We start from the raw sequence: 144,179 nt of genomic DNA on the forward strand, positions 1-144,179 counted from the left end.
TCATGACCTATCCTATGTGCTTGCTTGCAACTGTACAGCTCCAGACACTGTGTCTGGACACCCTGGAACAAAAATTTTCTGGAGAAACAGCACTTGCACTAAGGCTGCAGCCCATCATTTGCACTAATGTCATAAGCTGACTTAAAAAACTCCATAATATGATGGAAGTGCACCATTAAACCTTTGTGTGGGCTTCATGGGGAAATAGTGTTTACTTATTCTACATGTTTGCTTAAGAACATAAATAGAATAAACTGAGAAGTCTTCTTTGTGATATGAACCAAAGTAGATTTTAGTGTGAAGACAGGTATTTCTGCCCTACACAAGGGACCTGAACAATGTTTCAACATTTAAAACTATTTTCACATGAGAACTCCCATTTAGAGGTTTCCAGTTTATGGTCACTGATTTCAGGTTAATAAGCAGAAGGGTATTTAAATAAAACATAATACAGAGCTTTGTGAAGTAAAGCTGTTAATCTGATTTAGATTGTTTCATTTCCAGCTCCACAACTCTCAGTTTCCAGTCAGTAGCCTTGCTGAAGGCTATGTGTACCTAAGTTCCTTGAGGTACTTTTGTTGTCAGAAATTTGTATCAACAGCACTGATGCAAAGAGCCCACTAACATTCCAAGAATGGAAAGTACACATGAAATAAAGCAGATTTAAAAACCATCAAGACAATGCATTTTTCTCATTTATTCAAATCTGCAGGAAGTAAACACTGAAAGATTTAAAAAAACTTCACACTGCAGTATGTACAGTTTTGTGACATCACATGAGGAAATTAATTTCTAATAAAAAAATGAGACCAGTTAAATTACTGAAGACACATCACAATAAAATTGGTTGTGGTAAAATCCCGAATTCTTATGTACGGCAATGAGAATCAATACTCCTTTGTTTTACAGGGATGGAATAGTCCTGGTACAATATTTCAATTATGCAAAATGGAGTCCTGAACTTACATGATTTATTATAGTTGTATGAGCACTTCATGTTTTAAAAGTAGGTTTGCATTTTTTTTTTTCCAGACCCTTTTGATTTGAAGCACATTCTTTCACAAAGCTAAAATACCACAGCAGAAGTCATGTCCAGAAGTGGAATACTGTTGTGTTTTGAACTGACCTGACTTGTTAAGACATTTTTTTTTTTTTGCCAACGCACAGATGCACAGGGTCCCCCATGCACTTTTCATGCAGCAGGTAATCACAACTTTAAATAAAAGAATTTTTCTATACATTCTTCCAGACTTGCAACTGTATACATACATGCAAAAGTTTTTAAACCTATGTGATCATATTTACACTTATACATGGAATATACATAACAAAAAAGATTAAAAGGTTTTTTTTCCTTTGCATTAGAACAATACAAAATATGTATTTTTCATTAAGGAAACCACTATTTACATCACCTTTTAAAAACCAATTTCAACATATTATAGGCGTAACAAGTCAACATATTTACATTATATATAAATATATATATAATATATACTTACCAGTTTACTCCTCTGTAAGATGTGGCAGAGAACAAACTGGTAATATCATGTCACTGACGTCAATGAGAGCTGTAATACTTTCACCAACATTTAACAGGGAAAATTTAAACCACTCATTTCTATCCTTTAAAAACATTTGTAAATTAAAAATTTAAAAACATCACTAAGAGTAAATGGCTAAGAAAAGTGAAAGTTATGGCTGAATTCCCTTTTGATCTCATATAAACTTCTCAAACTGAGCTGCCCAGCTATGTGGAATCAGTAGAGAAGCCCTCCAGCTCTCCACCTTTGATTCTGCGGTCATGCTTAACCCACCATCATTTCCTCAAGCTTTGGCAGAGGAGACACTAGAAACCTGGATATCTGAGTCCTAGACACTTCCCTCTGGAAAGAAAAGGCATATCTGCGTGGCAATTCCAAGTCAATCCCCAAATCCAGCTGGCTTGGGCACTCCACCAAGTGCTGGGGACGCCCCCTTGAGCAAGGCACCGGGCACTCCACAACCCAACTGCTTCAGCCCCAGCCCTTCCCAGCTAAGTGGGGCTAAAGTTAATTCAGGTTTAACTTCCCAGGGTCTGCAACTGCAGCTCTAAGCGTGGTGTGGAGACAATTCCCTAACTCACTTCCTCACTGCTCTGAGAGCTGGAGGCAGCTTTCCCCCAGCAGTCTCAGCTGGCTGTAACTGGGGTGTGTTCTCCCCTCCCCCCTGCTCCTTTGATGGTGGGATCACACACCAGCACCCATGGATCCTGCACCACTCTGCCCATACAGCTGCTGCTGCCAAGATCTGCCAAGACCCCATTTTGCTTCAAATCTATAGTCTAAAAGGCCTAGAGGAGACAGGAGTTGCTGAGAGTACTGAGTGCTACTCAAGAAATGACCCTGGTTTGCAATCCATCTATGGGGGTTGGTGGAAATCAGGGACTTTAGAGTTGCTTGGGAAAATGTAGCCAGCCCTACCAGTCTCTCCTGGGGCAACAAACCCAGCTCCTCTTCTCTGATGGAAAAGTCTCCAAGGCAAAAAACAGGAACTCCTTCTTACTCACCCATGCTACAAGACAAAAAATAACTCGAGAGCCTTTGGTCCTAAGGTGTACATGCTGTAAATGTGGATGGGGTAGATTCAAAGAAGACCTCTCTTTCCTAGGGAGAGGGTAACACCAGTGATTATAATAACCACTGGAGAATTTCGTATAGGAGGAGGCTGCTGCCCTCTTAGCAGCTGACTGAGCAGTCCCTTGGCATGTCCTGCCCTCTCTCAAGGGCCTCGGTGTTGTTACCTGCTGTTTGAGATTGCAATGTCTGCAAGAGATAAGATTCTTCCATGAACACCATGTCCTGAACTTAAATTCTTGTATATTAGAGTTTACTGACGTCTGTGAGAATGGCAATACCCTTTCATTAACATCAACTAAAAAGAAAGCTAAATCCTTAACTGGTCAAACTGTTAACATTTTAACTTAACTGTTTTATAAAACTTCCAAAACTAAATGTTCAAAAGTATATATTATAACAATAGACTACCCTAGAATAAATACAAAGGTCAGCACATTGCTCGATCTCAATATTATTTTTTGTTAGGGTCAGAATCTCTTCCCCACTCTTCATCTCAACTTAACTTTGAAGAAGTTTTTTCAACGAGATAATTCCACATCCTCTCACGCTGCATTTTTCTGTGGAGCCCTTCAAGCAAATTATAGCCCTGTATTTAGTCTGGGGACCATCTATTATTCTATATTGTATATATTTCCTACCTATATACACATTGTTTCAAGAAAAATAATCAATTAAGACTTTAAAAGACATTTAATGGATGGAACAAATACCATCTTTTTAATATTTCTGCTGGGTTGACTCATATAAAAAGAATTCAGTTCCACTGTCAATCCAAAATATACTTTATCTCATTAATGATTATTCTATGAGACATCTGAATTGTCATTGGGCCACTTATAAATGCAATATTAAAGACAAACAAAACTTTATTTTTATATTATACTTCAGACAATGACATTTAAAATGATATTAGATTTGTGTGAAGGTTTTAAAATATAAATCTTCTTTGTACAGCCCATTAATATATTATGCTTCACTGAAATAACATAAAAATATATCTTTAAATTGCTCTGTTATTTCTCATAAAAACCAGGGGGAATGTTTTTTATCGGATACTGCCAAATATTTGTGTTCCCTAAAAGAAGGTATCCCCCAGAGGGAGGCAAAACAGAATAGTGGTGCATTTTCCAGCTGTCAGACAGGAGAAGTCCCTCTCAGTAGGAACTGCACTGGGAAGAGGAGGAACTGATCTCAGGCTGGGGACAGGGGAAAGAGGGGGACAACAGCTTGCTCTGTCTCAGCAAGCCAGAAGTCTGGGAAAAGGATCTCTGAAACCAAACCAGACAGGAAAAGAGCAAAATGCCCCGTCACTCATCTCTGCTATGCAGACATGAGATGGACAGAAACAGCAGTTTTGTCATGTCATCGGCTTGCAATGGTGAAAACAGACAAAATTAAACCCAAGGGTAGCTTCCATTATTTGTGCAAGCCAACTGCTTAGGTGCTTGCTGATGGCAGAGAGGATTATCAGTGAAATCAAGAAGCCACAGAGAACTTTTAGGAGAGTAAAAAGTTCAGCAGAACTTCTGCTTGCCAATAATTCATATAATTTAGAGGAACTGGATTTTGTCCTCTTCCTCCCAACAGAGAAATAAGGGCTGCAAATGGAGTTAACACTGACAGTGCTAACGGGAAAGCAGAGCCACATGGCTCTTCCCCAGCCAGCAATTCTTTTAAGGTGTCTCAGCTTTGACTGCAATTTTCAGTTCCTCCCATCTCAGGCTGATATTGCCAGATGTTACAAATCACAGCACAGGTGGGGATTGAGGAAAAGGGCAGAGAAGGATTTCTCAGACATATCCCACTATCCATTACAGAACATGACAAAACCACAGTTTTATCCTCAGTGCTATCTGGAAAATTATTCTAAAGCCAGATTTTCTGCAGTGAAAGGGGAGTGCATTAAACCATGCATCGGCTGTTCAGAGAGTAATAAATATTGGCAGATTATAGATTCTTTTCCCTGGTTGTAGGAAGAGGCCAACACATTTTTCATTAAAATCCTATTCCATCTTTGAGTGAAAGTCTGATGTGCTGCTTTAGTACAGTTGGTATTCTTCCACAGGGAAGCAGGATGGTGCTGAACAGACAATTCCACTCATCCCCCTCACAAGCTTTCCAGCATCTCCTCACTGAATACATATACTAAGCCTTATCCATCACACTACTCCAAGAGGCATTTTGGCTTTCCCCTTTCAGGCAGGGAAGCAACAGGAATGTGCCGACAAAAGGACTCATGCAGTACTTGCATGGCCTATGAAAATCTGCCTTTTTTATAAAAACCTAGAAAAAACCCTTAATCGTAACTAGTAACTCATAACTATGGCTAAGAATTCTGAGGAAGGCATTTGTCAAGAGCAGGGCAAGGAAGAAAAATGGATTTTACACCACTATTCTGGCAGGACCACAAACAAGATTTAAAAATAACAATACAAATTTTGGAAGCACTAAAAAATACATTTCAGTGCACTTCAATTATTAACACTGATGCAGGTTTTCCAATATGACAAGATAATACCTTGGATGGACTGCTCCATTTCTTAAAAGTTATTCTTAAAATTTCACAAAACATATTAAAACATTAAAAAAAAAAAAAAAAGTACACTGTCTCTATGCTCAGGCTTCAAAAAAAGAAGGATTATTTTACAGGGAGGGAGGAAACGCAGCATTACCACCACCTAGGCTGTACGCTTACACGTTATGTTATACCAAAAGCTTGCAGATCCAAATAAGACTCTGATCAAAGAGTACTCATAACTTAATCTGATACATACAGAAACTTCTTGTACAAATTACAACCCTTCTATTTTCCTTGTGACAATCTACTGTAAAGCAAATTTTATCTACATGTATTTTAAATAACATCAACAGAAAAATAAAAAGTTTATCAAATGAAAACATGTTTCAATTAGACCATGCTTTTTTTCTTAAAATCATGCTCAATTTATACAGTAGTCAAGTTCATACTCATTTTTCTTTTTTCTTTTTTTTTTTTTTTTTAAACAAAGATTCAAAACCACTGATTGTAAACTCACTGAGGAGGCTGCAGTTTATTCTGGCTCTTTTTTGATTGTTCGCACTTTTTCCAGAAGTCCATGCACTTCTCCATTCATACCACCATGCTGATGAGAGGTGTTACTCCCCATATGGCTGTTGTAAGGGCTTCTTAAGTTATTAAAAGGAGTTTTAAGCTCTGCGTCAGATGTCAACTCCTCTTTGATTGTAACATGAGTTGAACTCTCAGTAAATGAAGGTTCATTCCAAATTTCTTTGTCATGTGCTTCTTGGCTGCTGACAGGGTTGCCGCCTTTCTGTAGCATGTAGTACAATATTGGATTGGTTTTGGTCAGTCTTGGAGAGTCTTTCTCATAATCATTCTTGTCCATGCCTGTGATCACCCATCTGATGGGCCCTTTCTCACTGGGCATGGAACACATGCTAAACTGGTCGGGCTCGAGTCTGGACACTGTACTCCCCAAATGTTCAGGGAAGGGGGAGCTGGCAGGACTTTTTACTGCTACAGGATACTGAAATGTTCTGTGATCTACACAATTGTTCTGTTGCACAGGGCTTCCCATCAATGATCTTACAGAAGAAATGGTGAATTCAGGTTTATTCATTGTTGCACTGGTTTTGTTTCCTTTTTTCTTGCCCTCTGTTAGTATGTTATTCCTATGCTGTGACAGATCTCTCTCACAGTTTTCTGAGAGAAGCAGTTGTTTCAACACATTAAAGCCTTTACTATCTCTAGACCAACTCCTATTTTCAGTTTCACTATTTGAACCATGACTTACAGCATATTTAAATTCAGCATCACTTCTGCTGAATTTCAGTTCTTGCTGGTTAAGCAAAGGCCCATACAGTGCCTCAGTAGGAGAAGCGTGATTGTTTGCAGCATCAGACACATTACTTTTCATCTTTTTTAATGGGCTTTCCAAAGGCTCAGCATGAAGCTTCCTCTTCTTCGGTACCGTGCAAAGACTCTTGGATTCAAGGTGTGTCAGCTCGTTGTTTCGGTGACTCCTGTCCAGATCATCTGCAGGGTAATTGTCTTGATTCTGTCTCAGCAACCTACTTAGCAGGCCATTTTTGGAAAAGGAGAAATCTTGAGGTGAAAGAGGCTCAGTTTTCAATTCCTCGGATGCAGGAGAAGCAGCTGTGTTTCTCTGCAGTGAATGAACAAACCCTTGGAATTTGTTACCCTTGCATTCTCTTACTTGTTGTGCATTTGAATTATAAGGAACATTTGATTCTTCAGATGGTTCAGTTTTTATTTTCACCGTCAATATTTGCTCATTCAAAGCCTTGTCTGTCTGTTCTTGAGAACTTTCATCTCTTAAAAGCATCCTCTCTTTCTTTTCACTTTTACCTTTACTGGGAGTTCCCAGAAGCAGCTGAAGGACAGTGCGCCTTTCAAGGAGATTTTCTATTTCCGAACCTGGAAGTCCTTGTTCAGTGGGTGCAGGCTGACAACTGAATATTTTGTTATTTTCTTCATGCATACTCAATTTATTCGTAAGCAGAGGGCTGTTCAATCTATCAATCAAGCCCACAGGTTTATCCATGTTCCCTGCCAGCAGCTGTTTGCTAGCTCTTTGTTCCTCACTCGACATGGAAGTCTGCATGCCACACTGAGCCAGGTTCTGCAGCAGCTTGCTGGCACTGAATGCCGAGGAGTTCTGGGGACTGTCGGTCCTGCTCAGCTTAGCTCCTTGAATTTCTTTGCTTTTGGACAGGTCTATCAAGTGTTTAGATGCGGGATTCATCAGTCTGTCCGGCTGGATGCTGCAGGCATAGGGTGGTGAGCTCCGCTTGACAGCCAGGGACTGGTGTGAGAGATTTATAGGAGAGTCTGCTTTTGCAGAAGCCAGCAAAGGTGGAGTGCTTAACGGAGTCATGCGGTTGGCACTGGGACTGTCAGTAACAGGAGTCCTTTTCCCAGTCTGTACAGTGAATTTTGCCACATCAGCTGTACTGTGTGGTCCCTGAGGGTCATTACTCTTGTCTACCTGTTCTTCACTCTTATGCCCGAGTAACAGCTGAAGTAGTGTTACTTTCTGGTGGGGATTCAGCTTAGAAGCTTTCGGAGTGTCTTTCTCTTCCTTGTTCTCTGGACAGGAAACTTTTGGATCCCAGTTATGAAGCAAGGACTGAGTCAGGTTATCCAGTGATGCAGGTGGACCTACATCTGGTTTATCTGTCCTCTGTTTAAAGGATAGGTCTATAGGAAGACAGTTAGAATGGGAGCTTTCATCATCACTGCTGTCTTCTGTAAAACTGGGATTGTTGTCTGAATACTCATCAACAGTTGTTGGTGTGCTGCTGTCTTCAAAAAGGCTGGCTCTCTCACTCTGCTCACGCCCTGTCAAGTGCTTGGTGGTATTCTGGCTTTTCAGCAAATGTAAGAGCAAACTGTTGCTGGGAGACGTTTTCAGGTTACTCCTTTCCACAGTACTTTTGTATCCCATGGTTTTGGGAGGCGAATGCATGATTCCCACTGAACTCTGAAATGGTGCCATGTTGCCTTTGCTAGTGACTGTTTTAGGGGATGATCCTGCTTGACCATTGAGATGGCTTGTCATTCCTTTTGCCAAACCAAATTGGCCTATGTCCTTCTGAGCACTTTCTTGTAATCTGGCCATTGCTGCAAGTCTCTCGCTTGCAATCTGATTGGCATTTTGTGCTTTTAAAGCATGTTCCCTGGAGTACTGCTGCAAGTGGGCTTCACTGGAAAGGAGCAAGGCCAGCTGGCTGCACGCTACGCTGGGCTTGGGCGAAGCAGCAGGACTGGATCGTTTCTCTACCATGCTTGCAACAGCTTGTAATCTTGCAGCACATGACAGGGGCTCGTTCATCACCTTAGGGCTGCTCTGCACCGCATGAGGAGATTCTATAAACCTCTCTTTGGGCAGGTTTTTAGTTATGTCAGGCAGGCTGTTGTCCAGCTTCTGATCTTTTGCTTTGCTCTTCTTCAGCAGAGTCTTCAGGTGACTGGATGCAACACCATAGCACCTTAAATCTTTCTCCACTTGTAAAGAATCATGGCTAAGGGAATACCCTTGCTCCTTAAGACTCTGTCTAATCTGCTGTGACAGAGCAACACTCTGCAGCCTAGAGCTGAACGACTGAAGCAAAGAGGCAAGTAATGTGCTATCCTGTTTGCCTTTAGGCACATTTTCAACCATGCCAGCCAACAAAGCTTCCTTTTTTCCATCTAAATCCACAATGGAATCAGACAACCGCCTTCTCTTTGCTGCATTCCAGTCTTCTGAAGACTGCAACAGTCTTGCTTTTTTGAGGTGCAGCATACCAGATCCCCGATATGTACTTGTGTTAAGAACTGGACCATTACTTTGACAGCTGGGAAATAGATTTCCTGAAATCTTAAAGTTTTGATCCTCCCCACTATGCCCAGTGGACTTTTTGTCAACTGCAGTACCTGAGCCTCCTGCTGCTTGATGCATTAGTAATCCCTCTAGGTAAGTTAGAACAACAGAATCCTGGTGCATCTCAGAGCCAAGCTCTTCTCCATGAGTCATGTTCAATAAAAGTTTCCAAAAGGCTCTGGTTCTGTTCACTTCAAAGACTAGTTTCGCTGAATCAAGATGCAGAGTTAATAACAGGTAGATGTCTATAGTGTTTTCTTACAGACTTTCAGAAACAATAGAAAATGTATTATCCTAGGCAGGCTTCTCCCAGTGTACACTGTTTGGTGAGCCAGGTTTCCAATCATAGCAATCAGCTGATATCTAGGATATTTATGGACAACGTCTAGGAGGAGCACTCAAAACATGGTTCCACAGAAACAAAGTTCCATTAAGTATTTGCCACCTTCTTTCTTCAGGAGACCAGCTTGCTTTTCTTCCTTTTCCATTTCCACCAAGCTCATAAAATTCCTAAGTCAGAAACACAAAAGACAGAAAGAGGATATTTAGGATAAGATATAATTGCATAAGACTTTTTTTCTTTAAAAAAAAGAATCAATCCAAACCCAACTCCCCACACATTGTCTTAGGCAGAAATTCAGGATCCGTAAACAACAAACACATTCCAGAAGAAACAAAAAATCAAATAAGGACAAAACACATCGTAACCAATTTAAAGAATTTAATGAAAACAATTCTGAGACAAAGCCTTATATAAAAATTAAGCTTGCTTCTCATAAGCACAGCTACTACAAGCCTTCACTGAATTTCGCTATTCTGCAGCTAAAAATAAGGACTAGCAAACCTGAAAGGAAAATCTTGAATCACTCTAAACACAGTTTTTTAAAAATTCCATTGAATTTTACTTCACAGTTGTATGAACTTTTCTTCTGTAAATGTAAATACACAGGACACGCAGGCTACCACTCTAAAATAGAACTAACAGGAAAAGGTAGCCCTAAAATCAATGTTTAGTTTCATGTTGAGTATGTTTTCAAATAACAGAATAGGCAGCATCATATATACGAGTACATTTTTGTTTGGCAGGGGGATGATATTGCTGAAAGTAGAAACCAAGTCGTTAGTGCTGCCCAGGACTATGCACTAATGCAAAGTCCAGTATGGTAACACAACAGGGGTGAAATCTGTTCTTCTTGCAGCACCCAACAACCACAAGTCATTAGAACAATCATGTGATAAGAGTGGTGAAAAGGTTGCTTATGCTCCTGATGCAATATAAATCCTGGCATCAAAACCCTCCCTTTCCTGGAGGATTTTCACCTTTATGTTATATCTGTACATGAAACATATGATGGCAAAACTAAACCAAACCAGTTCTTCCCTGAAGTCTTGTTATTCTTCAAGAGTGAGTAGTATCTCTACTAAATACTCCCTTGGATGGGGCAATGTGGTATAAAAAGCTGTTTTAAAATGCACAGCAATGGTGCTTGTGCTGGATGCGTCTCTTCAGTTTCACTTACAGGGCTGGGCTGGGTCAATGGGCAGCACGAGCAGTTCAGTCACCACAGCTCAATAATGAGATCATCACACCACACATGCCTCCTCCTTCACTCATTCAATACTGAACTGGCATAAATATTCAACATGAGCAAAGGTAAGTATCCTTCTGCATACTGAACTCTGCAATTTGCTTTCACTAGCTAAAACTCCATTGAAAACTTGTATTTACAAGTTTAAAAGGGATGTACACAGATGAAATCCTTGCCTCCTCCTAAAGTGAATGAATATTTTATGATTGATTTCCCAGAAGCTAGCTTTTAATTCAAAACCTACAGGCAACTAGAAGTCAGAAAAGAATCAGATCTTAAAAAAGTAAAGAATAAGAACTACTAAATAGCTGTCATGTTAACAGTCCTAATCTCCCAGGGCAAAGATTCCCTTATTAGGTTTTAAGTAATCTAGAAAAACTCTAAAAATGGAGCTATCTTTAAAAAAACCGCCCAAAACAAACCCAAACAAAAAAATCTAACCAGCAATGCCTTGTATTGTAAATGTGTACACCCATGCATTTAAATATCAAATGCAAAGGTGTTAGCTATTATTAAGGTCTCAGTACTTCTCTCAGAAATTCATGCCCACATTAACCAGTATTTACACAATTACTGGTAGAAGACACAGTATTCCTTCAAACATGAAACAACTTAGATGTGGATTCATCTAACTGAAAACTACTGATATCTTACTGTTCCTTCAAAAACCTCTGTACCTCTGGGTGGGCTTTTGCAGAGTTTCAACCCAAAACCAGAATAAAAATCACAAATAACAAATCCTTTAAAAATAAAATCAAGATTTCAAATGAAAACATCAAACATCCAGCAACAGTAACAACAATACAATTAGACTAATTTCCTCAAAGATTTGGGAATGCACTTTATCTGGAGAATATATTTTTCCAGCTTCCAAAAGTAAACTGTTTGTCTGCAACCAAATGTTCATGTTTCAAAAGGAAACGAAGCTGACAGTGTGCTGTTACTAAAAAAGAAGCAAGTAGCACTTGATATGCTCTGTACCACATTTAAGATAATAAAATTGAAATTTTGTCAGGATTTCTGACTATCTGAGAAAAGCAGGGCTTGCAGGTCACCTTTAAGATAGAGTCCCAAACAAGTGCACCATTAAGCCAATATTCAGTACAACTTTACTCATTACACCTTTGGGTAATTCAAAAAAGACCACACAAATCCCTCGGGTACTTAAAAAGCCTCTTGTAGGAGATGACACTTGTAGCCAGTACAGTTTACATACAATAACCATTTCCAGAAGTGGTTTGCCCCCTTTTTCATTTTTTAAATTTTATTTTAGTTACCCAGTGCTAGGGAAATACTGATAAACTTAATGAAATTGGGTTGCTGCAAAGAAGTTTCTTTAAAGAGAATGAAATCTGGAAAGCACTTAACACATAAGAACAGGACATCAGCAATCCTTTTAAAAAGCCTCTTCTGATCTAGTGAAGCAAGAGGTATTACAGTGTTAAAATCTCACATGATAATGTCCATCTGAAGTGTAGTCACGCCAAATCCAAACCAGCTTTGGAAATAAATGTTCAGCAGGACACTGAGGCAACCATTCAGCAACTTTTAAAAAGTACATATAAACTGTACAAAAGAACTTCACTTCCCAGGACCCAGTGAAATGTTAATTTTTTTTTTAATTAAATATTTAAGAAATTACTGGAGCAGTGGTAATGAAAAAGAAAAGAAAGTTAACGAAAAAGGCAGAAGAAAGAGAAAGGAGAAATCATATAGCAACAGATCTCTTTTATTTCCCAGTAAGGGCTGAAGCAACTGCTAAGATCTATGAATCTCTAGACCTAAATAATATATTTAATTACTGTGACAAAACAAATTGATAAGTTGATGTGCTTTCCTGACCACAACTACTCTAAATGCACGCTTTTTTTGTAACTTCCACTATCTTCTCCCAGACTTCTGTATCCTGAGAAATAAACAACCCAACTGTTTTGCAGAACGTCCAGGAGCACCCACTGATTACAGCTCATTAAGTCATGTTTTACCTAGACAAAACTAAAGCAGCAGCAGAATCCACAGCACAAATGCTGTGATGTGGTGAGACACTCCCCAAGTGAAGCACACCATGAGAAATCAGTCCTACAGCCTTTTAAAATGTGCCTAGGGAGAAACTGTAGGCACAATAGGGAAGATAAGGGAATATTAAAATGTTCACTGAACTGTATACGTCCAGAATATTAATTCCACTTTTGCACTTGTTGAAGTTTTTCTTTGTTTGCAAACTACAAATATATTTATCCACCAATAGCAACAAACTTTAAGATCCTTTGCCTACCATAAAATATTACTGCTGCAAAAGATAATGAAATCTGAGAACACAGGTTCTAGTATGTTAAAGCACAACAACAGAACCAATGGCTTTTTGCTCCTGAATATTTGTTTTTGATTTTTAAGGAATTCTTTGAATGAATGAAAACTTCACCTGCAAAACCTAACTGGAGACTCCAAACAAACAGCAGACTTGTAGTTCACCCAATAGATATGCAGTTCCTGCTATTTAAGAAATTATAGACAGTTCCCAATTTAACTAGCAAAATTACATCCATATTGTATTTTTCCAATATCCCAGACTAGTATTTCTAGTTAAATCCTTTTGCTAAATGGAACAGAGAGCCACAGTGAATTAACAACACTAGACTAGCATTATTTGAGTAGGAGGGTTACATAATCTATTGGATAACTCAAAAAACTTGGTATTATCAAGGTGTCTTCTTCTGCACTCTTAATTCAAGATCACTGGAAAAAAACCTTACAGAAACCATTAAGGTAATCATTTAGGAAACTGGCAATGGCTAGCAGATTGCCCACATGAACATTCATTAGAAGAGAGATTACCCAAACGCATGCACATGGTTAGAATCATTAATAGAAGTTGAAATTAGTATTTATTCACACAGATAAAACATTTTTATTAACTGCATTTCAGAGTTTTTTCATGACGATTAAACTCCTGTAGCAATTTTATGCTCCATTTTTAAGTTGAGATGAATCAAAACATGCATTTGTAAAGCTAAAATCAAACTGGTCTGTGAAATAAAAATCTCCAGTTATTTAATAAATTTGGTGTTCTAATGCTTAACTACTACTGGAAGAGCCAGAAAAATTCTCCCACTAGCTTCACTGCCTTCCCATTCTCATATTCCCAAGTGTAAAGGCTCCAGCCCACCACATCAACCAACAGCTCAGACTGTCGTTTTAATTCTTACAGATTTGAGGAATGCAGTACAGTGATTACAGTGGCAGCTTGGGATCCAGGGGTCCAATTACTCACTGTGCTGCAGACAGGCTGTCTGACTTCTGGTTTTACTTCTCTGTACCCTGTTTTCCCAGATAGAGTAATAATAGATGGAAACTTCAGAAAGATAATTGAGGATAAATATATTAAAGGCTGTGTGTTGCTCAGCAGCTCCAGCACCAGCACTAAAAAAGTACCTAAAACACAGGATTTTAAGTGATTCCCCATTATTTATGCCTGCCTGCAGGAAAATGCTGAAGAGCACAATGAAATCAGAATCTCAAAAAAAATTCCTAGATGCACTGGAAATTGCAGCAGAATCTTGCAGTGAACTAAGAATGAGTGGGGGTAGTGAGACTTGCTGTCCCAGAACTATTTTGCTATTAAGCTCAATTTGCACACCTTTGATTTCAGCAGGAAGGATGTTTTCAGAGCAGTGGTAAAAGCACTTCAGTGTTTAGTTGGCTCTTTTTGCAAAGGTTCTGAGCAGTGAAACAGCCCTGATCAACAACCCCGACACCAAATGCACAGAGCTGCACAAACGAGCAGGTACTTCAATGGTACTTAAGCACGTGCTTTAAGAGAATCAAGTATTTGAGTGCTTTGCTTTCCAAAATCCATGCTTTGTGTCAGAAATCTGTTGAGATGAATGGAGCAGCTGAGACCTCTTCACAGTTTTGATACAGGCAGCCAAGACATTTTGAAGGTTCCCTTTGCAAATGTAATTTAGAAAAAGGCAAAAGTAAAAAGAAAAAAACAAAAAGCAAAAATGATCAGATGGGGGAGAAAAACTCAGCAATAAGTGGGTGAATTACCCATGGCTGCACTCAAAAGAACTTGGGAATCCAGAAGCCTTTTTTTACAACTAATTCAATTTAAATAAAATAAATCAGGCTCCTCTCCTACAACTGTAGGGTATCGGTCTGAGAAAGAAAAAATAAGCTTCTTCCCAGGAGCTTGGCACATTACTCACTCCTCGTAGGCCTGCTGACTGACTCCAAAAGACATTTTAAACATGGGATAGCCTATCCCTTTTAGACAGCTCAGTCAGGAGAGGGCTCATGAGGAATCGTGTTGCAGCAGCAGCAGGAGCTCCTGCTGCTACCAGGAATTCTGAAGAGGGCTCCAGAGACTCCAACCCCACCAGAGCTGGCATTCCCCATCCTGAGTTGGGGCTGTTCCCTCCAGGCTGGCAAGGAGCACACGGCAGCATCGCTCTCTCTGTGAAATACCCCCTCAGATAATGCAGGATTAGCGACAGCCACGGCTCCACGGCCAAATTCTGCACAAGCACACAAATGGAAAAGCCTTTTCCCCCGTGATTTTTTAAGCTGTGTGCTGCCAGACCCAGCCCCGACCTGACCTTAAGTTTTAAACAACAGAGAGGTGTTGTTTTCTACAGTGTGGGGATGGGGCAGCACTGGGAGGGGGTGTGTAGAAAGGAACAGACCCAAACCGCCCTGATCAAAACCTTTTGATTATTTTAGCAGTTTCAATAATAGGATTTTGAAGAATACTATAGCAAACCAATTCCATAACAGATGATGAAACAGCTCAAAGAGATGCAAAATCTACCGTTTTACAAAAGCGCACAAGCCCCACATACCTGAGAAGCCTGTAAGTCACACAAAATTGACAGGAATGCAGAACCAAGAGCACAGCAGGCACGAGACACAGTTTTTCCTCTGAGAATAAGACCTGACAGACCACTGGACTGAAATGTTAGCCAACCAACAACTGAGTGGAGAAGAAAAAAATCCCAAGTGTTCTCGTGGTAGAGACTATTTACTTCAGCTTTTAAAAGACCACTAAAATGTAAATGCAGATTACTGTTCTTGTTAACAGTAGCACCAGAGGCACATAAGAAAGGGGAGGCTGTTCCTAAACATTCCATTTGGGGTGTGGAAAGGGGGATTCGGTCACCTCAAGTGTCCCTCCACTCCTCAGATTTCACATGGGATTCACCAGTCCGGGAATCTGTGACTCACTCAGACCACAGAATACCACAACGAGGAGCTTTGGGATGGTACGTAATATATCAAGGGGGAACACAACATTTCTACTGTGTGCTGAAATGAGGTGTGGAAATGTCAGGGACATTTCCATATCCACGCAGAGGGCTGCTCGGGGAGGCAGCGAGGCGAGGCTGCGCACTCTGCCAGGAGGGGGAAAGAAAGTGAAAATAAGGAAAAAAAAAAGCCGTAACAAAAAACCAAATCAACCAACCAAAACCCTACCCGAGAAATAAAAAAATCCCTCATCCAACATCACCCCAAATCCAATGAAACCCCCAAAAGAGCACATGGGAAGGGGAAAACGGGGAGCAGACAATTGCCATGAAAGGTGAGTTTGTGAAAGCCTTAGTAGCAGCTCTCTAAGGTTTATAAGTACACTTAAGCACCATATACAGCTTAATCCAAATCTGGCCTGCACATCAAAACCTCCTGCTGGAAAGTTCTGCAAAGTTCAGAGACGAAACACATGTGGCCATTTTTCATGCTGTGACACTCTTCAAACAATAGCTCAGCCTACCTTAAATAAGTATTTCTTATTTTAACAAGTAAAAGAACAGAGCATCACAGAAATAATCACTCCTAGATGCAGAAAATCCCATGCTGTTCATATAACCATGATTCACCTGGTGTTTCATAGAAATTTCAGTCAATTCCTTACCCAGGCTCATGCACATATATTTCTGCTTACAAATACTACTGGAGGAATATTTATATTTTGTTCTCTAATGGTACTGTAAAGGACATCTTTGAGTTCATTTCTTGATCATGATCTGCTAACACTCAAGGCATGAACTTAGAAACACACTCTCTGCCAAGTCTTTGCTAATTGTAAGGAATGAGGAAGAACAGACATTCAGCTTACAACCACCACCTGTGAAGGAATCAAGTATTTGACATCTAAACCTGTCCCGTCAGTCACTGCTCAATGGTCTTCTGCTACTGAGGAAAAAAAAGGCAGAAACTAAAAGATACTGCAGCGAAGTTACAACCCCACCCCACATCCATTAAGGGCAAGGATCCAGAAACAGCATGTATCACTAAATCTAACTAACTTGGGTAAGGGTGTTGATCCAAGCTCAGAAATACAGTGAGCAGAAAGTTTTCGGTTAATTCAGTCTTCTTATTCAAGAGACCAAGAGCAAAAACCACACAGAAATCTATACAAAGACTTGTTTTCAGAATAGAGGAGTAGATAATATGCAACAGAATGGATAGATCTTCCAATCTTTGGTAAACCGCTTGCCTACAAATAAGCAATTAAAAGGAAACTCAACCAGATTTTCATTCCCTCTGACACCTACAAAACCAAATCACTGATTATGCATTTAACTCTACGTCAACTCCCCAAGAATGAAACTTGATTAATATACAGTGAAGAAATCAATGTCCTCTCCTGGGCAATCATACTTCTGAGTTATGATCAATGCATGCAGATAATGCATTTCCACACAACTCTGACCTTCTGCTGGTTGGAGGGATCTAAAGATACAGGCATTTATTGATAGCAGTGCACTAAAGCTGTGTATTTCTTGGAATAACTGTATGTTAGGTGGTTTGGCATACTTTAAGTCGTTTTATGTTATTTTAACCAAGCACTGGTTTCAGATGTCAAAGTGCAACAAAGGACTAAAGAGTAATGCCCAGTATTTTACTGACAGTAATGGCTGTGTTTCACTTGGGACCAGGCATCTCACGGTTATGAATGAAAGCCACTTTGTAGACTTCCCAACAGAACAGGCTTCAGCTAACTGAACACAAACACACAGTAATTCCAGGCAAAGTGAAATACAGGATCACAGTCACATAGCATCCAACTGTATGTAAAAGCCCCATAAATCCATGTTAGAAGCCCAGATGATTTGTGGTTTGGGTTTGTTTTGTTGTGTTTTTTTTTGTTTTGTTTTTGTTTTTTTTTTTTTTTTGTGGAAAGGACACTACAGCTTCTGTTGTAATAAGAGATTTCAGCTTATTGTTGTTGATGTTTCCAAAGGTTGTTGTGGACATAGAGAAGGCTCATATAACTACATTTAAGTGGGAAAGGAAAAATCCACATTAACGAGATGGTCTCTACTAGCTCAATTCAAATAAAAAATTACAATTTTTTTCCTCTCCAGAACAGCAATAAAACCAAGTGAAATTCAAGATAAAACATAAGAATCAACTTCAGTGAAACCTTGAGAGAAGCTCATAACATCCTATAAAGACAAAAGGACAGAGTCCTTACCTTATCACTATGCGAGAGTTAATCTAAAAACATTCACAACGTAAATCCCTAAGTAAAATACTGAAAGGACTTTAAGTCATATAGATGAATACAGAGATGATCATCTGACCCTCACACATAAAGAACAGGACTGCAACCCACTCCTAGCTACGAGCCAAATCGGAACAATTAAAATACCAACTTAACTCAAAACCAGAGAAAGAGGTATTTACTGCCACAAAGGCGTGGTAAAAACAATGGATAGCTGGCAAGGGGAAGTGTTTAACTATCCCTCACTGTAAGGATATACACTTTGAAATAATTTCTCAAAATTTATGTTGATAAAGGTGCCATGCATTTTAAGAAGATAATATGCCATCACAAAGTTGTGGAAAGGAAACCTTCTGTATCTGTTTTTAATGAGTTCTTCATGAAGAAAATAATTGCGAGAGCAGAAAAAAAAAAAGCTACTTATTATTACTGCTTGTTCCATTACTGTCAGGAGAGTTGAAACAGGTGCTTATGCCAAATTAAAAACTGTATAAAACAAAGCAACATAGATGTGTGACCGACTTTTGAAGAAAGCATGTGATTTTCTACATAAAACACCACCACCCCAGAAATAAAAGACCTATTAAAAATAAATCGATTACTCCATACTTGCATATAAGTATTAGCTAATTTGGGATCCTATTTCACAGTGCCTGTGAAAACAACAGCCTCACTAAGGCTTTACGAAGCCCAAAGTGCTGGTGTTATACCAACCAACTCTGCTGCCCTGTTTGCACATGTTTAAAGTAAGGGCTGTGCTCAAGAACCTGCTGAAGTCGTGTGGCACAGAGCTCCTACAAGGCAAGCCAGACTAAGGACCTCGTCACAGCCCAAAGAAACCCCAAAGACCCTGCCAAGCATCTGTTCTGCAGTTCTCCATGTGGGAATGCGGGATTACAAATGGCGTGAGGAAGGACAAAGAGCAGGGACTACTTTCACTGCTGAACCTCACTTAATGCCACACAAAAGCACAGCCACTGCTGAGGTGCTTGAAAAGAAAACCCCACCTCCAGGCAGAACGCCTGTGCTGAATTTAGGAGAGTTTATTGGTGACCTAAAGACATGTTTGTAAGAACCACCTCCTAAACAGAACTAAAAGAACAACAACAACAAAAAGTCAGTATCTTCAAACACACTGAAATCTTAAAAGATGACTGAAAATTTAACTGATCCAAATATTTTAATTTTTATATTTTACTAAGGTATCCTGTGAAACTGGAGTATAAATCCTTTTAAACTGAACTTAGTTTGTCCATCCCTAAAATAGATTTGACATACAAACACAAACACAAGGTCAAGGTCACAGATCAGCAAGAAAGATTACAGAGAGGACTGATGTCAGAGCTGGCATTTGATCAAAGCTCCTGGATGTATCTTTTTTTTAGTACACTTACCAGAAATACCACTACCCTACATTTTCTTCACATTGGTACATTACATGTTTTAAGTATCCCCTACCCTTAAGAGCAGCTGCTCTGTCCTTATTTTGATAAGAACTGTTAGGCAGCATAGCAAATAAACTAAGGAAAAGCTCTTATGTTAAATGAAAAGGAAGGGAAAGACTTTTTGCCATCTTTTTCACTCTATTCAGCCATTGCTAATATATATAAACCACAAATCTAAAAGGAAAACCCACTCAAACACACGGCAAGACCAGAGTCAGGACCTTGGGTTTTAACTTGGTGCAGTCCAAGATACTTATCTTAATATAACAATTGTATATTTGAATGTGCACTTCCAAGCACAACACTTGCTTATTTACACTAATTATCTGTGTGCACAGCATATATTTCTCAATGAACAACAACAACAAAAAGAACAATACAAGGTCTGTGCAGAACACAATCAAACTAACCTCTTCTGTAATCAGGACAACATTTACCTCCTAGAAAGCTTCTCTAATGTTGAATGCTGAGTAAGTGAGCAGATTAAACACAGTAGCAACAGTTGACAGACTCATTAAAACCCAGCTGCTGAAAATAGTTAGCAATGAAAGTCATTTACTGATCTATCCACCCATCGACGCATTCTCAAAGCTTTGGACATATGCAGGAGAGTATTTAGCTTTACAGGTCACGTCTACCACATGTACCCCTCTGATGCCTGAAGATGAACAAGAGGTGTCTTGGGTGACACAATGTCACAAGCCATTCAAAGCTGCACTGCTGCCACAAAGTTTACATGCTCATTGTAATAAGTAGTAATTTAAAGAATAGTGTGGCTTATACTCTTAATTCTTAACCCCCACTTTCAACACCAGCACTGCTCTGATGTTAGTCTAGACATGACTGGGAGCAGTTTATCTTTAGACAGACGGATATGTCTATAAATAGGACTGTTTGTGTTAGTATTAAAGCTTTTATTGGAACCCATTTGGGGTGACCTGCATAGCTCACTCATATGTGGGCATCTTGGACACTGCCAGTAAAACCTTCAGGCCATCACACACCCTCCTGCATCTTGTTTCAGCTATTTAACATTTGTTTACTGATTTTCCTCCATTTTCGTAGAGGTAGTACATTTGCAGCTCTCTGCCTGTAAGACTGGGTTGTCTCAGCTACTAACAAAAAGGCCTCAAATGAAAAAAAGATGGGGAAAAAAAAGGTTTAAAAAAGGTTTAAAAACTTGTCTCCTTTTTGAAAACATCCTTCACAAGAATTAGGTTGTCACCCTTTTAAGCTATAGTATTGCCTGAGCTACTAGGGCCAGACACAAATCACCCCTGAAGCCTGGGATGTCAGCTTCTCAGCACTGTGGTATAGGTGCTTTTAACTCTGATAGTGATTCATCAGATCTTAAAACAGTCACTGGTTTAAGATCAAATTGAGTTAAGTTGTAGACCTCAGGGCAATGCAATTCTGGTCTTCCTTAGTCCTCCTTTTCTAAGTCCTTCCAGCAAAATGGGAGAAAAGGGGAGGTTGGTTAGTTGTTGTTGTTTTTTTTTCCTAGGTGGAATTTCTATCCTTCCTACTTTGTGAAAAGCTGATAACGCTTCTTACTGCAATGAAGAGCTAGGAAGGGAAAAATAAAAAAAATGTAAATCAGGCAATGATTACAACAAACCAACAGAATTTCCTTTGTTATCCACAAACAAATCAGCAGCTTACTCTGAGAACCAAACACACATGAAAACGTGTATACAGGACATATCACAACCAAAAACATTCTAGGAAACACATCAGCTTATTAGCAGTACAGCTACCCAACATGTGAAAGCCTAAAGCAAGTACATTTGGAGTCATGCACCTTTTTTAAGTTTACAAACATGGAAACTCAAATGTGTGAAAAAGCCTTTGCTTTAATTCAGCTGTATTACAGTGAATAACTGTTCATTCCGTGTCACGGCAAGTCTTCTCTCAAGCTTATACTATAATACCCTCTTCAATCTTCATGACCAAACCTTTGTTAAAACAAGTCAGCAGCAGTTGTGGGTTTGGGTTTCTTCCCGTTAAATACAAGCTCAGACTCTTTACATACATAAGCTATAGAAGCAAGTTCTGCTTGTTCTGAACTTTGGATCAAATCACCCACTCTTCAAGCAGCAGGGATGTGGCAGGCTGCTATCAGCAGCCAGTGGTGGTTTTGGCTGTGACACCATGTAGACAGTATCTGAAATCCAGTCCTTATCCATTCCTCTTTGGAGAGCTGGAACAGGCATCTTTCCACACAGTGATCCAAATGTAAAGCATTTCAAGAGTGCTGTCTTTTAAGAGGGGGTAATGACAAACTGCAGTAAACAACCAGCCACTGCAGCAATGACAATAAATATGACAGCTAGCACAAAGTACTTCTGGTCAATTTAGTAGTCTAGTCCACAACAATGGATTGAAGAACTGGAAGGTTGTCAATGCCCAATTCTGTAAAGGTACAATTTTTACTTATTTTTTAGAAAAAATATTGTCTGTGGTCATATTTACATGTGTGAAATGTCAAATTAAGTTTTTAAAAATCTTAAAATACCATATCGATGAATAGTGTAGTAGTAAGTCCTTGAACGTTGTACTTTCTTTTTACTTATTTATTTTCCCTTACATAAGTAGACCTATGAATTTTACAGGGCAATGAAATAATGGCAAGGTTATGCACACATGCAGATGAGTGCATGAGAACGGCATATTAAAGTTGCAGATGTATCCATAGGACAGATGGGTATCTACAATGCTAAAACCCAGTAACATATCACCAGTTTAAGCATCAGGACTACTAAAAGCAAACTAGTTTACATTTAAAATTTCAATATTCTACCATTCAGGACACAGCATAGGATTTCTGAGATGTGCAACATCAGTTATTCCAGCGTTACCATTCCTCAAGTTGTTTAACAAACAGCAACCACTGCAGGTGATTTGGTTTCCCATACACTGGAATTTGATATCAATTCATCATCTAATAAAATTGGTAACAATGAAAGGCAGTGGCAGGTAGGTGGTGAACTTCTCTCTGTAAATCTTGTCTCAGCTTTGGGGGGAATATCTCAAAATTATAGTTTTAATCTATTCACTTAATGATTACGGTGAGTGGGGGAAATTGTCATAAAAAAAGAACTAAAGTCAAGAATCTAGCAAATAAACAAGCAAAACTGCACCACAGTATCTCAAACCATGTATGACGTAGTATAAAGTAATTATCTGATAGTTATTATCTATAACCACAGCTCTATAGATTCAGCTGGTCGGGGTACGTAATATTTCCAGCTTCCCCTGCCATAACAGAGATTTGAGCATGGCTGACAGGTCACAAACCATGTCCTTTGTGTTATATAAAGCCATCTTTCCTTGATGTAACTGGAAGAGTCATTTCCCAGTTCAATGTAACATCAATAAGTAACTCCAGTGTTTTCTAAATCAATACATAGTAAGGCCTTGTCAATAACCTGAAGAAGTTTCATTGACTGCCTACATTATTACTAAACCACATTTTTTTGGTTTCTTCTCTTTTTCAGTCTACACATAATCTTCCTAAAGAAGAATGGTTTTGTTCAAATTTTGTTGCTCAGTTTCATCAGTGAGTGAGACCAAAAGAACTGCACTGAACACATTCATGTGATTGCATTCAACAGCAGTGAAGACTTGTGAGTATCTGCAGAATCTTACAGAACAACAAACAACTCCCAAATACCAAATAAATGCTGAAGCAAATCATACTGGAAAGGGAGGTACAAGCCAAAGAGGACAACAAAGCAATACCAGAAGCGAAAAAAGCCCATAAAAAACCCACAACCCAAAACATCTTCTCAACGGACTACATGCTCTTAAAAGCATGCAATTTAAAATCCATCTGTTGAGAAAAAGCCAGAAGTTCTGGTGGGCAAGTGAACATGTCTTCAGCCTCTCAGGAAACTCGGCAGATGTTACCTTGGCACCCTCGATAGCAATCTCAGGAGAACGAGATCAGGACTATACAGGGATGTGAAATGAACCATCTTCTGACTAGGGATTCGTAAGAGGGGTAAGGACCAAAGCTACTGTGAATGAGACAAAGTTACCACTCCATGACCCGGGTGAGAAAAAATACAGGTTAATAAACTTTTCAAGTTCATAGCAGAAACTCATACCTTTCAAGTGTCAATGCAGGATCTTTGTGAATCTGCTTTTCACTCCTCCCTGCCAAAAATAAATATATTATAATCAGGATGCAGAAACTTACGGTGGAAAATAATTATATTTCTACAGTAACAGGAAACTCATTCTGTTAATTCAGTGTTAGCTCATGAAAGGGAGCCTGTCTTACTTCTAAATGAGGTTTCAAAGCTAAAATTAAGTTTCCCCCCAAAGTTGGTTATACTTGTGGTCGATTTGTGAGAGTATCAGAGCTTGACAAATGACACTGAGCTGAGCAAGGTGGTAAAGGTAACCTGCCAGGAGAGAGGGGATAGGTCTCCTTGCCTGGTTAATACTACCCACTTTGTGAAAAAATGCTGTCATCGGGAGATTATCTTTATTCTAACACTCCCACTATCCGTTTACCCACCATGACTAAAAAAAGCCCCAAACAAACAATCAAAAAGAAACCAAGAACACGCAACACACCCTTGGCATTGCATTCTGCTTCTCTAAAATCTTACTCATTTTCTTCTGCTATTATCATCATTATTCTCATTCAGTCGTCCCTCAGCTCCCCACTTCCACAACCCACACTCGTGTAACGTTAATGACATCCAAAGACCATTCCACACTACACAAAACACAGCTGTTATTGTAATCTTTCCACTGAAGACACTCTGTTCATATAACCCTTTACTTCAACTTTTCAATTGTTTTTCTCTTGCACTAGATTAAGTTTAAAATTTCTCATCTGAGTTCTATGGACATTAATAACTTTTATTTCTATCCACATAACCTAACCACTTATTGTGTCCTTTTTCCTTACCCTTTTGTTTCCACAAACATTCATTTTTGCTGCAATACTCAGGCACCTCTCACACAGGAAATTCCATTATGCTTCTGCACTGCTCCCCAGGCAAAGATCATCTACACTCTGGAGGCTCTTTCTTCCTCTCCTCCACAGTAAATTACCAGACCAAAATTAATCCAAATCCACCAAAATACCTCCTGCAAGACCACAAGCCAAAACACAAACGATGTATGTTGCTTGCCTTTCCTCACAGACTTGTTTGTTCCCTTTCTCTCATCACAGACTATATGAAGTTTAAAACAAATACATCTGCACTTGTGAGATGCTGACAAGTTCAGCTGGACAGCAATTAAATGAAGCCCTAGAGCAACACTGGCCTCCAAAATAAGTATGTTTTCTTTTCCTCTTACAGAAGAAAAAATGCATTTATTGGTTTTGCAGTACAACAATATGTGCTGCTGTAGTAACACAGTTTTCACCCAATACCTTTCTTTTACTACATATGATTGGAAGGGAAGGAAAGAATGATATACACTAAAAGATCAACAGAACACAAAGATTAATGATAGGGAGAAAGGGGTACAAAAGACCTAAAATATAATGTAGAAGGGCTAAAATATAGCATCAAAGGGCTCCCCCTTCTCTTGAGCTGCTACTTTTAAAAAACTAGTGAAAGCTCTTTCACTTCTCCAGCTGGTACAATGACAATATCCCCACCCTGATGCAATCTGCTTTCATTTCAGAGGGGACAGAGGCACAGAAGACCAGAGAATGAAAAAATACTGCTCCTAGGAAAGAAAGGAGATACTTCTTTTCAGAGAGACCATAGCTATTCACTTAATCATGACAACAAATGATGACATCGATGAGGAAACTTCTGAGGAGCAAGGTGAAGGCTGAGAGAGCACCTGTCCCACAGACCACCTAAGCATAAACCCAGACCTCCTTTGATGAAACAAAGGAAGCTTTCTGTTTCTCAGCTGCCTTAATGAAATAACCTTCCGAGCCCAAACAGCAGACTTAATACTGCAAGTTCTCCATTTTTTTTGAACATAATTTCTCCTCCTCAAACCAGAGGGGTTTGATTTACTGGGTCTACATCTGAATTCTGTTTTACTGCAAACAAAACATAACCCTCACTTCCAAAGTCGCTTCGGTATCTCTCTCCTAAATCATGTAAACCAGAGCTTGCTTGTAGCACTTTGGAAGGGAACAGTTTGGGTGACCAAGAATAACCAACCAGGATGCAAATTCCACTTGTCTTCTTTATATGCTGCCAGCTTTATGAGAGCAAGTCTGTCTGTGCTTGATATTTGGCGTAATTACTATTGTAAAATGTTTTATATTCCTGTAAATTCAGACGATGACCCTGAAGTGCTTACAAACTTCGATGAGACGGAGAGATAACGAAGCAGAAAAGGAAGGACTGTAGGGAAAAAGTATGTATAAGGAGGATGAAAAGCATCAATACCAGGAGAAGATAGTGAGGCTATTCAAGCTGCCTAGGACACTGCCCCACCAGCATGAAGTCCTGAACAGTAAAAAACAGAAGAGCAGAAACGAGATGATGTCAGATACTGCACACTGTAAAACATTATAATCAACTTGCTTCGCTAAAATATAAGGCCGGAGGTGAAATTCTAGGTAGCATGGTCCCTAAAACACCAGCTGTATTTGTCCACTATGTTGTAGGAAGCATTTCCACTGAACTGCAGTAAGCATTGTCACAATGCATATGGATGGAAAGTCCAAAATTTTCAGGAGTTTACAATATTTTTACTGTGATTTTGACCAATGGAACAAGAGGAAGGATTGGAAGATCTAAAACATCTTGACTCTAATCTGCTGCTGAAAAACAGGTGGGAGGGAAAGAAGGTGAAAAACCAGTAAATTACTGTCTATCCATCACCACTCAGGACCAAAAGCTCCACTTATATCAGGGAATGGGGACTAAGATTCCAAAATGAAAATTAACAGACTTAAACTGCTCTTGCAATTCACTTCTACATATAAGATACAAAGCATGCACCGAATGCAACTTATTTTTGCTAGCTGCTTGGCAAGATGTAGATGATTCAAGAACATGGAGTAACAACAAGCTCCTTTTTGCTAATGTATCTGAAAACATCTTTCTCAAGTTTTTCCATGAATTCTTGTATTTCACTTTAATTACTTTACTTAAAGCAAATGCGTATTTTTTAAGATCAAGCATGATCCATGTTCCTCACACATAATGATCACAAGAAATCTAATAGTGTTTATGACAGTCTTTCTAATACACATGCAGAAAACCCAGACTACTTGATAGGGATATGTATGCACAATCTTTGCCACTTCAGGTACTAAAATCTCTCTTGTTTAACATTTATTTTTGTTTAATTGGCAAATTTGATTATGAGTTTAATTTTTGAACAGTAAAGCTCATCCAGCCATTTTTGATTTCAAATTGGCTTGCACTCCATCATGCTTAGCTGAATGCCACAAAAACCTTTGACATTGTGACCTCATAAATCTTGGAGAACACAAAAAATTCTCGTAGGAGCAGGGAACTGTTGGTAAGATACTTCTTCCACCGTTGACTGTACTCTGTCAGCTGTAACTGTGTGCAAGTGTCCACACTTGCAAATTACACAAAACATGCATCTGAACTACCCTTCCATGAAATTATTTTCTCTGGTGAAATGACAGTCACAGGTAGAAAAGCTGAGAAGAAGAAAATGTTTGAAGTTGACTAAGTATTGGGGGTTTTTTTCGATGAAACATACAACCATAATTTAAAAACTTAATAATACCAATAAAAAAATAATCTTGATGTACTCCACCACCAAGCTGCAGAGTATAAGCAACATCCTAAGAACAGAAAGGACTTTCATAGACTTAGCCGTTCACTACATGAATATGGAAATAAAATCCCAAACTATTTTGGATTTGAGTGAACTACGGAATTAAGTTCCATATTTCTAATACATAAACTGAGGTCATTAAAAAAAAACCCACTCACAAGCAAACTAACAAGTAAGAGGCATTTCAGTTACCAAAGACCTATTTCAATCTGACATCTAAATATCTGATGTTAGATGGCTGCTGCTATTTACAGACTGATCATAGTAATTTCACTCCTCCGTTGTTCACCAGGACCTCTCATTACGTGCACTGCGTGGGTCTAAACCATGTTGGAGGCTACTGGGTACTGTCAAAATTGCAAGAAAAAAAAAGAGATTCCATCTTGGAACAAAACAGAACACTTTAGGAACATCCATGAATGTATCACACCAGTGCTTTGGAATATTGCTGCTCTACACATGAGGAACAGCAATGAGGACAGGAGAAGTTTAAGCCACTTGCCAAGTAACACGTGAGCCCCATATCCATAGCAAATGAAGAAAGATTTTCTGAATTTCAGCTGAATTACAAGATATTCTCTCTCTACAATTTGTGGGCATTTTGATTTTTGGTTTTTTTTTTCCCCTACTAGTGAAACAAAACAACAATTGGATACCCTAAACTTAAGGAAATAACGGTGCTTACTACTAAAGGAGTAGGAATTGCACACTACAGTAAATGCCTTTCTCTTCCAAAATAAGAAAAATTACTGGCACTCCCATCACCCTCAGATGGAGATGTGTGTCAGTCAAATACAGTCAATATGGGTATTCCACTATACCTGCTGAAACAATGTTCCCTCCAAGAAAACACCAGTACTGAACTAAAGTATCACCATCAGTACTGAACTAAACATGAATGATAGCATTATCGACAAAAATATAATTCCACAAACTTTCCCTATTTCTCAGGGATCTAACATGATGAAGCAGTCTTAATGAGCTGGGCAAGAACATGGATTGGAGCTGCAAAGACCACTGCACAGCAGAAGCTCTTCTGATCTACTGCCCAGTTTCAATCTCTTTCCTAACCAAGAACAATGAAGTCCTTTTTACCCTGAAGCAAGGGTCTCTCATAGCAAAGTATGAATGTCTGTACACATACATAAGCACTTCCTTCCCAAACAGGTCCATTTTTAATTCCTTGCTTTTGAAAGCTGTTAAAACCTGCCTTTTACCAGTCTAATTCAGCTGTAATACACTCGCAGCTCAGAGGGACACAGGGTGTGCATTCATCCCAGGTTACACCAGCAAAAAGGCAGAACTGCAGCAGCCTGTGCCAGCAGCAGGGCAGTGAAGGAACTGATGCTGCAGCTGCAAGTGACTCCACACACAGAGCTTTTTTTTGCATGTGCTGAACTGCTCGGTGGTGCCCATCCTCTGGAATCCTGAATTACACCAAGCCCGACTGAGCCTCCTCTGCAAATCTCCTAACTAGTAACTAGTAACTAGAACTAAGCCTGCAGAAATGAGTTTGCTCCCCCTTAGTAATCGATATTAGCATTTTTCCTAATGAGCTTGTACAAACTCAAATTCTAGCTTCAAAAGCTGGAAGTTTCCAAACTGACCAAACTCAGTAAATAACTTGGCTCCTATACCTATTCATTTGTAGAACTCACAGATACCTGCCATACTCTGTACTCTTTGCCAGAGTGAGAGAAAAATGGATCAAGCAGTTGCCAGTGACTTAAACATCTAAGTCTGGGAGGAGGGGAGGCATCCAAAACTTCTAATTGCTAATAGTCAGTGCCACCTACGGCTGATGCTGCAGAAACAAAGATCCAAACAAAGAAAAAAAAAAAAAAGGTATTTGGAACTTTGGAACTTTTAACACGGTTTTACAAATGGCTTCAGGAGAACAGATTAGACAAAAAATGACTAATAATTTTCATCTATTCTAGACCATTTACCACCATTGCCCTAGGTAAGGCACTAGTATCAAAACAAGGTCCAAATTCTTTACATGATCTTACAACAAAAACATTTAAAAAACACTGAGTTTCAAGTGCAGCTTTCTATTTTCTTATCTTAGCACACTCATCTCCTCAAGCAAAATTAATCTTATTTTTATTAACAGCTCCATTTCAACCGTTCAACCTGGCTCTGTTGCTGCAGATGCTTTGTCCAGTGGTCAGGAGAAAGATGACAGAGTTGTTTCATCAGGCCTTGCAAAATCCTCCCCTGTCACCCCAACAAAGTATCAGCAACACACTTTATTTTCAGGGAAAGTTAACCAACACGATAGACACAATAATTCCCTCCAGAGGTTTCGCAGCAGTCTCAGTTCAGTACACAAGGCCGTTAATTACACAACTGCCTTTAGCATTAGCAGGATTCTGGTAGTAGCAGCACTGCTTGAGTTAAGGCTGCCTTCAGTATCTGCACAGAAAATCTATTTACTTGAAGTTACGCAACACCTCCACTTCCTCTCTACTATGGTAGAGCACGTTAACAGAAAGAAAAGCGGTGGAGATGGGGAACAAGCATTTCACAATCTCAAGCAGAGCACAGCCACCCTTCAAAAATAGATCTAATCTGGAATTCACCTCTAAAATCTGCCTAAATTGATAATAACACTCAAGCATCAACTCTTACTTAACACTTGATTAAGTATTTCCAGAGGAAAAGCTGTGTGATACAGCTAACCAATACTGGAATCAACTGCATACCTCCAAGATAAGCAAGAACTGTTTTTAAAATCCAACTTATTTGGGTAAGGTTGTGTTTGGGTTTTCTTCCTCATTTGGTTTCTTCTTCACCACCTCGTCCACAATATAGCAGTCTACCCCAGAACAAGCTGTATTCCAAAACTCTCATCAAGATTCTAATGTCATCAGTCATGCTCATTCAGTAAAGTTGGCAGTAAAATTTTTAATTCGGCAGACATCCTTCTACTTTCCATTAAAAAAAAGAAAACAAGGAAAAATCATGGGCTACCGAAGCTGGTATATTTCATGGCACTAAGAAAAATCAAGACAAAATGAAAAATAACACATCATCAGTCTTCTTTTAACTATGATCTGCAGAGTCTACCTCATATCTCTAATGATACGCTGAGAATTGACAAAAAACAAAACTAAGCAAAACCCACAACAACTCTCAAAACTGGCTTTTTTCTACAGAGGAATTATAAGAAGACCCAAGGCAGTCACAGGATTCTTGACTGGTAAAATGTTTTCAAGAACTTGGATTTAATCACATGTCATTCATTTTCTTTTCCTCTGATCATTTATTTAAAGTCATAGGTTGAATTATTTATGAACAAAAGTTAATTGCATTGAAATGCAGTAACACCCTGTATTTACCTAACACTTTCTTCAGAACTCAACCTCCTGTCACTAACTGGTTAAAATCTACAAAAAATGAATACAGAATTTGAGGTAAGAATTAACCATTTCTATAGCATTACTGAAATTCACTTCCAAAACCTGGTTAAATATGGTGAAGTCCCTGGATCCTCCCATCTGCTGTGTAAATTGTGCAACTGTTTTTAACAACTTCTGGTTTTGTTACAACATGTGTTTATGTTGAAAAAAAGAAAAAGTAATTCAGGGGGAAGAATAGCTTACTCACAAAATATTTGGTTTGAACAAGTAAGTTTTGACTAATTATTTGCAACTAAAGTCATCATATTAGAGTTCAAACAGTCACATCACAAAGCCTCCCGAACTGGAGTTCTTAGAAATTTTCTTAGCTGCCTAAGGATCTCGAAGATCAACAACTTGCATGTATAAGGCTGTATTCACACTCCTTGAAAGGTGTAAAATGTAAGCTCAAGGGTACACCCATATAAATATACCCCACATCCATAAAGTGTTAATCTTAAGTCAGCAAGGCCATATGACAGAAGTAACTATTACAGTGCATGACTGCTGCTCAGCAGTGAGCATTTTCCAAGTCCCTCATTTCCTTAAAGCAACTCATTTACTTGTCACCTGCCAGGACAAAGAGCAGAGAGAGGATTTCACAAATACCTCTGTGGCTTGTGTGTGGTGATAACACACCAGGAAAGATGGATTTTCATTTTCTCATCAAGTTATTAGATTAGGTTTACACGCAGATTTAAATGCCCAGGAGGAGTCTGCCACCTGTCCTAAACTTAATTAGTCAGGAATGTCTGCATGACAAGAGCAGATACTTCAGATGTTTTGGAGTGACCACAACCAAACATCCAAATAATCACCACCACAATTTCAGTGATGCCAAGAATGAAGCACTAAGCACAGCCCTCTGTGAAACAGCCTGAGTTTTATTAATGGAGTGCTTCATACTTCCCACACAACTGACATCAGCTGAGCATCTGTAAAACCAGAGAATCAACTATGTAAAGTCTACAACTGGGTTAAGGAAACGAAGAGCCCTAGATTTCCCACTAAAATAAGGGTGCATATTTATGCATTACTAAGAGGGGTGGTGGTGGGGGCGTGTGTGTGTGAGATATGAAGACTCAAATCCTGTAAGACTTTTCCTCAGCTTTGTTCTCGTGCCGTTTATCACAGCATCACATCTAAGATTTGCAAGTTTTTATACCTCCCCTCACCCCCTCACATACCCCCCTCACAAACACGTAGGACCAGCACAGCAGATTGATAACTAGGAAAAAACACCACAGTTTCGCATTTAAAGAGGCAAACACATCCATGTTCAAGTACATTTCATATTTATCATCTTGCTAAAAGCTAAATCAAAACCCCCTTAAAACATTAATTAGAATTTTATCTGTGTAGGTACGTAGCAACTACTGACACTGATGTAACTGAATATAATACAGAGAATTCAGTTAATCTTCTCCTTACGTTGCCATTGGCACATAAATTTGTCTCATTAGCAGGGGCTACTTAGTTCGCTGTAGTAAACAAAGCTGCCGATACGACAGCCTCGCACACTTTTCATTCATTCACGTATTTTTCTTTCCTCAGACTGCTAGCGTGTGTCATAGAAGAGCCGAATGTTAAACATTCCTGGAGTGTCACAATATGTAATACAATAAAACAGATTACAACCATACCTTTCTTTCACAGCAGTGGTGCCAAGCACAGGTACACTGTAGCAATCAATTTGTTCTGCAGACAGTAAGGCTTTCATAGAATACTAATGCAAAATCTCTTTTCTTTCTCCTTCGACTTGACTCCCCAATGCCTGGGTCCCGACCAATACAAGGAGGAGGGCAGAATGTCTTCTGCTGAGATAACCACAACTACTAATCAAGTATACGTGTACAAGGGCACAGGATTAAACCTCCACCAGGCTTGACTCGGGCACCGAGAGCAGCTCAACACATGCACAGCAAGGTCAGAATTAAACACACACGCACGCACGCGCATCTACTTGAGTGAACTAATTTATCACACTTTACCACTGACGGCTTTTTACCTCGGGGGAGCAAAATTACATCCCGGTGAGCTGACGAGGTTCAGACACAACAGCTTCCCACAACAAATCAGATCTCTCGGAGAAGGGAACTGGGCTCAGAGGTGAACGCTCCTCTCCCGGCTCCTCAGAACTCCGTGCACACCACGCGTGTCTGCATGTTTGTGAATGTGTCTCTGTGTGTGTGTGTGTGCAGGTTTGTGCACACACGTGTGTGAGATGCAGCACCAGGCATTGGCTAAACCAGAACCACAGCGGCAAAGTTCAAAAACAGGCACTAACTCCCCTTCGAGAGAGTTCTCTTTCGGATTGTATTTATCTTTACCTCTTAACATAATCAATCTATCAAGTCTAATTACTCCAGAAGAAAGCATTTTATTATTGTCTAACATAGCAAATGTCAAACAAGCTGTTCATTTACCTTGAAGTTTATTAGCATAGAAATGCAACATGAAGATGCTCTCAAAACATTGTCACTTGTATTCACAACGTTTTCGAAAACCCACTTAGCAGGTTTTTATTGCCTGGCATAGTTGGATACTGTTTTAGTTCTTAAAATAGGCAGGGCATTATCTTAACGGTATCACCCTTGAGCTGATATAAGACCTTTTCTTTAAATATCCAATTTATATTTAACTTTTCTCTTTGGTTCTCTTTAAATGAACGCTTTTCCGACATTCCAGTCAGCTGTACATACGTGGATACATGTGTTTTCATAAAGGTTCATATATGTGCCTTTGAAGGAGTGAAAAGTTAAACACTGAAATTTCAAAGCAGGGATTTTTCCCCCCCAACAAGTTCTGCCCTGTCATGCATCCTTCCTGGCATTTTCCTTCCAGTACAGCCAGATGAACATTTTACCAAAACCATCAAGATGAACCCTACAAATTATCATTGGTGGGGTTTTAAAAACACTGCTTTTGCATGTGATGTGTATCGAGAAGAAAGCACTGCACAAATGCTCCCCCAAGTAACCCCCAAAATAACGCCCGGCACTTTACCTAGGACAAATTAGCAAAATATTTTTGGAATATCAGTGGCTTCACAGAGACACCAGCAAAAAGCAGCGTTAATCAATACTGATGAGCTTGTCCTTGACATACTGACCGTGTCATCGGGCTATTGTCATGTGATACCATGTCATTTCCCCACCTGGCTCATGACCTTGTCCTTTAAATGACCCAAAGCTTCCCTCAAGTAGCAGGAGGCCCCTCCCCGCTGCCTCAGCAAGGTCGAACGGGTCAGCGTGTCCTCATCTATAATCCACCACCATTTGTCAGCAGGGAGGCTGGAGGAGGCAGGCTTGCTACAAGGGGAGAATGCCCAATTAGGCAGCTGTCACACAAAGCATAGGCTGCAAAATTATCCCCTGTCAAAAGAAAGAGCAGCTGCGGGTGCCAATTACAGCAACCTTTCAACCCTTTAGGTACTGGAAACTACACAGAAGTAAATGAAGTACAATTAGTGATAACAAATCGATGAATTAGGACAGTAAATTAGAAATTACTAGCAGGTGATCTTAGGTCTCCCATAATATTAAGGGCACAGCACACCCCAGGCAAGGGCAGGAATATACAGATTTCACAGAGCACATCAGTTTTTTCTTATCCGTGTCTTCCTTGTGTGGAGCCTGTTTCCCTCTGTCGTTTTCTTCTCACAAGCCAGACAGTGCAGGGAAAGGAAAAAAAAAAAAGGCAGCCCAAAGAGGAAAGAAGTTGTAGCACCCAATCTGCCCTCTTTATCCTGGCAAATGCAGTTTCCTCCTTTCTCAGGAGGACCTCAGAGCCAGCACAATCTCTTTCTAGTAAGTACACTCCATTTGACATTTGCTGCACCACAAGTTCCAACTGAACAACATTTACCCCGGGGAAAAAAAATGAACCAAGAACAAATACAACCAGAAAAATTAAACCCCCTAATAAATTTTATGTCAGTTACTCTTGAAGCACTTAAATCTGAGTTAAGTGCTAGATTTTTGACGAGAGGGGAAGACTAATTTCTCCACATTTCAGTTCTCACACAAATCATGCAGTGGCATCTCTGAGCATATATAGAGCCTAAAGTTTGCAAGCAAAGTTACTACTCCATGATTTTTTTGCCTTTTACACCTTAGTGAAAAACTCACAAGTGGTTTTTTGCCCTATTTTATTAAGCGGACAGCCTGTGAAGTTACTGTGTGCTGGCACCAAAAGGCAGGTCCTACAGACCACAGTAAATCCAGCTTCTCCTCCAGTGCATCAGGTCAACCCTTTAAACAGGCGAGGGCTACCCATGGATACCTGGGGCTCTGCATGCCCAAGGCAACCACAGATGGGTGGTCACCTTACTAGTCTCTGGCATTTACAGAGTAAGAAGCCTAGAAAACAGAATAAGGAAAATGGGAGGATAGGATTAAAAGTATGAATAATTAACATACAGCCACGTCAAACCATGGTCGAGACAGTGGTACCAACACCTTTGTATTTAGGTGCTTTGAGTCAAAGTGACAGTCAAATTAGAAGAACAAAATTCAAATTCCAAGATGCCATCTCCTCTTCCCAGCCAGCTCACAGTCATTTCAAACTAAGTGAAGTTGCCATTTCTTGTCAATTCTCTCCTTTCATTTCTCATTCCCTAATCCCAAACCCACCTTTAATATGTTCTTATGCCTTGAAACCATGTTGAGCACTGAGGACAGGAGTCCAGATTCCTCCCAGAGGCAGCTCTGAATAATACCTGTATACTTGCACTATAATTCATACATGTACTCACACATGAGTACACATATTTATGCTAATACATTCATCAAAATATGAGATGGAGCAGAAATTAAGCCACTGATCTCCAACAAGCAATTTCCTATAGCTATCTCTTGATCTATAACCACTGAGTATTCCACTGTTTTAAAAAAAATCTTGCTGTCGTAACTCTGATAAGAGACAGGATAATAGAACACTAACTATAAATAGATGTAAAAATGCTCATTTAACAGCAGTTGCAATAATGGCTCATCAAATTTGACATTTTCTTTGAGTAGCATATGGAAACCGTAGAGTACTGAAAGAGTTAATATGTTTAGAATTCAGTTTCCATCATACTTGGGTGACTATCTCTTTAAATAATTTAAATCCTCTCCATCAACTACAAAGCTGTTTTGAAGCCATTTAGCTTTGTTCTTTACATGTGTTCTAATTAAGAAATGACCTTGTCATCACACACACCAGAAATCCTGGATTATTTCCTGCAGCAAAAATCTACGAAGCCAAAAAAAAAAAAAAAAAAAGACAAAAAGAAAAAAAAATGTATACATTTCTTCCTTTAGTGAGGAACTGAGGAAGTTGTTGGTTGGCTGAATGCTGAAGCAGTTTCACCGCATAATTTTTGTGTGTGTGTGTGTCGTTGAATGTCACAGGGCGGGTTAGCGTGACCTTGAGCTGCATCAGCAGCACAGCAAGGGTCGAGATGCCTGCAGGCGCCCTTGTACTGGATTTGCAAGACAAAAACCTTCAAACTGGCTGAAGGACATCTTAAATCTCTTCAAAGGTTTTCCCGAACTAATCTGGGCTGCTCTTAGCCGGATCTGTGCCAGTGTGAGAGGCAAAATTAAAAACAAGGTCTCTGACAGGATGTTGTCTCCTCTTAACCCTTCCCGTGCAGGCGGCAATGCTGGAGGGACGCTCTCGAATGCACCGAGGGAGGCTCAACCCGCAGCAATTCTTTCATAACCAAATTATGTAAGGCACCACTTACTCGGAACGGGGCTCTTCCTCCCGCCGAGCACCCAGACGGCTCCCTGGCACCGCCAGCCCATCCCTCGCCTCCCCCGCAGCTGGAAATGCCATTTTCCCAGCACTCTGTGGGGACAGACCCAGCTCGCAGGATGCACAGAGGAGCTCGGTGCCTCTGCTCCCTCCACAAATATCCCGGGTGAAGATGCTTTTTCCAAGTGGAAGCAGTAGCACCCACCACAGCATGTTGAGCATGTTAAGGCCAGGCAGGTAAGGAGGAGGGGGGGGTCAGGAACACACAGAGGGTTGCTGTGGCAGGCATCAGACATGTTTTATGAGAAGAAATTAAAAAGTGACCACTTCTCATCCTAACCTGTGATTTCCTTCCCAGTCATCCCAAGCCAAGCAGGAAGCACAGCAGAGGATATTAACATGCGACGGGCCTACCAAGAGTTGGAGAGCATGACTGTACACACAGGGGAAACAAAAACAAATAAACCAACTGCCCAGCCTGCCTGCGACTGCTCATCATCTCACAAGTGACACAGAGGCAGAGATAACCTCTAGGAAAGGCCCTAGGAACACATGGTTACTCTATGAAACCACAAGTTTACCCAATGGATTTAGCAGCGTTATTCAAATACAACTATCGGCATATCGAAGGGATGGGTGCTTTCTCCAGAAGTGTATTTGCACATAGAATCGCCAACTCCACCTCCAGTAAAATTTTGCCAAGTAGGAGTATGCTTAGTTAGAAAGCAACATGGATCCCCACATCTGAATGTGGAGAAAAAGGCATCACCACCTTCTCCCCGTCTGTTTTAGCGGTGGTATGTTATTGGTCAGATTAAACTGTCAATTTCTACAAGGGGAAAAAAAATAAACACAAATGGGTTAAAATAACCTCAAAGCTTAATCAAAAGGAGCCAGCATCACACTTCAGAATTACCTTTTACTGTTTCTAGGATATCCACCAGGCAAGTCCTTGAGGAGAAAAGGAAGGAGTCACTCGTACCAGCAGAGGGTGTTGTGATTCTTCTCTGCTTGAGCACAGAAGGCTTCGTTTATTCTGGTTTTGTACAGTCATTTTCTAAGCACTATAGTCTGTTACACGGTAACAAAACACATTTAAGTTTACTGAAGAAGGATACAGCTTTGCAGTTATGTCGCAACTGCTATAACACTACCCTTCACCTACCACTAAAATAGATTCACTCCCAAGAACCACAGCTCTTCTCACAAAGCACCCTCCTTGTTAGAAGGCTTTAACAATTTCATGCATTAGTTTTTCAGTAACATCAGTGACCGTGCCTTCTGCATCAGCAGAGGAGGAACTTGCACCATACAGATGCTTTTCCACAGGCCTAGGGTTTCCAAGGCATTTGTTACACCTGGACAGAAGGCCACGGTGTTCCCATAGCACCTGTTTGTCAGAAGGACCCCCGAGATTACCCAGAGCAGTCTCAGGGACTGTTCTGCCCCAGAGGCCCCGGCATCTCTGCTCTGCAGCCCCAGGGAAGCAGGAGGCTGGAGGCGGCACACACCTCATGTGCCTTCTCCACCACATCACAGACCCTGGCAAATGGAGACTGACACAACCCACACATGAGGATTCACTGATCTTCCTGCACAAAGGTGTTCTTTTTGCAGCCTTTCAATGACAGGATGCCATCCAGGCAGCCAACTGTGGGGGCTTAAAAAAAAAAAAAGGCAAATAAAGTTTAGCCACTTAGCCTATTACACAATGATTGTAGTACTGGGTCCTTGTGCTGTGCTTCCTAGAAAACTTTCCAGTTTACCCCAATTATCAGGAAGAGGGATTAGAAGAGACCAGTAGAAGTAGTTCCCATGTTACATGTTAACCTAGCAGAAAACACTAAAATGAATTTTCATGGTATGACCATGCAACATCTGTGATTTCTTAAGTTTCTCCAATGTGCAACAAGACAAAAATATATTATGGGTTTTCCAAACACCGAGTGTTGTGAAAACCCCCAAAACAAAAACAAAGAACTCCTATTGCAATGTTCCAGCTGAGCAGGGTGACTCAAAGATGCAACAAAAGCTTTCAAGCCACACAGTCGTTGCTGCCAAGTATGGGACACATTGTGTGGCCCTGCCAAAACTAGAAGCCAAAAGCCAAAAATACAAATTAGCAGCTTTCTTCCAGGGCCACAACAGTTCAGTAAAAACTTTCCAAATCAGGCTGTCCCTAGGAGGTTCAGACAGAAGCGGTGAGCGCAGTTATACAGCACCTGGCCACAACTCCAAGCCTACAGCAGCTCCCAGCACACCCATCCACCCGAACCACAGCCTTTGTGACAATGTCACATCTGTGGAGTTGGACAGTCACTCACTTCTACCCAGCCGATGAAAGTGGTCTTTGTGGCTACAATTTCTCACGGGTGGCAAGCTGCAGAGTTAGGTAAGCGTGTTCCCTGCCTGTTCCTACCACAGGCATACTCACACCAGCACACACAAGCCCTTTCTATAAAGGGCAGGATAAGCATTTTACAGACCACCCAAATACAGGCTGCCTGCTCAATCTTAATTCTGCCATCTTCTAACTTTTGATTCTGAATACACAACATTCATATTCTTTAAACACAAGAGTTATTTTGCACGCAGTGTACCTCAGTGCAGCAGAGAAAAAGAAGAGGTAAAAATGGCAGAAGTTACTATAACATATTCTCTTTTCACTTGGATGCCATTATTAAATCAAAAAATATCTGCTAAGGATGCTACTGACAAAAACTTTCTCTTGGGACCATACATCCCATTTGCATTAGCAGAAAAAGCTGAAAAATCATATTGTGACTGACCACATTTCCCAACATTTCTGGCCTAACTTCCCAGCAGTACCCAAAGCAGCCCTTGGTCTGGCAGAAAAATGAAAATTAATGCTACTACAAAATATTAGGTGTATCTACTTTGTAAGAAGCTTTATCAGTAGTGCATTAGTTTTAAGTATGCTTGATATAGCTGGCCTACTTATACTAGTATAAAATAAATTAATATTATAACTACTACTTGACAGCAACAGGTAAGGGCAAGAAGTACTGAATAATGTAGATTAAAGTGATCAATTACTGTGATCCTTTTCATATTCTCCATATGGAGAACATCTAGAGGAGGGCCACAAGGATGGTGAAGGGTGTGAAGGGGAAGACATATGGGGAGTGGTCTGTTTAGCCTGGAGGAGACTGAGGGGGAGACCTCATTGTGGTCTTCAACATCCTCATGAAGGGAAGAGGAGATGCAGACACTGTGGTGAACAGTGACAGGACCCAAGAGAAGGGCATGAAACTGTATTGGAGAGGTTTAGGTTGGATATTAGAAAAAGGTTCTTCACCCAGAGGATAGTTAGGCACTGGAAGAGGCTCCCCAGGGAAGTGGTCACAACACCAAATCTGAGAGAGCCCAAGAAGCTTTTGGACAACACTCTCAGGCACATCGCTGCATCCAGCTCTGGGGTCCCAGCACAGGAAGAACAGGAACCTGGTGGAGCCAGTCCAGAGGAGGCCACCAAGGTGATCAGAGGGCTGGAGCAGCTCTGCCATGAGGAAAGGCTGAGAGAACTGGGATTGCTCAGCCTGGAGCAGGGAAGGCTTTGGGGCGAACTAATTGCAGCCTTCCAGTACCTGAAGGGAGCCTGCAAGGCGGAGAGAGACTATTTACAAAGGCCTGGAGTGACAGGACAAGGGGCAATGGCTTCAAGCTGACAGTAAATACCTTTAGACTAAATATTAGGAAGAAATTCTTCACTGTTGAGGGTGGTGAAGCACTGGAACAGATTTCCCTGAGAAGTTGTGGATACCACATCCCTAGATTGTTCAAGGCCAGGTTGGATGGGGCTCTGAGCTACCTGGTCTAGTGAAAGGTGTCCTTGCTCATGGCAGGGGGGTGTAATGAGATGATCTTTAAGATCCTTTCCAGCCCAGGCTGTTCTATGATTCTGTGGTACAAATTAAATAACCTTTTTCTGCTGAGATCTCAACTAACACCCAGGCATCTTCCACAACTTGCTAGTAAAGCCGGATGTCTAATTTAGGTCTCCCAACAACTCTCAAATTCTCACCACAGCAATCTCCTGCAGATGTTTTGTCAAATACAGTAACTTCCAAACCTGGCACACCTTTCCAAAAAGTGCATCTCAGAAAAACAAGGCTGATGACCTGCCCAGGTAACACCATTCATATTTGGGGGGTTCATTTCCTGCTTCAAGCATCTCAGATACTAACTTAAGGACATTATCAACACTTCATACTACGTACACTCACAAATATGTCCTATTCTAATATTTAACTTGTGTCCTGATCATGAATTACACGAGCATTTGCAGAAGAATAAGGACTGTATCTGTGTTTAAGACTGTATTTTGCTGAATCAGGACCCTGAACCTTAATGCAGGTTTTTCTCACTGCTGTGCCAGTTTATTTTATTCAGTACAAAGCCACCAACAGCCTTTGAGTTCTTCTGCTCAAGGTCATTTTTAACATTCACAAGCACAGCTTTTTGGCTGTCTGCACAGCACAGAATTTTTTTTAAAGTGCATCTCAGAGCAAAGTGATGTCTGGAAACATCTTTAAATAGTGAAAACCACCCTTTAAAGTTGCCTTAATCAGTTGCCTGTTAATAATTCTACTTGGCTACCTTTAATACCACAGGCTCTAATTTCGTCTCCATTTCTGCACCCACCCATATCTGGAAGGTATAAACATGATATAAAATCAGTTTCAACTTCTGCAATCTCAACGTCTAAGCTACACCTCCCACTCTTAGCCTTTGAAGGCATCCAGTACAGAATCAGGTCCTTGAGCTCCTTCCCCTGTTCCGCCAGACACAACATTTTCTAAATTTGCACTTAAAAGGGGGGGGTAGGGTGGGGAGCTACCTACATTCAACAATAATTTGCAATATTAAAAAAAAAAAATCAGAAGTTTGTTTATATTATGTTTATATTATGTTTTATAAAGTTAAACACAATTCCCTATTCCTCAGTCATCTTCTTTCATCACCCCAACTAACCTCCTTAAGCTTCTGTATCACTTCTTTCTTCTTATAATTAAGGATGTGGGATTGAAGGGGGTAATATAAGGAAGCACTTATTTTATTTACAGTTCTCATTGTGCTGTATTAAATATTATTCGTATTTTGTCAGCACCTGACTGATGAAGAAATATCACAAGCCTAAGAAATGAAGACAACAGTATGTTTTGGGTTTTTTTAAAACAAATATGTCAGTCTCTGCATCACCACTGAAACGCTACATTGCCAATGTTCACCTTCAAATACTCGTTTAAATACTCTTACTTTGTCTGTGCAAATCTCAGTACAAAGCAAGAAGCAGCATACTGATTACAGAAAATACAGCCAGCCATGAAAATTGAAAAGATGGAAGTGTCTGGCAGGCAGGCATGTGTTGTATACATGTTTTGTATACACTGCATTTCCACATGTGCACATCTACGCTAGACATGAACACCTCATCCTGGTACCCCAGGCCATTGAGAAGAGAATTAAGAAGCTGACAACCAGATAAGCCCAACAGAAGAGTGAATTACACTTGTAGGGTTCCAGCCATGATCACACTGTAATACTGTTTTCTGTGTGTCCAACAAAATAGCTGAAGCCAACAGCAGTCAGCAGCGATTCCTGGTTAAGTGTATTCGCGTGCTCAGCTGCCAACAGCACTTCCTTCTCCAAAACAGGCTTCATTAATCCCCAGGTCGTGCAGTGCCTCAAACTCTCTTGCTCTCTAGCTACCAAGGGTGTCAGAAAGCCGCCCATAGCAAGTGTTCTCTTGCCATTTTGTTATTTCATTTTACAACAGTCTCAATGTAGAATTACAGGTGTTTTTGTGCTGTACTCAAGCCAGAGATTCCCACTTTACTGCACACATCTAAATTCACAACATAATAGGTGCTCTTTTTTTTTCTTTTAGCCTTAAAAATCCAATTGGTTATGAATCTCTAATACATTTATAAGTTTCAGGACTCTTGACTATTTCTTAGCATTGAACTCAAAAGTGGTATCAAATCTCATATTAAAGTTAACAGAAACTTCAGTAGAAGGAAGTGAGACTTATCCTGTTCCTAGTCAAGCCATAAGCTTAAGTAAGGACCACTTCCTCATTTACTTAAGAACCAGTAGCGTTTTAAAATAAATAGTAACAGAAATAACAAAAAGTAATGGAAAAAGAGTTCCTAGGCGATTATCCTGAACTGCTCCCCTCCCTTTCTCAGAAACACTAGATAGATTCTTTTAGAAACAAAGCCTTTGATCTGTCTTGTAGCAAACATAACCCCTCAACCCAAACACAATGCCTCTATAAAATGAATACACAACAGCTCCACACTCTCAGCAATTTTTTTGAACTACAGCAGGTTTTGCCGAACTACTGGCTTAGGAAAACACAGAGCACACTAAAATTGTTCTGCTTTTTCAGAAGACACATCAGGTTTCTGTTTAGTGCATACAACAAAACGTAAGTCCAGTTTCTCAAGGTGTGCAATGGTCCATTCAAGTTTGTCTAACTCTTAGTACTTTGCCAATAGTACAATTGTTACCACCACCACCCCCAGGCTGGCTGATTTAAAGAATCAGAAATATGAATTAAAGAATCAGAAATATGAAGCTTTCACAACTTTTTAAATGCACCCAGAGATTTCAAAACATTTACAAAACCCCTGTCACTTTTCAATTATTTTCATTTACGGATGACTAACAGTATGTCTGTGCCAAACACAGACATAAAACGCATTCTTCAAGAGGCATGAATATACATAAAAACACAGATTTGCCAAATTAAAATACTGTGAGAACAACTATTTACCTCAAACAAAAACAAAAAACAACTTAAAATTAGTCAGCTTTCCAAACTTTCATTAACATCACAAAAATTGTTTGAGTTATTAGAAATGTACATAATCATAAAAAACAACATTATTCCATTGTTTCATCTTTCCTGCTGTACAAGTGAACCACAATTGAGAAACCACAGATAAGCAGAAATGCAGCATTGGGAGAAGGCAAACGGAGTACAAACTTGAAAAAGATAAAGAAGATGCAGTGTTACTACTCTAAATATAACTTACATAATTTATAAAATAGTTGCATAGATAAATATCAGATGTCCTCCTACAGGTTGTCTTAACTGTGGGGTTAATGGATCAGCCATAAAGAAAATTGACACGAAACTCTAAACCTTTCCTCCTTGCTATGTTTATGTGTTAGTACCAACAAGCATCAAACACAGCATCAACAACAAAGTACTATCCACATAAAATAAAAGAACCCAGTCTATTTGCTCACAAGAGCAAAACAAACATTACAGTACTCTCCAAAAGCATAAGATGAACAACAAAAACAACTGTACATAGAGTTCACCTCCACAGATGGCTCTATGTTGTGTGTCTCCACATCACCCAAAGGATCTCCCATGCTCATGAGGCAGCCTTCTCCTCTCATCTGTCACACTGACATTGGGAATGTAAAGAACAGAAAAGAAATGTATATGGGAAGAACCACACAGAAAATTTCCTTCCCTTAATTCTTTTCTTATGTATGAAGTTTTCCACAGGAAGAGAAATTTGGGTATGGAATATTCATGCTCACTACCACCTGACATCAAGGTTCATTTCTCTCTGAAAGAGTCTCCAAAGGATAATAAAGTAAAAGCCTGAACACTTGCAAGAAGCATGTAACAATGCAGAGAGGCAGTAAAGATTACTCCCGTCCTGAGCAAAGGGAATAAATAGATAATCATGGAAAAGAAACTACTAAGATCTTCCAAAAGCCTGCTACTTAAGAACACAGGAAGAACCTGGTCTTTCAACGTTAACAGCCATCAACATCTAACATACATCTTTCAAAGCAAGCTCAAGTCATATAAATTCATATAAACCTTTTCTTTTTTGTGATCCAAACCAGAATGCCCGAGCTGCAGCCTGCTGGCCAGATCCAATCCACTGCAACAATTCATCTGGCCAGCTGCCCACTCCTTGCTGTCCTCCCCAATGGCTAATTAGATATAGGAAGGAAGCAGGCAAGGGCTCGGGGAATTGCCCTCACATCTGATTTCCCACCACTATGTTTCATAAGCACCTGCAGCCTCTGCTCCATCAAAAAACAGGGCGGAAATTACCACATGTAGTGATGGTGTTCATGTAACTCCATATGCCTGTTAATAAATGTGAATTTTGCTCCATGTCTGCTAGCACTACCAGCCCTGTGTCAGCACAGCTGCGGGTTGCCCATACATTTCTGTTACAACATTGTACACACCCTACCACAGTTGTCCACACCTCTACACACATTGTCATCTGCAGTCCAGACCCTGTGCCACCAATGCAGCTCCCTGGAAAAGCTGGACGCTAGTTCTCCAAACCAAAAGGCTTCACACCAATCCAGGCAAGAAATGTCTTGAACTGGGGTGAGTTTCTCCCAGAACAAGCCCAGCTCACAGAGGAAGGCTCTCCGTGCTCCCCGAGTAACATCCAGCTCTAAGCTGAGAGTGACTGCTAGCTGCCACCACAACTCCATCAGGGCATGCATACTAATGCTCTTGGACTGTTGCCATATCATCCATATATGCTTTATTACAGCTCATCTCCTTAATGTGCAAGACATTTATCTTTGATTCTTTCAAAATGAGAAAGAAAAAAAAATCCTGATACTGTAGAACTTGTTTTAGTACTGTTCAGACCATTTAAACTGGGTCACTGTAAGCTCTTCAAGCAGATGTTTCTTTGTCATCACATACAAGTAACAGCACCAAGTCATTTTTTGCCTTATTAACAAACTTTTCTGGATTGTAAGGGCTAGAATTTTTAATAATGATCAGGTAAGCTTCTAGCCACAGTTTTTCCATTTATCAGCAGGAAATTTCAACACTAAAAATACACAGAGAGCAGGTTAATCAAATGAATCAAACTACCAGCCTCAATACTAGCCAGTAATGGGGGGGGGGAGTGGGGGGGAACGACAGATGGGTGACGGGACAAACACAGAACTTGCAAAATTGAGTCCACAAATTCAAAGGCAGATCAATGACCATGACTGACACAGAAAAATAAGTAGATCTCAAAGACACCAGTCAACCATGCTCAGAAATATGAAGCTCTTCCCATTCCTTAGGTACACAGTGAGATCAAGGAATGCAACTGAGAAATAGCATCATTTCAACAGCAATGCAGTCTCATTGATATGTGCATTTGGAACAAAGGTACTGGACTAGATTGTGTTATTTTAAAATAGTGAAACTCTTTCCCAATACCGTTTTATTTCAAGGATGAACTGCATGACATGTCCTGCAAAAACATGACCTGTCCTACAAACCTGAGAATTAGTGGTGTGGAAAAAGAAGAAAACAAACCAAACCAACACACTTGAAATGCATACTTTAATTAACTTGACCAATTATTCATAAAAATTTACCAACCCACCTGAAAACAGGATTTGCTAGTTTTTCATAATGATAAAGAACATTCTCTGGTCCTGCTCCCCCCAGCTTGTTGCCAAAAAATGTATAGCACAAAACATCCCCACACTCTTTAAAAAAAATTTTAGACGTTTAACAAGCAATGACTGTAACTTGCAGAACTACAGGCTCTGTAAAAGATTTTACCCCTTTAGTCAGATATAAGACATCTTAACTCTAGTTCTGTGGATGTAAACAAAAACACTGAGTAGGCAGTCTTCTACTCTCAAAATAGGATTCATTTAAGAAAGAAAGTGCTCTTGGCAGTTGTTCCCTTGGGAGGGAAGCTATGCCAGATGATGAAGCTGCTTCCCGTGGAGGCTGGAAGGTAAGAGGTGAGCCCTGGGACCTGCTGGTCCCCCCTCCAGAGCAGCCACTAGTACAGCTGAGCACGCAGGCCACTTCTTTCTCTCATGGCAGCCAAAGAGAACAGCAGAAGCCAAACTGCAGAGTTACAGTTCTCCATCAAGTTTTGTCTCACTTAACAAAACTTTTGCAATAGGCATGCACAGTTGCAAAACCCCCAAAGAAACTCAAGACTTTTGCCACGCCAAACTTGGCTTTTCATCACTGAATTTTTCTTTTGTTTTTTCCCACAAGTTTATGGAAAAAACTTTGTCTAGGAGAAGGTAAGAGAGGGAGGATATTTTAAATAATCCACACTAAATTTTAAAAAACCCCAAAAGTGGATGGATATAGATTTCGAGGGCAAACTAGAAAAATTACTGGTTTTCCTTTATGGTCTAAAGAATGATGAAATGTCAACAAAACACAAAAAAGGTGGTATGTGACCTCAGACATTTGTAATAAAGAGTTTAAAGTACCTATGTTGATTTCTCATCAAGAGAGATGACATTATGAAATGACAGATTTTCAAAGTACTGACTGAAAACACATTAAATAGATCAGTCCTGCAGAAGTATTTAATGCTAAGGGTGGTAGAATGAATGACTGCAGGTGGTGACTGAAACAGAACGTTTGCAGAAGTTCAAGAAAGACCAAAGTTAGTTTCCAAGTTAATGATGGAGCAGTAGCTTCAAATACAGTCACTTTGCTTTTTGTTCATGCAAGGTAAATCTTATTACTACATGCCATCATTTTAGTGCGCCTTCTAAGTCTTTAATATTGTACACCATTTGCCTTTTTTAATAAAGTAGGTTGTACATCCATTTCATTAAGATGTAACAGTGATTAATCTCAAGTAGGAAACACTGACACCATACCAAACGTGCAGCACTCATACATGGATCAGACCGGCCTTCACAAAAATCATATTTTGTATGGATTCAAGACACCTCAGACCTCAGATATGAGTGAAAGGCATCCTGAGAAGGATGAGCCCTGGTACTACAGCTCCCCCAAGCTGAATCCCACATACCCATCCAAGTCTGATGTCTTTCCCACCTCATTTTCCCTCCCTCTGTTACACAAGAGGAATCATTACAAAGTCCAAGGCTGTGAGACTATTTTAGCATTAATCTGTGCCTGCAAGACAACATGAACACAGACATCCAGGGCTATGCTGGGCTTGGGCACTGTCAGAAGTTTGTCCTAAACTCTCAAAACACTTGATGTTGCTTCTATCATTTTCAAGACCTGACTGAAGAATATCTCTTTGAATATGCCTTGAAAGAGATGCAGAGGATATACAGCAAAGTAAACACTGCTTAGGGATAAGGCATAAATAAAGAAAAAAAAAATTTAAAAAGAAACAACCCAAGAAAAAGCACCCAGCCCAGATTTAAAAGGAAAAAATGGCAAGGATTCAGAAAAAAAACCAAAAAACCCAACCCAGACAAAAAACATCAAGAGAGCCCATCATCCCAAATAAATAAAATAAGTAATAACAAAATGAAAAGCAGAGAGATTAAGAACTAAAAAAGTAAATCAGATTTAAGCCAGATACTTTTGGTCAGTCATGTTATATTATTTCCTACATTTCAATCAGCACACACACACTCACCCAAATAAACTGCATCTTAATCCACATCAACTTGGTTTTGCTACTCAGCTCCAGATTACACCCTTGTCCTTCCCAGAACGGAGAGATTTTGTTAGGGTTTGGTCATACAGCCTGGCTCATCACTCTGTGCACTTTTTGGATCAACAGAGGCACCTCCTCTCAAACCTCTCCAACCTCCCCCGGAAGCATCTTCTTCAAACTCTTCAAAGTCAGTGCGCCTGGGTCACTCACAGCCCCAGTACAAGAGCAATTCCTCAGTGCTTGTAGGCCAGAAAACACACATGAGGATGGGGAGAAGACTTGTGGAGGGCAGGGGAGCAGGAAACAGGGAAAAAAAATACTGGAAGAAAAAAAGGAGGGCAAAAAGAAAAGTGGTATTTCCAAATATGAAGTGCCAATTAGGGAGGGAAAAAAAAAGTGAGAACCACCTCTTTCAAAATATAACTTTAAGCTTTAAAACACATTAAAGGTGAAGAATCAGCCTTACTAGTCAATTAGCTATAGATTTGCTGGGTATGAATTCAGCTGCTAGTATTGCCTGAGCTTTCTCCGCCCCCAACCTCCTCCCCCCAATCACTGTTTCATTGTGAAAGAATTTAATTATTATTTTCATTACCAGATGCATACATTATAAAATGAGCCTGCACAGAGACAATGAGCCCTTTAAGAAAGTAGGTGTAATAATGAGAATGATATGTTTACATTTTTCTGCAATAAAAATGAAGACATTCTCAACAAGGCTACTTTTTAAAATATACTTGAATAAAATAATTCATAATAGTCATAACACTAAACGTGACACTCCTCCTTTTCTTAAAAAAGGATTAGTCCAGTGCCTTGAATTTTAAAGCAACTTAAAATCAAATTAAAACAGGAGTTTTATTAACTTCTCTATCAAAAACTTCCAGAAAAATTTAACTTGAACACATTTCACAATGATGAAATAGTAAAGCTTTTCTGCTTTGTTCTTGAAAAAAAAAGTAATAATAATAAAAAAAATCTGTTCCAGAGACATCAATTATACTGCATACTCAAGGAAAGAATACTGCAGCCACCACATAATATGCTGGTATTCCAAATACACCACCAAAAAATTCAAGATGAAAAAAACAGTTTTCAAATGAAATACAGATACATGTATTTATTTATTTAGGAGTTTCGCAGCATAAACAAAAATCTCAAAGCCATGGAGCAATAAAAACACATTTGTATGGATACAATAGAAACAACACAATGGTAACATCTGCATATTACTTATTGTCTAAAATTACTGACTTGGGAACAACACAACCTGAGTTCTTGTGCTTTATGTGACCCTACTTAACAACACAGGGCAACACTCCAATTTCACCCAGGAACCAGGTTCAATAAATCATTTGCTGCTCATGGCCCACCAAGCACGCACTGGGTGATATAGAGGTAAGCACCAGGGCTGTCACCAGCACAGACCCCCCGCTCTCAGTAACAGTGTCCCTGTGGAGCTCAGTGTGTGACCACCTGTCACATCCACACACGCTCACCTGTAAATCCGTCACTGCTACGGGGGGACGTTCAACAATCCACTGCTTCCAGCTCTTGGAAGGTTCCCCCTGCTCAGGAGCTGGGGGAACCATCCACATGCACTCACATCTCACCAGGACTGTGCCTCGTAGCCGGGACCTACCCCTGGTGTCCACGGGCACCAACACCAGAGGAGCACAGAGTCATGGCATCGCTCCTGCTGCCCATGCAGAGATGGCACAAGGGCGATGCCCTTGCAATGCCTCAGCATGAATCTGCCCTACCTGGGCAGACCTCTGGAGGCCCTGGAATGCCAACTTCCATTTTGGAAAGGTGTTGAGTCTTTACTCAAGTAGGATGGAGGGCATCTGACACTTAACCACAAGCCATAATAACAGAGCACTCTTGTTTTCCCATTCTCAGATGTGGATGCCAAGCCAGGATTCACTTGACCAAATGAAGATGTTTACAGTGTAGGTGTCTGTATCTGAACAGGTCATGTTGGTCTCCCTTTACAGACCATGGGAAGAACCAGCCTCTTTGACTGAACTCCTCCTACAGAACATGTCAAAAGGAGGTCAAATGAATCACATCCTACAACTGCCCGCTTATGCTCCCCGCCTGACAGGAGTTCTCCAGGATTCCTGTTTCTCTTTGCTGGATACGTTTAGGATCTTCCCTCCATTTCCACTCAAGAGTTAGACCTTAGTAACACAGATGAGACAAAACCCACACTGTCCTAGCACCAGCTTAATCCTCCCAGTTTAAAAATTACTAACGAAACACTGATTGCGTAAGTTCCCAGCATCTCCCACTCAATCCAGTGGGTGCCTGCTCCCGGGTAACACCAGTCCTTCACATAACTGCTTTTAGTCACATGACACCAATTAGTGTGTTTATTTCAACATTATTTGTCAGCTTGCACTTGGTCCTTCAGTACTTTTCCTCTCAGATGTTACAAGAATTGCCTGACTCTGGGTAGTAACTCTTCTCATTAGCAAAGAAACTTCCTCTCTTTGTTGACAGTCTTCAAAAAAGACTTACCAAAAGATCTTTCTTTAGGTATGACCTATATATTTTCTTCTACTTTATTTCCTCTAAGTTATTGATTTCTTAAGCCTTTTCTCTTTTGTTCTACACTTAAAAATATTATCCAATATCTGCTGAAACCTGTGAGTCTTCATTTGACTTTGAAACAAGCCACCTGCTCAGGTTTATCACCTCCATTATCTCTTATTTTTGCTTGTAGACACCTCATGTTTATTAGATAGACAAGAACTAAAGCAATGAATATTCTCAAGTTCCCTAATTCTACTTCTGATTTATTTCCTCATCTTTCCCAGAAACAAGTTACTTTTTTCCCTTACTTCTAGCCTCTAATTCCTCTTCTTTCTTCTCCTAAACCATACTCCCAAAGCTATCCAGAATCGAGACTGACAGGAAAAGGGTTAAAATGTGTTCAGGAAAGGGAGGTAAGTAATTTGTTTTCTATCCTGTCCAAAGCAGACATGTCAAGCTGAACTCCCTCACCCTGTAGGGCCAGGCAGTCTCTTACCTGAGCAAAAAGAGACATGATATTGATGTACTGTTAGAAATTGGTTCCACACTGAACTAACGAGTCTTAATTGCTTAAGGCTTAAGATGAAATTTACCTCCCCTCTTCCTTCCTCATACCCTTCTATAACCAGAGTCATCTTGGTTGGCTGTTGGGCATTTGCCAACAAACCTTCAGACATCTCACAGCAGTTGTAGAACAGAGCTTTTCCAGGCCAAAGTTTTGACTGTATTTATATTCCAACAGTTTGTCACTCCAGCTTTGGCATGCAGTTGCCATGCAGCACTCCAGACAAAGTCCCTCCTCCTCAAAGCTACTTTTGATCCTGAACACTTTGCTTCAACAAACTGATCAACCTCATCGGAAATGTCACAGCTAAGAAAAAAAGCACCAAACACCTTCCCCTGGGGCAAAGCAGGCCCTATGACAGCCTGTTCAGCTGTGAAACTTGGGGATGGTGCTGTAAGCTTAAAGCACTTGGTGATGGTTTTAATGGTTTGACAAATCTCCTCCCTCAGAAGGAAGGAAGCTTTCCATGCCTGGCTGTAGAGTCTTCCACAAAGCTGAAAGAAAAATGCACTTCTCTAAATTTAACTTGCCATACTTTCAAACTGGTCTGTGTGAGGAAACGTCTTTTGCTTTTATTTCATGCAAAACATTCAATTAAATTCTCTCAGGAGAAAAGCCCTTATGAATTAAGGCATGTACGCTATTTTTTCTTTCACATATATTTCATTTATCTTCCCACATGGCTCAAGTGGAAAAATCTTGGTGTAGTGATTTTAAACTCACATTAACCTGCCCTTCCTCAGGGGCAAAGAAGAACAGGAGAAGCACTGAGCCATTCCTCATCTCCATAGGCAAAGAAATAAGATAGGCCTGGCACTGAGCCCACCCAGCAAGCCGACTCCACCAGACCAGGTTGGGAGCACATTCCACAGGCAGAAGTACTTCTCGAAGAACTTCCTGCCAATAGCTACTTGACATTAAAAACTAGGATGATCTAGGTCAAGTATCCCAGTTGACATTAATTGCTATGTTGGATCAAAAAAAAAGCAGGCAGCCTCTCAGCCGGAGCTCAAGTCACATTAGGCTTAAAAGTAACTGAGGCCAAAACCTTGAGTTGGACCCAGAAGCCAAAAGGAAGCCAAGCAGCTGTTGAAGAACTGCCCCAGCATGTTCTTACCACTCCTGCCCTCGCTGTGCGCAGCTGCCGACCGAAGCCGGGGAGCACTGACCAAGGACCGGCGATTCCGTGGCCTCGCACAGAGGTCACAGAGTCACAGACAGCCCCCGGGACACGCCACCTCTTGAGTGCATTTCTGCATTCTGATGCAGAAAGCTGGGGGCCTGCTGGCTGTACCTCCCTCAGAAAACCAGCAAATTACAAAACACTTAGATAAAAGGACAGGCAAAACACTCCAGAGGCTGGTAAACTATAGTAGCACCTGCCTTTAGTGCTTTATCTCTGTTTGCTGCTTCTTTTTATCTCTACGAACTCTGAAGGCAAAGCATGTGCCATGTCCAGCTGGAAAGGAAAGATTACCTGGAAAAGCAAGTCATCTTTTTATTGATCAGAGCACAAGACCAGGTGACTCTTGGTTAACCAGAAAATCCAATGAGTTCTTCAGAACACCATGCCTGAGAGTGCTGGCTGGACAGTAGTCAAAGCTATCACTGTTGACAAGTTAAAAACCAGAATAAAGGATTTAAAAACTGGGGAAGTTCATCTGGTATCAAAGACCTCAGATGATTTTTATTTATTTTTAAGGGAAGATGATTGATTAGGACCAGTAGTAATTTTGAGAAAGCACTTTAATTCAAACAAGAAAGAGAGAATTAATATTCACATTTTCAATCCCAGAGTTATCATCATGGCCAAGGCTGAGAAGGTCAGGTTCTGGAACAACTGCTACCATGTGGAGGGTATCTCCTTCCAGATATTCTTCCAATTATTTCCAAAAATGTCTTACAGTAGATGAAGACAATTTTCAGGTACACGATGAGTTCATGACAAGAAGAAACAACTCCACAAGCCCTTTCAATTAATGTAGCTACAGCTGAAACAGAAAACAACTATGGGCTCATCTTACTTATCCACACATCTTGAACAATACAGCCTTTTATACAACAGGCATAAAAGGAACAAATTAATTTTTAAAGAGCAAAAGATTAAAATATATAGCTGTACTCCATAACTCATAGCAGGCTTCCAAATTGCAATCAGTATTTTCTTTTGCATTTAAGAACTTCTGAATCTTAATGCTTTTTAGACATCCAAGTGCCAGAAATAATAATTTTATTATAGACAACTGTCTGTGATTAGAATCTGACTATAGTTTTTGAAGTTCTCTGCAAAGCCTATATGGGTTAAGTGCCCATTTGTATTGTTATAAAACTTCTTTACAGTGCTGTAGTACAATACTCAAGCAGCAGACCCTGAGCTAATATTTAGCATACAACCTGAGAACCTCATGTAGACCTGAATACAGCTGGAAAACCTAAAGTCTACAGCAAGTCCAACAATATTTGTATTATTTTATTCAAAAGTTTAAAAATACAGATGTCAACTTCTCAAAGCAGGAACAGTATTTTGGAAAAGTAACTTATAGTAACTTATCAGTCCATTGAATTATTCAGCAATTACCGCACGTGCAGTACTACAGACCATTGACAGCTCATTTAGTTCAATGACAACATAAAAAGGCTTTCTTTCCCCCACGTACAAGCTCTTTAGCCAGTAAAGATAACTAGCACTTTGTCCAAATCTTCCAAATAACAGTCTGGGGCCAAATACAAAACTGTGTCAAGGATAATCTTCTAAAAACTTAGCCAGTGCCATTTAAAAATAAATAATTGAAATCAAATCAACAACAACAACACAACCTCAACATGAAACATCTAAAACATATTTACTTAAGAAGCTGGGGTGCTTTTTCTACTTTACAGACCAGATCCAGGTGGGCCATAAAACGTTCAAATATTATGACAGTCGAAATTAACCCTAAATGTACTTGTAGGAGGAAGTGCATAGCATTTCTCCATGTAAGCCAACAGGAAGCACCACAGCCTGCTTGTATTACTGGGAGAAAGTCTGGTGACTCTCCCAGCAATTATGGACTAGAGCAGATCTTTCCCATGCACATTTGGACATTAGGAAAAGGTTGCTCATGGAGAGGACAGTCAGTCAGTAGAACAGGCTCACAGGGAAGTGGTCATGGCACCAAGCCTGCCCGAGTTCAAGGAGCCTCGGATGACACTCTCAGCCACATGGTTCAGTGTTAGGTAGTCCTGCGAGGAGCAGGGACTCGGACTCAACGAGCCTTATGGATCCCTTCCAAATCAAGATATTGTATGAGTTTACACACATTTTCAGTCATCAAAATGTTGATAACCTATTAAGACTTCTCAAAAGGCTTTTTTTTTTTTTATTTGGCAATATCCAATAGCGCTTTTTTTACTCCTTCATTCACAGAAGGACATCAGTACTTTGTGATAGGTCTCCTGCAGTGTTCAGAGCAAAGCTCTGGAACACCATGTATTGGACGGGGGTTACCTACAGAAATTCCTAATGCAGACAACTAATCAGCTGCACAGATTAAAGATTGAAACGAGTGGTCTTTGTTAATTCTTTTTTGTTTTTCTGAGTTGGTTTTGTTTGTTTAAACTAGTTTCAACTACCAAATGCATTCAGAAGTTACTGTAGCAATATTTGCCTTTTCATCCAAAACTAGGGTAGAATAGTCATTTATTAACCATGGCAGACTTGTATTTTACAATGAAAGAATGTAAAACATATGAGTCAGGGCTTCTGTTTTAATTATGTTTTAATTTCCTTTAGCAAAACTGGAGTAGAGTTTCTCATAAACATGATTCAGACACATCCTCTACCTAAATGCTTATGTCTTTTCTTTACTTTGGAGAAATGCTAAAAATAACTAAAACTGGAAAAGGAAGACAAAATAAAGAGGGCAACACTGACACAGTCTCTCAGAAGGAAACAGTTATCTTTTTGTTCAGAGAATTACCTATGTTACTCTTTATTTATTAACTTTTATTTAACCCATCTGTTGCTGCTGTTCTTGATTACCTGAAAGGAGGCTCAGGTGAGCCTACTGAGGACGGAGGCAGCGATAAAATATACAAAAATCATCACTTCCAGTCTCGTGCTTTCCTTTACTTCCACCTGTGCTCTCTTGCAAAGCTTTCCTTAGATATCCTCCAGCTCTCCCAACCTCTGATCAGTAACACCACTCTTTCCTCATCCTGCAGCAGGCTCAGGAAATAAAGATGGCACAAACGTTTCTGCTTTTCATATGAAAAATAACTGCACCTCTTTGAAACTGCTCCCACGAGGGCAATACCACAGCCCATGCCTGTACCAATGAAGTGGCAGGACTGAAACCGAGCCGTAATATCAATCTGTGTACTTTATGTGTAAGGAGTCACTCTTGCTATTCTCTTGTATTTCCATATCTAATTGAGTATGCCCAAGCTTTCCCTCACATGTGCAATGCCAGCCTTTGTGCAAGCAGAATCTCTCATGATTTGACAGTGGTTTAAAACAAAAATTCATTAGTGGGGGTTCAACAACTGGCACTGGTAACACAATCCTGACTGTATCATTCATTCACACAGGCAGCAGTGCTTCTGCCTCCGTATGATGAGCTCAAGTAAGAGGGGTACTTTAATTTCTCAGACTAAAGCACAGGTGAGGTACCTGTTGCCTTTTAATCTCCAAGCATAGCAAGAAAAAACATAAAGATAAAAACCAAAGTAGGGGATATTTGTTCTATTTGTTTCTGAATAAAGACTGTCTGGTGAGAGGGTTACCTGTTGTCTCACCTGGCCTTAATTTTGTCCCTGTCTGCTCCACAGGCTAATCTCATGCAATGCACTGCCAGGAAGATGTTACCCTTCTTGCTAGTTCTATGCAAGCACCTTTTTCCAGTATTCTGTTGTTAAATAATGCCTCCATGCAATTACAACCCATGTGTTCGTCAGTGCTAGACTGAAGTAATGCGGGCATAAGCCTGTGGGACCCTGGGATGCCTCTCTTGCCACAGATTTCCCTTCTGGATGCTCTGGCCAGCTTATTACCCCACACATTTTAGCCTGTCAAATTTTAACAGTCCCATTCTTACCCTGTTTTAGTGTGTGCCTGTGGTTTTCTGCTCCAAAACACAGTGGAGTGCTATTTTCAGCCACCATTTCTGGGCTCCTGTGTTACAAAACAATCATTAGCATAGGAAATGAAAACCACAGTCAGACTTGGGGCAGGGGGGGGTGTGTGTGTGGGGGGGTGTGTGTGTGTGTGTGTATGTGTGTGTGGAATCACTTGTTCCCTAGATATAATCTACTCCTTCCAGCAAAAGGAAACAACAATAACCAAACCACCAACTCACAGAAGACCCTACAGTTCCACCAATTTTCACATTAAGCTCCCCCTGGAATCAGAACATGGTATGGAGTTAAGAGACTGACTCCTCCTTGGAAAAGTCACATTTACTGCAATACAGCCATTAAAAGGAACAACTAAAATAAATGTTAGTTAGCATATCAGAAACAGTGTTAACTGGTCACAAACTCAACCTTTACCTCTAAAAAGAGTTCACTTTGTGCCAGCAGTAGGGCTATTTCCCCTAAATTTAGGTGTGTTCCACTTAAGCCTGATGTTTTCTCACCCTCAGTGTCAAAGCTTATGAGAGCAGGAAGCACCGAAAGCGAACCAGGACAGGTTTCCTCCAGAAACTGAATAAATACTTTTAAGCATCATAAACATGCAATTTGGCATGTTGAAAGAGATGCAAACAGATATCCCTTTAAAAAGCCCCTTTTAGGACCAAAATAGTTTATGTTCCCTTTCTCACAGCTATATGTTCACATGCCCTAATCTATTTTTAGAATGTCCTTCCTAGATTAATTTTTAAACTCAAGTCTGGACACTTTTCCCCCTCTCTCTGCCCAGATATCCCTGCTGAGTCTGTTCCACTACTGGAGGCTGCAAGGACATGGAAGTCAGCCTGCCACAGGTTTGCATCCCACCCTTTCCCACAAAAAGCAGAAAAAGACAACACAGGGATGGAGAGCCTGTAGAGAGAGGAACAGGGCACAGCACTTACAGGGCAAGAGCCATAACTTCCTACAGCAGGCATGCTATTATATGTACTTTCTGTCACAGCAGATGATGACTTAAAGCCATCTCATGAAATGCTGCAAGGCTTAAAAAGAAGGAAAAAACCAGCTGTTCCCCAACTTCCAAAGAAAAGAGTATAAATAAGAATACCTGCCTTCATCCATGAAGTAGCCAGCCCACACTTAGGCTTGACAGCATCTCTCTAAGAGAATAAACCCACCATAGACTTTACAGGATAAATACATAACTAAACCTTCCGGCAGTTCTCTTTACCAGATACAATTCTACAGCTTTAGCTACATTAGCTCACAAATGTGACAATTTTAACCCAAGGGTATTTATATGCTTTTATTTAGAAGGGTCTGTACCTGAAAGTCTGCATACATCACAAATCTTTTGAAAGGAAACAGATTACAGACAACCACTGATGTCAGTGTGAACTATTTAAGGATTAGTAAGTTGCTTTGGACTAAGCCAGTTCTTCCCATTCCACTTACTAACAGCTGGGAAAAACAATGTAATGGTGATTAAAAAGGAGGGAGTAGGGGGGAGGAATTTAACCAGCTAGTTTACATAAGATGATCAATGAGCAATTTCTGTGGACTAAAATTTAATCTGACATTAGTTCAGACTTCCGTTATTTACGTCTGTAGTCCCAAGGAGTGGTAAACAGCACTTGTAAACTGAGAGGAAGCTGTGCCCACAGACCACAGCATATCAAAATATCCAGTGCTGGTCAAATCCAGTGGGAGACAAATCTCCCAGCCATACCATGGTCACTGAACTCCTCAAACAAACCACTTTTGCATTTCCAGACAAAAATGTGTTCCCCACGTTACACAGGAGCAATCTGCAAAGACTAAAGAGCACACATGAGGTAACAAAAGAGAGCTAGTAAGATATTACAGATATTACACCTTTTTCTTCTCTTCTGTGATCTCATTTTAGCAATCACCAGTTATTTCTACATATCTTAAAGAGACTCACTTGTAAATAAAAAATACAGAAACACAGTGCTGCAACACACCAGCACTCGTACAGGGAGTCAGAACTCAGGAAAGTGAGTTTACGAATTATGTTTACACATTTTTAATACAGTCTAATGATTAAATCAAAAAGGAAAATAGTAAGGGTATTTGCCCTTATCTTAATTAGCAAGGCTGTTTATGCAGGCTGAAAGGTAAGCATGTGTTTATTTCTCCATCTCATTTTTATGTATTACAACTGAAGAGCATTGCGTTATTTGCACTCTTGAAATCGTAGAAGCCTCCAAACAATTTCTGCAGAAATGATACTTAAAAATTTCACATTTGATCCATCCAATCAAGAGCTATTTTACCCAGAAAGATTAAGGCTCTCACTTACCAGAAAGATTCAAACACTTGCAAAATAAACACAATTTATACCCTTCCCAAACTTCTATCAATACAATTTTCCCCCTAAAATTTCTACAAGTAAATCTCATCACTAAAAAGTTCAATTATGTCATGAAGTGATTGCCCTAATTCTTCCAAACAAGAATGTATGAGGTCATTTGATACATATCTTAACTACAGAATCTAAATTGGGATTGAAAACCAACCAGCAAAACACAACCCCAAAACTGACACCATCTAAAAAGCTGACCACAGTAGGTGCTTTATCCCAGACAGACGGAAGAGATTCAGGAACTGTAAAAATGGTTTCCATCCATTACTTTCCTCTCAGTCTTCGAAGTATTTGCTGTTCCCAGTATCACCAGCTCTGCTATACCTGTTGTTATATGCTCTTTCACACAGTCTCTCTCCTGTCTACATTATATCTGCAATATTCAGAAATATTGCACTATCTTAAATTACTTTCCTGGATTATTTAAACAACCACTCCTATTTCTACAATCCAGGCCATCGTGCATGAGTTTTCTGAATCCTGAAGATGATCTCCATGAGACATGGGCAAGTTTTTAGATTTTAAAAAAAAAAAGAGAATTAAAAAAAACCACACATAGGACAGCTGCATCTCCAAGCAACTCACTTCGCTCAGCAAGGAAGAGAAGCAAGCGAGGAGACAATACACCCTGACTTGTGCCATCCCCCTGCAGGGAAGGGACCTTCTGCAGAGGAATGGAACAGGTCACCAGGGTCAGCAGCACCGCCAAGGATAAACCTGACAAAGTCCACCTGCCACAGCACCAAGCAATAAGCTAACAAAAATTAGATCAGATAGCAGACCTCCAAGTGTTTATAGCCCATGACTCAACTTTCCCTCCTGTACAGTGACCTTTACAGAGGACAGGAAAAAGAGGCAAGCATGCTTATATGTTAAATTCATACAATCCATTATCCAAAAGAGTAACTGATATCAGAGGCTCTAAATCTACTTAAGAAGCAGAACAGCAGTGGCCTACGATATGCCCAGAAGGCCAGAAGAGAGGAAATTTGATTGGTTTTGTGCTCCTGGTATCTTGTGAAACATGTGCAATTTTTCTCAAAGAACATAGTAATAAGGTAGAAGACACAGAAGTAGTGCGATCATCAGCACAAAGAGGATATTTTAAGACCTGCTTTAATGCTCAAGCTCAGTTTTGCAGAGACAGAATACAGCTGACATTTGCCTGGACAAGACATCAGAGCTGGAGGAACTATACAGCATTGCAACCCAAAATACTCAGCATTACCCCAAAAATAGTGTCCAAATACTGCTCACTTCCTCTATCACGTTAGAATACTCTGAAAACAAAACCAGAGCAGGGTAAGGCAAAAGTGAAATTGCCTGGAAAGCCTGAAGGGCACACTGAACAGACCCTTTTTTTCACTTAGGAAATTCACAGTAGAGTATCACCAATGGTAAAACTTGAAGTCCAGAAGATAAAGTTCGACCAAGTGACCTTTTACGCATTTCAGATCAAAAACCAGTTGGGTCATATGCATGCTGAGATAGCCTTGGGCATATGACAAACAAGCTTAAAAAAAAACTTTGTGAGCAAGCACTCAAGACAGCTGTGTTCAAGAGCTATATCCAAGAGACACAATCAAACTTTCATGTTTGATATTGTAATCTAAAGATGAGCCAGAGTTCAGTAAACAGTAAATGTGATTCTGCACAACCTTGTTATCTTTTCATCTCAACAGTTAAACCTACATGAGGGAGTGCAAAGAGGTTACAAAATACTATCAGCACAGTTTATTAAATGGTCCTTTTGCATTTATTTTGTAGCAGGATAAAACTTAAGGTAGCAGAGACTTAAACATCGGTAAGTTAGAGGACCAGGACTGATTCTTTAAAAATCCTTTGGACCTCCACAGGCAAATTTCTTCACAAAATATTGCACTCTTATGTGGCCACTGTTTACCAGATTGGAGCAGTTTTGCTTTTAGTATGTTAGCTAAGCAAAACCGAATGGCAAAGGTGCATAGATTTTTCCCTGTTTTCCATAAATAAGCCCTAAAGTAACAGATTAAGGTGATTTTTGTCTGGGTTTTGCCTTTCCTCCCCACAGCCATACACCTCTAGAGATCCATGATTCTGGGAGTTCTAGAACTTTTAACATATGATCTTGGAATTCAGGTGAAATTTTGGACTACAGAACTCAACAGCATCACTCCTGATTTCAAAACTGAAGGATTTCACACTTAGCTGTGGTCCACCTCCCCAACTCCCCCAATCCTTTTGGACCATTATATTCTGGTTTGAACTTTAGCTTCTTACCCTCTTCACATCTCACTCAGGGATTTTGCTGTCCACCTTCTGAAAGCACCTTTAGATCGCTTCAATTTATAGTAGTTACTATAAATTCAAGAAAGGACAAGAGCTTGGTTTATCTTCACACTTAGGAAGCAGAGAACAAAACCTGAAACCTTCAACTCTTACAAAAATGGGAGGGTTGGGGAGGTGAACACCTCATAAGTAGGAAATCCTTCAGCTTCGAGATCAGGAGTGATGCTGTTGAGTTCTGCAAGGGTGCTTTTGGGTTTGAGTGACAGGGTATCGCCACAATCCAGAAACAGTTAAATAAGACTGTGCATTGAACTAATGAGTGTTTGAAGTATATTCTCATTGTTGCACAATTTATGTTGCACATAAAATTCAAGTAATTCAGAAGAAAGTTAGCTACCTCAACAGCGAGGAGCCCACATCCTTCTCTTGTTAGATGAGAGAAAATACAAAACCAAGTACTCTACAAAACAAACACAGCCAGCAGTTCTTGTTACCCAGATGGATCTAGAAAGCTGTACAGAAAGTTGTGTCCACATTTCACATAGCTTTGTCCTTCCCCACCAAACTCAGTACAGCACAGGACTGGCAGAACACCCTTGCTTGGATCCCCCACCCCAGGCAGGATGTCTGCTTCTCCATCTGGGAGCTGCATTCCTAGAAAAACACCATGAGATGAAAAAGGTGTGGGAAAAAGTTTTTTGGGCGTCTTTTTGTTCTGTTTGATATGACACTTGTCACGTACTCATCTCTTTGCCAACTACAAAAACTTCTGAGTGGAGGGAAAAAAAAAAAAACAAAACCACAACCCACTCAGGCAAGCAATTTTTTCCATAAATGATAAGCAAAACAACTATAGCCAAACAAAGTTGAAAGCTACTGACAAGAAAATAGAGACCTAGGCCCTGTTCTTTCTATTGCCTGAGAAATGAAGGCAGAAACCAGTATCTTGATGTTCTTCCCTGCTGTTTCACGCTGCTTTTTCTCTCTATTTCTGCAGCAGTGGGAATAAAGACAAAAGAAGCACCAAAGAACAAAGCATGAATCTCATTCTGGCAAAAACAGGGAGGGGGAACAAAGGACAGAGTGGAAGTGGATGGACTACTTAGAGCAATTATTGTCAAACATTTTTGCACTTCCTTCCTTAATGTAGCTCCTTTTGTACACAAAGGCCTCCAAATAGTTCTGAGAGGTTCCCTTTGTAAAACAAGGAGAGAGGAAAACTGTAATAAGACTATGCAATGAAGATAAATTTTCCCAATAATGCAAGCTACAGGAAACACATGGAGGTCAAATAAAACTATTATTTGCCTTTTCAAACACTATTTTCTTCAGCTGCTAAATAAAAACATTATGAAGCCATTTTACACAGTAAAATTTAACCTTCTATTAACCTTCCATATTAAGTAAACAAACCTTTCTAGCCAATAAGCATCATTGTGAACTCTCCGAGATGATAAGCAATACCTTAATTACATTCATTTACATGACTTTGAAATTGTTCCAGACCAAAGTCAACAACTACAAGGTCAAAGAGTATGGAAATCTAAAATAAGGAGAAATCCATAGTCGGCCAGTTTACAAGGATGGTGCAGCATCCTTTCTAACCCAGTTTGCAAAGGGTCAGGGATCCCAACCAAGTAGTCGTTTTTCATCAATTACATTTAAAAAGCAAACCCTCTGAAGCACCAAAGAGCAAGTCCATCCTTTCTTTTTTTTTTTTTTTTTTGAAGACTGTTCAAAGTTGAAAGCAATGGACACTTCAGAATTGTTTTTGATGCCTAATGGCCAATCAACCTGTATGAATACCTTATGCAAATGTCTTACAATATTCTAAATGAAAGCCACAACACAAAAGATACTTTTAAAAAATACATCCATACCACTGACAGCTAGTGAATATTTGATACAGTACCTTTATACTTGGGAATGCTACACTGACAAGTTTACAACTTTTAGAATGCTGCATGAAAACCTTCATTATTTCATCCCTGCTACACTTAGAACAGGAAATAATAATAATGCCCAAACAGCAATTATAAAAAAACTTTTAACAATGACTGTTGCAAGAAACTTCATAAAATATGTTCTGCCCTGAAACAGCAGAAAAGTAGACACAGAATCCACCCATTCCCAAGATATTAGATAATGGCTCAGGTATGATCAATAGCAATCAAATTAGCCAAAATAGAGCATACATGCATGCTGCACTAATGGATCATTTCAGGATTACATTTTGTGTATTATGGCCATGAAATTATTACAAATATATATATAAAAAAATCTAAAGTACAGCTTTTGGATTTAGGCAGTCCCATATCAATAGACTGAAGCTGACAACATTTTCTTAGTATTAAATTAGATAAATCTCCCCGCACCCTACTTTACTAGCCAAGCACTTTTTATACAACTCTCAAGCCAACAACCTTCTGCAATTTAAGTATGATTTAGTGCAAGAGAAGCAATGAGTATTATAAAATTTATGCTTGTTCACCTTCTCTCCCCACAGAGAAGGGCAAGACGTTTTTTCATGTAAATATGTATTAGATCCAAATCATTTAAATAGATATTATTCCATAGAGAACATGATGCTGCATATGCCCATTTCAGCTCCATGTTACTAAATAAACTGCAAGATAATGATGCTGCCTTGCTCATCCTAAAGGACACTGAAAATATTTCTAGGCATTTCAAACAGAAGTAAAAGGAAGAGACTTTCAGAAGAAAAAAAGAAAAACTAGGGTGGCTCTTACAAAGCTTCCTAAAGTAAAGATAAGTTACTGGCAAATTAGGAAATCTCTTTAGGAACAGGTCACAGCTGCCACAGGAAAAAATATAGCTCAGGTACATAGAATCTTTATAGTATGAATAGCACATCATTGTTATCAACCACTTTCATTTCTTTTAAATGGAGAAGGGAAAGATAATCACGTTTGCAAGGAGAAAACCAAGAAACTTTAGACAGGTGACTAATCCTAAAAGTTAATGTAGAAATGCTAAATGCAAGGTGCCAAATGCTAATTTGTCTCTAATATGTCTCAGCTATATTTAGCTACAAGTGTCACTGCTTGAATGGAAAAGAGACAGAATAGGGAAAATTTAAACAGTGTCTTAAAAACGAGAGCTTTAAGCATTCCTTTCAGGTGAATGCATATACATCTCCCTGCTTTTCACAAAATGCACCAGAAGTTAATCAGCATGTTACACAAAATGCAAGTTAACAATTTATTTCTAAATCATGTCTATATTAAGTGAGGAAGACTGTCATTTGACTTGAAGCTATCACATACCATTTGGGCCACAGTCAGTTATCTTACAATACAGTCTGACCTCTACTTGATTTTAAAATAGGATCATCACCTTCAACTGTGTATGAACCTTGAACATTATCAAAAACAGTTTTATTGCATCAACGATTTATTAATAGTCTTTTATTAATAGTAATGCAACTTTGACTTTACAAAGTCATAAAGATGACGAGAAACACAGTCAAGACTTATTGTGCTACCTATTTTATTTTAGGCTTCTAAGGCAACCTCATGACACAATCAGAAAAACTATCCTGAAAGTAAGAGCTACAAAGGAAAAACAACAGAATAGGCATGTATTGTCCCAGTTCAACAGTAGAGCAGGAAGGATACAGACGGCATAATGAGTTCAGACAAATGCTGAAACCTTTCAAGTACCAAAATTGTCCTGTAGCCAACTGTGCTTGGAACTGGAGAACTGCTCGTGCTGAGACAGGTAACTTCTGGACAAGCACACGAGCAGTGACTGCAGCAAGGAAGAGGCGTGAGCCTTACGTGGGAATGCGCTAAGCCAGATTCCGCTTCCAAGCAAAGCACTACAGAACGCCCAAAGCCTACAGGCTCTCATTCAAAACAAACCTGAGGAAGGAGGAAATGTTCCTCCCAGAGTGTTTCTGGTTCCAAACACTCACCATGGCACCCCTGCCGTGCGGTCACTTTTAGAGCTGCTGGCCCCACTGCACCACAATTTAAACAAAGAGCGGCTAAGTTATATTCTATAACTGGCATTTACAGCATCAGCCTTGGACTCCTAATCTTTACCAGACGGGCACACAAATCAATCTATCAGCTCATAAAGGTATGCTTTTTAACCTCTAAAACAGATGGGATTGGCCAGAAACGTCTGGCATGTCAAACTGCTAATCACGGCTGCCCTTTGCACAAAATAACCCACTTAAGTTGAGGCATGGTTGCACTGTAACAGACATTAGTCTGTGGGAAACCCATTTAACTGTCACAGACTCCCGCCACTCTTGCTCTCCCTTAATTAAGCCTAATGCCTTATGCTTTGACCTTTTGTTCTAGCCTATTAACCCTATCTAGTACAAGTTCAAATATGTTAAACTTAAAAGTTTGCTGTAAAATATTAAATGCCAAGCTACAGAAGGAGTGAGGGATGCTTCTCTACCCTGCAAGTTACCAACCCCTTTTCCAAATTTCGAAGGACTACGTTAGTCCCCAAAGACAAAATATGTCCAAACGCTAATCAGTTTCACAACAAAAAAAGTGGAGTTTCTTCCACTGGCATAGCCTGCTTTTTCTTCTTCGGAGGAGAGAGGAGGGTGAGGAAAAAAAAAAAGAAGTGAAAACTTCTGTTTGCAACTTCATGTCCTCAGGCTTTTGTGTTTTTATCCAACAAGAAAAGCACATCCTATCAGCCAAGATCATACTGCACTCATTTGCTGTTCTCTGAAACCCATCATTAAAAATAAGACATAATTGGTTTACAGTGACCAATTTCTCCTCAATTAAAGGCTGCCTCTGCCAACCCTCCTCACACTGAGTCACCATCTTGTTCTTTTGACAAGATAGTTACACTTACTATTAGACTGTAATTCTCATCTGCATCTCCAGGCGAGTTGCATCCTTTGAAGTGTCTCAGACTTGCATAGACTTAAACAAGGACATCATGTATACATTCTAGCTACACACTTTTCGTTTTATGCAAGCTCAACTAAAGCATGGCTGCCTTCTGCTCCACTATCTCTTAATTCATGAAGGGTACACAGCACCAACAAGACCAGCAGTTATGTTTCTAGAGCAGGACTCCTCTGGAGAAAGTCTACCCTAAGGGTCCAGAACTCTGACTTAAACAAGAACTCTCATTCCAGCAACAATAACAAACCTCTGATCAAGACACTACTGCACTCCTCAGTAAAGCTATTTATGTATGCAATGCAAGCTTGGTATACCAACAGAGGTATTTCACAATTAGTGCTCATAACTAGTAAACAAACCTATTCCCCACTCCAAAAAAAAAAGAATGATAAAGCTCATAACTGCTTTATAATATTGGTAAGAAACAGAAAACAGAATGCAAACCGTTGGGATTACCAGCCATGTATATACACTGACAAACATGTTCTCAAACGTTTAGCTTAACCACCTTACTGACAAGCTGAATACATGGTGCAACATCCTTGTTTACAGCTCATGCTTCTGCAACCCTGACTAAATAGAACTGCTTTAAAAAGAGGCAACAATCTTGAACCAAAGCTTTGGATTACTTTAACTGTTTTTGAAGATGTGAGAGATTTCAAAAAGCTTGTTGCCACAAAAGCCATTGTCTACTAAGTTCTATGAAAGCTATATAAGAGACCATCTGCTGCTGATCACAACAATTCTCCAGTTTCACATTGCTAATTAATTACTTGTGTTTTAATTCCAAAGTGCCTGTCTTACTGATTCTAAGACCGGCAAGTAATACCATTAACTTTTCTGTATACACAATTGCTCAGGCAACTAAGATGCACTACAGTAACACTCAACTCCTTTTTTTTTTGAAAAGTCAAATAGAAAACGTTGTGGGGAAAAATGGATCTCTCATATCAATTTCTGATTATTTCCAAAGCACTGATTTTGGTTAAATCCAAATCCCTACAATTTAAGAAGCGCATATATTTTCATATTTTCTAATGATTTCAACTCGGCCATATTTTATTGTGTTGGAGATGCTCAAACTGCACTACACAGACCAATACTGTATTCAAGTAAAATCATGCAACACATGGATTTATTAAAAAAAAAAAAGATAAAAATATATCCTTCCATCTGCAATCTGTGTCATTACAATGGATATGAGAAGTTCTGCAGGCTGGGATTTGGTATGACTTCCTCCAGCTTCTAGACCTTCCCTACTAATGCTCACAAAAGTTGCCACTGGAGGCAATGCAAATGAGTCCTAAGAGAGACCAGAAACAAAACAACAACTGCTTGTCAACCATTACATGCCCAAATTATATTCTTTATGCTCATCAGCATTCTTAAGTTCTTAGGCACGCATGTAGGCCCACCGAGGACAGTGGGGCTACTCAAGTGAATAAAATGACTCACAAACCAAAGTGCATATACATAAGCAATCACTGGACAACACTCAGGGAATTATTCCCTGGTATCAAAGAAAAATAGGATTTAGGAAATGGGAACCAAGGGAGCAGATCCGAACAAAATGACAGTGATGCTAAATGTCTACAAGCCATTGCAATGTAGTATCTAATAATGATTTTACGGTGACGGTCCCTTGCCACACAAGCTCAATTTGGATCTGTTTTATTTAAAAAATAAGAGAGATGGTAACACAGTAAGTGTTATTTAATCTTCTCTTTCACTCAGAAATTACATGTAAATCAAGCTCTTCACTGTTTAGACACCTCACCAACGTGGGCTAAACTTTCAGAACTTAACAGAAAATTACAAAAAGTTCAGACGTTACAAAAATATTTATTTCTCTTTAATCAGCATACATATAAAAAAACCCCCAACTCTTACAGAAAAAGAGAGAGATTACCTTGAACATTTATCACTTCAAAACATATTATAATCCTAAAAGGCTTATACATGGCACACAGTTGTCTGACAGCTTTGGCAAGACAAAGAACAAACCCCAAACCAAAGAGACAAGGTAAACAACCCAAACAAATTATTTACCTTTAATGTGGTTCCATTAGGAAAGGTCTTCCTTCAGGAGTCCAAGGACACATCAATTTTCTTCCTCAAAAATTTCATGCTTGATCTGAAAAAAACAGCAGAAATCACCCTATGAAAGTCTGCAAATCATTTTTTCCTACCTAATATGCCTCTATCTACTTTCTTACTGGTGGTGAAACAGAAAGCAGTGCTTTATTTTGGCTAGTATGAACTGCAAGTAACATTTTTATTTCAGAAGAAAAATATAGTTCTGAACTTCAGGAATCAAAATCTTCCAGACAGAACCACGAGTAAAACTAGTAGAAACAACTCATGTTGTCTAGACTTGTACTGACTAAGGGGACATTATTTCTGCAAGAACAAAATCCACATTCAACTCTAAGCCAGAGTCCTCTTTTCCATCCTTTCATTCAAAAAACAGCTGTCACATGAAAGCCCTCCTTCCTATGTAGTGGTTACTGCTTAACACTTCAAACTTGCACCCATGAACATCAAAATCAGTTTTTAAAGAGCCTCTATTAATTTACATATACATAAGGAAAAGACAAGAGTGTAGTGTAACAGGTGAGCGTAATGCTAAACGCCACAAAATTAGTTAGAAAAAATAAACCAGTAGAAATTGTAATATTTGCTTTTGAGAGATTTAAGAATAGTATGCAACACTATTTTATTTTAGTTAGAAAATGTTATCCATTACAATCACAAATTCTCAGCACTTGTCTACTATTCTTAAATGAAATGTTGCTAAAGGTTGCAAACTAACGGCTAGCCCAGATCAGTCTTATTTCTACTGTTTCAGCCTTGTTGCTGTGACAAGCCTCACTATTAAAGGTCATCAAGGTACCACCCAAGAAGCAAGCTTATTAGTTAAATTTAAACACAATAAAATACACTTTAAAGAATGAAATAAAATAGACTTTCTCCACCACCAAGCTGAACTCCCCCCCTCTCCTGCTTGGCAATGGGAGAGTTCCTCTCCTTATCTCAACACCTTTTGCTTCTGTTCCCACAAAAATGCACACAAAAGCTTTTTAAACACTGAGGACCCCACAGGTGGGTAGGATAGAGAGGGAAGAGTGGGAAGTGTGTTTGCTGGGGACACATCTGAGCATTTCTTCCTCCACAAAACCACTTGGGTTCAAGCCAGATTAGAGAAAACATCTAACTCTGACCACTGCAACGTGCTTGCTAACTGGGAAAAAAGATACAGGTGTTGATCAATGGGTCATCATCCAAAAAAACACCTATTCAAAGCTTTCAGATACATGGAATAACAGCAGCATGCTGGACTACTGCCAGCACCAAGACCCAACAAAAGATGCCCAACAACAGAGCCAATTAAGCTGAAAAATAAGTAAATACTCCAGAAAACTATATGCAGACACTATTTTAAATCTTTCTTCCATATACATCACAAAATGAAAAGGTAAGTTGCACCACAGAAGGGGCGCAATCCTCAACATTTGTATTCAATTGGGGGGGAAAAAATCGACCACCACAGTAAAAATAAATGGAGACATGACAGGTACAGTGACAAAGGTGCTAATAAACATAGTTCAAAGCCTTCTCAACTGCATTTTACTGAAAGGGTAAATAAGCTGGATGTGCAATCTTTTGTGGCCAATGAAAAACAGGACAAGAGATCCCACAGAGCAGAAGAAAGCAGCACTATTAAAAAAACATACTCATCTTTTCAAGTCACCTGAATTTGAGAAAAATAGTTAATTTCAGTATTATTATTCTATACTATAGAGGTAGACAAAGTGTTTGTCACCACTGACAAATGGGTGAATTTAATTATTCCTACTTCCAAGAGGAGACAGATTGCTATCTAGTAGGGAAAAACCACAAAACAACGCACAAAAACCCACTCCATACAGTATTGCCATCAAGGTTCAACATATAGATGGGATTTCTTTAGGTCAGCATTAAATAGTCTTTTTTGTGTTGTTCCAAGTGACTACAAAAGGTTTATGAGACTTCATAAGAGTCTCTTTTATGAGACAACAAAATTTGCTACTTCGGGGAAAAAAAAATCCATATTCCTTCAATATGTTTTAAAAATTGAGGAGAAAAAAAAAACCCAAAAACTTTTCTATAATACTTCATTCCCAAACACTTCACATCTGGACCACTTGCTTTACAAACCTTATAGTTTTTGGAATGTTGATTTGTTTTGTATTATGGACTACCAGATGAAGGATAGGTGATGACACAAACACCACCACCAAGGCCATCTCCTGGAGCAAGAACCATCATTTCTTTCTACACCTGAGGCAAGCCCTGCTTTTGCCATCACTGAAAAGGCCTTTTCAGTTCACTTTCCCTCTCTTTTTACAGTGGGATGGGCACAGAGAAGAAGCAGAAAGCAGGCAGCTATGAATCTTAAAGTTTGCTATGGAAAAAAAATCAGAACAGCAATACCAAGTCTAGGACCAATGAGATCAGAAATACTGTTCATCTGTGAGCAGGACTTACTGCTTGGACACATTTCAACACACTGAAGTCAACTTCATTGCCTACTTTTTGGAACAAATTAAATACTCCCTTATTTGTTTTCAAATAATAATTTCATCCAAGACTGGAACACATTTTACATCTAGTGCCTGATCTCTTCACGAGGACTCCCTCAACTTCTTTTTTGAGAGGAGGAAGATCATCCCCCCAGAAGTCTTTCACAACACCGAGCTTCCTTCCTACATTAAACTCAGCCTCTTAGAAACCAGTGACTAAAACAGAAGATCTGTAGCTTCTGCTTTTAATCTGATTTTGTCTATAAGCAAAATTGGTTTTCCTCTGCTGAAAGCAATGGTATTTAGAAATAAGTGGTATGAAAACAAAATTTCACTCAAGACAGGCAATTAAACAAGAGCAATGAGCTCCAATAACAATTTAAGTATGAGAAGACTATGCCAGAAGGGGGTTGACCCAAGCTAAGATGTCTAGCAACTGCTTCTTCCCCTTTGTACACATGAATATTTATTTACATGAGTTTTAGTTCCTATTCTCCTTCTTCAACCATCAAGCCAAGTGACCTGCAACAGACAGCCAAATAAATTACCAAATTAATTCTTTCAAGTGCTAAATAGGTCCGCTAGCATTTCCAAGTATTTGAAATAAATAATCCAGAAACCCTAAAGAGCAGGCATTCATCTTTACCAAAAGAATACCTCTGCTCAGTTTTCCCAAGGAATATCTTCCCACTGGGAAACAGGAAAGTTTTCATGTGATCCCAGATGTTCACCCAAAGCACTGCCTGCCAACCCTTGTATGCTGTTTTCTAATGCAGTGTTTTCTAAAGTAACTAGTGAAACCCTAACAGCAAAATATCCAAAAGCAATGCCACAATCCTGTTAAATAATTTCCCCTTAGCTCTCCCCCTCTTTGCTGCAGGAAGGCCAGCACAGCTCAGAGTTACTGTTCTTATCGTTTTGGCCTGTTGGCAGGAAGAAAGAGCAAACCACAAATGCTGTTACCATTAGCCTTTTTGTCTTTAGTTCAAGACTGTTTAGACAGACTGTCCAATTTATGGTTTTTATCTTTATTGTACATTTATGCATATTCTTTTCACACCACCTCCTCCTGTTCAGGCTTCATTCCCTACCTATGTACCTTTCCGCTTGCCTGTCATTGCCTGCCCTCCTGAGCTGCAATGCAAAATTTGCACTTCTTAAATACCCAAAAGGGTATTTATCCTTTTTAATCCATAGGATAGCTATCCTATTCACCCTGCCTCCTGCTCATCGCTCAGCACGTGGGAGATGAGCCCTGCCCTGCCTGCAGGCCCCATGCGTGGGACGGCAGCCACCAAACCCCCTCTGGAAGAGGGGCTTGTGCTCCCAAACCAGGCACCCAGCTGGGAACCCCACGCTCTCCCCAGGCTCCCTTCTGGATCCCCTCCACTCCCTGTACATTCACATAAAGGAAAAAGAAACACAACCACAAGACTTTTGGGGTTTGAGGTACAGGCAAGCTCTGAAGATCTATTCTAAAATGATAATTCATAAAAATATTATGGTCTTCATGTCTTCTCTGATAGCCCTGCAAGGAGGTGTCAAGCACAGCCCTAGAGCAGGACAGCTGACTGGGGGAAATGCGACTCCCTGGCTTTGCCTTGGGCAAGTTTATACATGTGCTTGGCACAATGCAAAACAGAGTTTATCTTTTATTATAGTCATGTCCCACACTGTCAATGGTAGAATTAACAGTGTTCCCACTAACAGTGATAATAAAGCTGACATTATATAAACTTTTTGCCAATGTTCAAAGCCTGAAAAATAAAGTTAGCTCTGAAGAGACAAAATAAGCTTTAAGCAAGCAAGACTTTGTCAATTCTTTTAAGCAAATCCCGCAATAAGCAAAACTACAGGCAAATACGATCACCATAAAGTTAATTCACGTTTGAGTTCTATAATCTTTACTGAGTCACTTAAAAAATTTTTCCTTGATACCTTTTACAGAACAAATTTACCCCGAACACAACTATGAAACACCACAGGTGATGCAGCCAGTGATTAGATCACCCTTTTAAGTTTACAATATAAAAACATTACTTTTACTTCTTTATCAACATCGTTTTTATGACTGTAATAAATTCTGGTTAGCACATCTTTCACTTTATAAAATGAAACAAGTATGGGGAGCAGAGAAGAAGAGTATGTTTTCATCTGCAATTTTCTACCTCAAGGCTAACGGGGGAAAAAACCCCAAAACCTCAATCCAGCATGGTTTGGCATTTGACTGCATGCTGTACTCTCTGCATGCATGGCCTAGAAAAACCTGAAAGCCATTGATAGCTCTTGCTCATTAGATGACCCAGAAGCACAGGCCAATCTAGCAGCAGGTCAGATTTCACCCCTGCCCAAAACATGCAGTCACTACTCCTTACCTCTTCCATCCCACTCACAGAACACAAACACCTGACATATGCACTTCACTCACAACTAACTCACTGCTTGCTTTGGAGTCCACGTCAACTCTATCTCAGGAGACCACTGACAGAACAACAAGTAAAACTTCTCAACCACAAGTTTGGGAAGACAGCTGCCTCAGACAGCAAAAACCCCAAACCTGCCTGAACACCGTTCTCTATCAGAACTTTTGCCTTCCAAGATGTTAGCTACTGATGCCCATATAGTAAGAATTATTCAGATGCCATTAAATCTGATCCCAAGCACAAAATACCCTCAGCTCAGAGAGCTTTTGTCATCTGGCATCCTTATGTGTCACTCTCTCATGTGTTCAGTCAGCCCTAGAAACAGTAAATAACGTTTGAGTATTAAAGAAAACGTTTCCTACTTGCTCAGGAATACACCACCCCCCTTCCACAAGTGACTGCTTCCTCCCCATAGGTCTTCACAGATTGGATTCGCACTCTTTGTTAAATAAAGCTTTACGGTATCTCTGAACATTTATAGTGCCATGACTCAGTTAAATTCTAATCAGCCTGTGAGCTGTCTGACACTGCAGCAGGTCCCCTCAAAATAAAACAAGGAATAATATAGTCTACAGATTCCAGAAAGACGAGACAAAAGAGGAAAACTTCCACTTCAGCCTTAACAACAACATAATCCCAAAGCCAGAAATCCCACTGTTTTTTCCAACACCTTCAACACGTGTCAAGCATTTTAGCTGAATCCTTCTTTAAATTAAAAGCCCAGTAAATCACCAGGATACACAAGACAGATGAAGAAAGGTGCAGCACAGACACAAGGCTGGCTGCTCACTACAACGCTGCCCCTCGTTTTGCCCATACTACGTTCCCTTAGGTTTCACTACCTTCCAACTTAATCACCCACTGGCACTTAAAAAGAAGAGCCCCAAACAACGTGTTCCGTAGGGAAAAACGGAAGGTGGAAGTGCGGGGGAGAAAAAATTTTAAAATTCACCTTTAGAGGGCTTCGGGGACACAAAAAAAAACCCCAAGAAAACCACGTCTGGAAAAGTAACCTTTAGTCTAGAAGGGAAACAGCGACGTCCCTAAGGAGCCCGAAGCGATGAGAAGGCATCTTTGGGGGGCGCAGGGAGCCGAGCCTGAGCCGCGGCCGAGCGGGGACGGCGGCGGCAGCCCCGGGCTGGCTGCGGGCCCGCAGGTGGCGGCGGGAGGGCAGCGCCAGGGCCGGGGAGGCGGCGGGGGCGGCGTGGCCTTGCCCGCAGCCCCGGGAGCGAGGCCGTGTGCCCGCGCCGCCGCAGCCGCTGCGCACCGAGCGTGCGGCCCCGGGGATCGCTCACACCGGGAGGGGTCCCTGCGAAAGGGGGGCCCGGGCGTGCGGCCGGCGTTCGGCGAAACACTCGCGGGTCCCGGGGGGACGGACTAGTAACTTTTCCGTTCCGGCGGCTCCCCCGAACCCACCGCGGCCGGGCAAACTTTCCGCCCGCACCGGGGGTGCCGCGGGGCGGGCGCCGCCGCCGCGCCGGGCTCACCTCGGCATTGTTCCCCGGTGCCGCCACCCGGCAGCGCGGCCCCGGCCCGCCCCGCTCGGCCATTTCCCCGGCGGAACAGCGCCGCACTCACCCCGCAGCCGCCGCGGTTTCTCCCGGGCGGGCTGCCCGAGCCCCCCGGAGCCGCTCCGGCCGCAGCCGCCGCGCACGCCGCCCTGGTACCGGCGCTGAGCTCCGGGGAGCGACGGCTGCCGGAGCCGAGGCGAGCGGAGGGGTGCCCGCGGCTGGAGGACAGGACAGGGCTGGACAGGGCAGGACGCGCCGCCTCCCGCCACCCCCGAGTCCGCGCGTCTCCCCCCCGCCCCGAGCATCCCCGTGCACATACAGGGCGAGCCGAGCTCCGCTGCGCTGCTCTCCGCGGCTCGGGGCTCTGCTGCAATGCCTGCGAGGCTGACTTTCAAAGCCTAACCCGCAGCCGCGATCCTCCCTCTCCGCCTTCCACCTCGCCCGCCGCGGCGCAGCCCGGCTCCTCCCCGCGCCGCGCCATTCATCTCTCCAGCCAAGTTTCTTAACCCTTTTGTAACCCCCGGCGCGGGGAGGGCGGCAGGGAGGCAGGGCGGGATGCGGGCATTCAGGGATGCGCCCCCCGCCCCGGCGAGGGCAGGGCAGGGCAAGGGCGGCCGCACCGCACGTACGCGAATCGCATCCCCTCCTGCCCTCTCTAATTAATCTGACTGAAGGCGCAGAGCCCCCGGGAAACAAACTTACGAGCGACAGCACCGGAGGACCCGTACCTAATGAAAACGGCGGTGGCTTAAAAATAACACTTTTCTTTTTGTTTTTTCTTTTTCCTTTCCCCCTTCGGCTGCCTTGTAATAATGGGGGGGAGGGGGGGGGAAGGGCCGCTTCCACTACTGGCGACACCAGTACTTGTCGGTTTAGAGCTTATGTTTTCAGCCTTTCCTCCGAAAAACACGCGCTAGAAACATTATTATTATTATTATTATTATTATTATTATTACTGCTATTTTGAAGGAAAAGCCGGGATGCTCCCGGCAGCGGTCGGCGGCACGGGAAGGGCAGCAGCCCCGGCACCTGCGGCTGCTCCCGGGCTGGCGCTGCCCCCTCCCCGGCTCCCAGCACGTCTCCTTATCCTCGGCCCCAGCCTCCCAGGCCACCGGGAGCGGGGAGCATCCCTGGCGGCTGCGCCAGAGCGCCCGGCGGCTGTGCCAGGGCTGAGCCGCGGGGGAAGGAGGGCAAGCGGGGGGAAGCGCTTCCAGGATCGGGAGCAAACCGGCTCATCAAAGCCATGCTGTCTGCCCACGTGGCAAATAAATACAGTTTGGGAGGAAGAAAAAAAAACAGAGTTGGGCAGTGCTTCCCGAGAAGAGTCAGCCCTCCATTTTGGTAGGCGACATCCCCCAAACCTCTGCTGTCAGAAATTGCACTAAATGTCAAGTTGTTCTTTAGACTTTGCTGCCACCAAAGAAGAGAGTACGCAGAGATACAGGCTGAACTTGGCTGTATAAACGAAGCTACAAAGTGCATGCGACCTTCATCACACCTCCTGTGTGCCTGTGTTTAACAAACGTCTCGACGTGTCGCACGCTGTCTGCCAAACGCTTTACAGAACGCTTCGTGATACTTTACTTCTGCGAGTCAAAGACTGGGGAAAGAGAAACACATTTGTTTGCAAGTCACATATAAACTGCGTGGTAATTACTGCATTAACACATGCCAACGTTTTAGTTTTAAAACTCAGGTAAAATAAATGATCTATTCAAGCGTCTTTCTAGTAAGAGACTAATATGGTTAAAGAGCACAGGAATTTCCCCTTTAAAGAAAGCAAAAGGGAGTCACATTTATGAAAAGCTAAATATTTTAACCGAGAGATACCATGAATGAAAGTAGATATAGGAATGTTAACCAAAACCTCTTTCACTTTGGAATGTATGGATTGTGTACAGGCTTAGATTGGAGCTAGTAATGTATTACTTGACCTATTTTTTAAGCCAATGAAAGATTTAGGTTAACTTCATCATGTGTTTTTAACCACTTTCTTCCAGACATGCAGCAGCATTTTCTAAAGCCATTGCATGTCACAGTGTTTATACAAGTCTCTTTTATTGAGAGCATAAGTCTCATAATTCAGCCTGATCGTACTTCCATTAAAATAATGGGTTTGCTCTTCATTTCCATAGTAGTCTCATTAGCAAATTCTGATCATAAAGAAATTATCCTTAATTTCTTTATTTCACAAAGAATCTTCATCTCAAATTTTTTCAATGCTAAGCAGCTGAGTTATCTAGGGAAAAGGAAATTTTCTCATTACTGCAGCAATTTATCTGCTATTTCAATCAAGAGTGTCTGTAGTAGAGACCTCTTTCATTCTTAACCTTAGGGAATGTATTGCGTAGATGAGAGACCTACAAAATGAGGAATCTTGGACAAGCAACAGAAAAAAACGTGTGTGTGGAGTATTTGTTAAAATGATTGTTGTCAGGTAACATATAGTTGCTTGAGGAGACAAGTTTCAGTAAGATACAATCAACTGAGACTGTGTTAAACGATACAACATATAGATTTAGTACGTTATTTCCACCACTTAATAGTTGTATCACAATGAGTTGTGCCACTAGTCCATGTTTACTTAACTATGAGAATTCAAACAATATACTAAATAAATACCCTGTACAAGAAGAGGAACCATTCCATCACACAGTGAAATCCATTACTCAAGAAGTATGAAAGTACTGATGTGTATTGGTTGGTCCTTCCTGAACATTCTTCAACCAAACCTAAACACACCCTCACACCCCAAGCATAAAAGATGAGCACCCATGGCTGTACCTATCTACCATCTGTGGGTAGTGTCTATACCTTTTTTTTCTTATATTGCAAAGCAGGACACTTGTTCAATTTTTTTTTTCAAAAGGAATTCATCACTATAAGATGCTGTTAAATGGAAGGCCAATTGTGACAGGAAAGCATAAACTACCTTTGCATCAGTCTTGGAAAGGAAAAACATATTTATAGAGCTTACATTAGAACTTACTCCCAGAATTGCAAGCACTTAATGGAGAGCTACTGCTGTTGTACTTTGGTAATATCAGAGAACCACTTCTTTTTATATATATAAAAATATATAATAATGCACTCCCTCCTTTAAAAGACAGAAAGTTATATTTTTGACCTAGGAAGACTTTAATCAAAACCAAAATACAACAGTGATTCTGACATTCTTGAAGAACAAAATGAATCTCTGTCACCATTTAAAACATGGTTAAATAAATAGTTGATGTACCTACAACTTTCCTTTGATAATTTTGATGATTACAATAATGTGTTTAAAAATTATGAGCAAAGCTATGTCTTCAGTAACAAACTTGGTCTTTTACTTGCTGAAGCAAAACACATAGGTCTGTGCCATATGGTAAAAAGACACATACTATTATCAAAAAGAAAATGCAAATGCTTTTTTATTATTCCCAAACATTTTTAAGCTAATGCTAGCTTATTTTTAAATCACATAAGGTGCTTTGAAGAGCTTGGGGGAACTACAGTTGCTTTTATTTTGATTTTCCTTGAAGGTTATCTCAGCCTCTCAAAAAGCTAACCACTCTGAAACTACCTTTTTCAATCACAATAATTAAGGCCTTGCTTTACGGCATCCAATCATGATATGAGAGGCTTAGGATGTGGTCGAGGAGCTAGGTACCTTTACAGAAATGCATTTCCAGACTAAATCTTCCTCTAAAATTTGTCAGCCTTACATGGACAAATAATGAAATTCCATCCTTGACTCAGCCTGGTTCAATTCACGTAATATGTCAGATTACCCACCATTTCAAAGCTGCCTTCGTAGAGGATTAAATCATCTAGTTGTTCCAGAACTTAGGTACATATACACCCCCCCCCCCAAAGATAGAAAATAAAAAGAAAAAAAGGAATTATTATGACTCCTGTTTATTCAATAAAGGATTTAAAAGGAGGTTTGCCTAAATTAATGATCATCATATAACAGCGTTCATCCATAAATCTGAAGTAGTAAGGTGCAAAAGTCTGGTGTTCTTCAGGAGTACTATCTGGGAATAACTGAAATCAGTGGGAACCCTGCAAGTGTTATCAGAGGAATGAGTGGTCCAGGGAAGGGTTCCTGCAGGGGGTACCATAGGGCATATCCTGTTTTCCTCATGACAGCAGGAAGTCTGCAACTGTTGGTGGTGGAGTTGAATTACACAATAACATGTAAAGGGAAGAGTAATACACTCTATAGCTGAAAGTTATAAAAACTACACACCACTGCTTTTTCATCCACCTACATTTAAAATTATAAAGGTATTTGTATGCATACATATATCATTCCCTACTGGAGCTGTTTTCCACTTCCTTTTTTTTTTTTTTTTTTTAAATTACAGAGTCTACTTCCATTTTTACAAGTACTTCCAAGCAGGTCATCTGAGAGGAATGTACCCTTAGCAGCTCAAATTAATTTTTTTTCCTGCATTATTTAAAAGTAGACTTCAGATCGTGACTATTTGTTCTAAGAGTAATAAGCAAAGGACCAGATGCTAGAGTCTTTTCAATTACAGAAACATTTAAAGACAGCTGTACCATATAAACTCTCATGGAGGAATCATATGCTTGCAGCATCTGGTGAGTTTTGGCCATGCCTCCAGCACGTCGTATCTGTTCTGAGGCACGAGCTAGGGTGAGGCTTACTTCACCATATGTGTTTTTGGGGTAGGGGTGTGCAGTTTTTTGACCCTAAATGAGGACTAACACTTCAGGTCTTACATTTAGTGGCAGGAAATAAACACTGCTTTCAGCCCCTGTAACACCTTTCATAGAAGAGTGAAAGGTGCTGGTGCTAAGTTGATATGACTACATTACATTACATTAATTATTTTACCAGAATAAAACACCAGGGTTTTTATCCAGAAGAGAGCATCCTGTACTTGTGAATTTTCTGTAATTTCATCCCACGTGCACAAACATGAAGAATATATTTCTGAGAGCATTGTTCTGATGAGTCACGTTCCTGGTAGTGTGAAAGCACATCCAGAAAATAACCGTGCTGGAGTCACTACTCATAAACTGGCATGAGAAAGTACCAGTAGAGCAGGTATTACACTACAGAAGCACTGCTCCTACTTGTGGGTCGATGGCCATGCAAAGATAACATTTGAGAAGGTTATAGGCATGTAGCTGAAACTGTTCAGAATGTTCATTTTCCTTTCAGAATTTGTATTTGCCTCCTTTCTCTCACAAAGGTGTTCCCCATGTCAGCAGTAACAGATTGAAAGAGGACTGAAGAATCATGCCCTCTCTCACACTCTGCTTTCAGAAGTTAGTCTCAGTAACAATTTTGTTTCACAGCCCCGTTTTTTCTGGCTGGCTAACATGAGCTCTGGGTAACCCTTTGTCGAGGTTCTCATGATGACACAAGCCATGTTGTTGAAACAGTATGTTCTAAAATGAACAGTACGTACAAATTATACACACGCGAGCTGGCAGCCAGTACCACGCTGCAAATAAATAAAGTTCTGGAAAGGACCATTAGGAAGCACCTAAAAAAGCAACACTTACGTGTCCTGTGTTTGCCCTTCAAAATAACACGGGTGCTGGACAAATGTTTTAAAATATATGAACACTTTAATTACATATTAAAATTGCAATAATATTCTTTAGTACAAATGATACTAAGAGCTCTGACTCAAGTACAGGAAACTGCTGTGTTAAGCCAAACTGTGCATCTCATGTATTTTTATTAAATCTATTTCCTTCCCCACATATCAGCTTATGTACAACTAAGAAATTCTGAGGAAAATCTGGCTTCTTTGTCTAGGTACCTAAAAGGGGACTGTTTAGAAAACTTGGTTCCAGTTCTTAGGATGAAATATTCTCAAAAAATTGTTGCTTACCTACCTAGCATCACAAATTTAGTCACAAGTGATTAATTTTTGTTTCTGTTTATATACAGATGCCTAGTGAGAAAAGCCATTTAAATTGTGCATCAAAAAACTTAAGGAACTCAAATCACTGGGCCATGTAAGGTTAGATAAGTTTCTGCTTGATTGTATTTTACATGAAGAGTTTATCAGAATCATATTAGCTGTGCTTTTATAAGTGATCCAACTATATATCTTTGCATATTTTTATTAGCATACAAATATCTAGGTTTTATTAGGAGACATTAGCTCCACTAAATGTTAGGTATGTAACATATCCAGCTTTGATGCCGTTGATCATAATACCAGTAGTTTGCATCTGACATAAAACTGTCAGAAGCATGGGAGTGACTCAAGTCACCATAAACCACAAAGCAACAGCTCTGTTCACATAAGTTACATCCCCTAGTAGAGCTGGGAAATTTCCCTTGCCACTTTTTGCATATATTTTAGAGAGCTGCCTAGCCAGGACTGCCCTTGCTTTAAAAGGAGTGGGAACATGAGGATACTGCCATATATGAACAGCAGATACTACACCCTGTTTCCATATATGTAATTCTAATTTTGGAATAATTGCACCTCTTTTTTTCTTGTTTGATATATGATTAAAACAAAAAAAGGGTGGAAGTATTTTTCTGTGGAGAAGAAAATTCATTCTAGGTTTTGATGACTTAGCACAGAGAATATCTGGGTTACATTCTTAATTTGAACAATATCCATTTTGCTGCATTACAGTGGCCAAAACAACTACTTTAAAATAAAAACTTGATTAGAGAAAATAATTACATTTTGTTAATAATTTGAAATTTTTGTTTCATGTTTATTTGGTTTTGAAACAACATTTAAAGTCTAACCTGCTGTGCCTACTTTTTGCTTTATTATTTTATTTAAGCAGAATACTATCATCTTATACAAAATGCAAATGGATCCATGTTTTTCTGAAAAACTCCTTTTAAATTTATTCCATCCCCTAAAATCCCTTCTTTAATGTAAACAATACTGAAACTCTTGATACATCAGTTCCACAACACTATTGTTAACTTTCTTAATATAAGGGTAAGGACTCACATGGCTCCTTACAGGCAGCTCCTAAAATATGTTACGTTCTACATCCCTAGTAACTCTTAAATATTTCAAAGGCCTGGCCCATTGTCTACCAGCAGAAACATACAGAAACAGTTACTTGAAAAAATGTGTTTGAAAAAAAGGAATTGTCTGTGTGGTTTGCCTAGAGCAGATTTAAACTCTTGAAAAGGTGATCAATAGTCACAATTATTTAACAAATAATTATTAAGCAGTTAAATTGGCCAGGTTGAGACGAAAAATAATAATTAAATCCATAAACATTTTTTCACCTCTCCCAAGCTACTTTATGTACCAGTTATTTGTAATTTTCCCCTCATGCTGTCCAATTGATGTTGCTCATATGGATGCTTAAAGAAAGCTAATAAATGACACAACAAATCAGATAAATTCTTGGATTTTTGAAACAAATAGTTTCACATGTTTTCCAGAGTTATTACTTCAATCGTAAATAGATTTTTTGTTCATGTTCTTTCTAAAAAGAAAAAGAAAAGGTATAAACAATTTACTTTATTATGATTCTCACTATTCTCTACTGAAATTCTCTTTCCCAGTATCAGAGATGTACTGCAATTCCAGTAATAAGCTGTACTTGGATTTATGAGCAAAACACAGTGTAAATCATGACATGAAGACATGTAATTCTGTTTTCTATGACTCATCAGCTTTTTTCCAGTTCCCACCTTCATATCCAAAAAAACCACTTCTTTTTTTCCATTATTTATTTATTTTATTTTTTTTAACTTGTGGGATAAATTGCATGGCCCAGACACTACAAAAGAGAATATTTTCCTCCTATTGCACAGATGTTCTCTTCTGAGTTTTCATTCTTTCTTTCCCCTATCTCTTCTCTGAGAGTTGAAATATCACTGAACATTTTCATTGACATTTTCTGATCCTGCTAGAATGCTTCTGGTAGAAAGAAAATCTATAAACCAGAAAATAAAAACTTACCTATTGAATTTCTCTTAAATTCTCGAAAATTGATTAAAAAATCATGATTTGCAGACCCTGTCATCCCATTATTAAGTTTAATTGTCTTTGTATTGTCCCTTCTGGTCTTAAACAAAAAAATAGTAGCAATAAGCATTATTCAGTTGCTCGAATCCAGAAGAAAGCAAGAAGTGCCACACCATACACTAATTCTGTTTGTTGCAAGTTGATACACGACACGAAGCATAAAATCCCTCCAAGAATTTCTAAGTTATTTTACATCCCCTGAAACCAGCATCACCAAAAGACATAAAGGATTTGCTTTTGACTTCAGTGAGTATGGAAACAGATTCTGTATTTTGGGTGGGGTTTCCACTACTTAAAATTTTCAGCAGGACAGCAATGAGATGTAACCTTCTCCTAAAGACAGGCTCTCATATCCCAGCTACTCTCATTTTGCTAGATCTTGATGTTCTTCTTGAATGCCTGAGGAACTTTATCTTCCTGTTTGGCACAGTACTAAATTGGCTTAAATCATATTTATCCAACTTTTACCTGCATTATATTTTCAAGGGTAATTTGTGTCCTTCTCCTAAAGCATTTATTTTTTGTGCTCTGTAGGGTTCCACTCTGGCCCTCTTCTTACTCAGCAATCTGAAGCTTTCTGTGAGCAGTGTTGGTCACTGGCATGATGCTGAATTTCATTTCTATGCCGACAAGACACAGATATTGTCAACCAAACCAGCAATTCCAGACGGTGCTATTACCATATTGACAAGCTGGTAAGCGTAAAAGCCTCTACAAACATCAATTTTCTTCAGTTAAAATCAGAGAAAAACCCTGAGCTGTTCATGGCTGGCTCTTGCCATCAACCCAAACCCACTTGAACTTCTAACCCAGCTTTAAAATTCAATGTAGGTTCATTGGTTAAAAACTCCGTATGTTTTATGATTGCAAACTCTTCTTTCAGTGTTGCAGTCAAAAGATTAAGGCTTTCTATTATTAATTGAACTAAATATGCTTTGCTTATTGCTCACTCATGCTTCTATGTTCCCTAGGCTAGATTATTTTAATGCCCAGCTTGTTGATCCGCCGAGGAGGCCAATTATCAAATTTCATCTTTTGTAGCAAGTGCTGTTTCCAGAGCAAGTATTGTACAGACTAATGCATGTTTCATACCTGCTGTTCTCTCACAGTGGCTACTAATACACCACAAAATCTATTTAAGCTATGGCTGCTCTTTCACTACCAAGTTTTTTCATGAACTTTGACTTATTATAAGAGATATTTGTCAGCGGGGCTGATTCTACCAGGTTAAGCATTCTGGAAGGGGATTCCGTTCCAGGTTAACGGAAGCTTTATCATTGACTTCAGAAAAACAAAAACAAAGAGATGTAAACCCACATACTCTCTACTGGTGTTCTTAAAGCTATTGCATGGGCACTGGGTGGTGGATTTCTGCTTGTATCCCATACATACTTCAGAAAGTGTTGGTGTATCCCAACTGGCAGATTCAGAAGCACTTTTCAGCTCCTGAATCCTGGTGCTTGTGCACTATAGCTATAGCCCACATATTGAAATAAAACTAGGTATAGGCACCGTTTCTATGCAAACTCTGAGTTTCTTCTAAAGGAAACACTAGTATGTCATCACCCTTCCACCAGGCTGATCAGAGCACCTGGACTGACAGAGGCAGTCTGGGCTCCTCTGCCTGATGATGGTCTGAGTATGCTCACAATTTGCATTGTTTTCTGAGGGGTTCTGGCTTCAGCTATGTCTGTCAGCTGCCATGAAATGCTTAATAAGTGTTTCATGTCTAAACTGTTTAATTTTATTTTGGTCTTTCCTGTGAAAAAGAAAACTTTAAGAGTTTTGTCCCCAGGACTTGGCTTTTAAATGACCAGAAATCAAACCTACCAGAATAGTGTCATTAGAAGCTTTCCTGAGAACACAGAGCTTCAAGGGTGAGTGGTGGGGAGTGAGAGGATTTATAACTCTCTAGCACTGACAACGAAGGTAATTTCACAACAGACTGCATAATTTACTTGTTTATAGAAAGTCCTTACAAGAGCAAGAATTTCTGCACAAAGGAGTGCCACCATTTAAGAGGAAAAGAGCAGTTATAGAACCCCTAAAATTGTAGCTAAGAATATGGGCCTACAGGGATTTCACTGAAGATTAAAGTATTTTGGCTCTTGTGACTGCTGTAATGAGAATACATATGGAGATAAACTGACAGAACTGAAAAGTATTTAATTTAGATAGCAGCGTACAAAAATTAATGTGAAAATGAGAATTGCTTAGGGGTAATAGATTGAGGGTACAAGATTCATCTTTTAAGTGTTAACCTTTTACATGACAGTGTGATACTGTAATTAAAATGGCAGCATTCTTTGTTTGGGGAAATTTATTTTACCTTCCTAATTGTTTTGTAATTCCTGGGTTATTTTTTTTTCCCAGCAATTTTTGACTGACAGAAGTCGAGGATTTTTCACAGCAATACAATGGAATGAATGAGCTTCGTTGTACTGAGCAAAAGATTAAGCAGCAACTTGTTTTAATTGTTGTAAATTATTAAATTAAACTGTTCTTGAATATTAATATTTGTTCTGGTCTATCGTGAATATGAACGTGGAAATTCAATTGATTTCTTTCTAGTAACTAGATCCTTAAGAACTTACCCCAAACTTTGAGCCACTTTGATGTTCAAAGGCTGAGATCAGAGATGAGAAGAAAAAGAATGGGGACCTCTTCACTATATTTTTACCTTTGAAGTCTCAGGTTAAAAGCACTATTTCTGTGTGCTTAAACAAGCAAGAGAATGAAGGATAAGATCATGAATTATGATAACAGACAAGTGACAAATGTTTTTCATGAAGTACTTTTCCTTGTCAGGAGAGAGAATGTTCTTCTAAGAGATTTCCGAAGAGATTGGCAATTTGTAGAGTCAATTATTGGGAGGGAAGAGATATATACTGTATTTGGGTTTAACTGTTTAAGTGGGAATAAAGGATTCATTTGGAACTTTTCCCCTTGTTTCCCTCCACATGTCATACAAGTGGTAGCAAACATGCACATTATCCAACTGTCAACAAATCCCCTAGACTCAAGGCTGGAACAGTACATCCCATGTCTCCCCCCAAAAGTCTTTCATGAAAGCTCCTCTGTCATTCAAGATCATACTATTCCCTCGTCTATTTATTTCTAAGTGTCACTCAGCTCCATTCCACCAGCTTGGAAAAACGTCAAGAACTTTTATCTTCAGAGTCAGTTGCCAGTTCTGTTTAGTGAACAAGCCAGCAGGGACCTCTGGTGCCATCAATGCAGCTCCGTCAGTGCCCCTCTCTTTAGGGATGGAGTATATCATTATCCCGATGGCTGGACAGAAAAAAGCTGCATTTTTAGAATAGTTCTCAGGGAGCAGTTACTGGAAATCTCCTCCCTTGAGACAGACTATTGGCAACAAGTTTTGCTGCTGTGACATGAGGTATTGCATCGAGGCCCAATCCTGCCGCTAATAAAGTTAGTGGGAAATGTGCCATTCTTTTCAAGTGAAGGCAACAGGATTAGTGTAGCAAATCAGGGCTAGAAAACGTACCTTGCATCTACAAATGCAAATGGAAAGTCATGTCCCAAGTGAGGATGTCATTTTATGTCTGGTTTCAGAATCTGGCGGTGTGTCAAATCAGAGTAAGTCCCTTCCCCAAGTTTAAAATTGACATTATAGAAAATGGTAGTTTTATTTTCACATTGAAACACTTCCATTTTTGGTTTTGGGGGTGTTTATTTAAGTTTGCTTCTAAAGTAAGCCAAGAACAGACTGTTTGAGTGTTGGATTTCTTTTTCCTCTTTAAAAAAACAATTAGTTTCCTCTAATACAAGGCATAGGATTTGTAGAGATTTTAATTCTTAACAAAACTATTTTCTGATAGAAAATGGTTCACTTTATGCTTTTCCTTAACCAGCTCTAGCAGACTCTTTTAATTACTAACAGACACATTACACAGCTGTGCTAGGAAACATTTCTTAACCTGCTCAGCCTGAATGGAGAATTTCTGTTGAGGTCAGCTGTTAGACCCACAGGCTCTTGACTGCACTAACAGGTAACAGTCCCACTCTCTTGGCAAGGGCCCTTTTCCTATAGAGAAATAACATGGTGCTAGGTTATTTTAATTTGTATATGTGTGTATGTGTGTGTGTGTTGGTTCTTTTTTTTTTTTTTTTGTAAGATATTATTATACTTGGCAATACTGGCTTTAATTCTACTTAAAATGACAGAACTGGATTGTCATCATTTTTCATGGGTAAAATCTATGCAGTTCATCAGAGGTGCTGTAAAATCTAATCAGAAATTAGGCTGTAAAATTAATAGGCCTATATTCCCTATAATGCTGTTTTATAAATCTGGAACTGTAGCAGATATGGAGTTCCACATATGGTGCAATTCAGCAGTGGTGGAATCTTCAGTTTAAACAAATAACATGTGCAATAACTGGTACCCCATGCTAAAGAGCTACTGGCTGTGTTTTACTTTGAGCAGTAGGGTACCAAATCCTTTAATTCCATGTCTGGGCTTTCATTTGAGTGTATTTCTATACCACAGCTATAAGCCATGGGATAACTTCCCCCCAGTTTATTTTTGCACAGCAGAGGTTAAGAATGGCTGTAAGACACTGGTTTTGACCGCGCAGCCCTTGTGTGTGAGTATCCAGGTGACTGAAGGGCAGTGCTAACTTACCCCTGTTAGTCAGAGAGGAATGACGGGGGGAAGTGGACAGGAGAGGCACAAGGAACGCTGAGAAAGGAGCCGGTGAACAGCGCTGTGGAAAAGGGGAGCAGAGCCAGCACTCCCCAGCGCTGCCCAGCCCCGGCGTGCGGAGCCCGGCGTGGGGAGGGAGATGGGCGATGGCTGCCAGCATCTCCTCCTCCCTGCGCTTGGCACAGGCACACGCACGGAGGCACAGAGCCTGGGCCGAGGTTTCCCCTTCTCAAAAGCCCGATGAGAAAATCCCAAGCGGGACTCCGCAGGATTCCCCCCCCCCCCGTGAGAGCAGCAGGGGGGCGAGCCGTGCGTGGAGCCTCCCCTGCCCCCGGCAGGATCGGGCAATCTGGCGGGACATATGTGACATATGTGACATTATGTAAGGAGCGGCTGCTGCCGGCGGTGAGCGATGGCAGGGCGGCAAGAAGAGACAGCAAACCCTCCTTCCCTGGGCTGGAATGAGTCACTTCCAATGGTAATTTGCACCATTTTAACGCCGAGTACCTCCCGTGTAATGATTATACAGTGTTACTATAAAACCTCAGGGCTCATCTGCAGAAACATTTCTTATGCTGGAGTTCTCTGCAGAGACATACTTATAAAAATTGGTGTGAGGGGAAGATTAAATAGATAAGAGCATAAAAACAGATTATAAAATAAATACAGTCTTGTAGATCGGTTCAGTGGGGAGGCAGGAGCTCACACTCCTGATTCTCCCGACGGATTCTGTAATACTGGGCAGATTCCTTCATCACTTTTCCCACCTCAGTTTCCCAGATTTGAAATGCCTATTTCAGCTCTTTCTCTACCTTAGCTAAATGCTGAAATACAACAGAAATACCTTCACTGCTGTCTAGTCTATAGAATCTGGATCTCAGTTTAGTCTTCAAACTTGGAACAAACCATTATCAACATATAAATATGCTTCTTTTTGGTTACAAATTGTGTTCTTTTTTCTTGTACATCCTGCTATTCATGCCATTGCTATCTCCATCCCAAGAAAAAAGTGTTTGCCGAAGGCAAAAGAGCAAAATCTTTTTTTAACAACCTGATAGAGAATAAATCACAGTGAAAAAGAGATTTTTTAAAAATTCAGTTTTAAAAAAATCTTCACTAATTTTTTTTTTTTATATTAATAAAGCCACTCCCAGAAGTAATCATGTCTTACACCATTAGTGCATAGCAATACAAAACAAGGTGGAAACCTTTGAAAAGGTACTTAAAGGAATAAATCTGTAATGAGGAATACACTTTCTCTCTGTCATAATTGCACATTTAAGAGGCCTCTGCTTTACCAGGGGCAATTCAAAGTGACAATGCCTGGCTTAGTGCTGTTGTCTTTCAGCTACTATTATAGAAATTGTAGCTGCACAATTTTCAAAGCGAGCAATTTTATGAAGTTAATTGTGTAACATCGTTTATGAATTTAAACCACACAATTAATGTATTATTTACAGACGTGCATAATGGACTCTTTGTATTGAATGATGGTTTAAGAAAAAATGTGACTGATTTTGGAGCTACAGTGATTGATTTATGAGGTAAAATTAAAAGTGCTAAGTATGTATTACTAAGCTAAGTGGATGGGGGTGGTATGAAAAATATTTATGTACACTAATTGCAATGCATGGATATCAAGGAATCAGAGAATTTATTTAAGCAAAGCAAAAGGATTAACCTAGAAGTAAATGGTGAAGATTTAAGAAAGGCAATTGGCTATCAAGGGAAACCAGACAAGAATTAGATGTTCTTGCCTATAAAAATCTTCTCTAATGTAAGGTAATGGAGGCTTTATTCTTAGAAATTTTAAAACAGCTGGATCGAACAATATCAAATTAAAAGACAGCACTCCAGTAACATCTCTCATTAATATCTTGCTTTTTAAGTAATGGTGGGACTTTAAATGAAATGGTACCGAATATGAATAATGGAAACTACCTGCCTCTAATGAAGAAAGGACCTCTGAGGTACCAAGGGATCTGACTTCTTGGTACTTACCAAGAAGTACTGGAAGTACTTTCCATTTTTAATTCATTTGGAAGGAGAAAAAAAAAAATGTATCATTATACATGGTGAATGTCATACGAGTTCACGGGCAGTTCCATTAGAGAGCCTTAAACCAAGTAAAAAGTTTAGTTAGTTTATATATAAAGCATGCCCTGCTGTTCTGCTGCAGCTCTTTATACTAACAGATTTTAACTGAACAACAAATTGAAGAAGGTACTTGTTTTATTTCATTCTGCGAGCTGACAGTTTAACAAAACCATGTAAAATTGTATTACTGCACGGGACCAATTTGGAAGAAACACAGCAAAGCAATGGACTAAACTTGCTGCTTCCACCATCCTTTTCACTTCTGCTTAGCAAAGGAGAGTCTCAATTCACTGTTAGCTAAATCCCATGAACATCTTGCTAGCCCTCATCTGAGCTAGCCTGCTTCAGGGAAAAGGAAACTATCTACAGGAAAACTACTCTAGTAAAGGACAGTTCCTCTTGTCAAAGGGCAGGAGATGGGTTTAGCAAGGAAGTACGTATAATTTAATAAGAAAGTTAATCTAAGTGTTTCCATATTGATGGGTCTTGATTTAAGCCTAAAATTAAGGAAGGTTCACATTACTGTGAAACAGCCATGAACAGAATATACTAAAACTTACCTTTAAGCCTGAGCAAAATAACAAGTACATTTTTCCTAGATTGGCAACTGTCAAACATTTTGACATAGAAACAGGGCAGATGGATTACTTATTACTTTCATTTTGGATACCTAATTCCATCAAAATATTACAAAGTAAAAACATTGCATCAGGAAATTTTTATCCCTGAATTTTTGGTGGGCAAAATTAAATAAAATTCACCCAGATCTTGTGGCTTTTATTTTCTGTTGAACACACACACGTATAAGAATTTCTATGCTACACCATTTTTGTGTATAAGCAATGTAACATATATAGCATATATGAAGACAGTTTTCTTTTCTCTCAGATTCACATTATTGTCTATTCCATATTACTTGTAACTGGTTAAGTATCAACTTCAGTTCATTTTACAGCTCAGCTTTGTACTCCTCCATTTATTCTCCTGCCAAAGCAACCTGACCCTTCTTCCACCCGAACATTAACACACATTATAAGTTTCAATTTTTCCTCTTTCTGGAAATTTATCTTCATACTTTGTGAACTTTGTAACTCATATTTTCATCAAGTTTCAGTCAAGACACTCTCATAGGTCTGAGTGACTGCATTTTGAGTGTGTGTTTACACTCTTATGTCATGTGTGCTAGAATGACATTACGAACTCCCATAAAAAAAAGCAGATCATGCATACAGTATATCAAAAATGTTTATAACATTTCATATAGAAATGAAATGGAAGTTCTGACACTATTGCCTTTCCTGGTGTAATTTATTGGACTTGTGGCCACCAATTAGAAATGTTTATACATGCTAACAGTTCTGTTCACCCACTCCACTGGCTCAGATATGGTGATATTCTCCCTAAGAAAGGATGGCCATTAAGCACAGCATGATAACTAATGGAAAGTAAAAGCTCACATTTAGCAATCTAGAAAAATACTAATAGAAGACCAGTTTACAAATAAATAGCTGCAGTTGTCATAAATTAAAAAAAAGAACAACACCCAAATTTATCTGCTAGATTTCATTTGTTATTGACTAAATTAGAGTACTCTCTACTACAGATGACCTGGTGGCTGTCTAGCATTACAGACTGGAGCATGGGCTATCCAGCCTAAAGGTTAGGGCCTGTGTCCAGAACTGGGAAATGAGCCGAATGTTCATGGCCAAAAACCAGGAATCAGAAAGTCAAACCAAGGGTCAGCAGCCAGAGATAGGAATAAGCATCTGCCCAGGAATCACGACCTGAAATCAGAAACCCACAAGAAGAAACTGCAACCACAGGGCACAGTGCAGAGGTGGTTCTGAAAATATACACTCTGATGTGTGAGAGGATGCACCGGCGTTCCACCTCGAAGACCTGCTCCTGAGCCATGGCTGATGCGCTCTGGCTAATGGGTCCAAACTGCAGAGACCCTGACTTACTACTACAGAAGAAGCTCTTATCACAGAATGGCAAATTTTACCTGAAAAACATGGCAAATAAACCAGCCTTCTATACTTTGAAACTCTCTGGATGTTGAGAAAGATGGATATTCTTTTCTCAGTATCACACATATTTCGGTAGATCCATAGAAGCCTTACAGCGCTGCTGCAGCCAACCCAGCAAGTTGCAGACACATTACATCCACATAACACTCCTAAATTTTGTACTAAGATGCAACTTCCAAGCCTGTTACAAGCAGGAATGAGTTAAAACAAAGGTATCAGAGTATGGCTCCTTAGAGTTTTGATAATCCTATGACCTAAGGGTTTTTCACAGTATCACTGGAGAGAGCGGTGCCAAATGGTCAGACTGGACTTCTACCTGTAATTGTGTATGCCTGAGGCAGCAGTGCAGGAAGGTTGCATGGAACAGGGCCTGGTGTGACCAATCAGATCAAAAGATAAGTAGAATAGGTTGGGTTGGAGGTCATCTAGTCCAACCCCCTGCAGCAAGCAGGGACATCTTCAACTAGACCAGGTTGCTCAGAGCTCCATCCAACCTGACCTTGGATCAACTTCCAGGGATGGGGCCTCTACCACCTCTCTGGGCAATCTGTAACAGTGTTTGACCACCCTCATCATATAGAATTTCTTTCTTATCTCTAGTTTCAATCTGCCCTCTTTTAGTTTAAAACCATTACATCTTGTCCTATCTCAACAAACCCTGCTAAAAAGTCTGTCCCCGTCTTTCTTGTAAGTCACCTTATAGTGCTAAAAGGCCACTATAAGGTCTCCCCAGAGTCCTTTCTTCTCCAGAGGCCCAAATTCTCTCAGCACATCTTCATCTACCCAATCTTGCTTAGGCATTAAAGGATATCTTAGGCACATAAGAATTTAAATATGCAAATATTGTGCAGCAGGTCAGAGCACCCACATATTTCTCAGAAAAAGATCATGTTGAGGATTTTGCTATGACCTCACCCTATTTTTCTATGTGAAAGAAAAATATTGTCTGACTTCCTTCATAGCATATTCTACATCTTATTGACAAATCACTTATGACACTAATTTATTAGCATAGAAATATTACTACACTCAAGACAGCCTGCTTTGATTTACTGCATCAGGGTTTCTCATATGCCAAGGTCCTATCATCTCTGCTGGATCATTAAAAGTCCCTTGGTTTTTTTTGGTGGGTTTTTTTTTTTTTTTTTATGCAACATAAGAGTTTTGCCCTGTGGCCCTGGCTACAATCCTGAGTATCGGAATGGATTTGCAGCTCAAAGGAAGATTCACTGAGCTGATGCTTAAGAAATACAGGATATGTTTATCAAAACCATCTTTACATTAGCTCCATAAAAGTCAATGGCAAAGAAGGGGAAAAAAAAGGGGGCATAAATGCAGAAAAGTAAAATCCAACAACAATTAGAGACAAGCTGCTTGAACTGCAACACTGTTTTAACCTCCTTGTGTGAAAACTACATTTGTGACACGCAAAGGGAAGGAATGAAACTAAATCCATCTATCCCTTTTCCATACAGTTAGTGTTCCAGGGGCTGGTATCTGCTTAGTTTTGTGAAAACATCAACACCATTTTACAGGGTCCACTGACTCTGTATCCAGAAGCACCTGCTGAATTCCACAGAGATGTGAAGAATTGTAGGATTCAAGAGTCTTTTTGCCATCACCATTATATGACTAGGAAGCTGGGTGGCTTCATAAGGTTTCATAAGCTGTTGTTCCAAGTTTTTTCTCTCTTCCATGGCTGTGGCCTCCCCTTCAGCAGCTTTATTTCACTGTGTGCACAACCAGTGACTGACTACTGGTCCTAGTCAAAGTAAGCAAGCCCTGCATCACCAGTATTCCAGACTACAGGAGTCCGTTCAGAAAGCACATTAAAAACAGAAAACTGAGACTGAAATTAAAACTTAAGCTCTGTCCCTCACATAAATTGATTGTGTATTTTGAAAAAGAAATCAAAGTCTCATTGGCCTAAAGCTTGTGGCTCAGATAAAATCCATGGAAAATCAACTGGCTTATTTTTAATTCAAGGATATTTCCTAGAAAAAGAAAAAAGTGCATCTTAACACCTAACTGAAGATAACCAATTATTTTATCTTGTCTCCACTTCTTCTGAAACCAAATAAGCCCAAACAATTTCATTGTTATTTAAAAATGAACTACTGAAATGGGATATGAATAAAAAAAGTGGACACATTTTCAAGTCTTTCTTGCATCCTCAGTTTTTTATATGTATTTCAGCAAATGCTATTTTAGCTGTAGCAATAAATCTGAACACCTGTTGTTTGTGTAATGTGTACCTACCAGTCTCTCAGACAGACCAGATCATTCTATAATATAATTCCAAAGAGCATGTTCTTATTTTGTCTGAAAAGTAAACAATTCATCTGCTTACAAGGAAACAAGTCTGCTTGTCAACACAGAAAACAAATGCATGGTGATGCTATATATGCGGCATAAAAAATAGCACAGAGTTTTGAAATAAAAATAAATATATCAAAATAGCCTACATGTATAAGTTCAATTAATGTAAACAAGCAATAGCTAATTAGTGAATATTTCAGCTGCATTATGGAAAATAGGCTACACAAGCAGGCACACACCTTGAGGTCTGTGAGGAGCACACTTGCTCCTTTTTGGTCATCACACCACCCACCAGCATGGCTGATAAGGCACTGAAATGCCCTGATGTTTCCCCCCCCCCTCCAGCAGATATGGAAGCACGGTGGAGATACCCAGCTGTGTCAAACTATCGCTGGGAAGCAAAATCTTCACTAGGAACTTTGTACCCGTATATATCAAAGAGTCAACACAGCTCATTGTCGCATTAGGGAGCTGCTGCTGTCCCAGGATTGCTGAGATACTTGGCAAGACAGACAAGCAGCCTCTCTGTCTCCCCAACGGCGTCTGCCTTGCTGCAGATTTGTCATGCAATTCATCGACTTGAACTGAGCACATAAATTTTCAGTTATGACTAAAAAGTTAGAAAATTCTCCACAGATAGTCAGGCTGCTGATAGTCAGGCAGGGAGCACTTTGGGAACAAGAGCAGGAACAAAGGATCTCCCAGAGCACGAGGGTGACTTAGAGAAAGGAAGAACAAGCTAAAAGTAACACTGGCAAGAAACAAATTCAGTGTTAACTCTAGAAGATCCTTCTACATTCATTCATTTTCCAGTCAAAACATCATTAAATATTTAAATCACTCCCACATAGGTGGCAGTTTATTGAGATTTGTTTTTGAGAATTGAGAGTTCAGTAAACCAAAAGCTTCTACCACAGTCTCAACTCTGAATTTAAAAGCAGCACCTTCACAATAAACCACTGATCTCCACCCTTAACTACGGCAAGCCAGCAGCCAGAAATACAACAGAGAGATCATGCAGTATCCACTTAACACAGAAGCAATGCAAATCTGGATTTTCATATAAAATCTCATGTCAGACAGAAAGACCAAAAAGAACAAGGTCCTTTCGTAATAAAAACTCAAACCTTTCTCATATATGAAGTATATCAGAATTCACACCTTGTAGGCAAATTTGATTATTTTACCCTTTTTTCTTTTCTTAGAAAAGCTTTTTTTCATTCAATATTTTACACAGTGTAGGCCATGTTCTATGACTGAAGTGCAAAAACCTGAGAGAAAGACTCAACCTAAATATGAGGAAACAAACATTACTGTTTGAACAACTCTTTTGAAAAAGCTTGTCAAAGTCCGTACACATTAAATATAAGCAGACCTATAAAAATAACTTCATTTTAATTCACTCTTTCCTTCTAATTTTGTAACAATGTGTGCAACTCAACTAACGTGCTAGTTGCATTATCACCAACATACAAAGTAGTGAGCTACTCAGAGACCTCTTCTAGTTTTAACATTTACCCAGGGTGCTTCTTATTTTATTTGAAATACGATTTTTAAAAAAAATTGGTGAAGTCCTAGTGTGCAAACAGTTTTACTGAATATGACACCAAATGATCGATGTCAATTTGCTTTAGAGAGCACTGTAAGTATCTGTACAAGTACCTTCTTGCTGATATAACACAACCTGCATTAGGGAGAAGCAATGGGTGGTGGAAAGTTTGCCTTAACTACCCCAGGAGAATAAAGCAGTAAAACTGCAGCTGCAGACAAGCCTCTTACTCTACCCAGCCAGTGTGGTGAAGACTGAATGTAGAAGACACACAGAAAAGAAAGTTCTGAAGAGGAGAGCAAAACCAAAAAAATAATGAGACACAAATAAAAATGCCTTTTGGACTGCTCTGGTTTGGTTTTTTTCAGTATTCCTGCCAAAGGAAATCCTCCTGCATTTTCTTAAGACACCTAAATTTGCATGAGAAGGAGGAAGCTAGATGAGAGAGTTTTCTGATAGCCTTACCTGAACGGGTTTGAAGCAGGGACTAGGGAGTGTGTAAACTGAGAAGAAAACATTTCACAGGCACAGATTCTTAGGGGAAAGATACAGATTTAAAAATATCCTGCAGGTCATATTTGCATGCATATGCCTTCTTCTGGCCACTTTTTTTTTTTTCAGAAGGGGCAATAGCACTCTTCTCTTCTAGGAGTCTCAGCACCTTGAATGAACTCCAAGTTTTACTTACCTGTTAGATCTCTCTCAATACTAGGATCCCAGTAGATCTGCAACCAACTAGTATGGCACAGTCCTTCTCTGGGATCTGCTTCTTGGTTCAGGCAGGCAACAGGTGGGATGATTCTCAAACTATCTGCTGAGAAAGAAAATAGGCAGCTTTAAACAAAAGCAGGTACACCCAGGCAAAAATCTAAAATAAAACAAAAAGGAAAAAGTAAAAGAGAGAAAAAGTAAAGAAGCAGAAAAGGAAAAACAAGAATTGACCTGCAAGTAATTTTTCTGTTTATTCTTGTATTTCTAACTGAAGCCAGGTGACACAGGGACAGAGGACTCTGATGCAAATGGGGGGAGCGGAAGGCAAAAGGGAGATGCAAACATTCACCTGTCTACTTCAGTGGAGCCAACAACCAGCATAGTTGCTACCTTGCAAAGCCAGTCCCAGTTCCTGTTTTGTTTGATTTGGACTATGTACCTGAACTTCAGCCTACTGCCCTGGCCCGTGAAACCTCACTAACCACAGGGCTACAGGCACTCTCCTCCTTCCTCCCATTATACCTTCCCCTGCAAATATATTATTATTAATAATGTGGTCAATGCCAACAGAAAGGAATGAAGGAATCCCACTCCACACACCAGTAATGGCCTGACAGGGCTCATCTTTTTGGATGAGGCAAGCCAAGGCTCAAATCTGCAGTCACTACCCGGAACAGCGGTATCACCTGAAGGACTTTTATCAGTGCAGCAAGCAATGTACACATTTTATAGCTGTTAACTTTATCATCTTCTCCCCTGAAAAAAATACTGAAAATTTTGCATATTTTCAGTAGCCAGAAGTGCTGGGGAGGGTAGTGACACCAGTCAGAGTTCCTTAGGAAATGAAGATTCCAAAGCCAGGTATAATCAGCCTAGCAAAGAGAGGCCAGAGACTTGGGTGGAACTTCGGCAGTAGGAGCAACATAAAATGTTACTCTCCATTGCTGCTATGTCAGGGATTTGCATCAGTGCAGACCAAATGAACTAATTATGGATGTGCTCTGCCACAGTCACTACTTCCAACAGTGTCTCAATGACTCGGTCTGTTCACTGCAGTAGTTACACACAGACAGCAAAGAGTAGCAGGAAACCCGCCCCTCCTCCCCCCCACCCCAAATATTCCTGAGTTTCCACAGTCCAGGACAGGAATGGAGCATCACAGGTGCAGTTCCTGTTATTTCTGTTTCTCAACATTCTCTCAGGAAGGGTTCAGCCAATATAACACATTATTGTGGATCTGTGGACCTTGGCTGACCTTCTTTTTTCCCCACTTCTTTTTAAGCATTGAGTAGCTCATGCTCTCTTCTGAGCCCTCACAAGCCATGGTCTGGAGTGTTCACTGAAGGGTCTTTGTTAGTTTCTTAAATATATTGCTCAGAAAGGGAAGGTCAGGCCTGAAGTAATAACAAAAGCACAGGACTAACTCATCAGAGGAAGGCTCCTCTGGTCCTTGGTGGACTCATGAATATTTGCAGGAGAGAAAAAAAATTGTCAATTCTAAACATACAGATCTTTTGGTCCAGAACTCATTTTTTTGGCTACTACAGTCCTTCTGTCAATCCTGGCTTTAATTGTGGCTCTCAATAATTACATTTATTGAACCCAGACATATAGAAGCTGTGATACAACGGGGGCAGACTTCTGATGTCTGAGAAAGTTTTCTGAACATCCATGTTCCTTTCAGTGAGGTGAGATGACAGCAGCCTTCTCAGACCTGCAGCACGCTGTGGGCACTGAGCACTGATGACTTGGTTTACCACCCATGGTTTACCATCCTTTCCATGATAAAGGATGTGGCAACAGATAGGAAACTTTCCTCTGTCTGTAATACAGCTACAGCATTGCCTGAAATATAAATTCCTCCAAGGGTGTTTGTACCATCCTTTGCTCTCAGCTGTCAGTCTCCATTCTCACTCAGGGTCTGTGCTGGGGTACAGCAGCCTTTGATATGACCACAGCTAATCAAAAAGGCTGCACAGGTGGGGTTTTCAGCCCTTATGAATAAGACAGTTGGGGTTAACTTCGAAAAAGCCTCTGAAGGAGGTGAAAAAGGAGGATTTGAAAGCAGGATATCCAGACATATTAAGTTCTCTTCACCCCCATGGTGTGGAACAGCGTTACTGTGACACAAAGGAAAAACAGGGACTAGCTTTTTTCTTTCTTGTTTCTTTTTTTAAAGAGTTGTTTCATCTCTTTGGATATAGAGAATTTGCTGTTCATTTTGCCTCATTTAAATAAATCTCAGGAGGAAGGAGAACACACACGGGCACTACTTCCCACATGCACCATTTTCCCAGTCTGCTCCTTCAGTGGGGTTTGGTGAGGTCAGTCCATTATGCAGCACATTATATTTAAACACTTCAGCAACTCCTTCCAAAATGTTCTCTCTTTAATGAAATCTGACACATCAGAAAAGGGAATGGGAAGTTTTTGTTGGTTGTACTTACAATCTTAAGCCAACTGTTGCTTATCCCGAGTGTGTCAGACAGCAGGGCCAGGGGCCAGCAAGGCTTCAGCCACTGACCTCTGAACCTCGGCCGGACCTTGCCCCGGTCAGCTCCATGACAGGAAAGCTGGCAGACTTTGAACCCAGGCTTTGGGGCTGTGAGCAGGGGAACAGCTGCACTTTGCAACACGAACTTTGTACTTCGACACATGGACATTTAATCTCCATAAAAGAGCCTTTGTTTCATTACTTATTAACATCTCCTCCTTGAGTAAAGTTCTTTGTTAATGAGGCTTTAAAGCATGGTCTGAGGGTTTTTTCCCCACCTTCCCATGCCCAAAAAATAAAACCCACCAGCAACTTGATAGGATTACATTAAATGTTAAAGAGTGCAAAAAAAAAACCAAACCCAAAACATCAACTTAGACTTCATGCACCTTCTGAATACTGTGGATAGTTGCTATGTGCTCTCTTCTGAGTGAGCAGTTGTAATAACCAGAGCTAAATACAGAAATCAGGCAGTGTTCTGAGGCCTGTCTTTGCAGAGATCACTTTTTGAGATGATACCTACAGTAATTCAACCCCACAGCGACATTCAACCTTACTTAATAAATCAGCTAAAAAGGTGAAATAGTAGGAAAGTGTCAGCCCATCCACACTAAAAAGCCCTGCTTTATGACAGTGTCATGAGTTTTATAGTTGCACAGCTTTTTGCTACCAGTTTTACTTTGGAGCAGTGTCAGTGCTTGGCTTCTGTGTATTTCATCATAAAATATGCTAACACACACAGCCCAGCAAATTTGAGGAGAAGACACTTGTGCCCTGTCCTTCACTAAAATAAATCTTCGATCAGGAACAGACACCTACCTAAACATCAAATGAAAACCTCAAGACAAAGGCCACCTAAGATGCTTTAATAATTTCTGTACCAACAGTAAAAGCTGAAGATGCCCAAATGCATTTACTGTAACAAAACCAAGTGACAGAGAAGTACTGGAAGATCCTGGTAATGCCCTATTATGTCTGTGTTGTCATAACAATATGGAGCAGCAAAAGAAGATTAAGAAAGTAAAGGTTTCCTGAACATTTCTTCATCTGCAACTAGAATAAAAGAAATACTTGGAAGTATAATATTTGTTACAGCCTGTTAGAAAGAAATTATCCACAGACAGAGGGATCACAGTCACACTCTTCCTATTGTTCATCACTACCATCTTTTCAACATGAATCTCCTTCCATGCCTCTCTGGTAAGCTTTTTTCTCTTCCATATGATGGGGGGACACCCTCACACACACCTGACCCAGTTTTCCTTCATTTTCATTAACAGTATGATACAAAAAAAGGATATTTCCAACTAGCAAGTCAGGGGGGCAAAGAATCAACCAAGTGAAGTGGTATCAAAGCACTCCCTTGCATGAGGCTGGGCTAGCAGGACTCGGAAGTGATCGGATGAGGATGGTCAGCTCCTGCTGTTCCCTGAGAAGGCCATGACTTTTCTTATTTGGATGTATTTGTTTACCCCCACACACACCTTCAGGGCACTGCTTTGTCAGCATCACCACTCATCTAATCCCAGAGTCTGACTTGCATTCTTTGCAGAGAGTGGACTGACAGAAAATGACACAATTACTTTTTTTCTGTTACTACATTTTGGGTAAGAGTACTTCTGCCCTGCTATGACTGCAGAGCAGCTGGCACAGCTACAACTGTGTTACACCTTATTGTTTCCCTCTGTGTATCCAGCAAACTGTGACTTCTCCTCGAGGAGCCCCCCCATGATAAGGCAGGCATTATGCATTCCTTATCACCTCCACCCTGGAACACGGCCCTCCAGTCACACGGGCCTACCATCATGATCATAAGATTTAGCTGTTGCTAAGAATAGGCATGATCGTTTGGAAGAGATCCTGCTTTATTCCTGGGTACAGCTTCTGAATGGTGTTAGACAATAAAACCTTTAGGCTGGATTCTGGATGGCACCTGCCTGCTCTTTCCATCAGCTCAGGCGTATCAGACCTCTCTCTGTGAGGGCAGGCATGAAGATCTGTGCCATTTGCTTAGTTAGGGACAGCTGCAGACGTGCACAGGAAACCATAACGTCTCTGGGAATAAAGCAGGAAAGCCTCTGGGAAATGACAATACCTTTAATTTAAATAAATAAATAAATAAAAATAAATATGCTTGGAAAGAGAGCTGAGAAGAATAACAAGAATGATTTCGTTCCGGAGGAAAAAAAAACCCAACTCCTTGCAGTGAGACATTGAACTAAATGTATTTTGCTTCAAAGAGAAGATTATAATCTTTAAGGGACTAGACAAGAAGATATTTCATGAGACTCCAAATTAGTGGGCAGACACACAACAGAATCCAATATTTGCAAGTTCAATCTGAAGATAAAAAGCACGTTTTAAGTATAATTAGCTACTGAGATGAATTGTCAAAAGATGCAGTAAATTCTCCATCACTAAGAAACTATTTTAATTATTATATGCTTACCTTCCACTAGAGCCCAGAAGTCTCAGACAACACAGGCCCAATAATCTCTAAGTTTATCTAACTTCTAGCACAAGCCACCCCCTCTGTCTGAAAATTGTTCCTGTTGCTAATTCCAATGGGATTATTTTTTCCCCAAGAAATTCAAGGTGGGAGAATTATGACAAGTGGATAATTAGGGCATACAACATCAGGTCACGTAGACATTGTTTATGTAATAGTAGCATTCCTCAGTTCAGTGCTTCCAGGGAAAAAAAATAAAAGAAAAGGTATTCCCTAGTGTCTCATTCAGGTTAGAACACCAAAATAACAACAGCAACAAAACCCCAACCAAACAAAAAAGGACTATCACTTTAGAGATAAACTTTAAAATATACAATATTGTGTATAGTATTGTGATATGATTTTATCAGTTCCAGAGTCCATCAAAGAGAATCATAGAATGACCTGAGTTGGAAGGGACCTTAAAGATCATCTCATTCCAGCCCCCCTGCCATGGGCAGGGACACCTTCCTCTAGACCAGGTCGGTCAGAGCCACATCCAGCCTGGCCTTGGACACTCCCAGGGATGGGGAACCCCAGCCTTCTCTGGGAAGTCTGTTCCAGTGTCTCAGCACCCTCACAGTAAAGATTTTTTCCCTAAAATCTAATCTAATCTGAACCTGCTCTCTTTCAATTTTAACCCATTCCTCCTTGTTCTGTCCCTACATGCTCTTGTATATAAGAATATTTACAGTATTTAGGTAAAGAGAGGAAAGGTTTCAGAGTGGCGCTATCAGGCACTCTTACCAATTCCCTCCTGGAACATTTTAGCATTGTTCTATACCCTAAACAAAAAAACACAGTTAGCAGCACATTATTTCTCCTTTGGTCCTCTAGGAGTTTACATGGGTAGCTCCTATTAACACTAATCAGAGCTAAGGGCAGAAATCCCCCATGGACAGCCATGTTGTCTGGGGATATGTCCATAATTAATATGTTCTTAGAGTCTAATTTTGAAACAAAGTAATCAGGCTTAAGATGAGTTATATTAAGAGCAATAAACCTGTGACTGCATATTTGACTATATATATATATATATATATACACACTGTATCCAATGTCAGACCAACTTATAGTTCACAAGACAACTTCTGACAAAACAAGCTCTATCTTAGCTCAGTTTGGGAGCATGATATGTGAATATGCAAGAAGAGAAAAACACAGTGAGGTTTGTCTTCTTTCTGTTTCTGACTCTTTTTTGCAGCACATCGTTATTATAAATGTTAATGCTCATCATTGTTCTTCTTCACATCGTAGTTCCCAGGCTCAGCAAAGCTAACATAATCCTAGCACTTCTGATGTTACAAATTAAAATTAACCATGCAGCACCATGGGAATATTTGTAATAGGAAAGATATGGAATGGGTACTTTGTGACAAGTACGTGGAGGAGAGAAGAGGAAGCTAGATGGCTTGAACATGAGTGGTTTTGCAAGTAAGAGATTATGTAATGGGACAAGGAATACAAAATAAAATTATGCCAACAGAATTTGGTTTCAGTATTATTTAGGATTTCTGTCACTGGAAGAGACATTTTCAAGTCTGTGATTGCTGATGCTGCAGCACAATTGATGTCCAAGTCATACATAATGTATTGTACAACACGGTATATTAACTCAGCTTCAAAGTGTTAATATGTCATGAAACTTAATTCAGATATCACAGATTATGCAAAGGAGATAGAGATGTGGAGACACACTCTCGTTTCTCAGAGGTGTCGGCCAGACAGCTTTGTGTCCCCCAGTCCAGGAGAATACGGCAGCAGCTTGCTCTAAAGCTCTTTCACAAGGTGAGGGCTGCGTGGTTCTTCACCTCAGTGCTTTTGACAGAGAAATACCATGCCAAGGGCAAAACTATGCATTAAAAAAAAAAAAAAAAAAAAGGCAGAAGCATTTGAACACAAGAAAATAGCTCAGGTTTTGCAGTGTCCCAGCTGCTGATATATTTTACATTGCAGATGTGAAAACTGTATAATATAAGCACAGAAGAATTTATCATTTTCTTTACCTACAATACGGCCAAGTCTTAGCTTTAGTTCTGTATGTGTAGAAAAATCCAACTGTGCTCTCTGAATGCCCATGAATAGATAGCAGCAATGGAGACAAACTCTTTTCCTGGTCAGATGCTGGGAATAAAGATTACAAACTTTCCACAAAGTTGGGAATGGAGTTGCATGGAGACTTATCCAGTGCCTCTATCAGCTGGGAATGGAGCCCACGACAACCCACAGATCTCAAAATGGAGGTAGAGACCTTCTTCCATTTCCACACACGCTGTTCTTGTGAGTCTCTCACTAACTGCTCTCTCCCTGAGCAATTCTATGCTTCACACAAACTGCTACTAAAGGAGACCATAAACAACACCTGCCAAAATTGCATTGGAAGCAACAGAGGAAAGCATCCACAGGAAGCTTTTGCTCATGGTATGAAGCTTTCAAAATCCCCTTTGCAGGCAGTTCAACTGAGGAAAGAGGAATGTCATCTATGCCTAAAAGTGAAGTTTAGCTCCTGACACTGCCATATTATTTTTGCATGAACTTGGGCCCTGATGCTTTTAAAAACAAGTAGGAAAGGATATATCTAATTGTCTCAGTGTTCCACTTCATCTGTAGAAAAGGGATAACAGATGACAATTTTCTGCCTATAGAGATAATATAGGTGGATAATATTAAGCATTGAAATATTAAGATACTATGGACATATACTAAGTCTTTATTAGACTGTCCTCTAATATCTATCATCTCTCTGGGTGTTCAACTCAACATAATATAATGCAATTAGAAAATACTCTTATGCAAAATACTTAATGATTTTATTCAGAAATTCTGTAGAACTCCCATTACTTGAAGCAAAAATTCAAACTATTAACCAGAGGTGGCTAGATAAGTGCATTTTTTTTTGCTAGGAAAAAAAATTCCACCTATTTTTAATTAAAAGGCAACTCTGTCTCAGAAACCACACGTGCTCACGCACAAAAGAAGCCAAAGCAAAATAACCTCATCCTAACTCTTAAAACTTTGAGGAATCTACTTTTAGTAAATGAACTGGGGGGGTTTAAGCCTTCATGATTATCTAGGTTATGGATTTCTTTGTATTGTCTGTACTAAGCCGAGAGGAAAAAGGGATGCTTTCATTATTCAGACTTAATGAACGCACTCAATTTAAACTAGCTAGACAATCCAGTGTATTTGGAAGCAAAGAAAAATAAACTAGGAAAACATATGAAGTCCAGGATTCTCTGGAAGAAAAACCAGCTTGCAGGGCTGATCACAGCCCTGTACACCAACTGAAGCAGGACATGTGCCTCCTCAGTGACCACTTTGAGGAGGACGGGAAGTAATGAAAAAAAGCAAGTCTGCAGGAGAGGGTCCACACACATAGTAGAGAAATCTTTCTATCATTTAATACTGAGAAGTAAAGGAGTTGCATTCTGTATACTTCCATAATTTACTAAATACATTCCTTCTGCAAGATCAACATCTGGTGCTACCAGTCCCCCAAAATAACAATTCCTTGAACATACACTCAAGAAAACACCATTCATGGTGGCTGACAAACAATCTGGGAGCCTGTTCAGCCATCCTGTGACAAATTCACACCATCAATGTAGAGTTAAACATTTTTTTTTAAATGACAAAACAGTAAAGTACATCACCAAGTCATATTTGACCATCACTTTCTCCCTTAGCTACTTCAGGGGGCATGCAGCCTGCACTCACCAACTTACTTCTGTCCCATTCCGTGGTGGCAGGAACCCCAGGTTCTCCTCATCTCCTCTTGGCCAAGTTAGAGCACCCTGATGTCTCTCAGGTGCTCCTCATGAGGGCTCACTTCCTACTTTCTCCTCTAATGGCAAATCTTGTTCCAGAGCTTCTGCCAAATATGGCTGTGAAGGCTTAGTTTTCCCATCCCCTGTTTTCTACCATTAAGCTCAGGATATAATGGAGGGCTTAGGATATGTAATTAAGGCTTAGGTTGTAATAAAGGGACGCTCTTTTGTTTAAATTCTCTGCCTTACTGTGGCTGCTTTAAATTTGTATTTCTATCATTCTCTAATTAGTATCTCTCTTCTGTCTTTAGGCTGGCTTTTCCTGTTTATGAGGCTGTAGTAAAACATCATAAATCATTTAACCTAGAAAAAAGTGATTGTACCAACAGCTTACCAAAGCAACAATTATCAGTTTGCTCTCAATACTACCTAGAGAATACAGATGACAACAATTCTAACAGAAAATGAGTGTGAGAAAGGGGTTACAGGAATGATTTAACCTCTTCTTCCTACACAGACAGCACAAGTTCTGGGGACTTCCTCACAGTAAATAAAAATATCTTTCTGCAGATAATTAGTTCAGGTGTGGCAGCAGTTTAGAAGGTGGTTCACCTGGAATCATTTCAGGTATTCACCCGCTACCAAACAACATGAACATATTTTCCCCATCTCTCATCCTTGTCTCAGCAAGCATCCTACCATGCAGGGACAGCCAAATGCACAGGAGCCAACACAGCAGGCTCACCAAGACTAAGAGCAACCCATTAAAATATATATAAAAGTCAGATGAGTGGTAATGAAGAACTCATAGGTGTCATTTCCCTCTAGTTCCTCTGCCCATCCATTTTCACACATCCCTCCCCTCATTCTTCTGGGACAGCTCTTCAGGTTCTGTTCTAGTTTACCCTGTGGAGAGCTTGGTTACAGCTGCCTGCCAACATATTGGCATGTGCCTGCACTCAGAACACAAAACTGGGGAGAACCTAGGTTGGTTCTCCCAGGATCAGAAACTGTGAAAGGAAGAAAAGCTGCAAAGCAAGTCAGCTGTCAGCTTTACAGCAGGGCCCTGCAAAACACTAATTCCTTCTCCACCCTTTGTTTCAGTTCCACAACACTCTCGTGTTCTGCACTCTCATGCGCTCCTCAGAGAAGTAAAAAGAATTACGGTCCAACACACATAGACTCTCTTTTTCCATTTAAAAAACACACATTTTCAAATTCTGTCCTCTTCTGCACCAAGGAAGGCATGTGAAACTAACTACATCCTAAAATGGGCTTTTGGTTCAAAATAACCCAAACACAGCATATTTACTTTCAGTGTTATGGTAAGTCAGTCAACTAGGCATTAAGCACTGCTCAACAGGTGTTCACAATAGATTACACAAAAGAAATAAAAAAATCACCATCGACTTCTGCATTGTGAGATGAGTCCCAGTTCTTTGAGCCATGGGCCATGCAGCAAAGAATCTATTATGCATCCTTGATCCTGCGTTCCAGCCTCTGCCAACAAATCCACTTTGAAGATACTCCTAATGTTCCAAGTCCTGAGAACCTTTAGTCTGTATTAATTAATTAAAAAAGGAAAAAAAAATAAACAGATATCCATGTGCCTTAGGGCGATATTCAGCCTGCTCCCTCTGACAGCTTTCCTTATGACTTTGAAATCTATTACCTGCTGCAAGAGTAGGAGCTTTGTGACAACCTTCAAAAAAAAGCTTCTGCCTTCCATGCAGGAACTGTATTTGCTTCAGTGGCAGATCAAGGTCTCCATGTGGTACAGAACAGCAATTACCCCATGAATATAACAAATATGCCAGCAAGCATGTAGGAAAAGAAGTATATGCAAAGTCAGAAGCTAGTCAAAACTCAGCCCAGAAACTTTCTTTGAGCAAAAGTTCATGGGAGAGGGGAAGGGAGAATTAAAACAAGTCTGGCTGCACATCTTGAACTTGCTGAAATCTGAAGACATTTAAACCAAACATAGTAATTTACTCACAAGAGGCTGAGTTCTTGTTTGTACAATGACTGGATGGGGAAGGAACAGAACACTCCTGCTAAGAATTCCTTCTCCTGGGTCAACTGGACCTAAAAGGACTTCAGAGAAATTGGATACCTGCTCTAAGGAAAGCCATTACTGCAAAAGCTCTTCCAACCTGTAGACTTAGGAGAGCTGTGACCCCATTTATGGATGCTAGACCAGAACATTGGGCACAGACTCCTTTGTAAACCTGCTACAAGAAGAACTGCCCCTTTAGCAAGGTACAGACTCTAAACCCCACACAGCCAACAAAACAGATGCCAAAACCTGCCAAAAACTTCCCAGAACTTCTCATTGTTCAGAGGAGGAGGTGATTTAGATTGGGTCAAACCTAAGCATGTCTTCCATTCACTCAACATGAGCATGCTTACCTGCCTGCCTTCCTTTCTGTCTGAGCTGCAGTACCCATTGTGGGCTTTCCACCTCCCAGTATGTGTCTGTCAGTAAGGATGGGTGGACCACTGTGGCAGCCTTCTCCCTCTGCCCATCATCTTTTCCAAAACACAGGAAACAGCTGTCAGGTCAGTTCTGAAAGCTGGTTAATAATTACACAGACTAATTATTTGCCTTTCATCTTAATAATTAGCATTTCAAAAGTATTTTATTAATCAGTCTTGTTACAGGTAAGGACCATTGTAAGTTTTGGATTTTCATTTTTTTTTAATGCTTTTAGAGTCTTTTTTTCATTATTAAATCACCATTGAGGTTTCCAGAGGTGCTGTTATAGAGCTTGTAATAGCTTGACACCCTCCACCCCTCTTTCAATTCCAATTCACTATCTAGGTGAATGACTATCTAAAATTATCATCATACTCTCCAGATATCACTATCTAGAATAATCTGGCTTCTAAGGCTTAGCAGATACAGTAATAACATACCTAATTTTTAACTTTCATGATAGGGTTCCCCTGGGACAGAATAGAAGGAAGACTGATTTATTATTAATATTATAAATAATTAAAATTAATGAAATGCACGAAAAGTGGAAAGTGTGAACCAAAGGAAGAACTAGTACACAAGCCTTAATGTAAATTATTGTCTCTGTGTCTATACTACCAGTCTGTAGTCCTTTACATCCGTGCAAAGCATGCATAAAATCTTACTAGAACAAAATGATATAATTTCCCACTCACTTTCCACACATAGAAGTATCTACAGAAGGTGCAAGGCAGGGGAGAGAGTGGTCAGTCAATCGTGTTTTAATTTACAGCTATTTTTGTCTAAGCCCTGAATGGCCTGCCAATTATGAACAGTACCAGCTGGGCTGTCAGGAGAGCAGACTAAGAAGGACACACAGATAAAGAAAACAATCATAATGTGAAAATGAAGAGCAGGAGAAAAGTTTGGAGTGGGGAAGACCCGATGGGGAGCCCAGCTCTGGTTTTAAAATGCCTCACTACAGTCCTGTCTTCCACAACCCCCCAAATGAAAACATGATTGTGATCATCATCATTATCTGGACATAGGCCTGTAACACAGCTAGGACTATATTTTTGACTTCTTGGGGCATAATTCAGATTGCTATTAGTTACAAAAATTGTGACTTTGTGTGCTTAAATAAGCAGCGAAAATAAGAATTTTGTATGATGAGGAGGATGAGAATCTTTAAAGGGTCTTCTTTCCATTTTTCAAATAAGTAACAAAGCCTCACTAGTTTCTTTCTTTTTATTTAACACAATAATTTTACAGAAGTTTTAAGCAAAATATAAAATAAAAGTTGAGATTTTCAGTAAAATGGCAGCTCTTCTGTTTCCAGAACCTCCTTTCCCCCGACTCTCGCACAGGGACAACATAGAAAACAATTCTTCTAAACAAAACCTGATGAATGCTTATCAGTGGAGTCATGTTTTGAGCAGCTATTGAGGGAACAAGGAATATGCACAGGCATTAAAAGACAATTTTATTCCATTGCTATTAGGATGTCAGTGATGGACCACACTGGTGTATATATAAAAATGTTGCATTTGGCAAAGGAGCAGTTTTGGAAGCTGATCTGCTTTTCATGACTGCTCTTCTCTGTGAAAAAAATTAAGAGATTTACCCCATACTTTATTATAATCTGCTTATTTGTGGATGCAGAGCAGTTTAAAAAGGAGAAGTATATTTATACTCATGCACTTCACTGTATATCAGCATCATACTGACAAATTCTACAATATCCTCCCCTCCACTCCTTTCCATAGCCTTGTAGGAGAGGCAAGGCAGACAAGGCAGTCTGAAAAGCCAGCAGGCCATAACTCCTCTCCTCTAGACAAGCGACAATTAATCAAATTCGCCAGCGAGGCAGGTACCTCTTGTCCTTTAACACTGAAGGAAACATAAAGCTCTTTTCTCTGAGCACTGATTGTCCAGTTGATACTGGAGCTCTCAGGAGCAGCTACTGAGCTGCCAAGATGCTGAAAAACAAGGTAACCCAAGACCTAAATATGCCACTCTTCTGCTGTTTTATTAATCCTTATTTTTCAAGGGAGCAATGAAAGAACAACCAGCGGCTGGAGTATAATGTTTTTCACCATTTTTCCCTGCAAGGTCATGAGTTGCTCCTCCCCTTCCAGTGGTTCAAGGCCCCAGGGGTCATTCAGGCTCTGACCAGAGCAGCCCTGCTCAAAGGGAGCCATCCCCACTCATGTCTGTGGGAGTGCAGCACCAGGGGTGAAGAGACATCCCCTCCTTCGGAATAAGAAAGAAGAGGACAAGCCACAAGACCATCAAATATGTCTACTGTGGAACTAAGAAGAAAAGGATTATTGCTTTTTTTTTGGTTTTGCTCTCAAGCAACTAACCTTTCTGTTTTAGTTTTCTTCATATAAGCGTAACTCATTGATTAATTCTGACAATTATATAAAGCTTTTGAAGTGCAAAGAGAGACCAAAGAGCATATCCAAAATCTGGGACAGCCATAGCTCATCTGTTTCTTATGGTTCCTTAGCACAGGTTTTATTTCCAAGTAAGTCAGTCACATTTCAGTCAGTGCAAGAGATATTTTCATAACCCTTGCAAAAAACCCTTCCACTAAGATGCAATTATGTCCCCCTTGGAGGGGGAAGGGATGACAGATATAATTTCAGGGGACTATACAAAAATGTTAAGATTAACTGTGGAATCTCTCCTTCAGTCACTCAGCATCATCCAAGCACTTAGAAACGAACCTTCTTGGAAAAAAAGATAAGAGTCTTATTTTAGTTGCTGAAGATTATTTAACCCAGAATTGCTGAATTAAAAAACTTTTACATTGCAATGTGATCCCCAGGTTGAGGGAGCCCCTTGTTGGCTTTGCTAACTCAAGTGTAATCCCAGTGAAAGAAGAGAACTGCAGTAAGGACGCGTGAAACGAGAAGGCTTGTTTGCTGTAGAAGTACCCTCATCTCACTTTCACACAGGCTCCAGCCTCCTGTTGACTGAAAAGCTGACGAAAGGAACATTCCAAGCATGTAAGCCAGAAGTGTAGGCAGAAATGGGTGATGATTGGGGCATGTCAATCATGTCACACCTCTGGAAAGCTGCCCAGTACGTGGTGAACAGCTGCTCTCCCAATGACTAATCACACTGGAGGAGGGAGATCATAAAATTCTCCATTTTCAGAGAGGAAGGTACTGCTCCTCCTGATGTCACCTCTTATAATGAGCTTCTCCTTGTCTTTCCAGGTCCATGTTGTAGTAGTCCAGCCACAATGTTTACAGCAAAGACATCTCATGCACAGAAGTGTGAACATCAAGCATGCCAGTGTTTTGCCTTCAAAAAATTATCTGTCAGCAGTGCTGTACTGCAGATGTGGAATGATCAGTGATCAGTGAATTAATTTCAGAAGTTCTGAAAACAAAAGCAATTTATAAGAGCAGTTTATAAGTATTCTTACTACTACTGTTTGGTTACAGACAAGAATACAGTGATGTTGTTGAGTTCTAACAAACCCAACTCAAAGTTCAGTGCTCTTCTATTGAAATGATCACTTCAGTAAAGGACTCACAAAAGCCTAGAGCCAAAGATGCCCCAAGGTGGTAGAAACCAAGACACAAGGTACATCAGTTTGGATCTACCTCATCTGTGCAACCACAAATTCTGAGAGGAAATAAAATTTAAAATTTCAGAATAAAATGCAGGAAATTATTTTTATTTTATTTAGAAATCCTGAGTTAGTCCATTTAAATGCAATGCAATTTCCCAGATGCTTAAAGATGATAGCAGGCAGGATAACATCCATAAAGCAAGACAGAATACAGCTTTCATTATCTCAAGTGTTCGAAAGCCCAGCCCATACCAGGACAAAATGGCTGGTGTTTGCCTCTAACCACTCCAGTCATCCCGTTTTTGAGGATTGCAGTGAAAAACAATTCCCTGAAGTATACTGTAATTCTGCAGCACTGATGAGCCCAATATCAATGCCTGTGTTAAGGGCAAGTTCAAAGACTCTCCAGTGTTTGCTTGATAAGCTTCTCAGAGAGGTCATTAACTAGGACAGTTCGTGTACAGTACTCTTCATGCAAATTTTCTGGGTTCTTTTTCTTGGTTTTGTTTTTAATATCTTTATCATCAAAATCCTATTTTAGGGCACCTTCCCCAGCTGCCTAGGAACATCTAAAGGGAAAGGCACACATGTAGCTGAAGTTGACATACACATACTATGGCCTGTGAGTCTAAAGCATGTTTTTGTTTAAGGACTCTTATCACACATGAGACCCAGAAAGGTTTTAACTGGGTGAAGCATAAAGCTCTTACAGGACTGAAGACAAGAGAGGAATGGAGTAGAAAATATTTGCAAGACTTAGATCCAGTAAGAAAGTTATTATAGGAGATGCTTAGGGTAGCTCCTGGTGATTCTCATCTCTAGTACTCGAGCATTAGCAATAAACAAAACCAACCAGATGAGAACCTTGTTGGTACTTCATCCTCCAGAGCTAACTGCTGCTGCTTAAATCTCTAAAATCACTGATGGTGCGGTGTTGTCATCCTGGCCCTGCAGATGGCAGGTAGTGGAGGTGACCAGGCTCAGTCCCACGGATGCTGCACAAAGCATCCATCAGGACAGCTCTGGCTGTCACAGTCAGCTTGGGACAACTGTTCCTCAGCCAACTCCTTCCAGCAAGCCATCTACAGAGTCTGAAACAGTTCCAGAAGAGGCCCTCACTGACACAGGAATGCTGTTCTACCACACCAGCATTTTTCACTTAATGGAGGAACAAGACAGAAGCAATTGCTGCTGTCAGTGAACCATTCCAAAAAAGCTGCTCCAGTAAAAAGTTTCAACTGCATCCAGGCAAGGATGTCGGACAACACCAATTCCCCTAGCCAAGAGCGAGACAGGCCTGCCCAAGTCCATCATAGCTCTAGAGGTCTGAATTAATGGCAGCTTTGCAGGGAATCAGCTGCTGTCTAATACAGGGCCCAGAGGCTCCAGCAAAGATCTTTTAGCAGATCTAAGACCCAGAAGCAACCACAGTTGCCTGAAGCCATCGCAAGCATCAGACACAGACTAAGACTCCAAGAAGTCCCAGAGTCCCCAGCTGTCTCTGAAGGGTTGTTGTTGGCTGTTCCCCAGCCCTGTGGAGCAGAGACAGGAGCAGGATCCAGAGGTGTCATGATTCAGAACCACCAGGAGAAACAGCTACCTGAGCGGGTGCTCTAAACAGGAAAGACAAAAGTTAAAACCCGAAAATTTTCATAGCCAGCTTTTCAGTTTCATAGCAGAAATTAATTCAAGCAGGGGGACAAGTCAGCTGACCAAACCAGCAGGATAGCGTTAAAGAGACATGAAGAAACACAGCTGGTGGGCATCTCCCTCCTCCACAGCGGTGGAGGGGCAAGAGGGGTGGTGGCAGTGGGAGTGCCCAGGATGGCTCTGAAGGGCCCCATCTGCACCTGTGTCTTGCCATAGAAATTTCAGCTTTAGGAGTCCTGTCAGAACACAAGCAGAGTTCTGGCCCCAGAGAGAAGACCAAGGATAGATCTCTTTGTTTCTTCTTTTGTTTGTCAACAGTTTCTTTTAGACTGTGCACTCCTTCCCCAAGTCTAGCTGCTGAGTAACCAGACAGAGCAAATAGATCAGATCTCACACACAAATAGTTTTCATCTCAGCAGATCCCACTCGGGCAATGTCATCAAGTGCCAAGGTTTTGGCATGAAACTTTACCCTCCTAGCACCCATATTTGTAGCTGGAGGATATGTAGGGAGAAGAAATATACAGATATGTAAATATGGGGGACGAAATTCTTTACTGTAAGGGTGGCGAGGCACTGGCACAGGTTGCTAAGAGAAATTGTGGATGCCTCAATCCTGAAACTGTTTAAGGCCAGGCTGGAGAGGGCCCTGACCAACCTGGCCTAGTGGCAGGTGTCTCTGCCCCTCGGACTCTTTAACTCACTTCTGATAAGTATCATCATCTTCTCCATGTGTAGGCTTTTTCTTGTTTTGTTGTTTGCTTGTTTGTTTTTAATTGAAACTGATCTTTGCAGTACCAACTGCACTTGAAAAAACTTTCTCAAGTGTATAAACGATGGGTAAAAAGCTATTTCAAACAACCTACAGCTACTCTGGGCAATCTGTTTAGCTCAGCTGATTGTTAGGTACTCCAGGAGTTCAGGTTTACGTAGATAGTCATTGCCAGTATAAAAGATAGTGATGTCAGCCTGTCTCCTTTATTCAAATATCCCCAACCCTGTGAGCCTCAGATGTTCCCTTACAGGAAGAGAAATGAAAACAAGGGGGGAAAAGGAGAGGAAAGGAAAACCATCCTGATACACACTTCTCTTTTGACTTCCCGACAGATGCTTCTCAGAGAGGGGCTGACCAAGCCTGAATACTGGAACAGCCAAGCATTTTTAAATATGTATTTATTTATAATTAGGATTATAGAATATTCTAAGTTGGAAGGGACCCACAAGGATCACCAAGCCCAACTCTTAAGTGAATGGCCCATACAGAGATCAAACCCATGACCTTGGCATTATTTGCACCAGGCCCTGACCAGAAGAGCTACAGAACCTTACCAGACATCAGAAAATATGGATGCAAAGGAACAAGACATCTACCCAGGAAGGCAGCATTCTGACCACCCTTGAAGCTGTGGAATATTTTTAAATTCACAAAATTTCCACTGTATGTATATTTTGAGGTTTCAAAATGTAATACTACATTTCCCATTTCTAAAGCAATATCAACAACAATGAAAGCTTAACAATACATAGCCAAAATTGAAGCCCAGCAAATCAGCTTTCCTGGATTTTACTGGTGGGGGGATGAAAAGGATTGAGAGGGGACATGCTGTTGATTTTTTTTTCCCCCGGCCCTTCAGCTAATGCTATAAAAGAAACATTTTTTGAAATCTCCACAACTCTTACACAATAGGGAAGAAAAAGAGCACAACCAAATCAATCACCCTCCAGCTGATACCACTGCAGAATGAAATCCATTCAGAGATCTCCTAGAAGCAGAACAACACTTCTGAGTTGCAGCAAATCAAATCTGGTGATAAAGGGGCTGCTCTCGCTTCCTCCCTCCATGACAAACAGAGGCACAGGTTATCTGCTCCAGCATAGTCAGAGCAGCTGGAATTAAGCTAGTCAGTTTTTATTATCAGTCCACCTTCCCGAGGAAGCCACTTTATACAACTGCCTCTACAGGTGCTTCTATCCATTTGTCTATCTTGCAAAATAACTTCCAGTTTTCCAGGGCAGTTTCAATGAGGTTTTGACAGAATGGTAGCAGTTATAAAAATACTGTCTGATCAAGTTCTGTACATGTATGGATGGTAGGGCAGGGGAAAGATAATGTTCCTGCAGAGGGAAATTTCCTATGTTAATTTATTGGACACAAGAAAATTCACACATTCAGCACAAAGCTATAGGAAATCAGATCTCATAACTTCTACTCATTATGGCACTACTTTTTTCCTACAGTTGTGAGATACTGAAAGATTGCAGAACCTCAGGGAAACAGAAAGATGCATTTTGCAGTGTATCAGCACTGCCTTTTTTATCTAAAATACCACCTTTGGAATATAAAAGTAGCTGGGGTGACAGTAATTTAACAAGTCTGCAATGAAAACACATACACCTGATGAAATTAGAGGAGGGTCCAACAACAAAATCTCTACTTGGATTTTATGCCTTCCAGTGACTCTATGTATGTTTTTATCAAGGATTTAGCTTAGAACAATCTTTGCTGTGCATATAGGATATCAGAGGGAATGAGTGTGGAATATACATCAAAATGATGACAGTAGTCACATCTCTGGCAGGTGTCACTTTTCACGTACCAACATGTTTCCTTAAACCTGTCCAAATTTTTATTCTGAGTGAAGTTTTGGTGTATAAAATGGAAACCATATCTTTTATTAGGTCTTTAGCCTCTAAGTTAACACTATTTTACTGTGTCTCTGAATATGTTGTAAGTAGGAAAAACCAAAAAGAACTAAATGCATTTTTAGTTTGAATTTCAATAAAAGAGTTGCATTTCTCAACAAGATTGTGAATATTGGGCTGCAAATTATTACAGAAGGTTGCATTTCTTTTTATTCCCTCTGCAGGTTACTGGGTGAAGATATTTGATTTTTGTATTCTAACAGTAATTGTATTTTGTCTGCTGAAAAAACCCCAAGTTCTTTTAGCTAAAGACAAGGTTATCTAACCATCCTTTATTTGGGGCAATCAGCCATCACAAAACAATTCCTGGGAGTAAACACCATAGTTAGAGACATGCAAACAAAAACTAGCATTATAAATGATAGCACCACACATGAAAGAAAAAGGAATCAAAGACATTACTACATGAAGCAAATCTGTATTATACCTCCCACTGAGCTGTAATATTTTCGCTGTACTCTGCTTTGGGGGGTTGGTGTTTGTACGTTTTTCTTGTTTGGGTTTGTTTTTTTTTCTTAAGCAAAACCACGTGCACCAAGAGGGTAAATCAGGTAAAACCAATTTTTTATTTTAAGTTTTGGAAATGGCACAAACTTTTGTGTCTACCTCTCTTCCAGCATGCCAATGTAGTAAGTCCCTCAACATAGATATCAAGAAGAATTATTAGAATATAAAAAAGGCCCCATACAACAAAAACCAGTGCCACACACACATTTTAAGATTTTGTCAAGTGGTTTAAATTCTGGAAAACAACCAACCAAACAACCAAACACTGCCAGTCGCATAAAATCAAGTATAACTTTCCTATTAATTTGTGACAAGGTGGCCTCTATGCAGTCAATTAAAGCCTTAGGTTTGGGAATGGGCATTACTTTGCTACAGACAATGAAGCAGTGCTGATCTGCACCAGTATTTGATTTGGCCAAATATTTGGAAGAGGCAATTGCTACCTCAAAACAAGAGGTCTCTTTGCTGAAAGGAGGGGATCCTGTTGAAAAGTTACTAGCTGAGCAGCACCTCATTTCTAAGTTTTATGCATGAATCAGCCTCAGGGAAGATTCACAAATATACCCTAAATTAAATGCTTTTCCATTATTCCAACAGCCTAAAACCATAAAGAGAGGAATTAATTACATAGGGACAGACCTTGAATCCATTAGTTGTTAGGGATGTCCTGTGTATCAAAGATTAGATACAATACATAAAATAGCATTAACATCATTAAAGCTTAGAGTCATTTCAGCTACTGGTAAAAGTTAAGAAAATATAATGAGAAAGCACATTCCCTGAGAAATGTAAATGGATTTGCTTTCTCAAAGACTAGTGTGAACCTACATGTAATCAATCAGCTCAGTTGCTACAGCTGCACTGTCAGAAGCGTAAGGGTAGATTTACTGTAGGAAGGTACCAAGAAAAAGCCGTGACAACGGCACGAAGATGCACCAGAAGCTCTTTTCCCCACGTATGGCCTCCATCAATTAAAGCCACAATTCACCAGCAACATCAATAACAAAGTAACACTCCTGAAAATCCAGGAGGAAAGTGGAACACAAAGTGGATGCTGTAAAACAGAATCCTTCTGCAGTGAGGCTTAGCAGCCCCATAAAAGCTATGGAGTACCAGGGACTGCACTGCTGTAATTCACTTGTCCCTCCCTTTCTCTTAATACTGTCTTTATATATTGGTGTAAGCTATATATCCATCATATAAGGGAGAAATGTAGTTTTCTGGGCATGGGATAATCTATTTTATTATATGTTCTTATGTTCTCCGGTTTCTTCTTCCCACATCTGTTTTTCTTGGCTCTGTGTGTACAACAGCTGCATATTTGGGGAGACCAATTTCAAACAAAGGAGAAGTATTCCTTACTTTTCTCATAAATCACTCTTCAGATGGTATACAACTCCAGAAATTCAGACAATTAGGCCAAAATATCAGGGTTTTTTTCACAACAAAACAAATCAGCACCATTTCCCTAGTGATATCCCCCCTCTACCTAGAAAACCAACCAGATAAGTGCGCTTAGAAATCCAGTTGTTTACATCCACTTCTGCCCCATGATTTAGTGTCCAGCCTTTCATACAACTCATTTCATGCTCATATCATTACTACTTTCTGGACTGGAAAGAACCTGAACAAACAATAGGAATTATGGTCTTAAAACAAAAGGAATGGAAATACACTGTGGTCCATAGAGAGGATGGCAGGATCCACCTTCCTTCCCTGAAGAAGGATAAAGATATTGACCCCAGAGCAATTTCAGCCAGCTTGATGCTGTTGCTTCTCAAAAGGCAATTCTCAAGCACAGAGAGTGAACATGACAGGAGCACGTCACCATCAACACAGAAGAGCTGACGGCGCATCAGCTCCTCTGTATTCCTCATTTGCTAAACCCTAAACTCTTCATTCAAGCCACATTACTGCCCAGCTTAAAAGGAACTACCATCAAGGAGATACACAGCAAGGTTTTAATGACAAAGCAGAATATGCAAACACCACATGTGCCATAGCATTAATAATTCTGTAATTGAAACCAAATAATATACAGTTCACATTTCCATGCTTAACCATTTCATATTTAAACCACAAAGTGAAGATACTGTGAAAATGTTACACAAATAGTTTCTCCTGTTCATTAGATGTACATGAGACATGAGTTAAGAATGTAAGAAGAATGTGAAATTAAAACCAGTAAACCCTGTGCCAAATGTTATGGATTCCATCAGTTTAACACCCTTTCCAAAATCTTTCATAAAAATCACAATGCAGCTTCACACCCAATCCATTAATTGCCCCTCTTTTGCTAAACACCAGGAAGCCTGCAGGCCTTCTGTTTGTCTGTTTATTCTTAATTCAGACACTGGTGGGGCATCTGAGGTGGTTTAATAACAGCCCTGTGCACAATCTAACTTTTCCAGTCTATAGTTTGACTGTTTATTTTTTTGAGGGGATGAGTGGTGTTCTTTGAGTTTACTTGTAATAAAACATGGCCAGTGCTCATTAGACAAGTACAGCAAAATATTTGGTTTTAAAAGACAGTACTGACCAGACTATTCTCTGCATGAAGTGGCTGCTGGACATGGTAGGAGCACAGCAGCAGTACAGTTTGCCTGCACATGTCTGACATGCAGATTTTCAAACTGAGTGCATCCATTATAAAGCCATGTACAACGAGCACCAGGTGAAACCTCACAACCTGTCTGAAGAAGGAAATTTTAGGCAGCCCCATATGTGTGTGCTCAGCCCGGTGCTTTTGTAATCCTGCTATTACTTAGAAGAGACCATACTTCACCACAAACCTGTGTGAAGCACCATGGGTGGTCTCTAACTCCCCAAGATGCTAAAAGGTGCTTGCAAGCAGGTCTGCTGGCTCCATTCAAGCAAACAAACAAACAAACAAACAACTCCCTAGTAGTCCGTATCTTCTGGTACCATCAAGACAGACCCATAGAAGGTCTTAACTAATGCCAAATACCAATGGCCTTTGCACTGCAAAATCCCCAAAGGCAACCACAAAACCAACCCGATCACATTAAAACTAAAAAAAAAAAAAAAAAAAGAAAGAAAGAAGCCAAGTCCAAAACTTTCTTGGCACTGCGGATGGGCTGGAAAGGAGAAAAGGTGAGGGATTTCTGCTCTGCCATTTGCCTAACCCTCATTCCCTCTTGCCAGACAATGGCTTTGCCTTTCAGCATGCATAGTACAGTATTTTGCAGCTGCTCAGAGAGAAACTTCCCTCCTCGAATAGTGCACACCAACAGTAGCTGGGAAGTTCTGGGAAGTAGCAGCTGGGGGGATCAGTGCTGGCGGGCTGAGCTGAAATGCATCTCTCATCACAACTGTGCAGAGCCAGATCCCAGGGCTGTTAATCAAGCACAAGTCAACGGGAGCTTTGCCCAATTAGGTAACAGAGTCTGGCTTATTCCAGCACAGAATTACACCACAAAAGCAGAAGCCCTTCAGTACCCAACACTGAGGCCAATGCCCTCCTTTCCTCTACTGGTTAACTCCCTTCCTTTATCTTCTTCTCCCATAGTCCTGAATAAGAGGGTTTAAAGCTAAACTGTGAAGTGATGCCGAGAAAAGCAGGGATGCAGTCCAAAGGAACAAAGGGCATTTGGGTTTTAGTTCTCTTTATCTCAGTTTTACTACCTGCCCCATTTGTACCATGAAGATCCCTCTTCTCCTCCTCTCCCCAAATAATTAGAAAACAACAGCATTTATGTCCACGCTGAAGCATAACTCTGGCATACTCAGGTGTGCTCCAAACCCCTGTGTAGCCTCCCAGTCACATACAGCTTGGATCAGCTTGTGTTTCCCCTCCTGAGATCTTTCTCTTTCCCTCCAAAGAGTCTCTCACTAAGGTTGGCTGACCTGCTAAAGCCTGATGTGCCTGCTCTTGCTCAAATCCAGTCTCTGTCTCTTTGCAAGATGTGGAACTTTCCCTCCCTTTGTTAAGGGAGGGAAAAAATTTACTTATCCAAGAAATGAAAATATTAACACAGAATTAAAAAAACAATCAATGTATCCAATTGAGTGGCTGAAGTGTTCAGTCAGCATCCCAAACTGCAGAGAACATCATGAGATAGTATCCTAGTCAGGAAAGCATATACTGCAGAAAGAAGTGCCATGACGTATTTGCTCTAATCTCACATTACCCTCTTGGATCTTTGATTATTGGAAAGATTGCTTTCTCTCAAGAACCTGAAGATCTGATCTTACATGACAAGACACAAGGGCACAGTAAAATTAGAACAGGTGCAGTGAGCAAATCAGTAATTCTCATCAAATAATTTTTTTGTTGAGTGTCTATCACTAGTCACTGAGAAGCTAAGACTTAAAACTTTTATGATCAACTTTATTTTGCTGCAAAATTTGTTTAAAACCAATAGCAGTTTTGCAATAATGCCTGAATGCAGGATTTTCAAGCTCTATTATCAAGAGAAAATGTTTCTTGTCCCTTCTCCCCTTAAATAGGAAGGCTGAATAACCAGATATACATTTAAATCTATTTTCTATTTACCCTGAATTTCAGAAAAGAGTGCCACGATGATTTACATGTACACATTGCCTGTGGTCCCGCTGAAACCAGTGAGATTATTCTCAGAGTTCTCTCTAGAGAATCAAGGATGTGCATAAATCTTTGCAGGATCTCAGCCAAAGAGGCTGTTTTATTGGGAAACAATAAAGCGACACAGGCTTGTGGTAACTCCGTGAGCCAAACCCTCCTCAGAATCACGTTCGTTTCTCTTTGGGGGTGTGGAGTTCAAGCACCCAGACATGGGAAGTGAGGCAGAGACAAGCATGAGCCCCTCCACCTGCAGAGAGGAGAGTTGGAGTTCATGAAGAAGCTCCTCACTGTGCTGGTGTAATTCAGGTGCAGTTTTGGCTTAACACTCCAGGAAAACATAATCCTCTGTGGTCTCCTTGGTGTTCCATGGTTCTCATTGCTATGGGGGTCACATAACAGGAATGTATCTAGGTAGGCTTGAGAAGCACGTGCAACTTTTTATAAAGGATAATGGATAGCCTACATTATTCATAACATAACTGATTTCAATTGCATTATGCTTTACTTTCCAGATTTTCAAGCAAGGACATCCTAATAGGACTGTACAGGTATATTTCTTCTAAAATTCATGCACTGCACTGGAATTAGATGTCTTCCACCAAAATTGTTATTAAAATTAGCACTACACATCCTTAGATTGGGGCCTAAAATGTCATGGTTAAAATATTATCTACAACACTTACATCTTCTATTTCTTTAAGAGAAACATAGAGAATAACACAAAATTTTAAATTAATAACCAGGACAAAAATATTTCTCCAAAAAACAAGAAGCAATACAGATCTAAAAGCTCTTTAAGTTTTATGTTTTATGGTTGCTAAATGAAATACAATAAAAATAAATAAAATAAAAATATGTTTCTGAATTACCCCAAACCATCTGTGAAACAGTAAAATGGAATGGAAAAAAGCCCAAAACAAACCCAACAACAGAATTGCCAGGGCAATGGGGAATGGCTGGGAGAGGATATGAATTTATTCTCTCCCTTCAAATTCATAACCATGTTTTTCTTCCCCAGAGATAGTCTTCGTGCACAGTGCCTTCACAACATTTCCTTTAGAAAAAGAAAACCTTGCACGTAAACACACTTGCATTTGCCACTGTCTACACTGGGACACAGCTAATTCAGTAAATCTCTTCTGGAGGCTATCACTGACAATCCACAGAGAAGAAAATGCTGATTTTCATCTTGAACCAAAACCTGACATGACCTTTTGTCCCTTCTATTGGAAGAAAACCCACCACAACCGCCCTCAGACCCCAAATCAAACTATCCACCATGGTAATTGCAGACTGCCACACAAAGAGAAAGCAGAGCTGAACTAGATTCTTCATTCTGGACACCCAAAAATCTGTTCTCTTCCCAGTATTAAGGTAGAATTTTCCTTGAAAAACAAAGCAGAAGGGAGTGTTCTTACTAGGTATTATCACTTGCTCACACTGTATTTCAAGAACTGCTGTTTTAAGACTACCAAGTTGGGGATTTTTTCTTTCCTTACATTCACAAGACAATATTAGATGTTGATTAAAACCAGCTCAATCAACTGGAAAGTGTCCATCAACGTCAGCATCACAAAAACACAAAAACAGGCCCTGAGACCCTGTTCTGCAGTGCTGGAGAAGAAAAAGAAACTCCTTTAAAATCATCCAAGCAAAAAAAAAAAAAAAAAAAAAAAAGAAGTAAAAATAGGTATTCATGAAATGTTATTGTCCAAGATAGAATAGTAGAGGCTGAGGAGAACAAACAATATAAATAGAGAACACATTTTTCTTTGCCTGCTTTACAATAGCTAAGATTCTTTAAAAAAAAGAATAGGTAGAAAGATAAGACATGCATGCCTGATACTGAAGAAAAGACTGTTTGTACCCAGCACAGTGGATAAATTGTTCTAGAACAGTTCAGCCATGTCAAGAAATGACCCTTTCATGCTGCCAAGGTCAATCAGACCCATAGCCAGTGTTAGTCAAAAAGGTCATCACCACTCATATATTTAAAATAAATTCACCTGTTTTCTCCTAGAACTTCACACAGTACAGACCAGTCAGGTAGAGATGTTAGGTGTGGTGTGGTATATGTGCTCTATTGATGGATCAAGAGCTGCAGGCAATATTTGGCCCAGTCCTAAGACTGTCACAAAGCCTGTATGCTGCTGCTGCAGCCCCCAGTTACAGGTAGAAGCAGGAGGGTGACAGATATACCAAGAAAAGGGGAGGCCTGACCCCTAAACTCCTAATTCTTGGTTAAAATTTCACTTCACTCCTGGTGTTCAAGACAACACTTGTTTTAATCTCAGCCTGATCTCTGGAAGACCCCCATAACATAGCAAGGAAGAATTCACATAAGCCTATTCCCATGGAAATACATTATACAGGTGTATCCTAAGAAGTAGCATACTTGAACAAGAAAAACAACATTAAGATGTAAATTAAATGCATGATTGTATTTAGTCTTCTACTCAAGCAATTCCCATTGTTATTTTGACTTACTGATCATCAGAGAAATGCTGGAAAGCAGAAGCTTTTAAACATCTGCTAATCAATTATATTATTTCTCTAATTCCATAGTTTCGTTTAAAACTACTGATTTCAGGGGAAGTTTATAGCTAAAATATTCTTATCCTTCCATTCAAATGGGGATGGATCTCATTGTGGCAAAAATTAGATAAATAGTTTTGTGGTCCTCACCTGTGTGCATAAAAAGTTAATAAATAAACAAATAAATAGGAACAGTTGAAACATCCAGTGGGAGTTACTTCACAGATTCACCTTCTTTCCAAATTTATAAGCTGCTCTTTTGAGACAGTTGCCTTGCAGAGAATATAGGGAAGAGAAAGCTCAGCTGGAATGCCTCTCACACAACGTGAGAGAAATAACATTCAGCTATAGCGTGATCCCCAGTGTTTTTTCACAACAGCTCTGGCAAAGAGTCCCAATTCTTACAGAATTGTTGCCTGCAGACAGTAACATTTCTGTTCCTGAAGTTGCCTTGTTTTTCCAAAGGAGACCTATGTGTAATTATGCCCACACTTCCACTGCATACACTAAGGAGGCAGGATCCCTGTCCAGAGCAGAGCAGAGCTCAGGGCAGGCAGCAGAATTATACCACAAAGCTGTAGCTTTGTCCCATGATGTCTAGTCAACAGATACGCATCATTGCTAATTAGCTGTCCGGTCTCATCTGTCCACAGTTGAGAGATAAAAGTGTAAAACAAACTCCTCTAGATTTTAAGGCCAGAAGAGACTAAAGTTCAATTCATTTTCATGTGGGTTTTTTCCAGTGTTTTCAGAACCTGAATACTGAGCAGGTTTCTCCTGAACCCTTTTAAGAAACTTCCTGTAGAAGCTTCCTCCCCCAACGAACTCATTGAAACCCTACCCACTTAAAAACATTTAAAAAAATAAAGTGAATAAATAAATAAAGCACCCTGGAAATCACAGATCTCTTTTGTGTTCCACAGTTTGCCAGCAGTTAATGACATTTCAATGGCTTAGGTGAGAGAGTAATAGCATATTCAGTGCTCAATAGAGAAACAAAGAGAATGGAGAGGGAGGGAAAAGAACCTTTTCTTAAGTGAACAAAAATGATGACAGAAATCAAAGTGAAACTAAATCAAAATGTGCTGGGAACCTGTAGTATTTGCAAAAATTGCAGAACCCAGGTACTCCTGTCCTGAATCCAGGCCTTCTGATTTTCCAGATTTTCTATTAACTGCACCTGCCAATGATTACTCATTGAGCAAATTCTGTATTCATACTAGAACTAAAGTGATTGTACTGTGCACTTACTGTCCTGCCTCAAGAGTGACCTGGTAGAGTTCAAGGCTTGAACAAGCAGTGCTGAGACTCACTCTACCTTTCCCAGATACAGGCTGGAAGCACCTTCCTGTGCTGCTGGAGCACAGGTATGCAGAGGGTGCTGAACATCCCGCACTTGTGTTCCTCTGCTGCATGCACACAGCTCTTGTTTACTTTGAACAATGACTTCTGGCTTAAAGCTTGAGAGCCAGCCCAGGCCACTTTCTGCTCCCAAACCAGGACACCCAGTTCTCTGCACCACTGAGCTGCAGAAGCCAGCACAGGTGGTGTCCCATATCAGAGGCCCTGTCAGTGCTACCCTTCCCACCTCCTCTCCTCCCAACATCTGTGGGCACACAGCTGTGAGCAACCCTCACTGAACACACACTAAGGCAGGAAAAGCAAAGAGGCCTTTTTAAGCCTATGAATATCTGGAGAAACTGAGAGGAGGCTGAGGAGCACAGCCTGTGGAGGGATCCAGTGTCCAGCTGCCTGTATGGACAGGGCAGTGATGGAGGAGATGGAGCCACACTCTCACATCAGTGTCTGGCAGGATGAGACACTACAGCTGAAAGCTGAAACAAGAGAGTCAGGCTGGATATAAAGAGCAATTTGCTGTCCATGAGGGCAGGCAGGCAGTGGAAGAAATCATCCAGACAGGCTGTGTAGGCTCTCCTGATGGAGGCTTTCAAGAGCTGCCTGGACAAAGGCTTGAGTAACATAATCTGGTCTCATAGGTGACCCTACTTTGAGCTGGAGCTTCAACAACAGACATTTTGATATCCATTCCAACCTAAATGCCTGTATGGTCCTTTTGAAAGAAGTAAATTCAAGACTTTGGTTTACATGAAGACCTGCCTTCTCTCTGGTACCTCAGAGATGTGATTTCAGGACAAAACAGATATTTTCTTCTTCAAAGTACTCCCAGTCCTGCATGCTTTGTAAAGGTGAAGGCTTGGGCGCCCCAGTCCCCTGTGTGGGAGCAGATGAAGAGCTTTCAGAAGGCCAGGTCATGCCATTTTGAAACATGGGCAAGCTCTGGCTGCTGTCACATGCACGGTGACCTCGCTGCAGCGCAGTGCAAGATCTTCTTGGCATTGCCAGGCAGTCATGCCACTTGTTGCTGTTAACAAAACAGAACCTAGACCTGTCACAGGCAAAGGCCTTAGAGGCTTTTTGTTTAATTTGTTTGTTTAATGGCAAGATTCTCAGAAAACACCTCGTAACACAATAAAAATGCATTTTTAAGGCACCTCTGAGATACAGTATTTAAAAATGGCCTCCACACGAAAAGTACTTGCAGATGCCTACACACCATGTCAATTAAAATGTAAACAGACATAAAACTATTTAAGTGGAAAATACAATGTATTTTTGAATGGCTCATAATTTAAGATTAAAAACATGAGAGCAACTGTAGGGCTCACAGCCTGACACTGGTTTGAATTCAAGTAACTATTAACAAAGTTGGTTGTCTCAATTCAGCAAGTCTCATGCTGTTCCTCACCTATCTTATGGATCCCACCATTGCACTTGATCTCTTTGCCATTATTCTCCACAGAATCATAGGATGATTTGGGTTGGAAGAGGACCTTGAAGATCATCTAGTTCTAACCTCTCTGCTGTGAGCAGGAATGCCTTCAAATAGACCAGGTTGCTCAGAAAAACCCAGAAACCAAAAAGCCAGAGGCTTGAAAAGGCAAAGTGGTTTAAGTGCCACATCTAGGGTGTAGCAAAACCAAAACAAGGTCTGGTTTGGTGTCAAGGGAGATTTGAATCAGTTTTCTGTCCACTTCATTTATTTGATGGGTGAACACAGGTCCCCATGTTCCTGAGATGGACTCTGAACACAAACATGTTCTCTGGTAAACCTCAAAATGAGTGAAGGGGCTCTCCACAATTCAGGCCAGAAAAACATAATTTTTTGTACGTAAGACTTTGAAATCTCTCTTTAGAAACAGTCTTCTTTTAAAGCCCCAGATCAATATCATTAGTGGACAATACAACTATTACTGTTTGTGACTCTTCATTTTTACATGTATTTTGTCTCCTTGATTACTGTGTGCAGTTTTGGTCACCACAATATAAAAAAAAGACAATTATTAGAGGGGGTGCAAAGGAGGGCCACAAGGATGGTGAAGGGCCTTGAGTGGAAGCCATATGGGGAGCATCTGAGGGCACTTGATCTGTTCAGCCCAGAGAAGCCTGAGGGGAGACCTCATTGCAGTCTTCAACATGAGAGGAAGTAGAGAGGCAGGAACTGATTTCTCCTCTCTGTGACCAATGACAGGAGGAAATGGCCTGAAGCTGTGTCAAGGGAAGTTTAGGTTGAAATCCGGAAAAGGTTCTTCCCTCAGAGGGTGGTTGTGCACTGGAACAGGGTCCTCAAGGAAGTGGAGACAGCACCAAGCCTGACTGAGTTCAAGAAGCTTTTGGACAATGCTCTTGGGCACATGGTGGGATTCTTGGGGATGTTCCTGTGCAGGGCCCAGAGCTGGACTCGATGATCCTGATGGGTCCCTTCCAACTCAGCATATTCTGTGATTCTATGAAAAGAATGTACTCTGAAAGGGTGAGGGGGAAGCTATCCCTTACAAGCACATAACATGATCACCAGGTATCTTCAGGGGAGGTATTAGTCATGTTTCAAAAACCAAACCAAGCCCCACAGTGCATCCATCTCCTAAGGACAGCTGCAGGTGGGTGAGCTGCCCACCAACACACACCCAGCGGGTGCTCAAAGCACCTCCCACCCAACCTGCCCTGGCGTGAGGGAGGTTTTGGGGGGCACTGGCTCTGCCTCCCTGGCTGTAGGGGGTGAGGGCTGGAGGCTGGTGGGCACTGCCTGTCTGGTACCCACACGCTGGCTGGGGGGCTCTGTGCCAGCTCCATAAAACTCCATCAGACAAACTGCAAGCATGCACCTGGGGATCACACAGAGCAGCACAACCAGGTAACAGAGTTCGGTATAACTCGTAAGGGAGCCTAATACCTTTGAGGCTGAAAAAATTACCACTCATTATGCTAAGTAATGCCTTATATCAGCATGTAAATAACTTTTCTTTGTAAGCAATCACCAAAGCATTCTCAACAGAAAATTAATATATCTGATTTGTTTATGTATTCACCTAATTTAGGGTAGAAAGATTTTTAAACTGAAACTAGATACGAAAGTGCATCACCAAAATTCTTCTGAGCTACGTGTACAGATCCATTTATATTTATACTTATACAGACACACACACAAAATTACACGTTCTGTCTCTGTGATAGGCTGCATCAGATACGATGTTAAATATACAGTCCTGTGCTGTATGTTACAAGAGATTTCACTCATCTTCCTGTTTCTGACAGCCATCGTTTTGGTGGGAGATTAAAAGTTAATTTTGTTTTTTTGTCCTTTTGTCTTTTTCCTTATCAGCAGTGCCTCCAAGGCATGCTAAAGTATTCTGAAAGTGACCTTCATTTTACTCATATCATCCTGACACAAGTGATTTAGCCTCCATACTTGTAGGAGTAAACATAAGAAACACCCACTGACTGACAAATATTTCATCAGAATTCAGCCATGCATTTGTTCCTGGGCATGGAGGGGAGGGTGTGTTAGATGATGACCTCATTTAGAACAGCATCATCATTTAAGTTCACCACCAGTATATGGACATTACCATTACCTTTTGCACTCCCAATCTGCATCTTCCTATCTTCCTTTAAGGGTTGCTGTATTTTGTGGCCCATTCCACGTGCAGCTGCCAGGCACTGATGTTGCTGTGATTTCCAAGGTGGACACAGATCTTTTAACCAAACCTGACTGGGACAAGGATTTACCCATTTCTCAAACATACTTCCAGAGCAAGCAGGCAAGCAAATTTTGAACGCTTAAACATATAGAAGCTAGACAAATAATGTAGGGAAGAGCACAGCCATGCATCCAGCTCTGCTCGGGCTTGTGTTTTCCTGGACAGTAGTGGCACCATTGCTCACAATGGCCAAAAGCCCTGAGCCATTAAATCCAGTGAGAAAATCTATGCCCTCACAGCTACTCTCACATAGAAGTCCTTTGCTGGACTGGAGTCTGGAGTGCAGTTGGAACAGCTTTCAATATATTAATTACTTGTGACTTGCACTTGTGAGGTAGTGGTGGTAGCTTAATAGATACAGTACAAATGTGAAAAGCAACAGAGATGGAAAAAAAATTGATGGAGATAAGGGCTTTAGGAGATAAGGGATTTAGTCATAGACTGGGGAAGAAAAATCTTAAGAAAAGGAAACAAAAATCTGGCATGTAGCAATAAACTTAGTCAAACAGGCTCTTGAAGAGATAGGACAACTTTTTCTGAAAGAATTTAATACCTGAAGCATCAGAGAATGTGTTCTGGGTTTTACAGAACAGAAGTCACAGGATTAATAAGAAAGGTGATTTCAGCAGTACCATATTACAGAGACCTGAGCTAGACAACCATGTGAAAAAGTGAAGGACTATTGTGGCAGACACGGCAAAGGCCATGAGGTTACATATACAGAAGGAAGAACACATGCACTGGAGATGCTCTATGAGTGCTTTTAGTATAGTACCAAAAAAATAAGAGTGCATATGAAAAATAATGAAAAAAACACCTCAGAGACACCACATTCAAGAGAAGCTTAAGACAGCACTCAAACAGCAACCAAATGAAAACTCAGCTTTGACTGCAGATGACACCCCCACAAACAATTTGTCCATTTAAGGTGAGGGCGCACACACACTACCGCAGTCCTGGGCAGAGAGCTGCTGCAGCACCCATCTGCATGGCACCAAAATTACTGGATTTTTGAAAGAACTTCATCGTCCCCACAGGAGAATGGGCAATAGCTAGTTCTTACATTTGGCTTGGTGATTTAGTGTGCTGCTCACAGCTGCCCATGATGTTGTGCCGCATCTCCGTGCATTACCTCCCCTGATGACTCCACAGCAGACAAGAACTAACCCAGCTGGAAGTGCCTGCTCACTCCTGGCTTAGCAAGAGTGCCCCAGATGACTCCCTGGACACGGAGTCAAAGCAAGAAGCTTGCTTACAGAATAGGCCCACTGCTCATTTAAGTCTGTCTCCTCTTTGCTAATAGGATCTCCCACCTTCTCCAGAAAGCTTTGATAGAGGGTGCAGAGTTCACATCTCTTTCAAAAATACCTCGTCATGTAGCACCTTTCTGTCACATACAGTGGAAAAGAAAAATCACGCAGGTTCATGTGAATCTCTCTTTCTGACTCACATTTACCCACTTCCAGGCCTTTGCAGGCTGTTGTGGATCTTGACAAGCTATTCTCATTTTCACTTTAGATCTGTGTTTTGACTCAACACCAGCAGAAAATAGGTCACAGAAAAATGACCTGGATACTCAACCACCTGAAGGAGATTTCTCACTGAATTTTAGGGGAGGAAAAAACTTAGGCACTGGCCATTTAAAATAAAATAAAAATTAAAGAAATCTTCCAAACAGCAGGAGCTATCAGTGACCCATTACAACACAAGTGATACAAGAAAATCAGGTGACTTGGATTTACACTCGGTTTAGCACACTTTGAATGCAGATCTACCTCACAAGGGAGACAAAATGCAATGACAGTTTTATCATTCAACAATATTGCACGTGGGGTTTTTTTCCCTTCTTATCAAGGAAAAAAGACCACCTTGTGAAAAACATATCTTAAAGATGTTGTACCTACCAGAGCCATCTCATCCAGTATGGTGAGAACATAATTCAAGACCTGGCCAGGCAGATACAGCAGTTAGGAACATGAGTCAACTTAATGAACTTAAATGAGATTGCACTACAGCTTAAAGTATTTGAAGGACCTGAGGCTAAATCAGCTGATCCCTAGAAAACCTGAATTCTTTGGTTGCAAAGCCTCTGGTTGCTATTTTGACATCGATATTTAGAAAGAAAGAAAAAGTCCAAGCAATAAACCCTGCAGGTATGTAGGTGCCATGTCAGAGAGCATAAGCATATACTTCAATCCTGCTGGAAGGACCAGCATATCAGAAAGCAAGGAAGACTTCAGCCTATGGAAGTGACTTCCCAAATCAGGGCACAGAGTGTGCACACAAAGAGCCACTTGGTGTTTCAATACACAGCTGCTCTGGGAGCACCTCTGTCCTTGTGTGTGCACCCCCAACTACACAGACAGGTCTCCTGCAGTAACAGGACCTGTCACGAGAAGGAATCAAATTGGAGTTTGAGGATGTCTTTTTTTTTTTTTTAAACTCAGACCAAGTCTTGGCTTTGTGAACTTGAACCAGAATCCAATTTCTGTTAATCCAGTTAGGGATCAAAACCAGAGCCTGTAACTAATCTGTGTAATTTAACTTGTAGCTTTAGTTTTGAATATTATATTCCTCCAACAAATACTTATTTGCAAAAATTGTTTAGCAAGTCCTGCTATGTAGCACATAAATCATACTGAAGTGGAAGCAAAACTAATGAAGGACTAATAGCCAACAAATTAGTCACTGAGCTCTATCCAACGCTTTCTCTCCAACAAAACAAAGTACTGCATATGAATAATGATGATACTTCTTTCCGCTCTCCTTGTTTTGTCTTCCTTTAAGGGAGAGGTTTGGTTGATATATCATCATTTCACTAGTTAAAACATATTTAATTGCATTATATATACTCTTTATGCATACATATCTCTTAAATATAAGCACATAGCACATACAAACACACACCCTGTATTTTCACCTCCGTTTCGAAGACATCATCTACAAATTCTTGCTTTGTAAGCACTTGAATTTCTGAATGGTTTCTTCTTCTTTCTCTGACACCTGTCACATTCCTGAAGGGTTTATGCTTTGTAGAGGGCCAATACAACTGCAAAAGCTATAATTTCAAATATTTTGACATATATATATAGCACTCAAATCCAACTTAATTGGATCTGAAAATTTCATATCGACTCCCTTAGGAATTACTTTTAAAAATTTAGATTTACATGGGAAAGAGCAGAATAAATTATATTTAAGAGCTCATCTAATACATTAAAAAAATAATAGCTAACTTTATTGAAAAATCATATTTAAAGCCCATGTAATAGATCAAAAATTCCAACCATCCTTATTAATGCTTTTAGTCCTTCTACCCAGTTTTTCCTCTTTCATCCACATTTCTTCCACTTGCTTTACTCTTTGCATCCGTGCTTCTTTTCCCTCTGCTGAACTAATTCTGCACACCTCCATATATTAACTATTGCCCTTCTTAAAAGCCTTCTCTTCTTGCTTCCCTCTATCTTTTGAATTATTTTCAGCCCTTTTTCCTTGGCCTGTCTTCTGTGGTATCTCCCAGGTTAGGGACCAGCCTGCACGGGATGGACTCCTCGCACAGCGCTGTGGCACCACAGGGCAGGAGGTCCCTGCAGGGTGCCCTGGCCATGCTGCTGCCAGCCCTCCAGGCTGGCCTTGGGTCAGGAGCACCAGCTGCACACACTGGTTTCCTTCTGCACGTGGCCAGGGCAGGAGCCCTTCTGCTTGACCCGAACAAGAGAAGGAATGTTGTAAGGGATGGTGCTGTGGACTACCCCAGCCCTGCAGACACAAGGGTTGAGTCTCAGGCTCCAATTTCAAGATTTATTCTTTCAGTCCTTGCGTTGCTCTAGCTCTGGTTTAATTTTCTCTTCACAAACCCATTCTGTACCTCATGGATTGTCTCACAAAAAGGCACAAGCATTAGCAGCAGCTTTAAGGTGCAAGCCCTGTGTTATTACATGACCTGCAGGAACACAAGGAGCATCCTTCCCTGGCCTCTTGGAGAGAGACTTGTCTGTCCCATAGTCTAGCACACATTTCATACATGAGGAGTATTTCAGAAACTCGGGGGGCATGCTCAGAAAAAGGGGCTGGGTGATTGTGCCCATCTCAGCTCTGAGACCACAAATGCCACTGGATCTAAGACACTGTCCCTGCTTTGAAGGGATACAGAGACATCAATAGTGGCACTTCCTTACTTAGCTGAATCCTTGTGGAGATGTGCCAGTTTTGCAAAATGTTGCCTGGAACTGGGCTGAGGAAGTAAACCCCTCAGCTTCAGGCTGACCAGAACGCAGTATGCTGTTCCTTACCTCCAGCCCTCCCAGTAAAAACTCTCATACACTTGCAGGCACAGTGGTGTTTGCCACACTGGCTTTGTAGGCAAGAGCTCCAGGGACAGTTTCCACACACAGAAGTAGAAGCTGGAGAGCACTAAGCCAGAGGACTCTCCTCATGCTCAGCCTCAGTGAAAGCCCTGCTATTTTGTCTATTTATGGCATGTCCAAGCCACCCATCACCATGGCAGCTAAGCACAGAGAGGAAAACGCTGCAGACTGGAGCAGATCAGACAGCAGCACTTATAAGACATAACCACAAGACTGTATGTCACATCCTCCCCTGGCTGCTACCATGACCCATTTATGATTTCTACCTGAAAGCTGTACACTATGAAAAAGTTTTATTAACATACCCAAACTATGCTCTTCAAAGGCCCTACACTAGCAGTACAGGAAGCCAGAACATAAAAGCAGGCCAGAAAAAGGAAAAATAACATTCAAACTAAAATAGAAAACAAATCTCATTGAAATTAACATTGTAAAATACACTGCAGTGAGCCAAGGTAAGAAGAATGCATTCAGCTCACACCGTGCCTCAAGCAACTTCAAAGGGGGAAAAAATAACACATTTAAAGTATATACAGAAGCAGCTCAGGTTTGTCATCAGCACAGAAAACTGAAGAGTGAGAATTTGGTCCAAAATCAAAACCACAGGTCAGAAGGCAGGTGCTCTCATGAGGGAGAGAAATACACTGAGAGTTTTCAGCCTCCCTCCAGCTTATTGACTTAAGTTACACTTCTTCCTCCTTTTATATGCATTGACATTCCATGAACACAAAGTTAAACATGTTAATAATACTTAATGTTTTATTTGGCCATTTCCAACAGGGAACACATGATCTGACAACCAGACATTGCTGAGTACAGACCTGTAGTGACCCATTTCTGTAAGAACCAGCACCTGTGACCAAAAAGGGAAACACCACCATTTGTGAACAAACAAGTCAGAAATGCCTTCTTGAAGGTTTCCTGAAAATGACTAAAGTCTAAAATTATAATGAGGCTTCCCTTTCTTTGGTGGGACTGACCTTTTCCCCATGCAGCAAATAAAGAGACTGATCTCTGTTGATCACACATTCTTATAAAATTTGGGAAAGACACAGCACATGAAACCTGAGGTGCCAAAGGTCCAGGGTGGTTTCTACAGTCCGTGACACTCCAATTTCCTAAGCAAATACATCAGACTGGTACTCCCTGCCCCAAGTAGCTACAGGTCTTCAGATACAAGCAGAAGATATCCTAACCCTGATCAACCCCTCTTTCTGCCTCTCTTACTAGGAAAAAGGATTAACTGGCGGGATAATCAGACATTGTTTACTCTCCTGAAGCCCACACAGAAAAGATTAAGGCCAACCCCTGATGGCAGGGGGGTTGGAACTAGCTGAACTTCAAGGTCCCATTCTGTGATTCTGTGAAGGCTTTAGCAAGTGGGAACCTAAAGTTAGTAAGTCCATACTGAAGCGCTTAAATGATCTGATTTTTTTTTCTTTTTTTATACCACTGACCTCCCTGTAACTCTGTGAATGAATACCCTCTGATAATCCAAGCTTTATATGTCTTGAGCCAAGATTAAAAGTGTTATTTGAGTAAGAAAATTATCCTAAGGAAAAATTAAAAGTTTGGAAAGAGTTAAGAATAGACAATAGCACTCCTATAACACCGAGTCAAAACTCCAAGCAAAGCAAAAGAGCAAGGAGAAGGAACAGTGAAATATTAAATGCAGTTGCTTCTTCTATTTGCAGATTAATAATTCAAGGCCTATATTTATTTATTCATACTAATTGACCGATGAAGTTATGCTGTGGAATAGCTGAAGAGAAACTAATTGCTGTCTCATTTTATTTTAATAGTATATTAAAACACAGGCTAGACTGGAGACCTCTTCTCGACTTGTGCTGATGTTATCTGCCCTGAGACACTGGCAACAGGCCAGGGACTTGCCTACACTGATATTTAGGGCTAACCTTAGGAGTCAGATTAGGTGATTGTGCCTTTGTCTATAATGGACCACAGATGTGAAGCTAATTCTTTTTGAGATCAATCTTTCCTCCTTTCTATTTTTTTTTTTTTTTGTTTCCACTTAAGTTGTGTTATCATTTGTTCAGCCTGTGCAAAGGGCCCATAAAGTAGATGTAAATGAATTTTGCAAAACCCACACAGGACCCCTTAATGCCACTGGAACAACTGGGGCTTAACTGCAGTGAGTCCTGTAGCACACTAAATACAGGCATCCCCAAGTATTTCTACAGGCTCATAATTAACACTCCCACAAGAAAAATGAGACCAAAAATGAGACAAAAAATGTGCAATACGCATTCTGTCACAGAGTCCTCTGTCAGTTCCTGATCCTTCAGTGTTTTCCCCGCTTCCCAACTTCTATGCTCTCCTGGTAACTCTGTTGATGGTACTCTCTTTGGTGTGGAGAGGCCTTTTTCCTTTCTTTCCCTCTGGGACCCCCCAGCATACCCTTCCCATCTCCCACCCCAGCCTAATTCCTGCACATTCCCAGCCTCGTTCATTGGCAGGAAGGCTGCTACCATGGCTAAGGGTGGAGACCTCATGCACAGCAGCTCTTCTGCTCAGCTGCAGGGGCATCACCCCTGCTGCCACAGCATGAGGGGGAGCAGTGGGGCAGGCAGAAGGACAGAGCCACAGTCCCTGCACCACAGGCCTTGGCACAGGAGCCAACAAGCCACACCAAAAATCTGTCAGTGTTCCAGTGTCTCCTCTCACACACGTTTGTAGTTGCACTGTTATGGGTACACCATGCAAAACCCCCTTAGCAGAACAGCACAACAGGGCACCATCAGGTGGGACAGGAAAGTCCCCCTGCATTCAGAGCCCAGCATTTAGGCTGGTTCGCCGCATGCAGCCAAACAACAAACCGCTGAACTGGAGCCCTGGCAATTTACATATCCTTTGCATAGATACAAATAAGCTCAGAAGGTGAAAGGCAACAGAGGAGCAGGTCCTTTGAGTGCAGATCCTTTCATCTTGGAGTTTGCTAAGGACAGATGTAAAGGCAGCTTACGATCCCAGTTGTGCACATTCCTCCTTTGAAGCTCTACCCCTCTCCCAGCCCAAACTTTGCCATTTAGCACTCTCATTACCTTGTAAGATCTGCTCCTCCCTTCAGCATTTCGTCCCTCTGCAGAGCAGCAAGCTGTTTCCCTCCCTTCCCAGGCATCTTAATTAACACACTTTTTTCCCTGTGTGTTTCTTTCCCCCCCACACTCCTTCAGACATACCAGTAGCTTCACTCAGGTTTGTTTCAATGTTTTCAAAGTTATCTTTAATTGCATTGTTTTGCATAGGTCACAAGCTGACCTTCACATAAAACATAATGTGGAGCAGAATTTGAGGGCTTGTTTTGTCTGCACAGGGTAACATGCAGAGCTACACCTGTACTGCTAATTTGGACAGCGATGGTTCTTTTAAACTATGATGATTCCATACTTACATGGGGCCACATCTTTCATTCCTCTGTCCATATTCACATGATGCCAAATCTTTCTATCATCTTTTCAGCCCTAATACTTCATTGACTGACCCCAAAAGGCTTCCCTGGTTCATCATTGTTTGATTTCCTTCTAGCCAGCTGATTCACATCAATTCCAAAGATCACTCCATTAGGACTGCACCTAATAATTTAAAGATGTAGGAACCTCTTCCTGTTTGAGGTCCAGACGGGACCTGAGGGAGGATGGATGGATGTACACGGACTAAGCCTGTTCCATGGCTCTGAATTTGCGCTTGCCAGCTCAGCAAGCAGGCAGAACAAGTGCAGGACAGCTTGTACAGTCATATAAACTTGCTTGCACACATATCTTATCACCCTTTTGTTTTCACACGTCTTGTTCCTTTTTTCCTTTGACCTCTGGGAGCTGTGGCAACCTTCCCTGGGAATTGCTCTGATGGGAGTGGAGAGTTGCCACCTCTGCCTCTGGAGCCCTGTGTTATCTCCCTTCTGATACCAGCAATGGGGTGAAGAATCTGGACATTCATCCAGGAGGCAAATAAATAACCTAAAATCCCTCTGACCTACAACTTCTGCTTGAAACCATAGCAACAGCTCTTCCCCAGGACCCAAAATGACCACTGAGTGGGGCTGGGGAGGGGGCTGAGGAGCAGTTCTGTGCCCTCCCCCGGGTTGTGCCCAGCTGACAAATGAGACCTTGACTCCCAAGTCCCTGTAAAATCAGCCAACAAAAACAAGTTATTAGGGGTATATTCGCTCACAGAAAGCAGATTACAAATTACCCACATGCAGCACTTGGAAACAAGATTATTTGTGACATAACAGATTGTCACCATTGTAATCCAGAGCCTGTAAACACTGGTTAGCCATCCACAGGCAAATGCAGATCTGTGCCAGTGTAGCTGTTTTTAGGTAGAGGTGATCTCGAAATACCAGGTGCTAACATCTGAACCCTTTTCTGTGCCACTAATACTGTTCCCTGAATGCTTTCCCTGCTGACCTTAACCTAAATGTTTCCTGCACCTTCAATGGCCCCAGGACTGTATCTTTGGGGAATTCTTTTATAAACCAAAATTAGGCACTATAATAGTAAGTGGAATTTTAGAAGAGAAAAGTTATTTCTAAAATTGTATTAAGTAGACTTGATTAACTTGTCCTTAGTTCCAAGAACCTGTTGACTATATTGTTAAATGATTAAAAAAAATAATAATTAAAGTAAGAAATCAACATTTTATAACTGGCACGTAAGGCATCTTCAAACAGTTCTTCCAGCACTTCATTCCCAAATGAACAAATTTCAAGGGCTGACTGAGTCCAGGGTGCCATCTCAGGATTGTGATAAATTGCAAAATCACACACCAACAGCAAACCCCTGCAGAACACCCAATTTTCCAAGCCATCCTGTAAAGCTGAAGTGAGAAGCCCCTGCAGGGGAAGTCTGGGTGCATGGACACCTCGCCACGGGGATCTACGCAACAGTTTCACTGAGAGGGTTATGGATTGGCAGCTGTGCAAACACAGACATTTTCCCTTAAAGAAGGCCAGAGCCAAGGCAAGGAGGGACTCTGCAGGGCAACACAACAGAAACATGAAGGGGATAATCATATCTGTTTAATAAAACAGATATTACTAGCTTATGAAAATGATGAGGTGGGAATCAAAGGCTTCTAACCAAGGCTTTGGCACTCATTATGAAAATAGAACAGCAACAACACCATCGAAAGCATTTTCCAGCAATCACTCCGTGCTGTCACCGCCACACTGCCCATCTCTGGGGAGCAGAGGATTCCAACAAGCTGATAAAGGAAGAGCTGGTTCCTGCTCAACTCACAGAACCACACTCGGGCCCAGCACTCTGAGAATGGTAGAACTTGCTTATGTTTTCATTATTAAGGCTTTGTGGGAAATTTTGCATGACACCAGAGGATGTAGGAACATGAGAATTATGTTTTTAAGTCATGATTAAGTCACAGTGAAACACTCACACAGCATATGCATTTGCAGAAGTAATGGGCCATGAGAAAAGGTCTCCTGTATAAGTCCCTTAAAAGGCTGGGTTAATTCCTTCTGTCTCAGAGATTCTGGCACCGAGTTATCCTCAAAAGCAGTGTGAGCAGAGTGGAGGAGGTAACTCCAAAACAAGAGTACATACATGTTCTGCTGTACCAACTGCTAGCTTGAGAGACAAGGCAATGCACTTATGCTCTTACAAGGAATTTCTCATTTACTTGCTTGATAGCAGTTTTAATACATTTGTAAACCTGGAGAAGCTCAAGTAACCTATTGCAGGGAACAATAAAATACTGCAATTGCATGTAAGATTTTTGGATAATGCACATGTACATAATTGATTAATTTGGATCTCATATCACCCCCAGCTCAAGAGCAGTTCAAATCTTGTAAATGCATGTTTCTTATTTTTCAGAGCACACAACACAACTGATGCCACCCGGAAGCAGCTCAGCAAGGAATACATTTTTCAGCTACCTGAAAGTTTTCCTCACCCTGAGCTCATTGTTTCTTGGCCTGGCCCCTGGTAGCAGACGCCAGGAGCCTCATGGGGCCAGTGTGTTGTCCGAGGGGTGCCGTGACACACGCCCGACCCTCTCTGCAAGGGCAGCTGGGTGGCTCTTTCTGCAGCTGAACCAGGGCAAGACCTTTCTGCTGCTGCCCAAGGATTCCCCTCCGCTGGGAGGTTTCTCCCAGGGCCAGGTTGGCAGGCAGCAGCAGGAAACAGTCCCAACGTGCTGTGAAACTAGGGCCGTAATATGTTAATGTGAAGATTTTTTCCAAGTAATCTTTACCATCTGTTGTCTCACACTGATGTTAGTATTAATAATTTATAGGCCTTCTCCTAAGGCTGAGGAGGAAGCAGAATGCTAAGCTCTAAGACAGAGACAGTATCCTTTTATTTTTTTTTTTTTTAATGAGATTGATGTTGCTTCATAGGATCGCCTCACCCAGGGAATATATGGTGCTGTTCAGCTTTCTGCTGCTGTTGCTTTTGTAAGCCTTTTACTGAAAATAGCAGTGGCAAGATATTTATTTTAGTCCATTCCTCTGTTGCTTCTTTCTTTCTAAAATAAGGCATGCAGCCTATGTGGTACATAAGCAAAGTGCACGTAAAGGTCAGAGGCAAAGCATAAGCTGACAATATAAGTCATGTTATAGGATGCAGTTACTGCCAGGCAAGAGCAGGCAGGGCTCCTTCTTGTGCTATCCGAGGCACTGTTAGGCTGAAGGAGCACAGTTGTGCTACCAGTTTAAGCCAGCAGAATCTCCTTGCTATATTTAACCTTGATTTCCTCAGAGACCAAATATGCAAATGACAAAATGCGATGCACAGCAAACACTGCTTTCATAAGGGAGAGCTGAGTTATAGTCCCAAACAATCAAATCAGCCTTTCCTACTCACAAGGCTTCACTTTAATCCCTTATTAACAGGATTAATAGCAGACTTACAGTTCATACCATCCTACTCCCCTTTTACACAAACCAATCTAGCTGCTTTCACAGGGGACAGGTGGATTAATAGTCTTAGTCAAAAACTATGGCGATAATGCAGAAAATCAGCCGAAGGGAGGGATTCCAGGGTGGAAATGGACAGCTGGAAGATTGCTATCAAAGCCATGCAGTGACTTCACCCGCAGATAGAAATGTGAAATGCGTGGGATACCCTTCTGCTTCTAAATTGAAAAATAAAACAAACCCCCTGAAAGATAAACAAGTACAGTAAAGGAATAAGTCTCTCTATTAATAAATGCTTACCAGAGGATAAACAAGTAAAGGGATAAGGAACCTGTGAAGCTCAGAAATGTGGAGGCATTCGCTGAAACATAACTCCGCTAAGAAATGCAAAGCTCTGACAGACTGTTATACAATCTTTGATTTCTTTTAATAACAGTTGAAGGTCAGATGCCGCAGCTCTTCCTGGAAATCCTAAAAAGACTGGGTGGCTCCCCAAGTTAGAAAGGAACTGCCACATCGTATGTTGTGCAACACAGAGCTATTGACTGAGGTATATTACATTACCTCCACCAGCTGACTCAGCCCCAGTTGTTATAAAAGGCTTTGGCACCCGGGCGAGCAGCACGTAGCAGTCACACGCCCAGGGGCGGCCGGAGCCCGGGAGGGCTGGGGCTGGGCAAGGTCGGGGGGGTCAAGCTGATTTACCCCGGCATCCCCCCAGCGCAGGGCTCAGCGGGGTTACCCGAGTTCACACCGAGCTATTGACAGGCAGCGGCATTGCTTACTCATTACCGGATCAGCCGGGGACTGTCTGGGGCGGAAAAGTTAACCCTTCCCCTGCCCCGGGTAGCAAAGAAAAAGTCCGTAAAGCACAGGACTAGGAAGCCCGGGCTGGTGGAGCCCCCCGGGTTGGACCTCTGCCGAGGCAACTTTGCTCCTTAGAAAGGGAGCGATGGAGGTAGGGGGGAAAAGAGGGGCTATTCCTGAGGTGGGAATTCACTCTAAAAAGGCAGGAGAAATGACACCTACAGCCAGTTTTCACACCACCAGTTAATTCCTCGTTCCCATCTCCTGGGTTAAGGTAAGCAGGGACACAGTAGGGATGCAGACTGTTGGGTAAAGCACATTTCCCACCATGACCCAACCCAGATGTCACTCCATTAAGATGCCTGTGCCCGTGCTGTCACTCTCAGTTTCACCAGTGTTCATGAAATTATTGCAAATCTTGTAATTGCACTTTTTTCTTAATAATTCCGACCTTCACTGTCCAGACCCTGGCTGGGGTCTTGTGTCTGGCTCTGGCCCCCAACATAAGCAGGACATGGACCTGCAGGAGTGAGTCCTGAGGAGGCACAAAGGGCTGAAGCATCTCTCCTTTGGAGGGGCGGACAGAATTTGGCTTGTTCAGCCTGGGGAAGGGAAGGTGTTGGGGAGAACTTGGAGCCTCTTCCAGTGCCTAAAGGGTGGTGAAGCACTGGCACAGATTGCCCCAAGAAGCTGTGGATGCCCCATCCCTGGAAATGTTCAAGGCCAGGCTGGATGGGGCTCTGAGCAACCTGGTCTAGTGGAAGGTGCCCCTGCCCATGGCAGGGGGGGTTGGAACTCAATGATCTGTAAGGTCCCTTCCGACCCAAAACCATTCTGTGATTCTCTGTGGAAACCTTAGTACATGTTTCAGGTAATTTCCAGTGCTTGTGGCTTCACCTTTTAGAGCCCATAAGCAAGATTAAGCATAAAAAGACTTCAAAAGGTGAGGGGAGGGAATTATTGTTGGTCCCTCACAGCCCTGTTAGTCAGTACTATGATTTCCTGGTAATGGCATCCTAATTTATGCCTTCTGAAGTTAGAAGTCATCTAATATATCATCACAGCCCACTAAGAGATATTAAGTTTGTTTTATTTGGTACTTTCAAACAAAATAAAAATATTTCTGCAGTATAATAAAAAGTGCAATTCTACCTTTTCCATCAAGTCAAAATCCTCTGTAAAGAGAGCAGTATCATTCTATCACAGAGAACAGATGGTGAATAGCAGGTATGCAAAATGTTCATACTACTCTTCTTTATTTCACCTTCCACTGTAATTATATTTCATGCCAGACTCCAAATGAAGTATTGAATTCATACATCAGAATTTGGTAGAGATTAATTTTGCAAAGCTTTAAACATTAGTTCAATTTTTTGACATTTTGAGTGTAATTCATACACATTTCAAAGCATGCCAGGTACTTAGAGGTACATCAAAAAATGCAAAGGTCTTATCACAGCTTATAATCACAAATGAAACTCTCAAATAAACAATGAAATACAAGTAAAAAAGCAGTGAGGTTTGCTTGCATCTGGCTAATGCCTCCATTAATCTTCATTAGTAATTTCTAATATTAAGAGCAGGCAAGGTAGGATTTATAGCTCTTTCCAAAGAAGAGCCAGTAAAAGTTAGTTGGATTGGGCCAGTGGATCAGTACCAAGAACAGAGAAAGAAAAGACAGGACAGAGTCTTTAAAAGTGGCAAATGAAGGGTTTCTGCAGATGAAGTGTACTAGAAGGAGATACAGAAAGACATAAAGATGTGCATGTCCATGAAGGCAAGAGGGAAAAAAATTAAATTTAATAGGAAGGTCAGCGAAAGAACTTGAAGAAGAATGGGATTTGATCCAAGTGAAAGGTAAGATAGAAATCAGCTTAGGAAAAATATCAGGAGCCAAAAGAGAATGTATTGCTTATGTATAACTTTTGAAGTGCTGGTATATTTGTTTGTTGGAGATTGTAGAGAAAATACAATTGTGCGAATTTTAAGACTGATAGTGGAAAAAGCTGGATAAGAAACAGTAAGTCAGAAAAAGGATATACTTACAAGCTTAACAAGCATCAAGGAAGAGAAAGAACTTTAATTAAAGTTCTTGTGTTTCACAGTTTGTTGGCATGTGGTTTTCCTTCTGCAGAGGGATATTGAGGAAGTTCAGCTGGCGAGGGAAAGGCAAGCTGTGAGCAAAGCAGAGTGGAAATGAAGAAGTTAAATCCCTGAGTTTGTAACGGGTGGTTGAAGATGTGGAAATGTGTCATGACATGGGAATGGAGGGAAACAAGAAGCGTATGGTGTTTCTGAAAGCTGGAGAACAGGTGGTTTTCAGGAAGGGAGGGTGTGCAGTCACCCTACAGCGGAAGGGAGGATGAGCTTGCTGGTGACTTTCCTGGCAATGCCGTAAGCCATTTCTGTGGACGAGGGGGAAAAGAAAGCAGATTTTACAGGGGGAGAGAGAATTGACTGAGTAGGGTCACAACACTTGAGATTGTGGTTTTCTCTAATTTTTTTTTTTTTTTTTAACATGTTTAAGACATATGGAGGCGAAGAAAGGAAGCATATGGAGAGGCACTTGAAAATAGGGCTGGGGTCAAGAGAGATGGTAGGGGAAACAATAACATGTTTCAGAAGCAGAGAAGGGTGGTTGAAGATGTCTCATTGTTTCTTCATGCTCCTCCATCTGCCAATATCCATCTGTTGGGTTTTTGTTGTATGCTCAAATGTCAACTCCAGTAACTGTTTAATGTCAAATGGATAATCATGTCTGTCTCCCTTTCTCACTGATTTTTGGAGGAATATAAAAACCATATCTTCCACACAGCACTGGAAGGGTGGGAAAGATCCATCCACTTCTTCTGTGTAGCCCAGAGGCTGTTGATTAAAAGATGCTGTTCTGGGAAGCAGAAAAGGTCAGATGTGAATCCATAAACCTGAGAAGGCCCCTGAACTTGTGAAGGGGGCACACTGAAGCCCATTGAAGTGCTTAACCCCGTTCTATAAAAGGCACCAATATCATAACCAAATCCTAAAGGAAAAGCGTAACAGGAGAATGAGCACTGGAGAAGATATTCCCTAACTCCCTGCAGCCTGGTGCTTGGTGCCAAGCTCATCCAGGAGGTGAGATGCTGAAGACACCTGGTCTTGGTGTCTCTCCACATCTGCTCTCTCCTGGGTGCCCTGACTGCTTCTGAAGGCCTCCAAGTGATTTTGTGGATGGCGGTTTATGAACCCAGGTGGAGAAACAGCATCGCCACTGGCTGTCCATCTCCTGCCTTGGCTGTGGGTCACCTCTTGCACTGCAGAGGTGGATTGTGAGGGGAAGGGACACCTTTTTGTGAGAGACAGGTAGGGGAGCAGAGCATGTGGAGGATGGTGATGTGCAGCATAAGCCCAGCTTGATCCACTGGAACCACTTGTCTCTGCCACAAGTCGCAGGAGCAAGGAAGGCAAGAAAGGCCTTGGCTTTTCTCTGTGAGGAAGGCACTTGCCCACCTTCAGGGGTCACTACACTGTGGAAGGTAAGAGATGAGCCTCTGCATCACCCTCTTCTGGCAGTGACCCACTGGGAATACCCACCCCACCAGTCATTTTCCCTCCTGGCAAAACACAGCGGTCACAGCAGCACAGAGCTGAGTCAGTCTTTCCCAGGTCACCAGGAATCAGTCCCTGCCTGCTGCATCCCCAATCTGCAGTGACATATCTGTAATTATGCTTTTCACTGTTATGCTCATGATATTAGTATTTTTCTTGCTCTAGCCAAGACTCCTACTCTTCGTTCATGCATGAGCCTGTCATGCTATACAATTACAGTGGAGTCAGGGCCTGATCTGTACTATAATTATAACTGAGTCAGTTACACCAGGCTTGTCTCCTGACCTGCTTCCAAAATAACCCCATATTTTTTAAAGCAAATGGGATTTTAGGTGTATTCTTCAACCACGTTAATGCACTACTCTCATCTTGGATTTAAACCGGGCTCATTTCTGATAAAGCAACCCTTTTTTTAGCATAAGCAGGAAATGGTCCAAACTGGCTGTTCATTTGCATTCACTGTCAGCTTCAAGCACCCTCTCTGAATGTCAGATATTTCCCGTTTGCATTCCCTGCCCACTTTGTGTGTTTGCTACTTCCTGGCATCCTTATCATATAGTAATGAATCATGCTGGAGTGAAGATGTCGAATTGAGATACAGAGTGGGACTAGTTTGGCCAGTCCTTGGTAATCAGGCCTCTTAACAGGGAAATGCATTTAAATAGGTCAATGAATCTTGCATGTCTGTGCATCAGGAATTATCAGCAACGCAGACCTTGCAGTCAGGGGAGAAATTCTCTTTCAAGCAAAAGTTCATTGAGCAGCAAACATTTCATTTACATTTACATTTAAAATGATGGTTTGCCTTCGTGGGTTGTTGGGGGTCTTTGTCTTTCAAACTGTAATAAAAGATTCTTTATTTTTACTTCTTTTTTCTTAATATACAAAATATTTCAAATTAACTATGCAATCCTGTTAGAGCTAGAAAAATGCTTATGTAATCTCCCATCTTCCAAAATGCAGTTGTAATTCCTAGTCTTTATTTTTCCCTCGTGCCTTTTTTGGTGATGGCAATACTGTGAAATCATGCATTACAAAGGTAATGAAATTACTAATGGAGGAAAGCTTGTCCCTTGCTCCATTCTTTTAGGGTTTCTATAGGTAATATCTGCTAAAGCTCTTTCTGGAAGCCCCTCCAAAAAATGGGGGTGAAGGCAGCTACAAGGATCTATTCCTGACTTCAAGCCCAGTTCCCCAGCTGTTA

At 40.6% G+C, this 144,179-nt stretch overlaps 1 protein-coding gene across 7 annotated transcripts; it reads right to left on the reverse strand.

The window, feature by feature from the left end:
* Positions 1–677: 677 nt before the first annotated feature.
* On the reverse strand, positions 678–95,579 carry NRIP1 (nuclear receptor interacting protein 1). Of its 7 annotated transcripts, none has more exons than XM_032097210.1 (4): positions 95,485–95,579; positions 67,695–67,779; positions 23,652–23,700; positions 678–9,514 (listed from the first exon to the last, which is right to left on the reverse strand). In XM_032097210.1, the coding sequence occupies exon 4, from the start codon at positions 9,155–9,157 to the stop codon at positions 5,669–5,671; it is 3,489 nt and encodes a 1,162-aa protein (XP_031953101.1). In that variant the 5' UTR covers positions 9,158–9,514; positions 23,652–23,700; positions 67,695–67,779; positions 95,485–95,579; the 3' UTR covers positions 678–5,668. The 7 variants fall into 7 exon arrangements, with proteins under 7 accessions (XP_031953101.1, XP_031953089.1, XP_031953094.1 ...); XM_032097198.1 differs by lacking the exon at positions 95,485–95,579 and adding an exon at positions 74,461–74,592; XM_032097203.1 differs by lacking the exon at positions 95,485–95,579 and adding an exon at positions 74,209–74,324.
* Between the last annotated feature and the right edge of the window lie 48,600 nt (positions 95,580–144,179).

Source organism: Corvus moneduloides, chromosome 2 (genome assembly GCF_009650955.1).
Source record: "Corvus moneduloides isolate bCorMon1 chromosome 2, bCorMon1.pri, whole genome shotgun sequence".
NCBI classification, from domain to species: Eukaryota; Metazoa; Chordata; class Aves; order Passeriformes; family Corvidae; genus Corvus; species Corvus moneduloides.

Excerpts from the sequence above, each read along its gene's own strand:
- NRIP1 (XM_032097210.1), bottom strand. The coding sequence starts at position 9,157 with ATGACTCATGGAGAAGAGCTTGGCTCTGAGATGCACCAGGATTCTGTT.